A 139,591-nucleotide genomic window follows, 5' to 3' on the forward strand; every position below is an offset into this window, starting at 1 on the left:
GTGAACCTTGAAAACATTATGGCAAGTGAAAGAAACCAGATACAACACTACAGATCGTGGGATTCCGTTCATGTGACTTGTCCAGAAAAGGCAATCCTCCATAGAAACAGAAAGTAGTGTAGTGTTTGCCAGAGGCTGGGAGGAAAAAGAATGGGGAATGACCACTAACAGATATGAGCTTTCTTTTCGAGGTGATAGAATGTTCTGGAACTAGCGGTGACTAGGCCTACACAGCACTGAACTAACCGTGCATTTTAAAGCATTCTTTTATGGTATATGAATTACATCTCAATTTTTTAAGAGCTGCCTTTTGTGCTATATATGTATTTCTTATTGTGGCAAAAGTTGCCATTTTAACCATTTTAAGTGTACAATACAGTGCCACCATCACTACTCTCTGTTGGCAACATTTCCCCCCTCCCACCTCCCCAAGCAGAAATTCTGCACCCATGAAACAATGACTCCCCATCCTCTCTCCCCTCAGCTCTTGGTCACCTCTAAGCGACCTGTCTCTGAATCAGCCTGTTCCAGATATCCCGTATAAGTGGAGGCACACATATTTGTCCTCTTGTGTCTGGCTTCTTTCACTTAGTATAATATGTTCAAGTTTAATTCCTGTACTATCATTTATCAGAATTTCATTCCTTTTTTTGCTGAATGACTTTCCCCTGTGTACACATACCATATTTTGTTTATCCAGACACCTGCTGATGGACTCTTAGGTTGTTCCCAGCGTTGTCTATTGTGAATAATGTTTTTGGGTTGTTCTTGTTTTGTTTTTTTGTGGGTTTTTTTGAGGAACTATTTTCCACAGAGGCTGCTCTCTTTTACAGTCCCACCAGCAATGTATGAGAGTTTCAATTTCTCTATGTCCTCATCCAAATTAATTTTTCTTTTAAAATGAGTTATAGCCATCCTAATAGGTATGAAGTAGTTTTGATTTGCATTTCCCTGATGGCTAAGAATGTTGGGCATATTTTCATGTTGGCCACTTGTATATCTTCTTTGGAGAAGTGTCTAATCAAATTCTTTACTCATTTTTAAATTGAGTTGTTGGAGTTCTTTATATATTTCAGATAGTAAGGCCTTACCAGACATAGAATTTGAAAATATTTTTTCCCATTCTGTGGATTGTATTTTCACTCTCGTTAGTGTACTTTCGTGCATAAAAGTTTTTAATTTTAATGAAAAATAATGTATCTATTTTTCCTTTGTTGCTTGTACTTTTGGTGTCATATTTAAGAAACAATGACCAAATTCAAGGTCATGGAGATGTGCACTTATGTTTATTTCTAGTAGTTTTATAGTTCAGCTCTTACATTTAGGTTTTTTTTATTCATTTTGAGCTAATTTTTGTATATGGTGTGAGGTAAGGGTCCAACTCCTAACTTTTGCCCAAAATGTCCAGGTTTTGCTCGCCATAAGATTGATACCTACTTACCTCAGAGGATTGTCATGATGATTAGGAGATATTACTGAGGATCTGCTTGAGTCAGAGTGAGAAATACTTTTTATTATTCATGTTATTTAATTTGATATTCTTATTTATAGTATTATTACCCCACCACCATTTTATCACCACCCTCCATGCCCCCCCTCTTCGATAGGGAGGTTCACGCTGACCTAGCCTCACAATGGTGTGATATCGCCCCCTGGTGGAAATATTCTGAACTTACCAGATAAGTCTGACCCGCTCCCTAGCGGCTAGACTCAGTGTTTCCCAAAGTGTGGTACGCGAACCGCTTCGGGTGCGGGTAGAGCTTGGTGGGGGTACGTGTTGCACCTGAGTTTGGTGGGGATATGCACTGCACCGTGTTTAGCTGTGCCTAATTCTACATTCTCATGAGTATGAGGGGTACTCAGCTTTACGAAAATTATAGAAGGGGTACACATATGTCAAAAGTTTGGGAAACACTGCGCTAGAGTAAGTCAAAATTCAGCTCCCTTTCTTTCTTCTTAGCTGTAAGTACAGTGAAATACTCTTACATTACAGTACGATAATCAAAATCAGGAAATTTAACATTAATACAATATTATTCTCCAACCCACACAGTCTGCATTCACGTTTTGCCAGTTGTCCCTATGGTATCCTTTATAGCTCATTGTTTCCTAGTCCTGGGCCTCTTCAGGGTCACCTATGACATTTGCTTGCCGGGCCCCTTTACTAGACTTTAATCTTGAATCATTTCTCAGCATTTCTTTACTTTCATGACTTTGACATCTTCGGCGGTCAGGCCAGTTAATTTGCTAACTGTCCCTCGCCATGAATGTGTCTGGCGTTTCCTCCTGGCTCGATTCACGTTACCAGTTTTTGTCAGGAATGGCACAGGCTGTGTCCTTCTCCTACAACCTTGGTCTGCCCCAAGACTGATGGTGCTAACTCGAAGCCCCATCTGTGGGCCTGTGGACGCTGAGCTCTGAAGACCAGAGAGGCGAGGAGACTTGCCTCGAGTCACACAGCAAGTCAGGCTCCTCAGCGGGCGGGTGAAGGACAGCAGTGTCACCCTTCCTGGCACATCTCACAGTGGACAGCTGCCTGGAGCCGCCTCTTTCTGCTTCACCCATTCCCAGTTATTTTATTAGAACATTTTCATTCTACCGATGAATAGATTATCTTCCTTTAAAAAGAAAAAAAGTTTCAGCCAAAGTCAAGTCCCCTAGGAAAACCCCTCTTCCCTGTGCCCTCACCCTCCTGTTACCAGTTTGGTGTGAGAAATAGAAATCTACTAGGGGCCCGATGCACAGAATTCGTACAAGAGTAGGCCTTCCTTCCCCCGGCTGCCGGCACCAGCTTCCGACTGGCACCCGGGAATGACGACCAGTCTGATTAGCATATTGCCCTTTTATTATTATAGATACGCCCAGAAAAAATACACGATCTAGTATTCTCTCCTACAATGGTCACACTGTAAAGGACCCCGGCAGGACTGTCCTCAGCTGCATTGTCAGCACGTGGCTGCACTGGAGGCTCCGCAGCTGCCCCCACAGGGATGGGCAGGAAGGTTGTTTCCAGTGCTTTGCTATCATGAAACACACTGCCCTGTGCCCAGGAGCCAGGGCTTCTCCGAAGGAAATGCCTACCAGTGGAGCCTGGACTGCCCCGAGGGCTCGGGATTCCTGAGGGAACTCCCCTCTGCTGGGGGTGAGGGGATCTGATGTGCTTTTTGTTATACTTGCAAAACTCTTGGGGCCTCCGAGAGCAGCCAGGCTGGCTTTTCACAATGTGCTTCAAGGAATCTTAGGGTTCCAGACAGTATGGGGGACAGGGAGGAGGGGTAGAGCTTGTTAGAGTCCAGACCCTCACCCCCACTCCAGCCAGAGCTCCCAGCCTTCACTTGGATTCCAATGACATTTCCCCTTTAAGGAAGAATCATGCTGTTGTAAAAGCCGCCAATGTCTGATGTGGCCCAACCTCTTACCTGGCACAGGCATCCCTTCCGTATCCCACCTTCTGGGTCTGTTCCCAGTAGAGCAGCCTCTGCCGTGTTCTTGCTGGTGACGTACCAAGCTCCCCGATGACAACCCCCAAGGTGGTCTCTGCCGGTGTAGCTGTTGTGCCGCTGGGGCTGGCATTTTGGGGTGTTCCCAGCAGGGCCCCAGCAGGCCCCTCACAGCACCCACATTTCTGTAACTTCCCTGGCTCACACGGGGGCGGGCTGTGTTAAGTGCACATTGCTGGGTTTTTGGCTGGCTCGGGGGAGCCGGGGAATGTGCATTTAAAAAGCCTTGCAGGAGGTTCTGAGGAAGAGGTCCAGACACTGGCATTGCAGACAGCTGGCCCCTCCCGCAAATCACAACCAGGCTGGGAGGGCTAGAAAGTCGTTTGTTTTGTTCCTTGGACAGAGGGACTCTGAACTCATCTGAGCCAGTTTCCCAGAGTGGGGTGCCTCTGCTGCTGGAGAGGATGTTAAAATGCAGGCTTTCCCTCCCCCTCCCCCCCATCTGCCAGAAAGAAAACTCTGAGAGTATGGCCTGGGAATCTGGTATTTTAAGCAAATTCTCCAGGGACAGCCACAAAGTCCAATTCCTTCCAAACCCCTAAAGCCGGGAGCCAATTCCAGCATGTCATAATTATAAGAGTTTTATCAAAATGTTGAAGAGACTTGGGGGCTCAACAAGGACTGAGTCACATGTAATTACCTGTTGGAATGGTTGGAAAGACACTTCCCCCAAACCTGAATAGGATGATTGTTTACTGCCAGACAGCTGAGCTTCTTAATCTACATGTTATTGCCTCCTGTTGGCCAAACATCTGAACAGCTGTAGGCTATTCCCCAATCTAACAATGCTTCTGTATACACTACCCTTTGAAGTGTAGTATCCCCACCTTGCCTTAGGACAAACTGTGTTAATAAAAGCAGGGGTCATGAGACTAGAGGGACCAAGAACTAAGAACTAAGAACTTGAGTCTTTAGCTCCTTTAGCTGAAGCTTCTCTGACCTCCCAATGCCTTTCAAAACTATCTTTCGTCGTCGGACTCCTATTGAACCTACGCACAGCCTTTCTCCTGATTGCTGAACCCTTCGTAATGCTGGGACAAGAACCCTCACCCTAAAAGATGAGGGAAACTGAGGATCAAGAGGTAACAGTGACCTGTCCCCAATCACATTAGCGGCAGAACTGGTTCTAGAGTCTGAGCCTCCATAGGAGGGCAGGGCACTGGTCACCATCCTACAGGTCTGAAGGCACTTGGTCCCCGGAGCTAGCCCACCTGGCTGGCTGCCAGGACAGGTCTGCTCTCTGGAGAAGCTATCTCACACCCCATGGAAATGACCTCCGATTTGGCAGTCACCGTGTGTGTGTGTGGGGGGGGGGGGGGGGAGATAGCAAAGGGGGGCCGAGTGGCCGTGCAGCAAACATCTGTGTCTCCACCCTCCCTGCAAAGGTCGGACAGACAGACATGACCAATGGGTACAAACGGAACCCCACTTTATTAGCAGTTAGTTCGATATTGTACATTAATGGAGGAAGGTTCCCACGGTTAACCCAAAACGGCTGGTTTGAGAGCCCTGATCAGGTGAGCTGGGTAGCGCCCCCTCTCCACACCTCTCCCGGCCCCAAGGGAAGGAAACCCGGGCCTGCTCCCCCAGCGTGCCCCCCACCCTCTCCAGTCGGCCCTCTCCTCTCCCCGGGAAATGACATGAATTTCATGCACAAATTACAAAAGGAGCCCTCTTGCTGATAATAAAAGCTAGCATAGTCATAGAAAACCCTCCTCCCTCATTCTCCTCACGGGCCACAGAGAGGACGAGAGGGAGGAACTTAGGATAAAACACAGCCAGAGTCTCCCCAAGCCCTTGACGTTCACCCACGCCCATCCCTCCAGGAGCTGAAAATATCTCCAGTCTAGGCTGGTGCAGACCCCGAAGCCAGCATCGCCTGCGGGGAGTGGGGTGCGGAGGGGGCCGCCTGGGCCCTGCATCCTCTTCAACTAGGGCAGCCCCCTTCCTTCCTGACATTTGAAAAACCCCGGCTGCTCGGTCTGTAAATGGGGGGGACTGAGCTGGGTGGAAATTGCCCACCTCCTGCCTCCAGCCCAGTGCTCTTCTCCTTACACCACGATGGGGGAGGGGGAGGGAGGGTGGTTCCCTAGCTAGACCTTTCCCTGGCACATCCCAGGGGCCTGGCTACTCCAGTGCACACTGACCACGGGCCTCCGAGAACTGAAGACCCAGAAACCACAAGAGAGAGAGAGAGACAGAGACTGACAGAGAGAGACATGCAATTTGGTGCCCTGTGGTCCATCACCAGCATCAAAGGGGGGAGGAAAGCCTCTTCTGAGCCGGGGACATTTCATTCCCAAGAGGCCCAACTCGCCTTGGTCTGGCCTCCAAGCACACAGCATCCCATTCCTAGAGGGCCCCCAGGCCTGCCCCGCCACTCCCCCGCCCCCCACTCCCAGGCCTGGCTGCGGGGCTGCCCCTGCCCTCCCCCAGCTCCCGGAGCTCCCGATGGCCCCTCTGCTGGTTTGGCACCTTAGGGTGGAGTCCAGTCAGCACCACGGCAAACCTCCACCAGCCTCCGGTGCTGGTGACAATACAGGGGCTGGGCCCTGACCTGCCGCCAGGAGGACAGTGCAGAGCGCAGCCGCCCCGAGCATCAGGCCTGCTGGCCGCTGAGGCAACGGCGTTTTAAACTCCAAGTGTGCAGGACTTTTCCACGTTCAGCGAGCTTTACACACAGTCACAGATGCAGTGAGTGCCCCTTGATGCAAATTCCAAACCAGGTGTAAGTTATTTGGGGGAAACGAGAACACGGGTTGGAGAGCAGATGAGAGAAATTATTGTTTCAGGTGAGATACTGGACCACCGCACAGAAGAATGTCCTGTCTTAATAGAGGCAGCCTGCAGCATTTTGGGGTGAAGTCTCATGATTTTTACTTTTAAGCTGGTTCAGAAATGTAAAGAGAGAAAACGAACGCCCCAAAACGTTCATTGTAAATCCAGGCGACGGGAAACACGGACAGACCTCAGCCCTGCACTGGGGCTGACGCTGGCTGCTCCTACTTAGGGGTTTGGGAAGGGCCGTGTTTAAAGTTCAGACTCGGCCACCGTCACAAGTCGCCTGCCCCGCCGGTGGCTCTAGAGCCGCGAGCGGCTGAGGCGTTGGCTGGCCTCCCCGCAGCACCCGCCTTGTGGGGCGAGGGCTGGTGGTGGGGTCAGCAGAAGGGAAGATGCCGTCATCTACAGGGTTTAAGCTACTTCCACCCCCTCCCCCACCCCCCGCCCCCTCTTTCTGGCCAAACCCTTACAGTGAGTCAGGGAGCACTAAGCTGCTGCTGCTGTGCTCACTGACCCAGGTTCTCCCCCTGACGGGGGCCTGTGCTCGGCGCTGGGCGCCCGGGAGACTTGTCTGTCCTCATAACCCCGGCGGCCTCGGTGGGTCCTGGAGAAACACTTGTCAGCGGGAAAGGAAGTGACAGCAGTGACCGGGTTGGTATGAGGCAGGGCCTGTGCCCAGCCTCTCAGAAGGGCATGGACAACCCCCAGGGTCTCCTCTGCTCCCACAGGTCTCACCCCTGCCTGTCCTTCCTCGGGCCGGGCCTGGGGCTCAGAGAAGGGGAGCTGCCGGCCCCTCAGGTGTTCAGAGCTCCAAGGGGGAGGCGGGCAGGTGTCCGGGCCCAGAGGGCAGACTGCTGGGAGGTCGTCAGGGCCCGGAGCCCTCGCCCTCGCTGACAGATGGGAGGTGAGGCCCAGGCCCGGGACTTGGCCCAGGAAGTCACTGCTGCCCTCGGGGAGTCTGGTTCCGCACGGGCAGGTCCTCTGTGCGTACAAGCGGGCAGGCCGCCGGCCGGACATGGCGCCTGCCCCTTGTGGGGCTGATCGTGCTCAGGGCTCCCAGGCCCAGAGGCCCGGCCAGGAACACCGTGGGTACGCTTCTGGGTTCACCAGGAAACCACACGCAGCGGCCCCGAGTGCCCAACCCTCTCGTCCAGTGAACTTGGGGAGGGAACTGGCTCAGAGCCAAGACTGGCCCGGGCCCCGCAGGCTGGGAAGGGCCTTTTGAGGTGAGGCGAGCAAGACAGGGATGCAGATGGAGGTCTGAGAAGCTCAAAGGCACCTGCTGGGGAGAGTGGTTTGTCCGGGAGTGAGTGACTGAGGGAGAGGGAGGGCAGGACGTGGCGGGGCGGGGAGAGGAGGCTCAGAGGCAGTGGCACAGCAGGAAGAGCACTGACTGCGTCAGACGCTGCACATCGGTCCCCAGCCCTCTCCCAGCCGGCTGTGACGTCGTCTCCGCACCCGGAGGGCCTTCCAGCCTGGAGGGGCCGGAGGCTCTGAACAAGGCAGGCTCGGAAAGGCCTTCCTGGGGGTCAGTCCAGAGCTGGACTGGCAGTGGGAGGGGCTGGGAGAGCCCCGGTTTAGTCCCTTCACATTGTTAAGAGGGGGCAGGAGCAGACCCCAACCAGAAAACAGCCGAGCCCCGCTGTCCGCAGGCCCAGCGGCTGCAGCTCCGGGCAGCTCCCCACCTAGCACCATGAGGGGGACAGGCCTCCGCCCAGCCCGCCGTTTCCTTTGGCCAAAACCCCAGGTTTCCTGGGGAGAGCGGTCTTCCCCGCGGACCTCGCCACCTCCGTCCGCCTGGGCGCCCAGAGAGCCCCCGGGCCCCGCACACGGCCCGGCCTGCCAGGACGGCCCGCCTCCCTCCCGCACGGAGGAAGACACCTTTGGGCCTGGGGCGTGCCACCACTTTGTATGACTGAATTAAAAACAAACCCAACCAAAAAAAATATAATATATATATACAAATAATATATATATATATATATATATATATATATGTATAACACAGTGCGACCCCAGCACCCAAAGTATAAACTCTGGCACCAAGAAGAAAAACAAAATATTAAAATACTTTAGCTTCTTAGTATTGGGGAGGTTAAGGGGCCTCTCGAACCCTCAGCCACAGGTCACTGGGCAAGGCCGTGGGTGGCAGTGTCCCCAGGGGCCGAGGCTGTGGGCGTGGGGACACGTATGTACACTGGAACATGTATACGGCAGACTCCTGAACCGCCTCAGTCTTTTACCACAGGAAACACCACGCGTGTCAGGCCCCAGGGTGGAAGGGGTGGACTGAGGCCTGGGTCTCTGGGTCTGAACGGCATGGCAGTGCCCAGGGCCCTGGGGAGGCCTTGAGGACTGGGTGGGTACTTTAGGAATCAGCGGTTCTTTCCCCCATTTTTGGGGGTGAGATGTGAGGTCTGACCCAGAACGTATGTGAAGTTCGGAGTTCTCTCGAGGTACCGCCCTCACATCCAGCCTGGTGCCCGACTCTGGTCCCCAGCTGGCCCCTCGGGAGGGCCTGACTCGAAGCAGTCCCGTCTCGCTCCCTGGTTTGGCAGAAGGCCCAGTGGGGCTCTTCTCCCTTCCGGTCTGGGGGACAGGAAATGTGGCAGCTGACACTGAGGGACGGAGGAGAGGGCATGGCGAGTAGGACACAGTGAGGGGCAGAAAAGAGAGTCTCATGGACCCCTCCTACCAGGAGTGGCCTCCCCTGGCGGCTGTGAGCGGGACGGACCTCTGGTGGCTAAGGCGGTCCTGGCGGCCACAGCCCCGGCGCTGGATGCTCGGAGGCGCGGTGGGCCTGCCTGGGTCTCCCGGCCCGGCCTGGGCCTCGGCAGCGTATTGCTCAGACGTGCTTGGCCAGCCCAGGCCCAGCTCCCGTTCTGCAGGTCGGTCTGGCTCGGCGTGCCGCGGGACGTCCCTGCCATCTCTAACGTCAGTCTGGCGTGGCGGCCACGGCTACCTGGTGTTCTGGAGGTCCTCCCGCAGCCAGGTGGGCAGCGTCTGGCCCATCTTGTACAGCAGCTTGGAGAGCTCGATGTTGTGGTCCCGGTAATAGTCCTTCAGGAAGGCGCGGGACTGTCACAGGAAGGAGAACTCAGATCGTGGTGATGTGCGGACTCAGAGGAACCCCTCTTTAAGACCACCCTCTGCTGGCACCATCCCTATGCCCATTGCTTGTTCACATGCTTCTTAAAATGGTAGCCTCCAAAAGAAAACTCCTACCTAGTACGAGCACCCAATGGAGCACATGAGGACAAGTTCTTGTTATACAGCGAAGAGGGAGAAGGAATTAAAACCAGGGGCGAGTGCGACCAGTGTGACTCAGTGACTGAGCATCAACCTATGAACCAGGAGGTCACGGTTTGATTCCCAGGTTGCAGGCTCGGTCCCAAGACTGGGACGTGCAGGAGGCAGCCAATCAACGATCCTCTCTCATCACTGATATTTCTCTCTCTCTCTCCATCTCCCTTCCTCATGGAAATCAATTAAAAAACTAAACACAAAAACCAAGGGCAATCATAAGGAGTCACAGCGTGTGACTTTGCCCCTATATCCTTTGTACCTGTCCTTCCTTCCCTGCCACAGATCCAAATGGGCCCCACCCTTTCAGGCCCAACTCCAGAGACCCCTCTAACCCTAACCTCAACCCTAACCCTAATTCCCATAGCACTTTGGGGACCTCTCCTACTGCACGGAGCACTTCCTGCCTGTATTCTACTTACTGGAGTATGTGACTCACCTCCTTCCCAGACTAGGAGTGCCTTGAAGCCAGAGAATATGCCTGAGGCATCCTTGGAGCCCTGTGGCATTCTTTCCCCAAAGAAGGTAATTAATACTCATTTGACTAAATCATTTCTGATCCACCACAACCCAACCCATATTTCTCCATCATTAAGAACACCATCCAGAAAGCGCCAAGGCCATCGACGTGCTGGGTTCAGGTCAAGGGGACAGAAGGCTCCCTCCCGGACAGGGGCCCGTCCACGTATCCAGCTGCTGCGGGCAGCGTGTCCACTTACGTCCAAGTCCATCTCCGGGTATTTCCGGCCCTTGCTTTTGCCCAGACACTTGGTTTTTCCTCCTTCGAGCAGTTGGCACCAAAATCCTTTCTTTGGATCAAACCTGTGGAGGGAGGAAAGTCAGGGGTGGGAGATGGCCCAGCCCACCTCCTTCCCACTGAGGCAGAGCCTAGACTACAAATCCCCCCCAGTTCGCCCCCCCCCCCACTGTGCCCTCTGGAGCCCACCGATTGCCTGGGGCTGACCCTTGCACCTGCTGGCCCACGTTCTGTTCCGTACTCCATTAAGCCCGCCTGCCCTTCTCCCCAGTGGGCGGCGGCTCACGTGGCTGAGCCTCCCCGTCTCTGGGCTGGCAGCCCCAGATCCTACATGAATCCATAACATGGGCACCCCCACCTCCACAGCACCCGACACCTCTCCTAAGCGTTCCCCAGCCCAGGGTGAGTAGCACTCTTTTACCCATGAATCCAACGGAGGGGGCAGTTTAGCGAGGTTCTTGGTATTTTTTTTTTCGTTTTTTCCTAAGGAACTGTATTTTTATGAAGAATTGCAACATCTGCAGTTGTATTTAAACATGCCATCATTGGAAAGTTTCGTCTTTTGGAGTGAATTGCAGAAATGACAGTGCAAGGCTGCCTTTGGAACTTGAAGTCATGCTGGGCCTTCAAAGGCATTTTGGGGAGATGAGATCTGAAGCTTTCACGGGGAGGGGAGGCACACTGGCATCAGAATTCAGCCCCAGGCGAGGAGACTCGTGGGCATGAGGACAGCAGGAAAACAGAATGCACATCTGGCTGGTGAAGGAAATGTGATTTCTGAATGGGCACGGGGTAGGAGGAGACAATGGTGATGGTGATGCTGATGACAGCAGCCTCATTGTTACATGCCAGGCACCGAGCTAGGAGCTCCACGTGAATGCTTTCATTCAGCACAGCGACCTGGGGGGCGGGGGGAGGGCAGGGATCGTTACCTCTGTCCCCAACTCTCAGGTGAGGATGTGCGGCCTGAAGGAGCGAAGACCTTTCTCAAGGTCGCACAGCTAAGGAAGTCATGGGCCTGGGTCCTAACCCAGGCACCTGTGACATCACAGCCCACACCCTTTGCTGCTTCTGCCTCAAAGTGAGGGACTGTCTTCCCTTCCCCACCTTCAGCTTCCACGACAGTGAGAGGGGCACATTCCTGCTGCGAGACCAGGAGGCGGCCTTCACCCAGCCCTAAGCCCCGGCAGCAGGCGCTGGCACTTACTCACCTGGGGAGGGCACTATCCGCACATCTGCACTGGCTCCTGAGTGCCTGGATTACTGGCCCTCAGCAGCATCTGTGGTTTACTTCTAAATTACACTAAGTCATCATCCAAGACTAAGAAACCCTGTGGGAATCGGGGCTGCTCCTTGTTGGTCTAACTTACTTAGACGAAACATGTGGAAATGTCCAGCTGGACTGAACAGAAAACCCGGGAGTGGGACCGACCAGAGACAGATTCATACATGTGACGTAAGTCGTTATTAGTAGCTTTTCTGCTAAACTGCCATCCAGGACATGCGTCCATGCTCACACTGGTTGCTGCTAATTGACCTGTGTCTCTCCCATAACCACCCAACACTGTGGTGTCTGGCCCAGGTGCCTCTCAGGAAACCCCATGCAAAGGCCAAGCACCACTCACACCAAGGCTTTGTGGTAGTCAATGGTGTTGGTCACCCCGAGGAACTTCTGCACGGTCTCCATCACTTTGGCAGGTTCTGTTCTCAGCAGTTTGCCGTCCAAGACCAGAATCTGGAAGAAAGAAAGATAAAGGCATCGACTGGACCTGTTTGGACTCCTGTGGCCAAGCGGCCCCGTTTTCTGGGTCAGCAGCCATGGCTACAAACCGGGGCCCGCACTCTGGAGAGTCTGTTACCTCCCCGCCTCTGAATGGCGGGCGTCCCTGACCCTCTGACCCTCTGTCCTCCGAGCCTAGCTCCCTGGTCTCTGCCCGCCTCCCTGACCGAGGTCATCCCTCCTCCCATCCCCACAGCTGCCCTCTCGGCCTCTCCTCGAGCTTCTCTGGCCCACGTCACTCTCCTGCCCTAGTCCTCCACGTTTCCCTAACGTGCCGCGCGATCTGGCCCTGCCTTCCTCTCCAACCAGGTTCTCCCTCCGTCACCACACCCCCCAAGCCCCTCCCAGGGAGGGCCCTACTCCAGGGCTTTCCGGGTCCCCTTAAGAACAAGCCTCTGTTGTGACGGAACAAGGACTTGGGGAATTCTCACACATCAACATAACAAGACTGAAACCTCGGAGGGCCCCACACGCTTAACTCGCCAGGGATGGCATTTCCGGCCCCGGGACGGGTGGGAGAGGTGTGGCGGCTCTCTGCCAGCCACAGCGGGGGAGGGACAGGCGGCTACCTGGTTGGCGTGAAAGGCGCTGAGCCAGCGCTCGATGTGGGTGGCGTACCAGCCGGGCACCAGGCAGCGGCTCTGCAGGGCGCGCAGCTTCAAGGACGCGTCGGGCCCGGCTGTGATCACCTCGTGGAAGGTGTACTTCAGGGCCACGGGGTCATCGTGGGCTCGCTGGTGCTGCGCGCAAGGGAGAGGGTCAGCAGGTCATACTTGGAAGGCAAGCAGGAAGAAGCCTGAGTGGGCGAGCAGCCATGAGGCCGCCAGAGCCCTGGGTTCAAGTCTAGCGTTTTCACATCTGACCTCAGGGAAGTCCCTGGCCCCCCCCCGGGCCCTAGTTTCCTCATCTTTGCAAGACATGGATTGGAGGAGATCAGGTTCCTAACCACGGTAATTTGCATACCATCTTTGTAATTTCTGCAATTTCCACAAACCGCCTGCATAGGCCACTGTCAACATGCTCTTCTTTACATTGACTCGTCTTCCTTATTCACACACAGTGATTTCTAAAGAAAACCCACTATCCCCTCCACGAAAGAACAACTAGAACAGCTGTTGCACATAGAAAGTTCATAAACACAATAAAAACAATGCAACGTTCTCCAACTCAGTCAGATACAAACATCTGCTGCAGACCCGGACCCCAAACCTCGCGCTCTTTGCTGAAGACACAGCCTAGCAACGTTAGAAAGGACTTAGGTGCCACTTGTGCCAAATTAAAACGTCTCCCTCCTTTATGTAACTCAGGTGTGACAGACTGTCCCCTCCCCAAACCCCCGAAGTGATAATACTGAAGATGGGGCCCTGGGGCGGTGAGGAGGCTGAGATGAGGACAGGAAGGTGGGGCCCTGGCGCTGGGATTAGCGGCCCCACCGATAAGGAGAGACGCCAGTGAACAGGACTCGGGGAGAAGGCGGTCGTCTAGCAGCCAGGAAGAGCACCCTCATCGGTGGCTGTACTGGTGCCACCGTGACTTTGGACTTCTACCTCCAGAACTATGAGAAATGAATTCCTGTGGTTTAATATTTCATTATGCCTGTCTGAGGAGACTAAGACAGAAGGATTGGAAGAACTGGACAGGGGGAAATGCCAGGTGTGAACCACATGAAATAATGCCATGAGCCCTCAGCATCCGCAGAATTCCCACGGTCCAGAAATCAGGGACCTGTCGACCAGGGGACCTCCCCTGTCCCCATACTCCCACTGAGGGTTGCACCCCGCTCAGAGGAAGGGGAGAGGTCTGGGAGACAGAGAGCAAAGAGGGTCGGTAGCCGGCCCCCTGCCAGTGCTGTGCGCACAGCAAGGCCCCAGAGAGGAGACAGCCACCAGCAACCCAGGTCACAGGCTCAGGTCAGTGGCCTGAGGAGGCCCTTCTGGATGGGCTGGTAGACCAGATACTCCCCAGACCCAGCACATCACATAGCTGGCAGGGAAGGACACCACCAAAAAGGCCTGTGGAACGGTGCTCAGAAAAAATTAAGTCACACTATCAAAATCAAAGTTCTCATTCTCAAGGAAGGAGTAGGAGTCATCCTCTCTCTGGCATGAGTATAATCCAGGTGACTTCCTAACCTGATCAGGCATTGCATCCTCCACTGAGGATGGCAGGTCCTATTATCTTGTCCTCCTCTGACTTCCCGCCCGCCCCCTGCCGGTATCCGGTGAGGGGCCACCTTTAGTAGCAGCCCAGATCACTGGGCACCAAATCAAAGCAGACCCAGCCTCCACCGCTCTTTGGCATCAGAATGAGAGGCAGGACCCCAGACAAAGCTAGGAGGGTGTGCAGGTAGCTGTTGGCTGGGATTCACCAAGGATTTCTGCCAGGTTAGAAGCACCATGGAGGTGGGACTCCATTCTTACCCACCACCACATCCCAGGACACACAAATGACTAGTAAATATTTGGTTTTTGTTGTCCTTGTTTTATTGATTTCAGAGAAATGAAGAGGGAGAGATAGAAACATCAATGATGAGAGAGAATCATTGGCTAACTCCCTCCTGCACACCCCCTTCTGGGGGTCAAGCCCCACAACCTGGGCATGTGCCCTGATGGGGAATTGAACCTCAACTTTCTGGTTCATGGCTCAATTCTCAACCACTGAGCCACACCGGCTGGGGTAGTAAATATTTATTGAATGAATGAGTAGCTGAGTAGCAGACAGAGCCCCACACCCCCAACCAGGTCCCTGCTCTGGCCTGGCTCACCTGGTACCAGGAATAGGCCCGGTCCGCTGGGTTGATGAGGATGGTCAGGACCTTGGCTTTGGGCAACAGGGCGACTGCCCGCCGGGGAGCCACTTCAGAGTCAAAGTAGTTGGCGCTTTTCTCAAAGTAGAAGTCAGAGGTGGTGTTGGAGGGGATGGGGAAGAACTCCATGTACCTGCAGGAAGCCCAAACGGGGGCTCACAGTCAAAACTCTTGAGGAAGGGGCTGAGGGACCAGCACAGAGGGCGACGGTCGCTGGGGGTAGAACTTCTGAAAGCAAGCAGGGCACATCGCTCCCAAACAAGCAAGGACTTGCTTCTGGCAGGGATGATGCTAGAGGAATGGTACTTGGCAGTCCCCCTTTCTGGAAGTCCTTCAGGGGAGGAGGATCTGAGACTTATGGGTTATGTCTCCCTCCTAAACAGATGCTCCCAGAGTAAAACAGACAAGGCCCTAACTACCACGGCCACTAGGAGGCGAGCTGGGACTGAGCGGCCTGAGAGTTTCCCAGATGAACCTCCCGTATCCCGCTGGGAGTGAGCGTCCACACTAGTCCTTTGAGACCACCTCCAGGTTGAAGGCCCCTCAAAAACTGAATGAACATTCCAGAACCCCAGGGGCACCTACTCAAGCAAAATGGAGGGACACTTTCAGGGGTTCATGGGAACCAAAGTGCACGAGGTCAATCCTAAAGTGTGGGATCCCTACTCTAACCTGTGAGACAGGGGTTCTCCAGGGGGGTCCCAGGGATGTCCCTCATCAGAGCCATATGGGAGCAGTAGGTTCCTGCACCCAACCTCCTTCACATCTACGAAATCAAAACCTTGCCTCCCCTTCCTTCCTTCCTTCCTTCCTTCCTTCCTTCCTTCCTTCCTTCCTTCCATTTTCTTCATAAAATGCATCTTTCTGCCCACAATCCATTGTAATGCTTAGATCAAGATAGCTCTGAAAACAGAAGCTTTTCTCCACATTTGTAGTGAATCCATTTGGCAGCAAAAGCTGACATTAATCTTACTTGGTATAAATATTCACATACTTTGCCACAGACATATTGATGTGTTTGCTAATGGGATGCTGCCCCAGACCCTGCTGACAGGGCTGCTAAATAGATGGTGTCACGGCACAGCCCTCCCTGCAATCTGAAAAACACTGACTTCCAAGAATACATCTCACCACAACAGGTTTAATTTCTTTTTTTCACTTTTTAAAAAATATGTTTTTATTGATTTTTACTTTTTTATTTTTCTATAGAGAGGAAGGGAGAGAGACAGAGTGAAAGAAATACTGATCGGCTGTCTCCGCATGCACCCTGGGGCATGTGCCCTGACCGGGAATCAAACCAGTGATGTTTGGGTGCATGGATGGGATGACACTTAATCAACTGAGCCACACTGGCCAGGGCCACAATAGGTTTTAGATAATTGCAGCCATTTTAGAGATAGAGACAGACAGGTAGGTAAGTAGGTAAATAGAGAGATGAAAAACAAGAGAAATACACATAGACTAATACCAAAAAACAAAACGGAAGAACTGCCATAATCTCTGTACCCAGGTAAACTACTGACATAACAATAATACAGGAGAGGAACACATGTATAAAGTAAGAAAAGACAAGCAGGAGAGAAAGATGTAAACTGAAAAACTGGAACATAACACCATCCCCACACGGCGCCTACACCCAGGAAACCTCGGGCGACGGCTTCTGGTGGAAGCTGTGGCGTCAGCCCCTCCCCAGGAGACTCCCTGAAGGCTGGTGAGCCGCTCGGAAGGACCCACAGGACACTTTGGTTCTGAGGTCAGCCAAACACAGTGGACGGGCCAGCTCTCGGGCCAGAACACTTGGATTTTAGCCCCTTGCTCTGGCCCCAGCTCTCGGGACCTTGGATGAGTCCCTGGTCTCCTCTGGGCCTTAGGATGCTTCCGTGCGAGCCAGGCAGGGGCTGGGCTCTGACCCCGAGCAGTAAAGCAGAGGGTCACCGAGTGTCCTGTCCATGACAAGGTTCCAACATATGGCTCCAGGGTCACCCTGCTCTGTCCGTTTACAGGAACTTTAGCTGCGTGTGAGCAAGCACAGCTGCTTCCTGCAGTGGCCACGCAGGCCTCCTCCCGGGCAGGCTCTCCGGTGGCCTTCCTGCCCCTCTGTGGACAGAAGGGCCCACTCACCAGTCGATGCCTTTGTGATAGTTGTGGCCATTAAAAAACTGGATCTCCTCGAAGGTCTCCGAGCTGGGGTAGTTGCTGCTGAGGTCGGGGTGCATGCCCAGGAACAGGTAGAGGGCCGTGGTGCCTGCGGGGCAGAAGGAGGCTGAGACCAGGGCTCGGAGTCTGCAGTCCTGGGGCCTGGTTCTAGCTCTCCACTGTGCTCTGGGGCTCAGTCTCCACATCTATGCAGTGAAGGAATTACGCTAAACCTGGGATGGCAAATACATGGCATGCATGTGAACATCCAACTCCTGCACCACTGCAGACATCACTAATCCACCACAGCATTCTCATCACTAAACTTGAACTCAGAATCTTTCTCACCATGTACCCCAGCAGCCACACACCACTCGTGACAGGCTCCTCCTAATCCCACAACTAGGTCTAGGTTTATGCTGGGCCCCTCCGACCCTGGGCCTCTGTTCTCTGGAACTAGGAGGAGCTCAGAGAAAAGGGAGCTCCAGATCCTCCAGGCTGTTGATGTGAAATTCTTGAAGGGCTAAGAAATCTGGCTCCGAGGCCTCTTCTCCTGAGTGCCCTCACGCGTGCCCCTCCCATTAGACAGCACAGGTCCTGCCCCTCCTCCTTCCGGGAGCTCACTCCTTCCCTGTGTGGGAGCCTACGGTTACACGTTACAATGAGGTCCCAGCAGAGAAGGAAACTTTAGACTCTGGTGATTAAGAATATATCTTCTTCTGCTGAAACCGGTTTGGCTCAGTGGATAGAGCGTCGGCCTGCAGACCGAAAGGTCCCGGGTTCGATTCTGGTCAAGGGCACGTACCTTGGTTGCAGGCACATCCCCAGTGGGGAGTGTGCAAGAGGCAGCTGGTCGATGTATCTCTCTCATTGACGTTTCTAACTCTCTATTCCTCTCTGTGTAAAATCAATAAAATATATTTAAAAAAAAAAAAAAAGAATATATCTTCTGGCCCTGGCCAGTGTTTCTCAGCGGCCAGAGCTTTGGCCCGAGAACCAAAGGTTCCTGGTTCAATGCCAGTCAAGGGCTCATACCTGGGATGCAGGTTCCCTGCCCCGATTGGAGCTCATGTGGGAAGCCACCAATTGATAAGGCTTTTACATTGGTCTCTCTCTCTCTCCCTCTCTCTCTCTCTCTCTCTCCCTCTCTCTCTCTCCCTCCCCTCCCTCTTCCACTTACTCTCTCTAAAATCAATAGAAAAAAAATCCTCCAATGAGGATTAACAAAATAAAAAAAAATAAAAAAAAGAGTGTGTATTCTGGGATCACAGAAACCAGGATTCAAGGCCTAGATTTGTCATTTCCTAACTGTGCTAGAGAAGTCACCTAACTTCTCTGAGTCCCGAGTTTTTTGCTATGAGATGAAGGTTTGTGCCTTAGAGAGTGTGGATGGCAGATACTTACTTGGCAATCGTGTCACTACTTCCTCCTGCATCTCTGGCAGACATGACTAACTGATCACATGACTGACTGATCGCAGTCCTCTCTGCACTGAACCAGTTTTACCTGGCATTGCTCACACTTGCTGAGCAGCTGCTCTGGGCTTCTCTGCCTAGACTGGAGATTCCTAGGACACAGGGGGAGCTCCCTGAGGCTGTGGTGGTTCTGGACAGATTGAAGAATCCCATGCCCACCCCACCCTCCACCCTGCTCCCACTGCCACATTGACAGGCAATTCATATTCACCCAACTTTACTCCTACTTCCTGGGAAAGAGGGGGCAGGTTATTGGGGAATGGGACCAGGGCAAGGCAGTCCCCAGGGTTCCATGGCTGAGACAGCAGGCGATGGCGGAGGCTGGTCAAGAGAGAAGAGACCTGCCTGTTTTCTGGGGGCCAATGATGAGGAGTTTGGGGAAGCGGTCACACGTCTTCTCCTTGGACCAGATGTCTTTGTGGCGTTTGTCTTCACAAGGGTCCTGAAACAACAGTGAGAGAGATGTCAGGGCGGCCAAGAACCCAATGAACGGGCCCCTTGGCACGTGGATCTGTGGCTCTCACACCTGACTGACGGGCTTTACTATATGAGTCTTGTCACATCCCACCTCGGGACACTGGGCGGCTGGCAGGCAGGGGCCACTTCTGGTTAGTCCTAGCAAAATGCTCAGCCCAGTGTCTGTCATACAAAGGGAATTCACCAGTGGTTGTTGAATTTAACTGTCTGAGATGTGTTTTACCAGGGGTCAAGAACTTGCACTATAAGTTTAATAAATCTTCTGAAATGTTAGTAAATATTTTAGGCTTGGAGTCTGTGGCAACGACTCAGCTTCACTGTGTAGCCTGAAAGCTGGCGCAGGCAGTACATACAGGACTGGGCGAGGCTGGGTCCCAGAAACACTATAAATAGGCCAGGGCCACAGTCTGTGGACCTCTGAACTATGAGCATGTCATTAATTCCAGCTTCTGTTTCTAGTTCTTGACAGTCCCCAGGGGCAGGCTTCCCCGAGAACGGTCTCCCTCCACCCTCCCATCAGCCCGTTTCCCATGGCTCAGGGCCTGCTGGCGTGAGGAGGGCAGGGAGGACTTAGAGTCTAAACTGGGCTGGCAGTTGCTCTCTATACTTCCTCTAGTCTACATCACATTCACAGTTGTACTGCTGTTTTTTCAGAGGCTATGTGAGTGTGCATGCCTGTAGGTCTGTGTGGGAGGTGGACACACATGTGCATGAGAACAAGTGAGTGAGCCCATGTACACCTGAGTTTACACTCAAGAGTCTGAGGGTGTGAGCTGAGCCCTGCCCACGTCTGGAGCTTGCGCCTGTGAGCAGGGGGCATTCCCTCCTTGCGACAAGGCTCCAGGCCCCACTTCCCACCCACCTGCCAGAGCGGGTCCTTCTCTTCGGAGAAGATCTGGAAGTACTTCTGGGCCAGCTGCACGGGGGGCAGCGTCTGCAGCCGGAGGTTGGTCCACGAGTGCAGGAAGCGCACCAGGTGCTTGAAGGTGTACAGGCCCAGGCGGTCGTTCCCGTAGTTGGACAGGTGCGTCATGAAGATGCTGATCTGCTCCAGGAGGGGGACCGGGGGGAGAGGCAGGGGTTGGTCAGCCTCTGAGCCACCTTCACCCACTTCCGACCTTTGGCCTTGCTTCAGCTTGAAGGGCCACTCGATGACCAGTCCAAGGGTCATCGGGCCATCCACCATCTCCCTGTGTGGCCTTGGGCTGGCACAGCCAGGTGAATGCAGGTCTGACTGACCAACTGCTACAGCCCTGAGATGGAAGCTGACCCTCTCGGGTGTTCTGTTTCATTTTTTTGGTGGGGTGGGGTGCATGGAAGATAAAACATTTAGTTATCCCATAAAACTGAATAGTACCACCACTTGATATCTATTTAACATCTTGGTATCTATATTAAAGCACAAATTATTATTTCCACCTTACAGATAAGGAAAGAGAGGCCCAGGAAGTTCAGGTAAATAGTTTACATGTGTGTATTATATATAGTTTATACGTTGTTTACTATGTACATTAACATACACTTATGTATTTATACACTCACACCAAGCCTGGAGAGAGCACATGGTTTAGAATGCTAACACTACTAGATTGAAGTGTGAGGTTATAAAAGAAAAAAAGCTCAGATTCCCTGCCCAGGGCCATGCTGTGAGCAGGGACAGAGCCGAGGCTGGAGAGGGGGTTTCCCAATTCCCGGCCCTCACACCTGCTCTACGCCTGCCCCGGGCAGACAGGCACTGCAGCCCCACCTCCCACCAGCGGGCTGAGGAGCACTCACGGGATTGAGGAGCACGGTGAGGAAGAGCTCGCCCCCGTTGATGATCTTGTCCAGCTCGCTGGAGCCTCCAGGGTACTCGCTGTAGAAGATGGTGTGTGTGAAGAGGCCGCAGGTCTGCCGTGGGAGGACCTGGGATGGGGACAGAGAGGCGCGCTGGCACCTCCAGGCATGGACGGAAAAGGGAGGACCCTTCCTAAGAGCGGCCGGGGTGTTTATTACCTGTCTCCTCCCATGAAACTGTGGGCTCCAAGAGAGCAGAGAACTCACTTGCCTTGTCACCACCTCATCCTGCAGTTAACTGAGGGCGGGGGGTGGGTGGATGGATGGATGGATGGATGGAGATAGATGGATGGATGGAGAGATGGATGGATGAACCTGGCCTCCCCACAGCTGCCCCATCTGGGCTGACAACTCATCCTCTCAGCAGTTCAGGCCCCAAACCCTGGAGTCATCCTGGACTCATCTTTCTCCCGCACCCGACTCATCAGCAGGTCCTGCTGTTCTAATTCCTAGGAAAGTCCAGAACCTGATCCCGTCCCAGCATGCACCCTATCCAAGCCACCACCATCTCGTGTCTGGAAGCCTGCACCTCCTCACTGATCTGCGGCCTCCCATTTTGTCCCCAACAGTCTCTGCTCCACACAGCAGCTAAAATGATGGACATGCTTGTAAATGTGTCAGATGCTAACAGCTCACCGAGCCGGGCTCCGAGGGAGTGTCTGCACACCGCCTGCCGGCTGCGGGCCACTCACCATGATGCCGTTGTGGACGAAGCCACGGCGGTAGCGGGCCGGCTTCAGGTGGGGGTACTCCTCCGTGCTGGTCACTCGGATGTTCCACACCTGCTTCCAGGCCTCGTACAGCTGCACGTGCACAGGGTACACGCCCGAGTGGTGGGGCGCCACTGCGTACCCCATGTCTGTGGGAATGCCGTGCTCCTGGGGAGAGGAGGGCCAGGGCAGGGTGAGCAGGGGCCCCATCCCCTCTGGGCCTTATGTCCCTTTGCAGAATGGGACAGAGAAATCAGCCCACAAGTGGGCTAGAGCAGCAGGGCAGTGGGCCAAAGCCCTCGTGATACTGACGGGAAAGGGAGGCCCAGGAGGAAGGGGACGTGCTCAGAGTCTCCAAGAAAGGGCCTGGCTGAACTGGGACTCTAGCTCTCGGCCCAGTGTCGTGCCTCCAGCAACCAGAAGCGAGGAACAAAATGGGGCTTTTCCTGCCATTTCCTGCCAACAGGGGCCTGGAATTGGCTGTGGCCCAGGCAGAGATAGCACCGGCCTCGTTCCCTCCTGGCTGAGGGGCCTCCGTCCTGGCCTGAAGGGAAGAGCCTGGGCTCAGGAAACGGACGGGCCTGGGCTGAAGTCTCACTAGCTGGCGTGGCCGCCTGCGCTTCAGTTTCTTGTCTAAAAGGGAGGCTATCAGTACCCGCCTCTTGGGGTCTCTGTGAGGCTTCCATGGGACAGGGGTTACGAAGATGTCCATAAACAGCTGTCACACGGACCTGTGAGAGCAGCCAGAGGCCCGCCGTGGGACCCCAGCCCAGCCCTAGCCCGCCCGGCTCCGCCCCGGAGGGAATCTTACTCACGACAGCGAACTTCTTGTTCAGGGCCATCTGCTCAGCCAGCACGGACTGGTTGTGGAAGAGGTGGGGCTGCATGTGGCTCCACATGTGGGGGAACCACCAGAACTCCTGCACGTAGGACAGCAGCAGGTCGTCCCCGGCGTCCTCGGCGTCAGTACCTGCAGCGGAGCACAGGCAGCTCAGCCCGGCCACCTGCCCGGAGGCCCTCCGACCTGGGCAGGTGCACAGGATGGGAGGAGGCCATGCCATGCCCCCAGAGCTTGGAATCTGAGCTACAGCAGATCTATTTCTGTGATCTTTTAAAACCCAGGACACTTTAAGCAGGAATAGTGAAATCGTGTTAAAAGGTGGAGTGGAGGGGGTAACAAGAGGGAGACATTCCCCAGGACAGCGCAGCCTGCAGCCAGGGACGCTCAGGGGGAGCCAAGGCATGCTGTTGCTGTCCCCAATGGCCTCTGCCTGGGGCTGTGACTGTTCTGTGAGCTGTTGGCCAGGGGTGGGAATGGGGGGTACAGGGATCAAATGTGCCCCTAATATGGTCCGTCAGACCACGTGCTGCCCGTGGCACCGTGCTCTGAGGGTCTGGATGTGTCAGCCCCTGGAGATTGCTAGCAGGGCTCAGCTGGGCCCACTTACCTGTGTGGAAGAATTTCCCTGAGTAGCCCAGGTTGAAGGTGAAGTTTGGGATGTGTGAGCGTAGTTCATTCTGTGTATCAAACAGGGCCTAAGACGGGCAGAGGAGGGAGAAAGGGGTGAGGGGGACCCAGCAGCTCCCATTCCTCCCACTGAGGACCTGAAAGTGTCCTGCTGTCCCAGGACCAGCTAAAATATTCGTGGGGCCCAGTGGGAATGAAAACGTGGGACTCTTGCCGAAACCGGTTTGGCTCAGTAGATAGAGCGTCGGCCTGCGGACTGAAGGGTCCCAGGTTCAATTCCGGTCAAGGGCATGTACCTTGGTTGCGGGCACATCCCCAGTGGGAGGGGTGCAGGAGGCACCTGATAGATGATTCTCTCTCATCGATGTTTCTAACTCTCTGTCCCTCTCCCTTCCTCTGTGTAAAAAATCAATAAAATATATTAAAAAAGAAAAAAGAAAATGTGGAACTCTTACTCAAAAGTAAATATCTGAGTTTTCTGAGGGTCTTAGGCAACCCTGCTAGCAGTTCTGAACCTGTGGGTCGCCTAAGAAAACACAAGTATTTATATTATGATTCATAACAATAGGAAAATTACAGTTATGAAGTAGCAACTAAAGTAACTTTATGGTTGGGGGGGTCACCACAACATGAGGAACTGTATTAAAGGGTCATGGCATTAGAAAGGTTGAGAACCAGTGGTCTATGGTCTCTACCACTGGAAGCCCCAGGTCTTCACGTGTCAAATGTGGAGCACTTCTCCTCACAGGGGAATGCAAGGCCAATGTCAAAGGACCATGACCTTTCCAAAGATGTACTGGGCACCCAGCAAAGCAATGTCCCCATGCATGGCACGCCCAGTGCTTTGCAAGTCAATGAAGGGTTGTTGACACTTCTGAAACAAACCTACAGTTGTACTCTGGGATCAAGACTCAAAATATCCTTGCATGACACACAAGGCTGCTAAGAAACCTGCAAGAGCCTGCTATCCAAACACGGCAGACTGGATGTCCTGGCCCCCTGGGCCACCACCGGCATCTTACCGTGGCCACACTGCCTGGTGGACGTGCACGCTCCAGCCAGGTGGCCTTGGGTGAGTTACATTTCCCTGAACTTCAGTGCCCTGCTCTGTAAAAAAGGGACTTACAACAAGGCCCACCACACAAGGCTGCTGCGAGGGTTCGATGAGGCAACTCACAGAAGGCCTGAGCCCAAGCCTGGCCCTCGCCAAACCCTGCATAAGCAGCTGCTGTTGGCATTAAAGTGCACTGACAGCCAGTCCTGAAAGAAAGGCTCAGTGTGGCCTGTGCTTGGGATTAAAGAAAAAAACCAACTCTGTCCTTTTTCACTCACAAGGACATTTAAGGCAAACGGGACCCTGGCTGGCGAAGCGTGGTGCAATCTGCACTGAGCTGAGAGAACAGCAGAGGGCGCTTCTGTTCATACCTTTTACAGAAAGACTCCAGACAGCTAGCTAGCATTCCTCCCACTCTAAAACGGGGACAATAAGAACCAGGCAGGGGGCAGCCCCAGGTTCATGGGGAATACATGAGGTCATGGTTCCCACATGAGGTCAACCCCGGACAGGCAGCGAAGACCCAGGTGACACAGGAGAAAGCAAGGTTGGGCCATCGGAAGACGGTCCTAAGAAATCTCACCAGGAAACACGATTCCTAAAGCAGACCAAAGCAACACTGCCCTGCCCCAGGAGGCTGGAGCGGGAGGGCTCAGAGCCTGGCTGTCTGCACACACCCCTCACGCTTCACCCCAGCACCTCTGTGAAAGCCTGGGATGTCAGAAAATAGCCTGCAACCCTCTCATCCGCCCATCTTGCCACTATGCAGCGGAGGCTCAGAGATGGGAAGGGACCTGCCCGCGTCACCCAGGAGGGTCAAATCGGAACTTGGACCCAAATCTTGATTCCCGAGACTGTGCCTACTCCCAACACCATCTGCTCAAGGAGAGAGGAAGAGTAGAAAACTGATTCTTGACCAAGGCAGGAGCCTGACCCCTCACCCCAGCCTTCCTTCCAGGCCCAGGGCCAGTCCCAACAGGGATATCAGAGGATGGAGACAGCACAGTCACTCAGCGGAAAAAGCATTCCTCTTGGAAATCTCTTTTCCAATCCTCCTCCCAACATCAAAAGAAGTCTGGGTTTGGCGCTAATATGCCTCTGACACTTGCTAATCCGGTAGAAGAGCGACAGGCGGCCAGAGGCTGCGTGTCTCAGCAGAATTTAATCCCGGCTTTGTTTTCACTGGAGCTATTGTTATGGTTGCCCTCTACTCACGGCAACCGATACCGATTCCTCATTTACCACTAGTGAGGGCCTTTCCTTTGTAAATAACTCTGAGTAAAATAGTGAGTAGATGAAAACTCTAAGACTGCGTAATGGTCTTAATTTGCAGGCTTCTCTTTAGCACTGAGCCGTTTGTAAAACTTCCTGGTTTGCAATCGCTTGCACAGACAGTTTAGTTTGGTAAACACACTTTGAATTAAACACACGCATTCCACTGTCTACACAGACCTCAGTTGAAATACGCCTTGTGTATGACTCCAGCTCTAGCTCTTGTTTTAGGAGTTTTGTAGGAGTTCTGGTACTGACATAAACATTTCTGAGAGTTAAAAATCATGTTTGGATTATGAGGCGGGTGAATGACCCTGTACAGTTCCCATCTGTGACTCCATGTCTGGGTCTCTTCCTCCAGATATATTCTTGAGCTCCACACTTCAGAGGCAAATTCCTCTAGAGTCAATACTTCGATGTAGTTTTAAATGACACTTGCTTCGAATAAGTAACTAACAAAGCCAAGCAGCCAAGGGAGGATACAGACAGCAAAGTCCCGACTGAGCACAGGAAGGTGTGCAGGTGGCCCGCCCCCCCCACCCGATCTGGCGCCCGGGCCCTACCTTCACGTCCTCCACCTTCATGCGCGTGCCCTCCTTGCCCACGAAGATGTCATCGATGTCCACCAGGATGTAGCGGTCCAAGGGCAGCGAGAGGCGCTTGCCGGTGAGGAAGGCCACGGCGTCCACGAAGACGAGCTTGTGCAGCCAGAAGTTGAGGTTGTTGCCGAAGAGCACGCGCTGGATGCCGTCGTGGAGGCCCAGGTCCTGGACCACGGTGGTGTGCAGCGAGGCGTGCAGGTTGGCGTCCGAGCTCAGGTTCGGGATGGACCCGGAGGAGAGCGTCTTGGCCTGCAGCACCGGCTCGTAGGTGGAGTGGTTGGACTGGAACACGGTCCAGTCCTCGCCGGGCAGCACGCCCTTCTCCACCTCGCTGGGCCGCGTCACGTAGAGCAGCGGGGACCGGGGGTTGATGCTGCAGTCCTTCAGGGCCAGGTTTGAGTGCAGGTGCAGGGGGAAGCCTTTGAGCTGTGCGCTCAGCAGGCTGTTCTCGTTGGCCTGCAGGCGGGGTGAGGCAGGGAGGGGGAAACAGAGCCATCATGTCCCAAACCCCAAGGGACCAGAGAATCTCAAGTGTGTGATACAGTGATGTCACTCACCTTCAGGGGGGTGAGGGGGCTCGTCACACCCCTGGCCCTGTGCTAACGGTGTCACAGAAACTCAGCTTCGCCCGTCACAATAACACACTAGCTAACATGTATGCTGTCCTTACTGAAGCCTGGCACAGGGTTCAAGTGCTTTGTATGCAGGTTGCCAGTAATCCTCAGCGACCCCCACGATGGCGGCATTTTACAGATGAGGAGAACAAGGCCCAGAGAGGCTAGGTAACTTGCCCAAAACCACAGAGAGAGGTCCAGCAGGGAGAGCGTGAGCTCTACCAGCAGACTGCTGGCCCTGCGCAGATTATGTAACCTCTCTGCCTCAGTTCCTCTGCCGTGACACATGGCTGAGGACTCGGTAAGGAGCCCACGGGGTGGGGGAGGAGGATGAGGGTAATGCTGACAGAAGGGCTTAGGACAGGGCCAGTGGCATCAGCAATTGCTCATTCGGTCCTCACATGAGCCTTAGGAGGCGAGGAAACCGGCTTTGAGGGGAGTGCGGCCCTCAGTCACACAGTGGCCGGGAGGAACCTGTTTAGTTCCAGAGCCCATACACCTGACCACCAGGCTCTATTTCCTGGGGGGGTTCCAAACTGCTTTGGCCACACAAAGCTTTCTTCAGGAGAAATCCGAGGTGATGCCAGGATAGAGGAGAACAAAGAGGAGGTATCCACTGGGGGTGCAGACACTCCACCCCACAGCTCTCCCAACCCCCATACACCCCAGCACCCTCAAGGCCACTCCCTCACAGGAATCCCGCTCCCAGGGTCTGCTGCTGCCCAGCTTCCTGGGGACCTGCAGACAGTACCCTCAACTCCCACTCTCCCCTCCCCGAGGCTCACAGCCCTGCTCCTTCACCCTCGCTCTCAACCCTCCCCGCCACCAGCCTCTGGATATGCTGCAATCTGTCCTTGACCCTGTGCCACTCTGTCTTCTTGGCCTGGAAAGCTTCTGCTCATCCTTCAAAACCCAATGCACACACCCTCTTCCCTGCCCTGGCCTTCCTGGGACCATGTCAAAGCCTCTGCGATGGCACGTTTTACCTCGCTGCTGCCTTTGTGCTGAGGGTCTCTCTCCCTCCTGAGGGCAGGGGCTATGTCATTTCCAGCACAGGCTTGACACCCCGTGAGAGTAAACTCATATTAGATGAGTAACTGAATTTTTTAAAAGAATGAAAGAGGAACAGACAGCTGCCCAGTACTTGGCACATGCCAGGTTTCATCTGTTCATTCCATAGCTATTCACCATGACAGACTCTGTGGTTAGTGTCAGGGATGCAGTGAGGAAAAACAGACAGGGTCCTTGCCCTCATGAACCTTAAAGTTGAGCAAGGAAGAGAGAGAGCAATCAAACCGCAGAAATAAACATAAAGCTTCAACAGGCACATGTTGCAAGAGTCGGTGCACAGTTCCGGAAGAGTAGATGACTGGGCCTAGTCAGCCAGGAAGGCTGGGGCTTGAAGAAGGAGAAAGCACGGACAAGGGCAGAGGGAGGCCCAGTTCTAAGAACAGCAAGTGCTAAGGCCCTGAGGTAGGAAAGGGCTCAGCACAGAACAGGGATGGCAAGAGGCCAACGGAGAGGAGAGGAGAGAAGAGGAGAGGGGAGGGGAGGGGAGGGGAGGGGAGACAGAAAGGTCAGCTGGAGCCAGACCGGCAGGACCCTGAACGTTGGAAGTGGCAGTGGGAAGCCATGAAGGCTCCATCAAAGGGTTTTGAACAGAGGGATGACAGGTTCAATTGGCATTTTAAAAAGACCCACCTGGCTGCTGTGCGGAGCATGATGGGGTGGGGCAAAGCAACAGCACAAAGGGCACCAGGGAGGCTGGAGAGGGAGGCGGGTGGTGCCCGGGGAGCTGGCCAGGTGAGGCTGCACCAGGACAGCCACTGAGCCCCAGGGTAGGGTTGCATCTGCCCAGAAGGGTGCCTCTTACTCTCCCCTCACGCAGGAGGGCTTTCTAATTCCCACGGAGGCTCTGCAGGCCCTGGCCTGGTAAACAGCGAGAGGAGCCGCTTCTGATGATCAGTTACCAGAGTACCTGCCAACTGCCCGCTCTGTCCCACGCCTCAGGGCAGAGCGCCCCACCCTGAGAGGCCACCTCTCCCAGCCCGTCTCCCACCACCCTGTACGCCAGCACTGGTCAGAGGAGAGCTACATTTCAGGCCCTGTCCTCACCTGCTGGGGCCTGGGAGGTCACGCTGGACCACAGGCACCGGGGGATCCCATTTCAAAGCCCCGACCCTGAGTGACTGCCAGGCGCTGGCAGCTCAGCCAGCTGCCCAGCTGGAAGGCACTGAAGAAGGGAAAAAGCCAAGTTGCTGACTGTCCACTCTGTCGGCAATGAAAGGACCCAGCTGGGAAGGGAATGGAGACTAAGCCTCGGCATCAGAGACTGACCCTCAGGGCAGGCCTCCTGCCCCTCAGCACTAAAGGCCCACTCAGGAGACACCCCACCTTCCAATGAGGTCACCCAGCAGCGGAAGGAAGCTCTGGTCCAGGCGCTGGGAAGCCCAGCACAGACTTAGCGACTAGCTGATGACCTTGCGAACCGCATGTGTCTTCTCCAGGCCTCGGGTCAGCTTGTTCTGGGTTAGAAGCCAGGAGTGTGGCTGTCAAATCTTGGCTCTGACTTACTGGCTGTGTCATCCTAGAAAGCCACTTAACTTTCAAAAAAATACGTTGCTATTGACTTTAGAGAGAGAGAAGGGGGAGGGAAAGAGAAATATTGATGAGAAAGAAAATGTATAGGCTGCCTGCCGCACTTCCCCTACTGGGAATCTAGCCCGAAACCTGTGTATATGCCCTGACCAGGAATTGAACCAGTGACCTCTCAGTGCATGGGACAACGCTTAACCAACTGAGCCACACCATCCAGGCCATTTAACTTACTTCCTTACCTATTAAGGGAGTGTCTGCTTCACAGGGCAGTTGTGAGAGTTACATATAGTAAGGCAAGCAAAGCAATGAATTTGGTGTCTGGCACATAGTAAGTGTAAAGGAAAAAAAAAGGTCGGATAGCTCTTGTCAGTCCCAGGAACTGGGGCTAACGAAGACCTGCTCCACCCTTAAGGACCTCACGTGAGCGCAGGACTCAGAGACAAGACTCAGTGCTGCCACCAGCTGTTTGCTAGACACAGAAATGACAAAGATGGCAGCTGCCATTTACTGGGCGGCTGCAGGCACCAGGCACTGTACCAGTGTTCCCACCCCGTCTTGCTTTATCTTCAACATGGCCCAGTGAGGCAGGAACTGCAATTGCTCCACCTTACAGATGGCTTGAGCAGTACCCTGTCCAAGGTCGCTCTGCTCTTAAGTGACAATAAGATCTAACCAAGGGTCTGGACGTTTTTGCCCTTGCTCTCATGCTGAACTGGGAATGCAGCACCAGTGGGGATTGAAAAATGAGTCTCCAGATCTCTGGGGTCCACAAACCATCTGGGTTTGGCCAACCCAATGCACAGTGCTGACGGTGGCCTTGCAGAAAGAGCCCCAAAATGTATATCTTGACCACCAGAGGGCGCCAGAGTAGAAAGTCACAGGTCTCTGCACAAAACCAAGTGGGGGTCTCCTGTTATGCAATAGGGTAGGAAGAGCAGGAAGACCTGGAATTGCCACGGACCCTACTAAGCATGTCCCTGCCCCTCCCAGGGCCTCATGTTCACCTGTAGAGCAAGGACTGGGGCTAGATGGGGTCCAAGTTCTCAGCTGTCCAACTGTGCCAAAGGACAACAGTCCACTGCCTGGTTTCCAGAGACTGGGAGCTCTGTGCACTGGATGTGGCCTCTGATGCAAATTCTACTAAATAAATGGTCTGAGGTTCCTGAACTCACTGCATGATGGCCGTGACTAAGGCCTATAGAGCCAGACACCTGGGTCTGTACTCACTGGAGGTGGGAGCGTGGACACACTTCTTCACCCCTCTTTGCCTCTATCTCCTTCCTCTTAAATCAGGATGGCAGCTACCTGGCTTGGAGGGCGGTTTATGAGTGCTCAATGAGTTAATGCATGTAAAGCATATAGGACAGGCAGGGCATGGCTCTGGGTGAGCACTCAATAAATGTCAGGCCTGGGGCTCTGACTCGATCTTAATGAAGTTCATGGAGGGAGAGGGAACAGAGTCCAGGAGAAAAGAAGAAACAGACAACGAAGGGAGTCTGACTTTATGCCACTGTAAAGCCATAAACCAGGTCAGCATTTCCCGGAGGGTGATCTGAGAGGCAAAGGGCTTTGTGATCAGGCCAGTTGGGGAACACATCTCACCAGGCTGCTCCACTGCAGGACTTCTAAGAGCCTTCGATTCCTCTCGGCCCACAAACCCTCAGTGGATGGCAGAGCGTCCTGCTGCATTAGCGCGTGTGGGAACATGCCGTGGGACACCGGTCATGACGCCAGGCTCCTCCCAGCACAGGGAAGTACACCAATTCGTGGGGTGGATCGTCATCCCACAGTGGGCATGGGCCACTCCCGCTCCCCCCCCTGCTCATGCCAAGCAAGAGCCTGCCTCATGCACTTACCCACCCCTCTTCCGAGAAGGCTCCTGACACAGAGACACATCCCCTTCCCTCACCTCCTTCCAGCCACTATATCACGAACAGTCTCAACCGCCATACCCATGGCCCACGTGCCCTTGGCCTGCTTGATTTCTTTTTGAAATGCCACAGGGTGTATGTGTTCACTGTCACCCACCCCTCCCCACGGCACTGCAATGTCAGCTCCGTGACAGCAGGGACCCTGCACATGTGATCACCACTGTGTCCCAGTGCACAGCACGGGGCCTCGGACATGCTAGGGCTCAGTAGGAACTGACTGAACTGAGGAACGAATGCCCCCAAGCACTCGGCTAGAGTCCCAACCAAAGTTTGCTTTCATCTGGCCGTTCAAAGTCCTTTGGCCAGAGCCTCTGGGTGTCCATCCAGCTGTCCCCAACCGCCCCCTCCCCAAGGACAGCTTCTCCAGGACACTGTCAACAAGGACTCTGATCCCAGCAGTCATTCTGGGTAACCCATGAGCCCAGGGCAGCTCGTCTGCCCACTGGGACTCCCCTCCTCCCCCTTTCTCCCAATGCAAAATGGCTCCAATTCAGGAGGTGCATAAACCCCACACTCCACCCAGCTCGGAGGGAAGAGCCTGTGAGCCAGTGCCCAAACTGTCTAAGTCTCAGTTCAAATCCTGGCTCTCCCACTTATAGGCTACATGGACACATATATTATACATAACCTTACCCTCCTGAGCCTTGGTTTGCTCACCTGCAAAATGGGGACGACCTGCCCACCCCTCAGGAGGACTGCCAAGACAGGTTTTGAGGGACCTGGCAGAGCATGTCCTCTCCTGCCTCTCACCCCTCCCTGGGGCCTCCTTCAGGCAAGTACCTGCTATCTGCCAAGTCCCGTGCATGGCAGGCAATCCCCTGCCCTGTATCCTAATAAAAGCTAATCCTTAAAAAGCACCTACGCACCAGGCACAGTGTGCCCCAAGTGCCTTAAATTCACTCATCCATCTAACCTTCACAGAAACCCTGGGAGGCAGGTGCTACCATGACATCCACTTTACAGATAGGGAAAGCCAGGCACTCAGCTACGCAGTGTGGAGATGGGATCCGATCTTAGCCGGAGCTCGGAGCTGCATGGGGACCCCGCACCCTGCGTACCTTGAAGAAGCCGATGATGCCCACGCCGTAGGCCACGCAGTACTTGTCCAGCAGCTCCCGGTTCCAGGCGTCCAGGTTCACGTACTTGAGGATGTTCTCGTAGATGATGAGGGCGAAGCGGCCGCGGCCCTTGTCGGTGAGTGTGGGCATGTCCCCCTTGCCCGGGGCGATCTCTGTGCGGTACTTAAAGCGGCTCGACTCCAGGATGGCCACCACCTCCTGGCCCAGCTGGGAGTAGAGGCTCTCCACAAACACCAGCACCAGCGGGTCCGTGCGGGAGGGGGCGGCCGCCTGCACGGGCTTGAGCGGCAGCAGGCGGCTGGGGGCGACGGGTGGCGGGTCCCCACCGTCAGGCTCGGGGGCGTCTGCCGAGGGCTCCAGGCCCCGCTTCCAGCCATATAGGTAGTAGGCGGAGACAAACACGCTGAACACGCAGAAGACAAACAGCAGGAAGAAGATGGCCTGTGGGGACACGTGCCGACACAGCCTGCGGAGGCGCGCCAGGGCGGGCATCCTGGTCCCTGAGACCTCGGCCACCGGAGGCCCGGCCTGCCCTGGCCACCCCAGGCCCCACGCAGAAGGAGACACCGGAGTTGTCCACGGGCCAACGAATTCACAGACAGTTAGCAAGCGAGGCCCGCAGCGGGCAGCAGGAGGGGAGGATCCGGGCCGCCGGCCCTTCCTCCCAGCCAGGGGCACAGTCCGCAGGCTGGTTGTGCTCCTTCCTTCCTCCTCGCCCCTTTATGTCACCATGGCAAACCCCCACGTGGTCCTGTGCACAGCAGAAGTACCCCAGGGCGTCAGGGCCTCCTGGGGGGGCCGGGCAGCAGGCAGGAAGACACTGGGCAGGCCCGGGGATGCCACATGCTGCTGGCTTGGCAGGGCCCTGGGGCCGAGGCTGTGGAGAGAAGTCAGAAAGGGGAGAGTCAGAGTGTGGGCTTTGTGGGTCCGCTGACGGTGGATGCACCGGACCTGACCTAGGCAGGCCCAAGGTCAAGTGCTGCTACCTAACCTGGCTGAATGGTCTGCCAGAGCATCTCTCGGAGCGTCCATTTTCCCATGTGTGAAACGGGGGCCGGTGGTACCCAGCTCCCAAGACAGGCTGGGGGATTAAGTCCAACAAGGTGTATACATGACTGACAGCAACACCCACTTCTGGGGTCTACAATGGCAGCTGCTATTGGTTATAGTCATCAGAGTCAGAGACCAGACCAAGAAAGCTCCAGAAGTGGGAAGAAGGAAGACAATAGACACTTCCCAGACCTGGGAGCTAGAGGTGTAATTCTAAATCACACTCAAACACCATGTTCTCTCTCTCTCTCTCTCTCTCTCTCTCTCTCTCTCTCTCTCTCTCTCAATTACCTACAATGCTCCCCCTTTCCCCCATTTATCTCTGAATGGGCCCAGCAGCCCCATCTGACAGATGAAAAGACTGAGGCTCAGGCAGAGCAGCCAAGCCAGGGCTGTGAGGCATCGGCGCTGAGCTGTGCTGGAAGGGCCCTTCTAGCACCAGTACCTCGAGGACCTGTGAATCACCCCTGGGCCGCAGGGCTGGGCTGAGGGAGGACTGAGTCCATCAGCCCAGGAGCGAGGCGCCAACAATACCTCAGAAACGGCAGCCGTCACTATTAGCCCCAATGCAACCGGCATCTTTCCCCCTCGGGGCTCATGCCACACAGGTACACACACCAGGACCCCGAGCGTGCTGAGGGAAGGCGGGCAGGGCCCCAGGCAGCCAGAACTTGGGTTCCAGTCTCCCCCTCAGCCAACCCCGGACAAGCATGCTGCTTGTACGGGTTTCTCTGGAGAGTAGATGAGACCACCCATCCATCCTAAGGCCCCAGTTCCATCACCCCAAATAGCACTCCCACACACACAGCCCTCCACGCGCCCTTCAACCTGAGTGGAAGCAGCTGCTGAAGGCTAGCAGGAGAGCTCCCCAGGGCGATGGGGGGTCGGGACAGGGACAGAGGTGCAAGGCCTTGGGCTGGTGCAGCTGGGGAGGGAATGTAAGCCTCAGACACAGACTTAGGGGTGAATATCTTCAAAGTCCCCCTCCCCCCAGCTCCAAGGCAATCCAGGGTGTTCCACATGGTACGGCATGGCATGCCAGAGAACTTCTAGGAACTCATACTAGGAACTTATCCTTAATGGCAAAGCGTATAAAGATTTCCACGCAAAAACACACCCCAGTGCTATTAGCAACAGCAAAAGATGCCGTTTGCAAAAGCAAATGCCCAACTACGCGGGGACTGTCTCGGGCAATCACAGCACAAGCATGTGACGGCATTCCAGGCAGCCATTTACGAGACGTTAAAGCACATAACTGACACAGCGACAGGATTACCATACAGACTGCTGAAGCGGAAAACTGTATAAAACAGGATGCATTGGCATATTTTGGGTAAAAGATTTTATGCAGAGGCCAAGAAACTGGTACTAAATCCAAAGAAATGTGAACTATGATTATCTCGGAGGGGTTTTTATTTTCTTCCTTTTGTTCGTTTCCTAAATTTCCTATAATAATCATGTTATTTTTGTGAAAATAAGAAAATAAGTGTTTTCAGAAGATATGCTCATGGACTGACAGATCTCAGGGGGAAGGGAGGAGAGGGAGTGGGAAGAGATTAACCGAAGCTCTTCTATGCCTATATGCATAGCCCAAGCGCAAACAACAGTGTGCTGAAGGCCTGGGGTGGGGCTGGAGCGGGGTGGAGGAGGGCAAAGGGGAGAAACAGGGGGACAGCTGTAATACTGTCAACAACAACAACAATAAAGGTGTGCTCAGAAGCAAGGGGAGGACGGTCTCAGTCACGAAGTGTGCTCCCAGTTCTGTCAGAATGTGCTGTGTGACCCGAGCACAGCCGCCCCTCCCTCTCTGGGGTTCCTGTCCCTTAGAGAGGGGTTTGGGCGGGAGGATTTCTGGGGACTCTTCCACCGCTGATAGTCTGCAATTCAGTCCCTACTATGTGCCAGCACCACGGGGAGCCCGAGGCCACCACGGAAACAGGCACCTGTAAGGCAGGGGGGAGGGAGGGTGTGTGAGGCCTGGAGGCCGCCGGAGGGCCGAGGAAGGCTTCCGGGAAGGAGTGGCACCTGAGCTGACCAGCAGGACAGTAAGGGCTGAGCAGGGGTAGGGAGAGGGAGGGGCACATACCACACGCAGCTGGAGCTGAGATAGTGTGTGGGCTTTCCAGGGCCTCAGAAGTCCCAGCTGACAGCAGGCAAAAGGGACAAGTTTCCTGGTGGAGTCAGGAGGGCCCAGCGACTGGTCCTGTGTATGCCTGGGGTGCACCTGTGTCCTCCTCCCACTGATAAGGGACCTGCCCAGCGATCCCAGCGAGCCCCACCCCTTGGCCTGGGGCCAGGACAGACGAGTGGGGGAGGGAGAGCTGCTCCGAGGGCGCCCTGCTTGCCTCCCGCCCTTGCAGGCCCGGGCGCTGGGGGCACTGACCCTCGATCTGCTGCATCAGCAGCGTGTGTGGTAATGATGCAATCAGCAGCCTCTCAGACATCTGGGGACACAGACCCTTGTGGGAATCAGATAACATTTTTCCATCAAAAAACATGCACATGACCTGGACAATGCTGTAATGATTTCAAGAAGTCCAGACCCTGTGACCCCAAACCCATCCGTGGACCTAAAGCCCTAGGCTAATAGAGCCAGGCGCCTCCGTTCAAACCCAAGCCCGCCGCCCAGCACTTGTGGAATCCGGGCAAGTGAACTTTTCTGTGCCCCGTTTCCTGATCTGTAAGACTTCCCAGGGTACGACATACTTCCCAGGGTACGTCAATTTTCCCATTGTGAAAATTCAGTGAGTTGATCCACATAAAGTGCTCAGAGCCATGCCTGACGCATAGCACCGAGGGTCAGCCGCTATGATCGTGCCTGTTGTTTATTGCATCACGTGGACGATAACTGAGCCATGAGCACTGCAAAGCTCTGCGTGCTCCCTCTGAATCCTATTTGCAGAGGCTGTGGCCTTTCCCAGGAACTATTGTAGATGGTTGGGCAGGGAGGGGCCAGAAGGTCAGAGGCCAGGAGGTTAGGGAGAAGGCCATGGTAAAACCCAGCCCAGCCCAGGCTAGAGAGAAGGTAAAGGAAGCAAGACTATGGGCCCATCAGCCAGTCCCCGGAGAGGTCCAAGTACCTGAGGTGGGGGTGGGAGGAGCCAGGAGCTTTGTGAATAAGCACTAGTCTCCAGCACTGCCCCCCGCCCCCGCACCCCTTCCCAGGTCTGGCCCCAGTCATTTGTGGCCTCCATTAGCCTTCGTGCCAGAACTCCGGACTCCAGGGATGGGTAGCTGGAAGGTTTCTAAAGCCTCAAAGACAGCTGGGGACTGAGGCCTCAACCACCCCTACTGTCCAGGGCCCGGACTCTGCCTGGCCCTGCTGACATCACCAGCCACACTGCAGCCTCGCCCAGCCAGTCCCCAATCTTGGTCAAGCAGTTAGGCCTTTCTAATGACGTTCCCATTGCCTGGAACGCCTCCCCTACCCCCGGGACACTTATTCATCCTCCAAGACCCCAGTTCCAATGTCGTCACCTCTCTGAAGTCATCCCCACGCGCATGGCCCCTCCTGCCCCCGGGGGGTCCCATTCCTCAGGCTTCCCACCCATCGCCACGCCACACAGCCGAGGCTGAAAACCAGGACCTCAGGCCAGAACAGGATGCAGATGTGTGCCCTTTGACCTGTACAATATTTTTCTTTCATTTGAGATTAGTTATCAACATTTTAAAATCAGGAGATTTCACACAACTTCTAGGTTGCCTTTAAAAGGAGCACGTTCTGGTGACACCAGGTGCACACATCCCTCCTGGCCACCGTCAGCGGAGGCACAGCACCTGCCTCGGGTAGGCTGGCCAGGTGTTCCCCGTCAACACAGTGCCACATGCACCCTCCTCCCCTCATCTGGCTTTCTGCCCCGTCCCTGAGTGCACCCGAGTGTGTGGTCCATACAGAGGAGACTCGGGACGTCTGCACTAACAGCTCTGCACTCTGTAGCTGCAGGTCCCGGGGCTGGACCAGGCCTTCCTGACCTTGGTGCGGGCAGGCCCTGCCTGGCAGCTGGCACACAGAGGGCCTCCCCAAATACCATTTCCTTTCTTTCCCTTCCCCATATGCCTGGGTGCCCTGTTGGGCAGGAATAAGTCCGATTTATCCTGGAAGCTTAATATTTTCCCAGGCATAGGTGCTTACTGAATACTCAGGATATGAATAAATGAGCAGCTGTTATTATCCCCAATTCACAGATAAGGAGGCTGAGACTTCAAGGTCAAGTGATTTGCCACAGTCACATAGGAAACTGCTAAGTCTTGACTCAAAATCTTGTCATTCCTCCATGACACTCAGAGGTTTCTATAATAATTTTAAAAAAAACAACCATTATAATTATCACCATTGTTATTTTTACTGCTTCCATGTATTGAGCATTTACCATGAGCCAGGCCCTGTGCTTAAGCCCTTTTATTGACATTGTTCACATTTACAATTGAGAAAAATGAGGCTCAGAGAGATTAAGTCACTTGCCCAGAATTGCACAGCTAATCAATGGCAGAGCTGAAATTTGAATCCAAGACCCCCCCGCCCCATGAGAGGGGGTCCAGAGTCTACAGGGAAACCTTGGCTGGGATGGGAGGACAGTGAGGGGGCCGCAGGCACAGAGGCCTCTAGCCCTCAGCCAGGCTCCCACTGTGCTCTCCCAGCCCTAGGTCCAGCTTTCCTTGCCAAGGTGCTGGGGATAATGAATGAGATGCTCTGGTTGTCATGGAGATACCATGGCAACGCCGCACTTTCGGGAAATACCACGGTAACTGTGGCCATTGCTTGGGAGTTGAAAGTCACTCCCTGCCCTACTCTCTATTCTGAAATGCTCTGGTTCCCCATAATCCTCTCGGGGGCCCAGAGAGAAAGGGGGGCAGTTATATGGACCTTCCCAGAGACCAAGCTGTCCAGAGATCAGGTCTGGGGAGGGGTCCCGCTCCGCCCTGGATGGACAGGTAGGCTCAGCAAGTGCAACCAAGAGCTCCCTGAGACTGAGCTTCTTGTGCCTTTCATGGTGACGTGCACCTATACATAACTGCATACACTTGGCGCCTACTATGTGCAGTGGCCTCCTGTGAAGTCTGTATGCCTCATGCTCTTTTACCCCAACAACCTGAGGGGCAGCAGTGGCTGTTGGTTTGGCAGTTAAGGGCTCAGCGTGGAGCCAGCCCGCCAGGGCTTGAATCTGGCCTCCATTATTTTACTAACCTTGTGACCTTTGAGCAAATCACTCAACCTCTTTGAGCCTCAGTTTCCCCAAGTGTAAAATAGGGTTTATACTACTTATCTATGCGCTGCCAAGACTAAGAGAGATGACAGCTGAGTGCCTGGCACACAGTGATATAGGTTAAGAAACTATCCATTTAGCAGACGTGGAAGCTGAGGTTCAGGAAGGAACTGGCCCGAGGCCCCAAGTCAGATTAATAGTGGATCCAGAAAGCGAGGAAGGGAGGCCGGTCTGGGAGCCCACTGGGAGTCAGGACAAGCAGGTGACCGCTCCCTGGTACCTCCTCTGTACCTACTGAGCACCACTAGGGGCACGCGTGGCCCTGGGCACTGGAGGTGCAGCCTGTGGGCTGAGGCTATGTCTCTGCTGTGATGCTGCTGCGGGATGAATGAAGGCCCTCCCAGCCCCCCGTGCTCACCCAGCCCAGATCTGATTTCCTGCCTGGGTTACACCTGACAAATGTTCCCGGCATCTCCCACACTCACATGCACACGAAAGCACAGGAAAATTCCTATGATGTTTACATGTTCACCTGGTGCCAACACAGGCATCTGGGCCACAGGCACGAGAATAGGGTGGGGGAGTTGAGAGGAGGTGCAGGAGGACACCTATAAAGAGGCTCAAAGGTATGTGAACGGCTGGCAGCGTGGCTCAGTGGTTGAGCTTTGACCTATGAACCAGGAGGTCGTGGTTCGATTCCAGTCATGGCACATGCCTGTGTTGTGGATTCCATCCCCAGTGTGGGGCAAATAGGAGGCAGCTGATCACCGATTCTCTCTCATCAGTGATGTTTCTATTTCTCTCTCCCTCTCCCTTCCTCTCTGAAATAAATAAAAGTATATATATTTTTAAAAGTATGTGAATGGCCACTGGGCTTGGGAGCGAAGTGATGGTTGCAGTCCAGGTTTTGATAGTCCCACAAGCAATCCCAGGAAACACTTCCCACAGCTGACCCAGCCCCTCCCCCTCCCAGCACAGTCACCTCACCACCCACTGCCCACACCCCCCCCACAGCCACCAAACTCCACCAGCCACCCTGCCCTGACCTACCCCATCCACCATGCACAGCACAGCCGAGAAAATACTCCACATTTGCTTCCCAGCTGTGCAGGAGTATCTCAACTCAACCGAATCCCTGGGAGGCCCAGACCAGAAGCAAATCCCTCCTCTGCTGGAATTTGATGCACACCCCATCCCCCACAGCCCTGCGGTGCTGCCTGGCTCCGGGCCCAGCTGCTGCCCATCAGCCACCCTGGAGTCCAAGGCCACACCAAGGGACTATTGCAGTCTAGCTCAGTCTCAAGGCCAAAGACTGTGCAGTGCACCCTGCAGTGAGCACATGGGGACAATGAGGCCCAGAGAGAGAAGGACCCCTGAGGATGCACCTGCTAGGCCTGACCCCACTCCCACCCCCCGCCACCTTGGTTCATTTTCTCGTCCAAGAAAACCCTGCCCATCCCCCTCTCGGGCCAGCCTTAGCAGGAGGTGGGACTCTGCCAGCTGTGGCTTTCAAGTCCTCAAGGAGCTCCCCTGCTCTGCATGCCACCATGCAGCACCAGATTCACTGCCAGTTGTCAGCTGCTCTTACAACTAGAACACTGGTCCGCAACTTCACAAGAAGCAGTGCTCAAGGCAGAAGTGGCTTCCCGCCCATGGTCGGCACCCATGAGCTATGGGCCCTTGCCTGCTGCCTTCCCCTTTTGAATCTGCTATGAGGCGTCTCCGAGCTGAATGCATTAATAATACAAATTCCATTTATTAGACAGGATATGTCTGTCTGAGTGCTATTATTTAACCCTTACGACAGCACCATCACCTCCTTTCCACTCATCTCACAGACGAGGACACTGAGGTTACCCCAGCACACAGAGCTAATGAGCAGTGATGGGGAATCTCAGCACAGAGCCTCCGAGCCCATCATCCTTCAAACCCCGGTCCTCCGTTCACCCAGCACAACCCACTCTCTGGGCCCTTTGAATGGTGCTTTTTCTGTTTTTGTTTTTATCCATTTTATGTGTGTTTTAACTTAAAAGCAGACTCTAATGAGCCTTCTTGGAAGCAGACCCATAAATCATCCATCAATGTACAAGCAAAGCATAAAACCCTGGTTCACTCGCAGGTTCTCAACCCGGTTGTTGTAGGCTCCCCGTTAGGGACTGCCCAGCAGAAACTTCAGGAACTCAGGCCTGCTTGTGGAGAATTTGTCTTTCTTCCAACAGGGCCTGAGCTGAGAGTTTACCTTTGTACCAGCTCTGAGGAAAGAGCTTACCGAGCAAACAAACAAGTCAACAAACAAGTCAGATTGGGCGGACGGGGGGTGGAGGGGAGGGGGAAAGAGGCTGGGGAAGGGAGGATTGGGGAACAAGAAGGAAAATGAGGACCAGCTGCCCCCCTGTCCCAAGGCTAGGCTCCAGTCCCCCTGAAGCTCCCAGCACAGACCCAGATGGGCAGGCCCACCCCAGGGCATGATCCTCATGAGCCCATTCAGCTACCCAGAATTGGGCTCCCTCCTCCCAACCCCCAAATCCACTGGCAACAGTCAAATCCATCCCTATTTTTCTTAGGCTCAGATCACAGGCACTCAAAAAGACTAGAGTGATATTTCTTTGCAAATACCATAACCTCCCTGGCTGACAGCAGCCGGCAGTGACTGAGCTCCTGGTAACTCACCAGCCCCACACCCGTCTGTGCTGAGAGCTTTCCCTGAATTATCACACCCAATCCTCACATCCTGGGAGGTGGTACCACTGCCATGTGCACTTCACAGATGAGAAAACGTAGGCTCAGAGAGGGTAAGCAACTGACTGAAGGTCACACAGCCAGGTCTTCAGCCCAAAGCATATCCAGAGAGAGGCTTTCTGCGGGTGGCTAGCCCCAGCTGCCTAAATGTAGGCTAACAAAGAGAATCTGCAATGGGAAAGCCGTTACTGGCAGAGGAGCCAGCACAGGTCCCCAGAGAGGCAGGACCTCAGTCAGGGGGTCCCTACCTTCTCCTACATCAGGGGCTCCTGTCATCCCAGGCAGGAACCCCACATGAGAAAGGGGGACTGCCTCCATGCCCTCAGGAAGAGGCCTCCTGCTAAGGAAGAGGAAAGAGAGGCAGGAGCGAAGCTCAGAAGCAGATCTCAGCTAACCACCGACAGGAAGGACAATGGTGACCGACAACCTCACGGTCTGCTGTGTGCAAGGCACTGTAGCAAACGCGGCCGGATGTGCCCTCATTTACTCGTCACGGATTCCCAGGGAAGTAGAAACAAGTTTATCATGCCCTGTTCTCCCCTGGCTGCCACCCCCGCAGAGGAGCAGGGAAAGGCCAGTCCAGGCCAGCCCTGCCCTCCCACATCGCCAGATGCCCCATGAGGAATTCCGAGGAGCAGGCCTATCTGGGGACCTCCATCTCATGGATGCAGAAGCCAAAACCCATGGGGGCCTGAGGTCCACATCAGATCCCAGCGCCTCTGTGCCCCCGGGCTTGGCCTTCCCTTTCTCTTGCTTTTGTTTCTTCAACTGGGCAATGAGGGGAGTGAACAGATCGGAAGCTGATGACCTCTTGGGGACAGAAGCCTTCGAGAATATACTGAGGGCTGCTACTGGACTCTCACCCACATTCTACACAAACTCAGGGTGGCTCTGGTTGGCCCCCACGTTAAGAACACAGAAACCCTCTCGGGGCCCTGCGGGCTTTGAGGAGCCATGGCTCTCAAGGTCTAGACAGGACTGAAGCCACAAACGTGACACATGAGCAGCCTGGAACCTCACCATTCCGGCTCCCCATGGCCCTGCGCTAAATCTCTAACGCTCAGACCTGTCGGCTTCAGGTGGATTTGTGGGCTTGCCAAGCTGTCAGAAGTCGCAAGAGAAACTGATCCTTCGCTTCCTTCCCACACCTCCTTCCCCTCCATGAGGAAGCTGCCGGCCAGTCCTGCAGCCACCCCAGGGGCTGGGACACTGAAGGAACCTGCTGGCTCCGGAGCCAGCCAGCCCCCTCCTCTGCACCCAGGGCCCCTCTTGTGTGCGTATGAACACACACATGCTGCGCACACACACACATCCAGACAGACCAGGGAGGGCGCTAGGGGCCATGGTCAGAGGTACAGGAAGCCCAGGGAGAAAAAGACAAGACCCACCGGAGCCCCAGCCGCAGCCGTTACTGCACCGTGTCCTCTCACTGGCTCCGCACTCCTCACTTAGCACGCTGGCCGCACCTAATCCCAGAGCCAGGACAAATAGCATTACAGTCAGCCAGTCCCCTCCCCGAGAGGGAGGGGGTGGCCCCAGGGCACCCTGAGCCACCAACCAAGTTCCCGGAAGCCTTCAGCACCCCACCCCCACCATGTCTCTTGTCAGAGGCCACCAGCCCCTACCTAATGGACCTCAGCCCAATTCAGTCCCCCAAAAGCCAGGAACCCCTGCCTGTAGGTGCAGTCCACGGAAGAAGAGAAAGCATGTCTCTGACCCTAATGCTTCTGGTCCCACTCAGGAAAGGTGACAGCCAGCAGCGGAGGAGCCCCCGCTGGCAGCAAGTGTAACTGCTTGCAGTTCTGCCTGACCTCCTATGTGATCTTAAGCAAGGCCCTCCCCTGCTCCAGGCCTCAGTTTCCCCACCTGTCCTGAGAAGAGGAAGAAGAAAGACTGATATCCTCAGGTGAGGTCAGCTGGTGGTCGAAGCGGCTGTGGGTTGGCTTTGGCCCTTCCTGCACCCCAGCTGCCCTCCCATCGCCGCCCTGCTGGGGAGGAAGACGGTGACTGCCAGAGTGTCAGGTGCTGGAGTGAGAAGGGCCTCCCGGAGCCCAGAAGGAAGCGACCTGGCCACACAGGCAGCTGGAACGGCGCCAGGCTGGCCTGGGCTCACTTCCCAGCAGCAAACATGGAAGAGCGTCCACCCGCCAGGGTTTCTGCCTTTTTAGCGGCACCAAGGAAAGCACAAGGCAACCTGCTAATGACATAATTTGAGGCCTCAAGAGCAGAAATGGAGAAAAAAGATGGTGTGCTTGCATGCATGGGGCTTGGGGATGCAGACCGTCCAAGGCCCCTCCTGTCACCACAGGAGGTGGGGGTGGGGGGTGGGAGGAGGAAGGGGCTATGAGACTGCCAGCCCCAAACCTGCAGGGAAGAGCAGTCTCAGCCACCTCTTAACAAGTCACCTTGTGGTGGTGGTGATGGGCAGCCTGGCCCAGGGGGCTACATCGCGACCAGGCTGCCTACCAGACAGAACTGAAAGGCTCAGGCCCTGTGGCCAGAGGGGAGGGCAGCCAGGTTCTCGGGGGCTCCAAGGAGGGAGAGAAAGCTTTGAGGCACTTGAGCTGCAGAAGCCCCTAATCTTCTGGAGGCCTGACCGGCATAACACGGGGCCTGCTGAGACCCAGGCCCACATGAAAGTGGCCTCGTCCCTCCAGACTTGCTGGGGCTTGTCGCCGCGACAAGAGCCCCCGCCAACATACCTCGGCGGCGAGGGGCTCAATCTGCTCACAGAGGCGCAGCTGGCAGGGAAGGGAGCGGGAGGGGGACCGCAGGCCTCGCTTTCTCTGGAGCGTAGGCAGCTAGAGAGCAGAGACACAGCAAACCGTGCCGTGACCTATACATCACAGGCTCCTCTTCCCAGGACCCGGTGTGTGTGTGTGTGTGTGTGTGTGTGTGTGTGTGTGTGTCTCAGTGAGACTCGAGAAGGTGCCTCACAGTGTCCCTACACTCCCAAGGCTCAGGCGGCCAGAGTTCTGGTCCTAGACCTCTGGGTGAGCCCAGTGAGGCGGCAGGCGCTCATTCAGGAGGCACCCCGTCAGGAGCTGGTGTGCCCCGGCAATCCTGGGAGGGCCACCTCCCTGCGCCTGAGTCAACACGCCTTCAAGTTGGCTCTAGGGGACTCGCGTGCCTCACCTAGTCCCAGCCTTGCCTGTGACCTCAGTGACCTCAGGCAGGCCCCGGCTCCTTTCTGGCCTTCTTTGCTCACCTGTAAAGTGGAATAACGCCAAGTGACTCCAAGGCCCTCCTAACTCTAAGCTGGGTGGTTCTGTAGGGATCATAACTGACCTCACAGCTCACCCCAAAATAGCACAATGCCCCCCACTCCCCACTGTCCATATATCCGCAAGTCACCGCGCTCCAGGCGGACGCTTTATACGACGTCAGCTATGGAACTGGATGCGGGGCCTTTGCTAACTGCTTGGCTCCGCTTCTGCGGGGCCTCATGTTTCAAATGTGGAAACTGAGGCTCATGGCACATAAGCAAGCTTGAGCTCCCAGCTGCGACGTGCTTAGCCGAGATTCAAACTGGTGTCTGGCTTCCATACCTGCATTCCATGACATCAACCACAGAGCACCCAAAACCACTGGGCCTGGAAGAGGCCATCGGGTCTTTGTACCTCCCACAGCGAGGGCGCAGTGCGGAGACTAATGTGGAAGGCAGGCGGAGGAGGCCGGGCGCAGGCGGGGGCGGGAAGCCCGCGTGGGCGCTGGGCATTTGCAGGCTGACCAGCTTCCAGCCCGCCGCTGTGGCTACAATATCCTCCTCACCACCAGCACACCACAGCCGCTGCTGTGCCATTTTTAAATCATTAACATGGACGCCAAGCTTTTCCACCGACACTGCTTTGGCATCACATGACAACCTTATAGGAACAGAGCAGGGATTTCTTCTCCTTTTCAAATGAGGAAGCTGTTGTTCCCAGCAGAGGAGTGACTTCCCAAAAAGCACGCACCGAGGCTGTGCTTGAGAGTGGATTTGGAGTCTGTATCTCCCGCCTCCCCATCCAGGGCTGGGTCTCCCCTCCATGCCCTTGACTTTTCAGTGTAACCAGCACTGAGGGCCTGGTAACAAAGTGGCCACTGTCGAGCTCACTCTGTGCAGGTATTCTACATTATCTCATTTAACCATCAGTAAATTAAGTACTGCTACAGTTTTCATTTCACAGATGGAGATGCTGAGACTCAAAAATGTGGAGCATCTGGCCCCAGGTCGCCAAGCTAGGAAGGGGCAGAGCTGGGATTCGAACTGAGGGTGGTCTGCCTGAGCTCAGCACCTCGGTGCTGCACCGCTCTGTCTGGGACTAGAGGCACCAGGAGACCAGACGCACTCACATGGTGTGCGTGCCTGGCAGGTTATGGCACGATTATGGTAATAGAAGGACAAACAAAGCTCTTGGAGAGCCCACAAGATGGAGGTTGTCACAAACATCTGGGCAGGAGGCCAGGAGTCTGAGCAAGGGACATGGGAACAGAGGGAGGTGGCAGACAGGAGGGAGACGGCCTTGTGAGACCTTGGTCAAGTGCCTTGCTCTCTCTCAATTTACCCAGCTGTTGAGAAAAGTCCCTGGAATATCTCCAGAGCGTCCTCCATCCCTAAAAACCCTTGGACCCTGGGAAAACAAGCAATGCTTGGTGACAGCTTGGCTGTGAGCCCTGGGGGACTCTGAAATGTCCTTGGCCATCCTGGCACGGCTCAACTGCTGGGAAACAGGCTTGCAAAACACAGGGCCGGCCAGCATGCCTGGGCACCACTGAAGTGTGGGTCCTGAGGGGGCCACATTCCGCCTCTGTCAACCTTTCCACAGCTCCACAGCGGCAGCGCCACCCGGCTGATTCACACAAGTGCCCAGTGGAATGGCACTCCAGGCCTGCCCTGCCCCCCTGCCCTGTCCAGAGCCCTACATGCAACTCAGATCCCTCACTGTCACCCGTCCTTCAATGCCTCTCACTCACGTTCGTAAGGTGCCCTGGGAGATAGAGACAAGGGGTCCTGTAGGAGAACTTGGGGAAAATGTCTACCCCATCCCGAGGGACCTGGGCAAGGCAGAGGCTGCCCATGCCAAGTCAATGCAGATTCTTGGGTGGGGAAGGTCAGGAGAGTGCATCTTCCGGCCCTCCGTTCTCACTCCGGCAGGCGGAAGGGGCCCACCCTGAGTCTCCACACTAACAGTTGCTCCCTCAACCCACATGAGAAACATGCTCCTACTCAATCACCTTCCACCACCCACCAGGCAAAACCCTTCAGTCTGACCCACGACACAGGCTATGGCTCCAACAGCCGGCTCACCGGGTGCTGTGTGTGGCAGGGCCTTGGAACTGCTTTGTGCACTTTCCTCATTTAACTCTCACAGTGATCTGGATGCAGGTACTGTGGTTGGCCCATTTTATAGATGGGAACACTGAGGCTCAGAAAGGTCATGTCACTGGCAGAGAAAGGATTCAAACCCGTGTCTGGACTCTGGTTCTTGACCATGGTGCTGTGCGGCCTCCTCATTTGCCCCTGCCACCCTCAGAGGTCAGCTCAATGCTTCTATGTACAGGAGGGGAAACCAAGAGAAAAGGTAGCAGAGTCAGGACAAGGCCTCCCCTTCCGGGGCTCCCTGCCCTCCACCCCAAGGCGAACTCCACCCAGAGGCATGCCGGGCAGAAAGGCCGGGACCAGCTCCACAGCACCAAGTCCTCAGGACCTGCCTTTCCCTCTGTCCAGAGGAAGGAAAAGCAGGGGAGCTTTGCAAAGAGAGACCAGTCCTTGGGGCACAGGAGAGTCCTCCCAGGTACCCTCCTGGCCCCTGAGGAAATCGCCCTTCAGTAACAAGACAGGCAGGCCCAGGACAATCTCCCTACTCCAGGGTGAGCGCCAACCTAACACCTCTGACCTGAAATCTCCGTGTTTCTCCCCAAACCTGCCTGTCCTGCAGCCTTTCCGGACTCAGTAAATGAGAACACAGTCCTCAGGACAGAAACCATGCCATGGACACCCTCTTCCTTTCACACCCCACATTTGACCCACTGGCTCATCCTGCAAAATGGAGCCAGAGTGCATTCCCCAACCGTCCCCACATGGTGGTCCTCCCTCATGGGAGTGACTGCAGCAGCCTCCTGGCCAGAGTCCCGCTTCCACCTGGTCTCCTCTCTTACACGTACGTTGAAACAGATCTCTTACGAAATCGGTTTGGCTCAGTGGATAGAGCATCGGTCTGTGGACTAAAAGGTCCCAGGTTCGATTCCGGTCAAGGGCATGTACCTTGGTTGTGGGCACATCCCCAGTGGGGGGCGGGTGCAGGAGGCAGCTGGTTGATGTTTCTAACTCTCTCCCTTCCTCTCTGTAAAAAAATCAATAAAACAAATAAACAGATAAATAAATAAATAAAAGAAACAGACCTCGGCCGGCCCCTCAGCCGCTTCCCCTCTACTCCGACACAACAGCTAATGGGCCAGGAGGCCCCACACACTCCTCTGGCCCATTGCCCAGCAGGATGGCTCCTATTCCTCCTGCCCTGGCCACGCCAGCCTCCTCGCTGTTCCTCTAGCACACCCCGCACCCTTCTGCCTCAAAGTCTTTGAGATGCTCTTCTCTCTGCCTGGAATGCTCTTCCCCAGATACCCTAGGCTCCCCGTCTCCCTCCTAGACTTTACTGTCCCCATTCCAGGGGTTTCCAGGACCTGACACAGCAGAGCCACTCCCTGAAGTCACACTTTTTACTGCCCTTCCAGCCTATCTTTCTTGCAGGCACCTCTCACTGCATGATTAGTAGCTAGTGCTGGGCTAGTCTTTGTTGGCTTGTTGATTCTATCTCACCGCTACATTATCAGCCCCAAGCCTTGGTTTGTTTTGTTCAACGCTGCATCCCGGTGCCTAGAAAAGTGCTTGAACAAAGCAAACGTTGAAAGAGGGACTGCTGTTTCCTCGTTTAAACACACCTTTCGGTTTCTGCAGGCCCTGGAAGACAGGGTCACCTGAGGCCAATACGGTACTCCACCTGTACCTTCTGAAACCCAGACGGTTGTCCTATGAACAGTGCGGGTCAAACCTAACAGTTCACTGCGCGGGTCAGAACAGGACAATGACACTGGTCCCTGTCCAATGCCTGTGCCCACACTTCTGGCCACTGAAGGAGAACTTTCGAATCTGACAGCGGGGCCCACGGAGCGGCTCCAGCCACCAGCAGGGGCATGGGCCAGGCTGCTGCCCTGCCTCCCAGCCCCCAGAGCTGCCGGGGTCCAGCATCTACAAAGGCCGCCCCCATGCTCCCAGCAAGAGGAGGCGGAGGAGGGAAGCCCAATGCCACGCCTGCCCCTTTCCTGTTGTCAGCAGGACCATCAGAAGGAAGCTTTGTTCTCAGAATAAAGAGTGTGAAGCCCAGTGCCAGGCGGAAATGGGCACAGGCTCATAGCAACAGTTGAAGGAAAAATTAAAAAAAGGGATGGAGGATGTCAGAGGGGTAAACTGCACACCCAACCGGTTTCTGCTCTAGGGTGGCTGTCACATGGTGGCTTCACCTTCCCAGACCCTGGGACATCAAAATCAGACGATTGTCCCCACTGAGCGATCAGGCACCGGTCCTGCAGGGGGAGTGGGGACAGAGGAGTATGGCCTTGCCTGGGCGTCAGAAGACCTGGCGTCCGGGCCCGACTTTCCACACACTCATATGACATTGGAGGGTCCCTCCCTCTGAGTACCTCAGCTTACCCATCTGGGAGTGGCTTGTCCAGTCTGCACTTGAGCCTCAGTCTGTCTGCCAAAGGACCCACACAGCGGCGTGCCCTCTGTGTCTGAATCTTCCAGAGCAGGGGAGGCTGTACCCCAGACTGAAGGAATCAAAGGAGGGACAGAAATCTGCACACATTTTTTTCAAGCTTCCCAGGTTTTCTTGTACCCCGAGCAACTGTGACCTCTCCGCTAAGACCTCTTCCAGGAGGAGACATCTTAGCTGGCCTCAAGGGATGCTTAGGATTTCAATTAAGAGTGAAACGAAGCTCAGATGGACAGACAGCTGGATAAAGGGCTGACGGGTAAAGCAGGAACTCTAGAAGGAGAATGAAATAGAGAAAGGCCCGAAGGAGCAAGGGCGGGGGGAGCCAGTCCAGTAAACACCTGAAATGACCCTCCTTCCCGTCCTCTGTTCCCTCAGGACGCAGAGGACTGGCATCGTGCCTTCTGAAGGCTGCGACTCCAGCCTCCCTTCCACCCCCAACCCCCCGAGCCCCGGGAGAGCGCAGGGTGGGGACAGGTGCGGATTATGCTGCAGGAGACACTTTCCATGACTGTTTATCCGCAGCTTAAGAAGCTGTCTGGGTCAGAGGCTAAGCAGCCACAGCTTACATGGGAGAGGATTCGAGGGCCACAGGGCAGGCGGATCCAGAGCCTCTATTAAATGGACCTCCACAGCTGGTGGGAGCACTACTGCCACACCTTCATTCACAAAGGCAGCACTTATTATGCTCCTGCTGTGTACATCACCCTGAGCCTGAGCACAGTGTTTTGAGGGACACGGGACCCTCCACCACCCTCAAGAAGCCCACAGAGCAGACGGAAGAGGTACCATTACAACTCGGAGAGAAGCAGCCCGCGCCCTCAGGATAGAGAGTTGCAAACTCAGATGCGTAGAGGGCCAGAAAGATGGTGGAAGTGTGTGAAGTGGCGGATGGGGCTGGGGCAGCATGGAGTGTGTGTGCCTCCTCTCCAGTAGAGGCCACTGGAGAATGAAGGCTCAGAGTTATATGATCTTCCCATTTCGGAAGTAAAGCCAGAAGTTGGGATTTTGATGTAAAATCTCCTATTGTCCACTAGTTCAATTTTTGGCATGGGCCAAGCAAAATCTGCCCGGGGGGGGGGGGGGGGGCGCGGATGTGGCCTGCCCGTTTGTGACCTCCATTTTCTTAAAAGAGACAGAGAACAACGCAAGCAGGATGACTTCCCGTGCTGGCCTGGAGGGTGGGGAGGGCACTGCTGGGAGGAAGTCATGGGGTGGGGGGAGGGTATACCTGCTGGAACCACAGGGACCATGGGTCAAGGGCCTGCCGCCTACTGTCTGCCTTTCCCTGACTCTTTCTATAGAGTCCCTGTCTCCATTCCCAAAGCAGCACAAAGGCATCAGCCCCGTCTGCCCCCAGGTGGGAGGAGGAGGGGCCACCTGCCCTGCAAACCTCCAGACTAAATCAATTGGTGGCAAAATAGCACAGGTTCGATTTCATCCCTGGAGCTTGAAGAACAGGTCGGCTAATGCAACAGCTCCATCGGGGGAAGGGAGAGGAGGAGACAATGGGGACAAAGCGAGGTTGAGAGCGGAGTGCTGCCTGGCCAGGCGGCTGGTTACATAACCCTCCTTCAGGACAAAGCCATGGGTTCAAGGCTCGGCGTGGGGAGCTCAGAATGCAGAGGGAGTCCCCTCTTCCCCTGTCCACCCCACTCTCTGACCTTGCCCTGCAGTTCCTGGAGAGTCCCCCTCAGAATGCAGAGCCGGTGATGGAGACTGAGACCCAGGTGAGGCACTCAACAGGACTGCACAGCAAATTAGCAAGGGTGGGACCGAAACTAATAACAAACTTTCCCAGGCCCGGGGATAAGTCATTTCTGTCCGTTCTCTTATGGAAGTCTATTGCATCATGACTGTTCTTATTCCCGTTTTACCAATAGGGAAACTGAAGCTTGCGGCTCGCAGCGAAGGTGCTGGCTGGGAACCCAACAGTGGCCTCGGCGACCACTCCGCACCACGGTGCTGCACGGCCACCAGGCTGCTTGCTACCAGAACCACACAGCCTCCAGCAGCCTTCGCTCAGGCCTGCGGCCCAGGCACGCCACCCCTGCCCTCCTGTCAGCACTCTGGGGGAGGTCAAGCCCTCTAACAACCGGATGAAACCTGCAGGTTCCACAGAATAAGAATGCACAGAAATGCCACCCAATGTTCACGTGGTTTCAGGGCTCACCGATCTCTGCATTGGTGAGAATGGTGGGTCAAGAGCCTAAGACACATAGGATCAAGAGATAGGAGGCGGTTGAGGGGAAGGGCTCCCCCAAGTTCTCTGGACACCCCTCATCTGTAAGCTTGGAGCCCAAACTCACAGCTGCTTAAGTCCACAGACGTGAGCACAAAGCAGTGCTCAGGGCCGACTCATCCCTTCAGGACTGGGAGAACTGAATGAATTATGACACACAATAGCCCTTGCCTCTGCACCCACTGGGTGTGACTCGGAGCTCCCAGTTGCTGGGCAGGCGGTGCACAGCTGGGCCCCAGCATCTGGAGGGGATGGCACCACCGTGAGGACCATCCAGCCTCCTCCCCTCCATGCACGTCACCATCTAGTGGGCCCACCGCACTGTGGACCAGACCTGGCCTTTTTCCGAACCCAGCAGCTCTGCCCGTCTCCAAGGGGGAACCCCTGCACAGCCCCTGCACAGTCTCAGCCGGGCTTCCACGCCGGGGCCCTCAGAGAAGTAAGCCAAGACCACAGCCTCTTGCAAGACACCGGAAAACTCAGGCTTTTGTCCCAAGTCTTCTACGGCCTTACTGTTTGACCTCAAGCAGGCCCCTTCCTCTTCGGAGAGCCTCAGTCCCACCAGCTGTAAAATGGGGAGATGGCCCTGTCAAGACCTTTTCAGCTTCAGAGCCCGAGTCTAGAAACAGGTCCTGACAAACTTCACGGGGCCCTGGGATCGTGCTTCGGGAAGTTACATAAACATCCTCCAGAAAAACAAAAGTCAAACTTAAAGACTCTACTTTTTTTTTTTTTTGGATATCAAGAAGCCCTTTTTATAGTCCAACTTCCCCCTTCCTACTTCCATTGTTCCAAATATCCTCTGAGGACCGAGAAAATACATTTGGTTTCCGTCTGGGGTTTGGGCTTCTTGGCTCTCTTCCTCTTGGACGCTGCCCCACCCGCCTTGGCAGCCTTCTCCCCAGCACACACCCATCTCTGCCCCCCAAGCATTGCTCCGGGCCACCCTGAGGGCTCCAGCTACCCGGCCAAAGATGGGGGTGGGGAGCAGGGGCAGTTTTGGGGAAACAAGCCCTCTATGGTCTGAGCTCTGGGTTCTGGTCCCAATGTGACGCCATGTGTGGGCCTGTGTGGGCAAGTCCCTGCTCCTCCCTGGGCCTCAGTTTCCCGCTAGGAAGTGAAGAGGAACATTGTGTCAGGAAAGCCCTTGTGCTCCTGCGCAATACCTTGGCAGAAAGGAATAGCAGGGTAGACAGCGAGGGGGCTCTGATCTTGGCCCCACACCCTTCCTGCTAGAACCGAGAGATCCACTTTTTTCTCTTATTTTACCTCCTGCCCTCAGTGTGGGGCCTGGGACCCAGCACTGAGCCTCTCTGTGCTCAGACGGCCCATCCATAAGACAGGAAGAGGGCAGTGTCAGCAGAGGCCCAACCTGGAGGCTTGAGCCCTAACCACTCGACCCAATCCGCCAAGCCTGGCTCACTCATTTGATAGGAGGTATACACCCACCTCTTTAGAAAAGCAATCCCCACGGCCCTTTTCCCAATGGGATCATGCTTCGAAACACCCCTACAGAATCCTACAGAATCCCTCCATCTAACCCGATGGCTAGGCAGCCTCAGTAGTTTTATCTACAAATGGGGACAATACCAGCGCTTGCTTTATAGGATTATTCTGCGGATTACTCCAGATACGATTACATGGAAGTGCCTAACAAGCACTGATAAGCTCCCAGTAAATGTCAGTGGCAATTAGACGATCACCATCATTAAAATTATTGAGATGCCTAAAACCACTAGACTGGTGACGGCTAAGGCCCCTGGGCCCTCTCGTCTGGCCACTGTAACCACACACGCATGCTCACACCGCACACCCCCGCCCCCAGCACACAGCTGGGTCTGAAGCACGACCCACACTCTGCCCGACCAGCTCTGGCCCCGGCCCCAGAACACACCAGCTTGTCCCTGGCATCCATCCTTGCTCCTCACAAAACGCCCCCCACTTTCAAATCCCCTTCCTCACGTGGCCCTAGCACTGTCTCCGGTAATTCTGGGGATCACGGCATCACAAGATTGTTTGCTGGGGTCGGAAAGTTTCTACAAGATGGTGGCTCCTGAAGACAGAGTAGCAAGAAACCAGGCTTTCCTCTGGCTCCCCCACATTTGCTAGGTGTCTGAATATGTTTACAGCCCTAGGAGAGAAGCATCAAAAAAATTTTTAACAACTAACCAGTGTTTCTCCAACTTTAGTCGCATCAGAATTGCCTGGAGGTCTTAAAATAGGCTGCTGATCCTGGTCCTCCCTCTTCTCTCTCGTCGCCCCCTCTGCCCCCCCCCACATCTGTTTCTGATTCAGTAGGTCTGGGTGGGGCTGGATAATTTGCCTTTCTAACAAGTTTCCAGGTAATGCTGATGCAACTGGTCCAGAGACCAACTTTGAGAACCACTAACTTAACCTGCAGGTGAATCAGGGAGAGCTTCTGTGAAGAGGTGATGTGGACACTCCCACAAAAGCAGGAGCTGCCCGGGAGTAAGGAGGGGAGGAGGAGAAGCTGGGCAGAGGGTGCAGCACGAGTGAGGCCCGGCAATGACTGCATTCGTTTCTCCCCCGGCCTCTGCCTGGGCAGGCAGGGTGAACCAGAGGTGGCTGCAGCTGCGCAATGACTACAGCAAACCTTCACCGACCGCCACCCTGGACCTGCCCCGACAGGCCGATCCTTGGCCGGCCCAGGGGTGATGGGAATCCACGCCCCGCTTTGTGGAGCCAGACCTCAGGTCTGAACCAGGCCAGTCACCACCACGTCTCCACCACGTCCCAACCACGTGAGGGCCAGGATTCTGCCCCCACCTCCAGACAACCTGCCATCCTGGCTAGCTCTGCTGGTTCGTTTCCTCATTTCCTCATTTCTGGTGCCTCCTCTGGCTGGAGCAGCCCCTCAGAAACCAGCAGCCCCTGACAGTAACCCCCCAAGTCTGAACCCCTCCAGGCCGAGCTGTGCCCCTGGCTAAGACTTAGCTATCACATCTGCTAAAAGAGGATGACGCTGTGCCTCTCTCCTCCTGCTGTTGGAGGGAGAGAAAAGTGAGCTCCTCAGTCAATAACATCACCGTCAGTATAACCACCACCATAACTAAGCACCTTCCCGCGTTCTCTCTCTAGGCGCTGGGAAAGGGGGACAGTTATGGTCCCCTTTGTACTCGTGAAGAAACTAAACAGCTTGCCCCACATCCCTTAAGTAGGAAGTGGCCCAGCAGGGATTTGAACCCAGACTGGCCTCTGCTGCTGTCTGTGTCCTAGACCTAAGTCACCACCACCCTCTCCCCCTTCCTAGGGCACCGGGAGAGTGGGCAGGAGGCCTTTGGAGGCTCCGCCCTCAGTGCACACAGTCCGGGCCTCGGGTCCCTGGCTTGAGGGCAGCCCAGGCCTGCCAGCCAGGTCATCTTCTCTGGCACACTGTTTGAGACACCGTTCAACATGGCCTCCAGTCTGGGCTTACAGAACTTGAGCACCTTATCCTGAATGAAAGGAGAGAAGAGGAAAAACAGGTGTGACAAAGAGCAGAAATCCTGCCAGGCTTCCTGAGTAAGGCCAGCAGCTCCCATACCCCAGGCAGATTGCCCCATCTCTCCGGCCTCAGTTTCATCACCCAAACAAGCTTTGGGACAGAAAGTTCAGGAACTCAAACTCCTGGGAGCCTTCCCTTTATTTGGAAAGAACAGATCGCTTCCTAGATATAAACAAACAATATTAACAACCACTGTTATCTTTAACAGATCCTAGTACTGGGCCCTTATTGTGATCTGCTTGTCCTCCCTAGCAAAGCAGGATTTGAACCCAGGACTTTCTATTCCACTCTGCAATGCTGCCCACCTCTGCTGGGGCAGATATGGGCCACACCCAGCCCTTGCTGCCAGGGCACGGAGCCTAGGGAAGATGAGACATGTTCTTGAGGAACCAAATTCAAAGCCAGGTGTGTGAAGGGCCCGTGAGAGGGCCAGATAACAGGTTCTGCACACATAAAGCAGGAAGTGGGCAATGCCAGCTCTGCGGAGTCAGGAATGACTGCATGTAGAGGTGACACTGGAGCTGGGCACTGGTGGGAAGGATTTGGGGTGTTGAGGGGAAGTGACTAGGGTGCCACATCCCCGCTATTAGCAGGGATGTGGAGGTGGCAAGGGAAAGGGAGCACAGAGGGAGGGAGAGGAGGCAGCCAATGGGAGACAGGGCGCTTACCTAGCCAGCCACCTCCCATACCTTGCCTTCCAGTAAATATGATACACATTTTAAAATTCAATAATTCCAATCTATAGCTAAAAATAAAACAGGTAATAAAACAAAGGGTCAGGAAGCAACTTACTAACACAAACTAGTCTCCATCTAGAAGAGTACTTCATCCTCAATTTGACTCCTTTGATGACAGACAGACTAGCCTTGAGGCCACATGGTCCAAGACAATCATGTCCGCCCCTTCCACCAAGCTCCAAACCTCCCAAGATCAGCAGATCCTGCTTTAGCCTCTACTTCAGAGAAGGGGATTACCCTGCCCCCAACCCCTCCCACTCCTCACTTTCAAACCTTTCCTCCAACCCCTGCTGATTCAGCCTGATTCATGATTCAGCCTCATTTCCTCATATTTGAGGAAAGAGAAATTGAACCCATTTCACAGATTGGGAAATGGAAGAAAAAGGTCAGTCCTCTGTGAAACCAGCCTTGCCAGTGCAGGCTCCGGTGGCTGATCCACACATCCTGAGAGGCCTCTGGACAGCAGACTGGGCAGAGTATATTCCACCGGGCAAGGACTCTCCCAGGCGGAGCCCTGCAGGCCTGGCATTTATGAGGAACCTCCCGAGATGTGCAAGAAGGGGCAGTTCTGAAAAGCTGTGAGAAAAGCAGGGTGGAAGTGGGCCAAGCGCCACCCCAATGCTAATATTCTAGGGTAAACTGGGAACTGAGAGGTCACCCAGGCCTGATCCTCCTGGTACATGCTGCCTCCGCCTCTCCAGCTCTCCCACTTCTCTGCAGACCTTCGGGGATGGGGATCTGTCTCCTCGCCAAGGAGCTCATTCCCAGTAGCTTCCCTGTCACCCTTGATGCTGTTTGTGCCCCCAGGAGCCACACAGGACAAGACTATGGCCGGGACAGGTTTGGCTCAGGATAGAGCGTCGGTCTGCAGACTGAAAGGTCCCGGGTTCGATTCGAGGCAAGGGCATGTACCTTGGTTGCGGGCACATCCCCAGTAGGGGGTGTGCAAGAGGCAGCTGATTGATGACTCTCTCTCATCAATGTTTCTAACTCTATCCCTCTCCTTTCCTCTCTGTGAAGAATCAATAAAAAATATGTTATAAAAAAAAAAAAGAGACTATGCCCTCTGCCCACAAGGAGCCCTGCGGGGACTTTAAAGCAGTGTCACTGCCACTTAATGGTCCTTCCCCAAACCTTAGACCTCCTGTGATGACCCCCAGTCCCCAAGACAGCTACACGGTCCTGCAGCCTCCCTCCTTCCCTCTCAGTCCCGTAGCTCGAGTCACACTCTGGCCATCTCTCTGCCGTACCATCCTCTCTGAGCTGGTTTCCTCCCAGCCAGTCCTGCCACCATCTTTGGCCAAATGACCGGAGAGGAGCTGCACAACAGAACAGAAACAGTTCAGGCCTGTGTTCAAATATAGCTCCGTGAGTGACCCGATCCCTCTGAGCCTCCATTTCCCCATCTGAGAACGGGGCAGGGGTGGGGGTGGCTGCCAGCAGCAGCTACTTGGAAGGGGTATTGTGAGATTTCAATGGGGCGTCTGTAAGAAGCCTGGCACAAGGCACAGCAACAGGCATCGACTCAACGAGCTGCTTACAACCCTCTGTCCTCCCCACCGGCTTCAGGATAAAATCCAAACTCGGGGCAGATACTGCAAGCTACCGGCCCGATCTTATCTCCCACTGCCCCGTCCCCAGCCTGCGCTCACCAACTTCCTCCCCCAGGAAGCTCTGCGGACATTAGCAGCTTTCCCCTCCGCTGACCTTACAAAGCCCATCCATCACCTTCCATCACTTGATCCTGTCTTCCCTCCCCCAGCAGAGCAGCAGGTCTCCAGTCAGGAGCCAGCAGCACCTTTGCCCATCTCGTGTCTCCATCACCCCTGCCCACAGACTTTCCCCGTAGCTATTTAACAAGCCACTCTAACGTCCCATTGCAAGTAAAGAATGTCCCAACCTTCCAAAGAGTTCAGGTATTTCAAGCCATACCCCAGAGCAAATTCCAACCTCTGTCCAGTCCTAGGGACTGTCAGGCCTGGCTTTGGTCCCAAAGTATGGAAGGTGAGTCAATAGCCCAGGGGGGAGACCAGAGGCCATTTCTAAGCTTTCTCTGGTGACTTTCTCAGATGCAGAGTTTCTCAGTTGGCCCCTAGGCCTACGATTTCTTACTTCTGATCACACCTTCAACTTGTGATTGCAAAACTGTTCCTTGTGTATGTCGATGGGAAGCTAGCTTTCCATCTTTTCTTGCTTGCTGGCTCCCTCCCTTCACCTATTGATTATCCAAGAGGCCTCTCCCCCTGCTCTGATCATGACGACAGGAAGGTCTGACCACCTGCCAAGAGCCATCCCCATTGCTCAGGACTCCTTCCAGCCTTCCGGCCCCTCCACCCATTTCCCCAGGTTTCTGAATCCCCTCAAAGTCTGGCCTGTAGTGGACTGTCCAGTGGCACCCCCACAAGCTGAAAGTGAACGTCCACCCTGGAGGGCCCCTGTTCTCAGGACCCAGCAAACGCCTCCGGGCCCTGCAAGTTCAAGACACAGTGCTGGACCTGCCCTCGGAGCAGTTAGAACAGCAATGCACAATCCTTCATCTTCCAAGATCTTCTTTCATTACCTACCCCACTCGATTGTTTTAGGATGTCGTTTATGAGCTAACAATTTGCTTTCCATTTTTAAAGAAATTACTCAAAGCCCCCAATGAAAGTCCAATCAGCAATCATATGAGATGGTACCCCCTGCACAGGGCACTAAAGCCAGTGGAAGTCTGAGCCACCCCACTAATTCCCTTACAGGGTATTTAATGAGGACCCCGCCGTGTGTCCCAGGCTCAAAAACCCATACACACACGCAGTTTCCAAGAGGATTCTGCAGTCCTGACCCTGGGGCTGGGGTACCTAGAGCAGCCATAAGCTCAGCACTGAGGACTGCTGATGAGTCAGTCACACAGGAGGACGCTGAGATGTCAGTGCCTTGGCCTTACAGCTCTCATCACCCCAAGGGCTTCCATCCCGGGCCCCACCTCTGCCCCCTGCTGATCTGAAAGTGACCTGGTCTAATGGAGATGAAAGCCACTGCGCTCCCCTGGGTGCTGGGAGAGGTCTGTTGACAAAGCCACCAGCTGTCCCAGGCCAAAGCCAGGGCGACGGGCTCCTCCCTGCACCACCCAGACTGGGAGCGTGTTCCCGCCGGGGATCCTGGCAGCAACAGAAACTGGACCGTCAAAGAGCTCCAGGCCCAGGCTCCAACCGCGTTCCCCTCCTGCTCCAGCTGTCCACAGCGAGGACCAGGGCAAAAGACCTCGCCCGCACCAGCACCGCCAGAAGGAGCATCACTTGGGGGTAAGGGGCGTGGGGAGAGGGAGCAGGTGTCCTCCTAATTTCAACTGAAAATGAAACTGTGAGTTCAGTCATAGCAGGACCTTACAGGGCCCTGTTAGTTGGGACTCAGGCTGGGGGAGGGGAGTCAAGTCCAAGTTCCACTACTTCCCACCTACTTGATCTTTGCCATTCTGTGCCTCAGTTTCCCCCTCTGTAAAATGCGATTAATAGTAATGTCAAAGAATTAAATGAGATCCCATAGGTAAATCAACTAGCCCCGTGTCTGGCCCGTACTAAGCATGCAATAAGTACTTGTTGAATATAGACAAGCCACTGTTCTTATTCCATCCTTATTCTGGCAGATACTACATTGTGCCCATTTCACAGGTGAGGAAACTGAGGCTAGGAGAAGGTAAGGAACCAGCCCAAGGTCACATAGCTGGAAAGTGACATTCACCCAGGTCAGTATGAACCCCAGACAAGGGGCCAATACTACCCCAGGCCATTCCAAATGGTATTTCTTTTTCAGGGGGTGGAGGGGGTGGCAAAGGGGAGGAAGACCAGCACAGGGGCGTGACTGGAGTATATCTCCTCACCCTGGCATGGCTCCCGGCTGACCCAGGTGCTCAAATCTGGGAGAAAGCCGGGAGGCCGGTCCCCAGACTCCCCGCCTGTCCCAGCACCCACGCGCCCCTCGCGCCCACGGGCGCCCCCTCCTCACCTGGTCCCCGGGTGTCACAGGGCAGCGTTCAGACGGGCGCTCCTGGCTCCTGAGGACCTGCGGGGAGAGGGGAGCTGGAGCTCGGGCCGCTCTCAGCCCGGGGAAAACCGGTCCGGCCGCCTCAGCCTTCCCGAAGCGGGGACCCGGCCCCTAACCCCCTCCCTCGCCAGACAAAAGTTTCCCCTGTTTGGGAGCCGGGGAGGGGGAGGGGGCATTCCTCGTGAGTGACATTATGCGTGACCTACAGCTGCCGCGCTGCCCTCCGCGCACCCCGGCCCGGCCCGGGCCCCGCGCAGCCCCCCGCCCTTTGTCCTCCCTCCCCGGGCGCGGGGCCCGCCGCCCGCCCGCCGCACCGAACTCGCAGCGGGGCCGCCGGGGCGCCGCGCGGCCTGCACGCCCGGCTCGGGCCCCGCCGGCTGGGCGACCGGGGACCGGCCGGTTCCGGTCTCCGGGCCTCCTACCTGCCGCGGCGGGGCGCTACCCGGGCAAGGGGGCGCTCCGGGCGGGCCGCCGGGCGCCGGGGTCCCCCAGCATGGCGAGCGCCGCGGGGATCGGCCCGGCCGGCTTAACCCCTTCGCGGCCGGCCCGCCGCTCCCGCCCCCGCCCCGCGCCGCCGCCGCCGCCCCGCCTCCGAGCTCTCCTCCCCGCTCCTCCCCGGCCCCTCCCGCCGCTCCCAGCCCCCATCCCGGCCCCCCGATCGGCGCCGGGGCCGTCACAGCCGCCACTCCTCCCGCGACCGCGAGGCTGGGGTCCCCCTGGAGACGGGAAGTTGGGGCGATCTCCCTCGCCCCCGCGGACCCGCGGAGCACAGACCGGAGAGCTCGCCGCCCGGGCCCCCAGCCCCGATCCTCGTCCCCCTCCGGCCCGGCGCCCACCTTCCCGGGCCGCGGCGGGGGAGCGGCTCGATCCGTGACGAAGCGGGGCGCCGGGAAGACCGGCTCCGGGGCGGCGGCGGGGTGCGGGGGCGCCCGGGGCGGGGGCGGGGGCGGGCGGGACCCCGCGGTGCTCTCGGGGCTGGATCTCTCCGTTTCCACCCGGATTCTCCCTCGGCGCTCCCGGCCGATTCGGTGCTGCTCGGCGACCACGTGACGCTGCTGCCTTTGACCCCGGCCTCGGAGCGGGTAGGGGGCGGGGGCCGGGGGGTGTCAGATGCGGCACCCACGAGGACGGGGGGCGGCTGCCCGGCGTCCCGAGGGCGGCGACCCCGAGGAGACAAATCCAGGGGGAAACCAACAAGTTATTCGGGGTCAAAGGGAGAACAGCGCTCGGGGGTCGGAGATGCTTCAGCGAGAACCTGGGAGACAAAGACCCGCGTCGTCCGCCGCGCCTCCGAGGGGCCTCGGCTCCGCGGCCACCGAGCTTAGGACAACCGCCCTGGGCCTCGTCTCAGGGCGCCCCGACATCCACGTCTCTGCTGGAGGGACCCTCCTGGGCAGGCCTTCCATCCCCCACCGCGCACCCCGCTCCCCACCTTTGCCCTGACTCCAGCGTGATTATCTGGTTCATGTACTGGTTTCGCTGTTACCAAAATGTCATCTCCCCCAACAAGTTGTTCCCAGATGAATCCCCGGGGCCTGGCACACAGCGGGCAGATGGAGAGGTGGATGACCTTGTGCCAATCTCCTCTCCCACTGAGTCTCAGTTTCCCACTCCCGGTGTTATTTCAGCCATCGCCACAACCCTGCGCGGGCAAGGTTACAGAGCCCGCCCTCAGCAGACAGATGGGACGACTGGGCCCTGGGATGAGATGGGATGAGATGACTTGTGGGAGTCTCCCATGTAGCCTGCACTCAGATCGGCCTGCTCCAGACCTCAGCTTTCTCCCTCAGGGACTCGGCCTGTAAAGGGGGCGTGGGGAGAGCCTTAAGGGGCTTGCTTTGCTAATATGTAGACCATCAGGCCCCTCCTTCCCCCCCCCTCCCCAACATGCTGATTCCAGGCAGGTCTGGAATGAGGTGGGGCATATTTGGAAAACAGCGCATTGGTGATTTCCTAAGGACCTTCAGAAGCTCAAGATTTTCTAACTGTAGAAGCAAAGCTCAAAAACATCAGCAACCAGAACAGAGCAAAGGGAGGTAGAGAAGCCAAGTTTGACCGTGAGAGCAAAATAGACTCATCCTGGTGCCCCCAAAGGGTAATGTCCTGTAGTGAGGGGGAAGGGTATTCAGCCAGCCCACTTATGTCTCAGGGGAGGGGCTGGGGGATGGGACCAAGCTTCTGACTCCCAGAAAGGTCCACGTGACAGCTTTGGACTTAGTGTAATCAGACAGGACACAGCCTAATGGCAGCAGCCACAAGCCTAAATTGCAGGCCATCTTCAAAGATAGGTTTGTGACTTCTGGTACATACTCCCACCACCCCAGCAGGATGACTAGGGAAATCAGCATCCACCAGCAAATTCTCCTCATAAATCCATGTTCCTGCCCAGCCAGCCAGCATAGCTTGTTGAGCATTGACCTATGAACCAGGAGGTCACGGTTCAATTCCCCGTCAGGGCACATGCCTAGGTTTCCAGCTCAATCCCGTGTGGGGCATGCAAAAGGTAGCCAGTGATTCTCTCTCACCATTGTTTCTTTGTCTCTCTCTTCCTTCCTCTCTGAAATCAATTTTATATATATATATTTAATCCATGTTCCTGTAGTCCATAACTGGTCCTTGAAGATGGTCTGGCTCTTAGATAAGCTAAGCAAGGCCCTAGAATCTTACTCATTCATAGCTCTGCTTTGGAAGACCATTTCCATCTGCATGAGGCCCTGTGAGCACCTTCTCTGTGCCCAGCACTGTGCTCCTGGCCAGGAGACGCAGCGTGTAGAGAGACATGGGTTTGGAGATGCTGTGTATGTCCCTCCCGGCATCCAGAGACGATCGGAGCTGAAGGCACGCTGGGGACCCCCAGGGCAAGTGCTAAGGCCCGCAGTAAGGGAAGCAGAATGAGGGAGTTTTGGGGGGTGGGAGGGAGACAGCCTCTGACCAGGAGCAAGAAGAATGGGTGGGATTGGGATAGGGAGATGGACATTCTTGACACATGGGACAACCTGTGCTAAGGCCACATGGAGAACACTCTGGAAAAGTTGAGTGTCGAATGGACGTGTGTGTGTGTGTGTGTGTGTGTGTGTGTGTGGCAGGGTGAGAACAGCAGAGGAAGCAGGAAGGAAAGCATGAGAAAGAAAACTGGACAGGAGGGTTAGGAACAGATTGTGAGCGGCCTTGTGTGAGGTGCTCTGCTCACTGGATTATCTGAGGGCCTCCCTGGTGCAGTGAGGAGAGTGGTAGCTGGCAAAGGGAGTGGTAAGAGCCACCATGTGGGAAGGTAGAGAGGAAGGAGATCACCTGAGATGCTGTATCTTACCAATGGAGCTGCAGGTCCACTGTTTTGGGGAGCACCTATGAGTGGGGTGACTCCCTTGTCACTAATGGCTCTTCCTATTCTTTTCAAGTCTTCAGAGTTGCTGTTGCCCAAGGCCGTCCAGCTCACTGTCACCCAGAAAGCCTGTGAGAAGGCGAGGCCAAGGCCCCGCCCCAGGAAATGGCCTCCATGGGTCTGGTTGAAGCCAAGGACTTGCATTTCTAACCACACCTGGGAGGTTCAGCAGAAGACTGTCCTGCCCCTCCTTTCCCTCAGCACCTGTCCATACCTCCCAGAGCTTTGGGGGCCTTCATGCTGACAGCCCCCCCTACCCAAACTCTCTTCTCAGCCCTAAGCCCCCCCATCCCCCCACTGCCCACTTGACACTCCCCTTTGACTGTCCCAAGGGCACCTTTCTCCAACTCCATAAGGCTAAGGCTGGACTCATTATCTTCTCCCCTCCTCCTGGGTGCCCTTTCACACATGTAGTCCAGAGATCTGACTCCAGTCCCTGATCCCCACATCTTTTCCACCAGCCAGTCCCACAGTTCAGCCTCCAGTTTTTTCTCTAACCCAACTTCAACTCTTCGTCACTGCCACCCTTGTCTGAGCTCCATCTTGTCTTTGCCTTGCATTAATGTCTTGTCTTAATGACCTCTTAAATACTCTCCTACCTCCCGCTTTGCCCATTCTTTTTTTTAAAATGAGTTTTTTTGTTTTTGTTTTTAAAGAGGAAGGTAGATAGAGGGAGAGAGATGGGGGAGAGGGGGGAGCATTGATGTCAGAGAGAAACATCCATTGGTTGCTTCCCATATGAACCCTGACAGGGGATAGAGCTCACAACGGGTGTGTGTGTGTGTGTGTGTGTGTGTGTGTGTGGGTGTGGGTGTGGGTGTGTGCGCACCCCCTGACCAGGAAGCTACCTTTCAGTGCACAGGATGGTGCTCAACTGATTGAGCCACACTGGCCAGGGCCCACATTTCCCGTTCTAATTTACTTGTGCCTGTTTCTTAAAACCACCAACAGCTCCCCATTACTCTGCCTTGTTGTCCAGTCTCATCTCTTTTCCTAAATGGTCTACACCCCCTTCACCTTTACCTAATTCTTTGTGAAGAGTGTGGACTCAAGCCAGACTGTTTGGGTTTGAATGCTGGCTTTACCACTTACAAGCTGTGTGACCTTGGGCCAGTTTTTCAACCTTCCTGTGCTCAGTTTCCTGGCCTCTAATGCAGGAATAATAGTATGCACTTCATAGGGCTGTTGTGAGAATGAAATGAGCTAAATATGTAATACCCTCAGTGTGGCCCTGGCCACGTAGTTTAGCTGGTTAGAGCATCATCCTGATATGCCAAGGTTGCAAGTTCAATCCCCGGTCAGGGCACATATAAGAATCAACCACTAAATGCATAAATAAGTAGAACAACAAATCTGTTTCTCCCTTCCTCTCTCTCTAAAATCAACAATAAATTTTTAAAAATGTGTTTAAGTTGTAGAACCTTCAACATGCTATCACGTGATAACACTGCCTGCGTTTGAATGCTGCCTGGGTTTTCCTCATGTTTCCTTACACCCCTAATCCAGGCCATGCTTCCTGGCCCACGCGTCACATCTGCCTCTTCATCACCCTTTAGCTACGTGTCGGCTGCCTGTCTCTCCAAAGCGCAAACTCCGTGTAGAGAGGACCATGTTTATCACAGTGCCAGGTGCAGGGCAGGAACCCGCTCACATCGCCTGACTATACTGGCGCGATGAATGTCAGCAGATTAGGCATAGAACAGAGGACACTGCTTTTCTACAAAATACCCGTCAGTGGCATTTTATTCATTTATTCATTCATTCATTATGGCCCTGTCCTCAGAGACAGCCATGTAAATGAATCAGAAGCTACATTGCAGTGTAACTGTTGTTATAATGATCTGCAACAATTTCGTTTCCCAGGAGGTCTTTGGAACCATGGAAGGAAAAGTAACTGAAAGCAAGCAGGGCTGTCTATTTGGCCGGCACCCCCGGTTTCCAGCAGGGAGGTCTGTAGAGCAAGAAGGGTGGTCTGCTCCCCAGGGCATGCGGGCCATCTACTCTCTCCAAGACCTCCTATTCAGCCTTCAGGGCCCCACGTAAGCAGCATTGTCTCCGGAAGTCTTCCTGCTCCTGCCAGGGCTCTGAACTGCCCGATCCTGGCTCTAATGATTTTTTGGGACTATAGTGAGATTTGTCAAGGAGAATCCAAATTGCACGTTGTTCCCTTCTTTAAAAAAAGTAAAAGGTGACTGAATGAACGTGTAACTACATGTTATTTCGTGTTGGACTTCAGTGGAGGTAGAAAAATAGACCTCCGTCAGACCATGTGATCTGATTGTGGTTTGGAGAACATGGTCACCGTAATTACAACATTGACCACATGGTGTGAGCGCTCTCTCTCTCTCTCTCTCTCCCTCCTACCCTCCCCCTTCCCTCCTTCCTCCCTCCCTTTCTCTCTAAAATCAATTAAAACAAAATTACTTACTCTGGAGCATGCCATACGCTTTCCCTTTGTTACTTGGCAGCATGAAGCTCAGAGAGGTGAGGCAAATTCCCCCAAGTCACCCAGACAAGAGCGGTAGAGCGGGTCTCAAACCCAGACCCATCCATCCAACTACAAGACGAAGTTCTCGTCACTATTTGACTACCCCTCAGGGTCCAGGTGTCATGAGGTCCCACCTGGCTCTGTGCTTGCTCCCCTGCTTCCACGGGGCTCCCTTCTCGCCCTCCCCCCTGCACACCCGCTGTCAGCAACGCCACTGCGTTCCTGAGCCCTGCAGCTGGTTTCCAGAGCAGCCCCATCTCTGGGGCCAGGCTTCCTGTTTCAGCAGAATCTGAGGATGTGTGTCACACCTTCCCGGCCACCCTTACTCCCAGGAGCTGCCGCTTGGCCAGACTCTGCCGCACAGTCCCTCCCGGGGGCAGCACTTTTCCTGTTGTTTTTTATAAAGCATTTTCCAATTCCATACACCAATCCCTGGGGACTCTGCAGCAGTCCTGAGAGGTGGGTTACAATAGAGGATTTCACCCCATTTTACAGATGAGAAAATGGAGGTTCAGCCAATCTATGGGAAATCCCCTCACTTTGCAGGAGAGCCGAGCCGTGCCTATACACATTTCGGGCCACCTGCCCGCATTCTTCCAAGTGTCTGGAGGGTGCAACTGGACCAAGAGAACAGGGATGGGGCATCTTTAGAATCCTCACACTGAGGAGATAATGGCTTTTGCAAACAAATGTAAATCACTTAATTCCCCTTTTTATGGTGTTCATTGTGATGCACCAATTACAACCTGGCAAAGAAAAACACTTCGAAGCCCCGTGTGGTCTCTAAATGATGTGACAGCAATCAGCTCAAAGTCCTCTGGGGCAGGGCGGGGCAGGGCAAGGCCAAGTTCAGCCCCAGCGTCAGTATAGCAGGTGCCTAGGGCCAGAGGGGGACGAACTTTCCCAGACCTCACAGCTGCTACTCAGAGGGCTCTGCCCTAACCCTGCCCTCACCCCAGGCCATGTCTCCTCCCCTCCTCCACCATCTGACCTCCTCATTCTTCATTCTTTCACTCGATCACCTGGAGTGAGATACTTTCAACAGCACTCAAATCAAAAGATTATATTAGCCCTAGCTGGTTTGGCTTAGTGGATAGAGCATCAGTCTGTGCACTGAAGGGTCTCAGGTTCGAATCCGGACAACAGCACATGACCGGGTTTCGGGCTCGACCCCCAGTGTGGGGTGTACAGAAGGCAGCCAATCAATGATTCTCTCTCATCATTGGTGTTTCTATCTCTCCCTATCCCTTCCTCTCTGAAATCAATATATATATATGATTATATTATTAATCTAGCCCTGGCTATTGTCATTCAGTGGTTAGAATGTTGGCCTGCGAACTGAAGGGTCATGGATTGGATTTTCAGTTAAGGTAAGGAACCTGGGTTGCAGGTTCAATTCCCAGACACATGCCTCTCTCACATAATGTTTGATCTCCCTCTCTCTCTCTCTCTCTCTCTCTCTCTCTCTCTCTCTCTCTCTCTCTCCCCCCCCCCTTTTCTTCCTCTCTACCCCTCCCTCCCTTTCACTCTAAAAAGCAATCGAAAAAATATCCTCAGATGACGACTAATAAAAAAAGATTATATTAATTATTAATTTTTAAAAAGGGGTGGGATTTCTCGACAAGATTCCCACGATTTTTTTAGTTCGTTCTCACACTCCCATGGGGTAGGAGGTAGGCATTACAATCCCTACTTTCTAGTTCAAGAAACGGAGGCTCAGGGTCCTGGTACCTCCACAGCAGAGGTCCAGAAAAAGCCCACCAGTGAAGCAGAAAGGGATTGGGGGGGGGGGTCACCTGGTCTGGGGGTTGCTGCCCACTCAGTCCTCTGTGGCCACTAGTCCATACACACACATCCAGCCCGCTTCGTTCATTTGCATTTTTCTACTGAGCCCCCTTTCGTCTTAGTTTAGGATTCCAGAAAGAATTCAGTGAGCAAACCAAGGCCCAAGAAGGAGCAGGGGGAGAAGCAGTGCCCCCATCACAATGACAGAGCTGAGCGAGGACAACTGGAAAGGCCCCTGCCAGTCACCCTGCCCCACTGCCCCTGCGTCTGCACATCAGAAGCTGAGGAGTTGGCACTGGCGAGGCAAGGACCACCGGGGCCAAGTCTAGATGCCATTCCCGGACCCTTGGAGATGTGCCAGCATGAGGGGCTGGGAGGGGGGAAGTGCTGGCTCCAAGGGGGAATTGGCTCTGGGATTGGCCTGGTGGCCAGACTCTTGTCTGGGGCTATCTGCTCCAACAGGCACGGACATTCTTATCATTCCAAAGGTCCTCCATTCATACCCACCTGTCTGGACTGGGACTGTCCTGAGATGGAGCTGGAGTTGAGGGAGAGAAGAGTGAGGGAGACAGAAGGGATATACCATCCCCCACCCCTCCCCCTGCAACAGCACAATTTACACTCATATACCACCCCATGCTCACCCCACACACAGCACAATTACTCATATACCACCCCACACTCACCCCCCACATCACAATTACCCTCATATACCACCCCATGCTCACCCCACACACAGCACAATCACACTCATATACCACCCCCACGCCCACCCCCCACACAGCACAATTACACTCATTCACTCATATGCTGTGCACACACTCACCACCCCCACCTCCCTCCTCTGAGTGATTAAGAGCTTTGGAGCCAGACTGTCCTGTGTTGGAATCCAGAGTCAGCCCTCACTCATGGTCACTTAACTTGGCTTCAACTGTTTACTTGGAGAGTGGGGATAATAGTACTTACCTCAAAGGGTGGTTGAGAAGATTAAATGAGAAGCCACTTAGCACCATGCCTGGCATAACTATAGTCATTACTGTCATTTTATCCAGCACTCCTCTATTGTACACACACACACACACACACACACAGAGGCTAATGCCCATCGATCCTCAGCCAGATGACCCCCTCAGAGACCTATCACCCTCTGATCCCTCCACTCCAGGCAGCCTGGGGCCCTCACGGTCTGGGTATGTGCCAGGTGTGCCCAGCATCCCCTCTTCCCAGAATGCCCTCACTGCCATCTCTTCACAACTGCCCCCTTCCCTTCAAGCCCCAGCTTCAGGGCCTTCTCCTCCAGGAAGCCTCCCAGATTGCCCTCTGATTTCCTCCACAATTGCTGAGCCTCTGAGTGAGTCATTGCCACTTGGTAATGAGACTCTCATGCTGGCAGCGAGAAAGCCTCTTCCTTCTTCCTCCCCAGAGTCTCTTAAAAATTAAAAAAAACAAAAAACAAAAAAACACTTCCCAGGAAGCTTTGGGGCACCTTAAACCGACCTCCTGATTCCTGTGTCACCCCGAGTCCTAGTAACTGTAGTCACCCATCATCATACATCTTCCTGGAGTTGGAAACAGGGCAGGGTGTAGAGGGCCTGGGGGACAGGCCAGCTGCCCAGTGGACAGACAGGATCAATGACAAACTGGGAGAAGCTGGCGGGACCCTCAATCCATTGTTGGGGTCCCAGGAACAGTTCTGCTGAGGGATGATGGGGAATGGAGAGAGTCCTCTGGAGCTGAGGGTCCCTGGTGAGGGAGGTGTCCCCGAAACGCTCCTGTATCAAAGGTGCTGAGGTTTGCCCTGCAGAACTCCCCACCTTTCATAGGGAGAGGGAAGCAGATTTCCGCTCCCCATGAAAGGTGGCCCTGGAAGGTGCTCGGGAGCCAACCACGAGGTTGGAAGAAGCTTCAGGAAGCAGATCCCACACACCGATGTGGGGAAATTCATAGCAGTCCAGAAGCCCAGCAGCTTCCGGGGCAGCCACTTCTCCACAGGGTGACAGTGGGTGAAGGGAAGGGCAGGCAGACGCAGTCAGCGGTGGAGGATCCCTGTGTTGGGTGGGAATAGGACCAGAACTCTTCTCAGATTTTCCCAGCTCTGAGAGTAACTGTCTAAAATTCAATGTCGTAAAGATCTGGAAATCTGGGTTTAAAATTCTGACCCTTTAAAGTTCTGAAATGTGGCTCTGGATGGATAGCTTAGTTTGTTGGAACGTCATCCTGATATGCCAAGGTTGCAGGTTCGATCCCTGGTCAGGACACATACAAGGCTCAATAAATTAATGAATAAATAAGTGTAACAAACCAATGTTTCCCTCTCTCTCTCTCTCTCCCTCTCTCTCTCTCTCTCTCTCTTCCTCTCTATCTGAAATCAATTTTTTAAAAAATGAAGTTCTGAAATGCCACACATGAAATTTATTTTTAGTAGATATGTTTTAAAAAGTTAAAAGGAACAGGTGAAATTAACTTTAATAATATATTTAACCCAATTTACCCCAAATATTTTCATTTCAACATGTAATTAATATAAAGAAACAGTGAGAAGCTTTCAGTTCTTCCTTTTGTACTAAGTTCTCCAGACCCTCTGTGTACCTGACCCGCAGCACAGTCTGGCTCAGGCTGGCCACATTTCAGGCGATCAGTGGCCACACATGGCTGTGGCTGCAGTGTTGGACTGCACAGTTTAGAAACCTAAAATCTATGACTCACTTTCTTAAAACTCTAGGAAGCTGTGCCTCTGAGATTCTAGAAGTCTGTGGCACATTAAGCGTCTGTAATGCTATAACTGTGATTCCACCAGATTAAAATGTTTCCCAGAGTCTGCTTGTGGGTAAGTCTTCTCCCCACGTGTTTTTCATGTGGAAAGAAATCCAGGCCCCTGCAGAGCCCCTGGGAGGTGAGGGAGCAAGGAGCCCACCCCCCAGCTGTCCCCACCATCTGGCCCAGCCCGGGAAAGCCGTGCGGGCATGCCCTATGCCTGGGTGCTGGCCTGTCCCTGTACAGCAGCCTCGCCAGTCATCCCTCCAGCTCGTCATCTCTCCATCCAAGCGCTGAGCCTGGAAGTGAGAGTCCTGCCTTTGAGTCCTCCAGGGAAGGGGCATGCCCTCCCTTCCTCCCTCCGTCCCTCACTTCCTCCCTCCCCGGTGTCTGTCCACTCTGGAGAGCCTCTGAGGGAGAGCTTCGGAGGACGGCTGCAGTAGATGGAGCTGGAAGTGCGGTTAAGCCCACGTGGAGTCCCCTGCGGGTGGAAATGGTCTCCATTTGCCGGAAGCTACAGCCTGGAGGGCAGAAGTCAGAGACCCACCGTCTGGGGCTGGGAGAGCCAGAAGGGCCCTGAGGTCATGTGATCTGTGCCCCACTGGTGCAGATGGGGGAACAGGCCGGAGAACAGAGGGGGTTCCCTGAGTCAAGCACAAGGAGAGTGTGTCAGCTAGGGGCTCTCCTCTCCCTTTTCCTAAACTCCCTCTCCTGGCTCCACTTTCAGCCAAAGTCAAGATGCAGATCCAGCTCCACCGCATGGCAGGGAGGCGGTGGGAAGGCCGCTGGCATAACATGCATTTGGGTGATTTCTTCGATTTCGGATACTTGTTCCAGGTCCCAACCCTGCCCCAGGCTTCCTTTGCTCCAGGCCCACAGGCAGGAGTCTGGGTGAGGCAGGAGCTGCAGCCAGATGTGGAGGGTCTCAGTCAACACAAGGACCAGCCTCCGCTCTGTTATCCAGCTCTGGATTCCATTTCAAAGTCCTTTGTAGCTACAGTCCCCTTTTATCCTCACAAGAGCCTGAGGGGAAGGGTGGGCAGGAGGGCTTGCCATCAGCACACAAACTCCCAGCACTAACGCCTGCAGAGGGCCAGTGCTGGGGCTTGGTTCCTGTTCCATGTTTTGCAGATAGGGAAACTGAGGCCCAAAGTGGGGCTACGACCTTTCTCAGGCCACAGAGCTAGAGGGAGGCCCCTGAGGTATCACTGGCTCAGCACCCATCCAGGGAGCCCCCCACCTTGCTCCGCTCCCAGGTACCCAGATGCTCTGCAGCTGAAGAGCCACATGACAGGAGTCACCTGCACTCACAGTTTCCAAGCTGGACTGTTTCCCGGCTGGGTTTCCCCTCCAGGGAAAGCCCCAAAGCCATCTGAATGGTCAGGAGGATCAGGGAGGAAATGGTAAAGTTCCTGCTACGGAGGGCAACTGAACAGCCGGCCTTTGGCTTCTGGGATCTGGCTCTGCTGAAGTGGAGGGGGCAGCAGGTGGGGCCGGCAGCATAAAGGGAGACCTGGAATCCAGATTGGAGAAGCACAAACTTAGGAGTGAGGTGGGCCTGGGTTCGAGTCCCAGGGTTGCTACTCAGCAGCTGTGTTATCTTGTGGCCATGACTTCACCTGGGCTCCCTCTTCTGTTAACTGGACTGTCACCCACCTCCAGGGTAGTGGGAGTCAGTGCTCACAAGCTAAGCCCATGGCTAGCACTGAATGAATGTTAGTTCTCGCCCGCATGCCCCTCCAGGAACTGATCAGGCCCTGCCCCCTCCAGCTGCTCCCCTTGGCTGCCATAAATATGGCCCATAAATATTTACTGCATAAACAAATGAATGAATGATTGCTGCCAGCCCAAAATACAGCCAAATATAGGGGAAGGCTTTGAACTAGTCTATCAGATCTGACACTGTCACAACTCAGTAGGTGGCCTCGGGTTTTAAGGAATAGAAAGATAACTAACCTTTGCAAAGCACTCACTGTGTGCCAGGCTTTGTGAAGAAGCTTAAAGCACCAAGTTCTCCCAGCAGCACTCCGAGAAGGTGTGACTGTTGCTAAGTGGCCCCGTAGTCACATTGCTGGGTGTCAGCCACGTCTAGATGTGGACCAGCCACCCTGTCCTCAGGGCTCCTGGTCTTTCTTAGGGGTGGCCAGGACCTCTGGGGGAAGGGCTCCCCTCCCCAGTTGCCTGCTGCTGCTCTCAGGGTTTCCCGTGAGTTTTGGAGGCTCCTGCAAATCAGACGAAGTGGGCGCTCTGCCTGGGCTCAAGTCTGTTGCCTGGGCTCTTTATCAGAGACTAATTCTCACCATTTTCTGGGTGTTTCCTGCCCAGAAGGAGGAAGGAAGCAGGGGCTCCAGATCCTTTGTCCTCCCTCAACTCATCCTCCCCCTCCCCTGCCCCGACTTCTGGACCTTCCTCTTCCTTGTCCAACCACTGACCCTGAATGTGGAGTTCATTCCCAGGCAGACTTCACAGTGCGATAGCAACAATAGCTCAGGGACATGGTCCTGTGCTCTGCCAAGAACCAAAGTGTGCTTCCCTTTCCTGGTGGGCAGATTTGGAGAAGCCTGGCCCCCAGATGGAGGAGGTGGGGGTCGGGAATGTGCCAACAACTGACATCAGTTCACAAAGAGGCTCCGCAGTGATGGTGCGGATCATTCCAGCCAGGCTGCTTAGATGGTTTGATTGCCATCACCCAGTTTAACAGAAAAGGAAACTGAGGCTCAGGAGGAATAATTGACTCATTCTTGATTTTGCAGACATTTTCAGGCAGAAGCAAATGTTTATCCCAGTCTCCAAAGATTTATTATAATTATTATTGTAATAACTATTAATATTACTGAAATGATTTACCAAGCCCTGACTCTGCCAAGAGCTTTCCTCTCATTGCCTTATTTAATCCTCTTGGTAACTCAACAGAGAAACCCATTTTACAGACAAGGAAACTGAAGTACAGAGAAGCAAATCATCTACCCAAGTCCAGTATTTGCACCCACAGGGTATCAAAGCCAAATTTGAACTCAGCCTGTCTGGCTCCAAAGTCTCAGGCCTTACAGGCAAGACAGGGCCTGGGGGGGAGGAGTCATTTTGTTTCCCAAAGCAGGGCCTGGGATGAGCCTGGCCTTACCCCCTGCTCACAGACCTGCTTCAGCTGGTGCACACAGCTCCTGGGAGCCCCTCAGGCAGCAGGCCCTGGGAAATGGGGCAGGCTGTGCAGGACTTTGGGCACGTGGGGGGCACGTCTGAGTAGCAGCAGCTCATGTAGCAGCAGCCCCTGGTCTAGGTCATTGTGGCCCTGGGACACTTCACACATGAGCTCACACATATGTGCACAAATTCCTTTCCTTTTCCTTCCTCCTTCCTTCACCAAATACCAGCTAAGTGGCCCTCGTGTTTCCACACACAGACATTCACTTCTTTTGCTGGCCTCCCCAGCCAGGGGCAGCTATATCATTTATGAGGCTTAAAGCAAAATGAAAATGCAGAACCTCTTGTTCAAAAATTGAGAATTTCGAGAGAGTAACAGCAGAGCACTCAACCACTCATGGGACAAAGAGCAAGTACAGACGTGGCATGCCCATATGCCCATGTGCCACCCTGTTCCACTCATCTCGTTCCTGTCCCTCTACCCATCCCTCCTACCACCTTATTCTCCACTTATATCCTCACACATCAAGTTCTTTCCCATCTCAAGGCTTTTGCAAAGGCTGTCCTCTTGGCTGCAGACCCTTTTCCCAATCTCCTCTCATAATTGGGTCTTTCTCATCATTCAGGTGTCACTCAAAGCCACTTCCGCAGAGAGGCCCTTTTGTCCCCAGTCTAAAGTGGCCACCTGCAGAGCTCTCCATCATGTCTGCTGTTTGTTCCTTCCTAGTGTGCATCACAATCTGTGACCTCACGTGTACTTGTCAGTTTACTACCGTGTTTCCCCGAAAATAAGACATCCTCTGAAAATAAGACCTAGCGCATGGCAAGATAAGACATCCCCTGGAAAATAAGACCTAGCGCAACTTTGGGAGAAAAAATTAATATAAGACACTATCTTATTTTCGGGGAAACAGGGTATGTATTGTCCATCTTCCCAGGGGCAGGGCTGTCCTGCTCAGGACTGGATCCCCAGGGCCCAACCCAGTGCTCAGCACATAGCAGGTATTCAATGACTATTTGTAAAACAGAGAGTGCATAAAAGCATGCATGGGCGCAGACACCCTGACATACCCCTCCCCCACTCCTCTACCCCTCCCACCCTCCCTCTGCAACCAGACAAGCACAGGGGTGCTCCCTGAACATCCCTGCCCAGACACCCCAACACTAAGAGCTGATGAGACCAGCGGGAGACCCAGGAGGGAGTTCCCTCCTGGATCTGAGGCCTCAAAGCTAGGACAGTGGAAGTGACAGAGTCGGGAGAAAATGAGGAGAAAGAAGGAAAAGAGAGAGGGCGAAGGAGGCCGAAAGGAAAGGAAAGGAGACAGAGCTGGAGGAAGGAGGGAAGAGGCAGACAAGGAGAACGAGTTGGGCTTGGTGCTAATCCTGTGCCTTCTCTTTATTAGCGAAACTAATAATTACTATTAATACCCAGCCCCTCCCCGGCCCTTTCATCCAGGCTGGTGGGGAAGTTTTGAAGATGAAAGTCTGGGGGGCCTCTCAGGTGCAGGTGACAGAGCTGCACAAACAATAATTAGACTTGGCAGCCCCCTCCTCTCACCCCCAACCGCCATGTCCAGGATGCTGTGCCACCTGACTCCACGCCTTTCCAGGTGGGCATGCAGCAGGAGCTGCTCTTGGGCCTGGCCCTCCTGTGAGAGACGCTGGGTAGCTGCCCTTGGAGGGGCGGGGCTGTCAGCAGAGACAGTCCTGGGGGAGGTGCCAGCAAGAGGAACCTCATACCAGGTGGCACTGAAACTAAGGAGCCCTGCCTTCGGCTGAAATTACAGCCCCGTCCCCACGGCTACCCCCACCTCACCCTGGGGGCCTGTGTCTCTGGCCCTGCCAGATGGCAGTGAGGGACATACCACTGGGAAGGAGGATCTAACAGACAAAGAGAAGGAGTCAGCATGTCCATCTCCTCCACGCAGCCCCAAGACCACCCGGGGCCCTGGTCTGCGGCATCCTCAGAGGCTGTTCTGTTCCACCTCTCTCACAGAGGCCTCTCCTCTCCTGCAACAGTGACAGCCACCAGCCAGGCTCCCCCGAACACCTACAGTGATGGGTCCTCGCCACCTCCTGTTCTTTGTTGAGCTGCCTGGACAGTGAGCTGTGTGATCTCATCCAATCCCTTGACATTAAGTACAATCTATAAGCTCCTGAAGTTACATCAGTAGCCCCCATCTTTCCCATGTGCTCCAAATGCCTGCCCCATTTTTCTACTTCGATGTCAATAAGAGGGCCCAAGCTTAATTCCCACCCTCCTCCCAGGTCATGACCCCCCACTTGGGTTCTAGGCCCCATGGTCTATCTATTGCCCAGTCTTAGGACCTGTGATGATCCTGACTCCTGCATCCAATTCACCTGTAAATCCTGTAGATTCTGCTTCTAAAGTGCCTCTCAAATCTCAGTGTTGTCCTCCATCCGCACAGCTGCCATCACGCTCTGAGCCACCGTCATGTCTCGCCTGTGTGACCATCGTCACCTGACTCTCCAAACCACGCCAGTGTGGACTTTGAAATACACAAATCAGAACATGCCATACCCTGCTTAAAGCTTTTCCCTGCCTTCCCATGGCCTGTAGAACATAACTCATGCTCCTCACCAGGGCACACAGAACCCTGGCCTCCCGGATGTCCTCACCTCTTTTCCCCTCTTGTGCCCACACCTCCATGCAGTCCCTCAGGCTCTTCTCAGCCAGCCGCTCCCTCTGCCCCAATGCTGGCTGTTTCTCCAGCCCTTCTCATGGCTGCACCTTCTCACCCTTCTGGGCCCTTCCATAAAGTCCCGTCTTCCCCTCCTCAAAGGGAGCGAGCACACCCCGTAACCTTCTCGGGTCTGCCTGTTTCCTTCATAGCACTTACCGCACCCTGCAATGATAACGTTGTTGGCTGGTTTACTTGTATAACAGCTGGCTGGCCCCCTGCTAGACTGCTCCAATGCCTGTGCTACCCATTGCTTCATCACTCTCCAAAGCCTACCACAGTGCCTGGCACATAGTTGGTGCTCAACCAATGTGTGCTAAGTGAATAAGTGACCCAGGATCTGTTCTTGCCATTGGGGTGACCCAGAGCAGGTCACTCACGACCTGGTCCTGCGGTGTGGCAGAGTGCAGGGAGGCCTGCATCAGCATTCAGGAGACCTCTTAAAAATCTGTGTCCATTTATACTACTGTGAACCAGCTGAGGGACCTGAGGCACATCCCTAACCTTCTCCGGCCTCAGCTTCCTACTCTGGAAACTGTGTGTGTGTGTGGGGGGGGGGGGAAATCTGAGCTCCTTGCGGTGTAATGAGGCACAAAAAGGAGTAATACACCAAGGCCATCCGACAACACAACAGGGTCTCAGGTGCATGTTCTGACTGAAGTGCAGATTTACACACTCTCCAAACCAAAGCCAGTATCCCGTCATTTCCCAGCAGTGTGGAGATCAGGCGCCATCTAGTGGGCACATCGGGGAGTGCAGTCATTCTTTTCCTCTCTTGTCTGTTCCACTTAGGGTGGGACCTGCCCTGATGGTCTTCACTGGGGAGAGCTGGGCCTAGGAGCAGAAAGGCTGCCTAGGAAGGGGGGCGGGGGGGAAGAGACGGGGGAAGGGGCAAGAGGGGAGTGGGTGTGCTTAGCCTCTTGCCCACCATCATAAAATGCTGATCCTGTACCCCCCCCCCCCCCATGGGCCCATCCCCCAACCTTCGAGCTCACCTTCCTCTATTCCCTCCCCTCTGTCACAGAAAACTTCACAAATTATTCTGAATGACCCAAGTTTTCCTTTGACTCAAGAGTTCCCCTCAGGCAGTTTTCTCAGCCTGAGAATTCTCCCCCACCTCTTCTCCCTGTCCTGGCTAAGCCCTACTCCCTCACTGGGCTTCTACTTAAATGACCCCTGGCCAGGCTAGAGCTGCCCTCGGCTCCATAGGCCCCAGCCCTTATCCCACCATTGCTAAGTCTGTGCCACAAGCTCCACATTTCTCGCTCGTGTTCCTGTTAGACAAAGACCTTGGCAGGGGCCCTGAAATGCTCCCCTCCACATACTAAGTGTTGAGAGAGTCTGGGGCCCATTCACTTAGACTGCAGGCCGGTCACAGCCTGTAGAGGACAGACCTTGGGGTAACCAGGAAGAATGCTGGGTGCTCCTTCATCTGCCCCCCACCCCTCCAAGCCCCAGGCCTACTCAGTGCAATTGGTTTCTGACTCCTGGCTGTGTGTCTAGAGCACATGTGTCAAACACAAGGCCCGCGGGCCAAATCCGTCCCGCCAGGCCTTGCAATGTGGCCCGCACTGCGCTGTCATCACTGCACTCCGCTGCGTTTCCATCACAATGACAGTTTATGACTGTTCAGTAAACCATTCGGCCCGCGATTTAGGCTGGATTTTAGATTTTGGCCCCTTCTCTGATTGAGTTCGACACCCCTAGTCTAGAGTGAACTAACTCGCCCCTCTGGACCACAGCTTCTCCTCCCTACTCTCTCCTTGCTCCCTTTTGCAGAACTTCCCTCCAAAGGGAGGAGAGGATGGATCCCACATGTAAATTAAAATGTAGATTGTTGTGCCTGGCTGGCATGGCTCAGTGCTTGAGAATCGACCTGTGAACCAGGAGGTCATGGCTCGATTCCCAGTAAGGGCACATGCCTGGGTTGTGAGCTTGATTTCCCACGTGGGGCAATCAGGAAGCAGCTGATCAATGATTTTCTTTCATCATTAGTGTTTCTATCTCTCTCTTTCCCTTTCCGATCATCTCTGAAATCAATTTCAAAGAAAAGAAAAATCACATGCTCTTCTCTAATGATCTTGTCCCCAAGCCCATCTTAGCCAGTCACTCCTATGGTCAATAAGAATATGTCACATGAGTGGATACACCATGAGAGGTGCCTCTCCAGCGTGGCTCAGTGGTTGAGCATCGACCTCTGAACCAGGAGGACACGGTTCAATTCCCGGTCAGGGCGCATGCCTGGGTTGCAGGCTCGATCCCAGTGGGGAGGGTGCAGGAGGCAGCCCATCAGTGATTCTCTCTCATCGCTGATGTTTCTATCTCTCTCCCTCTCCCTTCTCTGAAATCAATAAAAATATAATTTAAAAAACAACTATGAGAGGTGATTGTAAATACATTTCCTGTACTCACAGTGTTGGCCGTGCGTGGGATGGGGTAGGATGGGGAAAACAGACAGGACAACAGGGAAGTAAGGCCCTGAAGGAAGTGGCTCCACTGTTCCTCCAGCCTGACCTTCCAGCCCTCTCTCCTCACACACAGTACACCCATGCTACAGGCCATGTTTTCATTTCCCTGAACTCTCCAAGTGTCTTCCCCCTTCAGGACCTTTGCATTTATTATTTTTCTGCCTAGGCCATTATTTCCCCCTTCATTTAGCTGATTCCTATTCTGTTTTCAAGTCTTAGTTTAAATGCATTTCAGAGCTTAACACTGAGTAAGTAACCAGTAAAGATATATATACTGATTTTGCCTTCACATCTTCTTTGTTGCTCACATAATAAGGATGTTCCCACACATTCCTATCAGATTTCTATGCCAGTTAGGCACATTCCTGTAAGTAACTCTGGAAGTTATGGCAAAGATTATAATGGCACACTGGGCTTGGATATAATAGCCATCTCTTTGTCCATCAAGTTTCTCCTAACCAGCTGTATCCCATACATCGAACTAAATAGGCCCTCTGTTGGTGTGGAACAGGAGGGAATGGACCTCAGCTACCAAGGTACTTACGTATTCCTCAAATTCATCAGTCAGGTGAGGTTTCACGAATGAAGTTTTTCCTGTCCCACCATCATCAACCAATATAAGTTTGAACTGAACTTGAAACGCTCCGTGGACAGCCATTTGATGTCCCCCCGGCTCCCTGACTCTGGATAACTTATTCTTATTTTGCCCAGTACATAGTCCACCAAACTCTGATTACCTTTTTTTTTTAAATGTATTTTTTATTGATTTCAGAGAGAAAAGAAGAGGGAGGGAGATAGAAACATCAATGATGAGAATCATCGAAGGCTGCCTCCTGCACACGCCCCCTCCTGGGGATGAGCCTGCAACCCAGGCATGTGCCATTGACCAGAATTCAACCTGGTTCCCTTCATTCCGCAGACCAGCTAGGGCTGTTATTTAATTTATTGGAGTAACACTGTTTTTAAATATATATATATTTTGTTGATTTTTCCACAGAGAGGAAGGGAGAGGGATAGAGAGCTAGAAACGTCAATGAGAGAGAAACATCGACCAGCTGCCTCCTGCACACCTCCTACTACTAGGGATGTGCCCACAACCAATATACATGCCCCTGACCGGAATCGAACCTGGGACCTTTCAGTCCGCAGACCGACGCTCTATCCACTGAGCTAAACCGGTTTCGGCAGTAACACTGTTTTATAAAACAAAATAGATTTCAAGTATACAACTCTATAACATTATCTGCATACTGACTGCATCCTGCACTCACCATCCAAAGTCAAGTCTCTTTCTGCCACCATTTATTCCCTCTTTGCCCTCTCCCATCTCCCCCCACGCCCTTTTCCTCTGGCAATCACCAAACGTCTGTCTACAAGGGTTTTTTTTTGTTTGTTTATTTGCTTGTTTTTTGCTTAATCCCTTCATTGCCCGTTTTATTTTTGTTGTTCCCCTCCGCGCCACTGGGTGCGCTGCGCCTCCAGGCTGATCAGGCCTGGGGTCAGAGCGGCGGAAGTCTTCTAGCCGGGGCGGCCGCCATCTTAAGACACAGGCCTGCCTCTCTCCGCAGATGTGGCTGTCTGGTGCAGTCTGAGGCCGCGCGCTGCCCGCTCATCCAACCTCTTACCTCCTCTGGAACTCCCTTAAGTAAACCATCATTTCGAGGGCGAGTCTCTTAATCTCCTTGTGAACGCTAAAGGCGGTGTCTTCCGGGAGGCCTCGCCCGGTGACCTCAGACGTACACTTCCGGGGCGCTCACGTGACCTGTAGCCTCTCCCCCTCCCATCTCTCTTTCCGGTGGCGGAGTCTGGACGAGACACGCAGGTAAGAGGCCTGGGCAGGGACAATCCAGTGGCATCCTGTGGCAAGGGGGTCCCGCGGGGCGTGGGGCGCGGGGCTGGGGACTTTACGCGGAAGCCGGGCCAGGTTTTGGGAGAGAAGAGTGCGGCCGGCCGACCCCAAACCCAGGTTCTCGCCTCGTCTTGGGAAGCGGAGGTCTCGCTTTAGATAAGGAGCCGATGCAGTGGGGGTGCGTGCGGGTCCTGCGTTCAAGGCCTTGTCCCCGCATTGTGACCACTTCTACGTTTAAGCGCCCGCGCGGCGTGGTTGGGAGAGAGCGCGGATTCTAGTCTGATGTGGGCTCCCGCCCTTACCCCGCCAGCTTCTTTCTGGGCGGCCGCAGGCCAGACGTCTCAACTCTAACTTGTTAACTGTCTGAAAAATAGGAGTGATTGCGCTGATCCCACGGGGTTGTAGTGAGGTTTCAAGGAGGGAATGCAGGAAAAATGACCCTGGGATAGGTGTTTCTAAGTCGGGGTGATTGCTAAGTCTGGCACGTTGCAAGTTCTGGGCGCCCAGGGCAAGGCCTCTGAAAGCCAGAAATTGGGGTTAGGCACGCCAGTGAGCACCTGCCGTGCGCCTGTGAACCCTAAAAACATGTTGGGGAAGGGTGGCGACTCAAGTTTTGTCAGGGCCCGAAGGGAGCGGTTGCACTGGGTGTTTTCCACTAAGAAGATACACCTGGGAATCCTGGTTGCCAGAGTGCTCACAGCCGCGGAGGCCCACGCGCGTGCCCCGCGCTTCTCCGAGATTCCTTGCAGGACTTTTGGTCCCGTTCAGAACGTCCACGGAGACCTGGTCTGCACCGAAAGGCTAATGGGCTATTCATTCATTCCTGCATAGGCTACCTCGATAAGGATTAGTGTTGACACTACATCCACAGTGCAGTTGATGGACCAGTAAAAATACGATGGCACTTTTTCATGCATTAATTTGCAAACCAAAAGAATTAATAAATGCTAGGAGCTTTTGGAACCCAGGGACATAATAGCCAGGGGACGGGGGTTCTGTTAACTTGAGGACTCTGATTTTTCTTTCAGAAATGGCACCTCGCAAGGGGAAGGAAAAGAAGGAAGAACAGGTCATCAGCCTCGGACCTCAGGTGGCTGAAGGAGAAAATGTATTTGGTGTCTGCCACATCTTTGCATCCTTCAATGACACCTTTGTCCATGTCACTGATCTTTCTGGCAAGTGAGTACCTGGGAGGAGAGGTGCAGGACCCAACTAATAAATTAGCAAGGGGCTGGGGGAAGACTTGACCCTCGAACTGGGTGGCAGTTTGAAGGGGGTTTCTTTAAAGATTTTTTAAAAGAATGTTCAGATAAGGAAACTTGGTTAGTAATTTCCCAGGCACTGGAGTTAGAAGAGAGGTGATGTTTGGTTTATGGCTTTACAGTGTGGTGATCATTGAATCCTCAGTCTCTGGGGACTTTGTAGAGACAGTGGTGGACTGAGCCCTGGGTACAGGATCTGGCTGCCATTAGCACATTTTTTGGTGATTTGTGAAATCACTCAAATTCCAAGTTTGGTTTCTGTGTATGTAAAATGAGGTTAACAGTGCCCACCTTATAGAGTAATTGGGAGAATGAAGTGCAAAAGTAAGTAAACATCGAGTATTAATAGAGTTTAGCTATTGTGGGACTGTAGACTGCCCATGAGAAAGCCCATCATAGCCTTCCCAAAGCCTAGCATGCATGACCTCCATCCTCTGCTATCCCCAGCTGTGGTGCTCTTGACTCATTAGGACATGACACACTCAGAGTCCTTGTTGGATAAGAAATGACCCTGAGCTTTTTGTCCCCAGGGAAACCATCTGCCGTGTGACTGGTGGGATGAAGGTAAAGGCTGACCGAGACGAGTCCTCTCCATATGCTGCCATGTTGGCTGCCCAGGATGTAGCCCAGAGGTGCAAGGAGCTGGGCATCACCGCTCTTCACATCAAACTCCGGGCCACAGGAGGAAATAGGTAAGGCTGGGGCTGAGAGGTAAGATCACCGGGCTTGGGGTTTGAGGCTTGGTTTTCTTTTGTGACCATGTGTGTGCATAATTAATAATTGGATCCTGTGTACTGTGCACTCCCCCCTCCCAACTTTATTTATGAAGCGCTCACTGCATACCAGATTCTGTGTTCTAGTTATAGAGGAGGGTGATGGGAAAAAGTAAAGATGGTCTCTACCCTCTTGTGTGGCACATCCGCTGTTGCAGTCAGACTTTAAAAAACATGGAAGGGGTGTTTTTTTGTTTGTGGCAAGTGCTGGGAAGCAAAACGGTGTTGGGGATGGGCTGTGGTAAAGTGTAATTTAGGCTAAGACCTGAATGTGCCAGGAGTCAGTCCAGTGAAGAAAAGATGGGATAGTATTCCAGCTGCTAGAAAAGGTCCTAAGATGGGAGTGAACTTGGCACATCTGAGGGATGTGGTGTGAGATGTGATCAGAGAGGTTCTTCTGGGACTAGGAGTGGGGGGATAAATAATGATAATGTCCAATAGGATTGGGTTTGGTTTTTTTTTTTTTTTGTTTGTTTGTTTGTTTTTTAATCACAGAGGAGGGGAGAGGGAGATAGAAACATCAGTGATGAGAGAATCATTGATCGGCTGCCTCCTGTAGGCCTGCCCACTGGGAGTGGAGCCTGCAACCTGGGCATGTGCCTTTGATCGGAATCGACCCCAGACCTTTAGTCTGCAGGCCCATACTCTATCCACTGAGCCAAACCAGCTTAAGGCAGGTTTGGGTTTTTTTTTAAAGATGATTTCTGTGTAGGCAACAGCCAGACAGGAAGTTATTAAACTGGTCCAGTGGAGAGATGATAGTGTCTCGGGTGGGTAGAGTAGCTGGAAATGAACAGATCACTGAAGAAGACAGACTTCGAGTATGTGGCTAAAGGGGGCAGTACTTTAAACAGGCTGCAGGCAGAACAGGGTATAAACTGACCCAGTGGTCAAATCTGGCCTGCCACTTTTTTATATGGTCTATGGACAGAATATTTTTTATGTTTTTGATACTTTTTTTCAGTATGTCACAAACCTGTAAGTGGCCCACTAAGTCTAAAATATTTACTGTCTGGCCCTTCAAGGAAAATTTGCAGGTGTCTGAACTAGAGGGTTATGAGATCTTAGAATCCTGAGTGACTAGATCTTCGTTTCCTAGGACCAAGACTCCTGGACCAGGGGCCCAGTCAGCTCTAAGAGCCCTTGCCCGCTCGGGAATGAAGATCGGACGGATTGGTAAGTGCCCACCTGTAGCTAATGCTTGGATTTACTTTGAAGCATTGACTCCAGAAAGCATATGCTGTGCCCATTGGGTACAGATAGGGCTTGGTATAATGACTGTTGGCAGTTAGGTATGTTAATGCAGAGTGAGAAGTGCTTGTGACAAATCTCTGAACTTCTGACTGACAGTGGCTGGTGGAACTAAGAGGAGAGGGATTATCCTTGTCTTTACATGTTCTCAAGGGGGTGGCTTGGCATTTCGTGTGGGCTGCATCCTGTGTGGTCCTTGCCTACACAGGCAGAAATTTTTATTGTACTTCGCTTTATTATGCTTAACGGATGTGTTTTGTACAAATTAAAGGTTTTTGGCAACCTGCATTAATCAAGTATTTCAGTGCCAACAGTCTCATCTGATGGTTAGCATTTTTTAGCAATAATACAATTTTTAATTGAGGTATATACGTGTTTTTTTTTTAGACAGTGCTGCTGTGCACTTACTGTATAGAGTAAACATGGGGACTGGGAAAGCAAAAAATTTGTGTGACTCACTTTATTGGAGTGGTCTGGAACTGAACCTGCAGTATCTCCAGGGTATGCCTGTAACTATCAGTAGGACATATCAGTAATTGCGACAAAAATGAAGGCAGAGGGCAGCAATTCCCGTGGTTGAGGATCCCAGTAAGTCCCTACATTTGTGTAGCCATACGTGTTAGCCCTTCTGTATTGTTTCTGTGCACTTGGTGGCAGGCAATGTGTACTGATTCCTCAGTCCAGCCTTCTCTTTAAAATTTCCCCCCGAATATTTTCAACCTTTTACCTATTGAAAAGGAGATAGTCTTTAGTAACACTGGGGTAGGTGTTAAAAACCTGGATTTTGTCGCCTGCTTCTGACAGCCTCTGCAAGTTGTGTACCCTTTCTGAGCCTCAGCTTCCCTTTCTGGAAAGTGAGTTAAAACCACTTCAGAAATTTTGAGGATGGGGCCGCCCCATGGTCATCTGTTATGTACTGAGGACTCGGGGCAGCAGCAGGATCCACTACTGATCCATTACAGCACTGGCCCAGAGAGGCCTGGACTTCTTCCCATCCAGCTCTGGGCAACTATGTTTTCTCTTCCTCCCCACAGAGGATGTCACTCCCATCCCCTCCGACAGCACCCGCAGAAAGGGGGGTCGCCGTGGTCGCCGTCTGTGAACAGGACTCCTCAAATTATTTTCTGTTAATAAATTGCCTTCGTGTCCGTTATTTCGACTCCAGTCTTCTCCTTCATGTTGGGTCCACGCCTCAGGGAAGTTTAATTCCTTCCTCTATCCCTCTATCTGCATTTAGCCAGGGTGTGGGGCTGACTTGAGATCACAGGTGCAGTGCTAAACCAGCAGGTCAATACTGCCTCAGACAGGAACACAGGAGGGTTTGAGTCAGCCCCTTAATGGGACAGTGGATGACCTGCGTTCTGCAGACTGGCTTCCTGGGAGGAGGCGCCTAAGGGGAGATGTCTGTGCTGCAGTTGATCTTTTGTACTCTGCTTAGGGCATCATTACCTCAGTCACCTAAAGCAGATGAAGTCCTTGGAGACTGTTTAAAAGGTGGCGATCTTGGTTCCAAAAACAGCCCAATTCTTAAAGAACCAAAGCGGAGTGGAGACTGTTGAGCCAAGTGTAGCCTGAGCAGCAGGAGGAGCCTTCCAGACTGAGCCATATATAAACGTGTGTGGGTGTAGACTCTCTCCCCTCCCCAACCTATGTGCAAAATTGGTAGCTTGCTCTATTGCATCTTGCGTTTTCTCACTTGGCAGATCTTGGAGATTGTTCCACATCAGTACATAAAGATCCAATAACTCCACAAATACACACCAAAGCTCTATTTTCATCGGCAATGAAAAAGATAAAAGTTGTGCTTTCCAGAAGAAGCTTGCATCCAGTTCCAAGGACCCAGTAGTGCCAGGTGGTACTGAGTGTTCTGCAAGGGATTGTCATAGGGCCCTATGATGGTGATTGTTAAACTAACGGGTTATTGGAAGAGGTCGGGCATGACAATGTTTCCAAGGTTCCTCAGGACTTCACTCCTTTTTCTTTTTTTTTCTGAATAACATTCCATTGGACACAGGTCACATTCTTTACAGCTCGACCCACTTGGAAGAGCCATGGTCTAGCCATTTCTCCTGTCAACTTACCTTCATGAACAGTCAGCCTTTTTGTTGGATTTTCTAAATCTCAAAGGTGATTACTACCCATGCTAAAGTGATTTTAGTAAGTGAAGTACAAATCTAAAAATTCCAAATAATACAGATACTCTCCTGGTAAGTGGAACTTTTTCATCTTTGTGGGCTGCACTTTGTGACTCCTTTTCCAGAGAATAGAAGCTGGAAGAGGGAAAATGCGAACTCTGCTCTGGAGAGACCTTAAACTATTCAAGTTGACAGTATACAGTGGACAGTTTATCAATGACAGGGCAGCTTCCTGTGTACTGTGGTAAAGTTGACAGTATTATGCCCTAACCGGTTTGGCTCAGTGGATAGAGCATTGGCCTTCAGACTGAAAGGTCCCAGGTTTGATTCTGGTCAAAGGCATGTACCTTGGTTGCGGGCATGTTCCCAGTGGGAGGTATGCAGGAGGCAGCTGATCAATGTTTCTCATTGATGATTCTAACTCCCTCTCTGTAAAAAATCAATAAAATATATTCAAATAAATAAATGGAACCACATATATATTTTAAAAGTTGACAGTATTGCCGAAACCGGTTTGGCTCAATGGATAGAGCATTGGCTTGGGGACTGAAAGGTCCCGGGTTCGATTCCGGTCAAGGGCATGTACTTTGGTTGCAGGCATATCCCCAGTAGGGGGTGTGCAAGAGCCAGCTGATCGATGACTTTCTCTCATCGATGTTTCTAACTCTGTATCTCTCTCTCTTCTTCTCTGTACAAAATCAATAAAATGTATTAAAAAAAAAAAGTTGACAGTATTTGTGATAAGACATGATACCATAATGAAATAAGAACATTTCACCTCTGCAATATATATGAAAACGCATAACCTAATTTGAGGACATTCTACAAAACTACTTCAGTTGTCAAAAGTCATGAAAAAGAAGTACAGCTGAAACTGGTTTGGCTCAGTGGTAGAGCGTCGGTCTGTGGACTGAAAGGTCCCGGGTTTGATTCCGGTCAAGGGCATGTACCTTGGTTGCGGGCACATCCTTGGTGGGGGTTGTGCAAGAGGCAGCTGGTCAATGTTTCTATCTCATCGACGTTTCTAGCTCTATCTCCCTTCCTCTCTGTAAAAAATCAATAAAATATATTAAAAAAAAAAAAAAAAAAGTACATAGAAGAGCACCGAGGAGCTTAAGGAGATCTAATAACAGTAGATCCTGGACCAGAAAGGGCATTCATGTAAAGAAAAAAAGTCTAGCCCTGGCCTGAGTGGCTCAGTTGTTGGGTACATCCCATGCAGAGAGGTCAGGGCACATACCCACGTTGGGAGTTTGAGCCCCAGTAAGTGGTGTGCAGGAAGCGGCTGATTGATGTTTCTCATTTGATGTACCTCAATGGATAGAGCGTTGGCTTGGGGACTGAAAGGTACCTTGGTTGCGGGCATATCCCCAGTAGGGGGTGTGCAAGAGGCAGCTGGTCGATGACTCACTCATCGATGTTTCTAGCTCTCTCCCTCCCTCTCTGTACAAAATCAATAAAATGTATTAAAAAAAAAAAAAGTCCTACATAATAAAGAGGGAAAATGCAAATTAACTATCATGGCCACAAAGATGGCTGCATCCACAGCAGAGGCCAAGTTCCCGTAACAAGCCTTAAAGAGCAATCATCAGGGACCCTGGCTGTGCCGTGGGGCTTGACGGGGGACCTCGGGCTGCCCCCTCTCCCCCACAGCCCAGCAATGGGCTAGGGCACCTGAGGCTGCACCACCCTGCCTGGCGGGGCTTGGCACAGGACCTCAAGGTGTGCCCCCTGCCCAGCAGGGCTTGACGGGATTTCAGGCCATGTCCCCACCTGATGGGACCTGACGAGGGACCTCAAGTCTCACCCCCTGCCCTGGTGCTGGGCCAAAGGACCCAAGGGTGGGACTGGCCAGGTCTGGATCTAGCCCAAAGGTGGTGGTGGGGAGACAGTGGCCGGGTCTGGGTCTCGTGATTTTGAGGTGCACGTGGGTGGGCGGGGCCTTGACTCTGGGTCCCATGGTGTGCCCCAGACTGACAGGAGGAAGATTTTCATATACATTTTATTAATTTTCTTTCATATCTGACACTTCTATTATAGAGAAAGGGCAAAGAGCAATATTATTTCATCTAATTAATCCCCTTTTATTTTATTTATTTTTAAAATGTATTTTATTGATTTTTTACAGAGAAGAAGGAAGAGGGAAAGAGAATCAGAAACATTGATGAGAGAGAAACACTGATCAGCTGCCTCCTGCACACCTCCTACTGGGGATGTGCCTGCAACCAAGGTACATGGCCTTGACCAGAACCGAACCTGGGATCCTTTGGTCCGCAGGCCAACGCTCTATCCACTGAGCCAAACTGGCCAGGGCATTAATCCCTTTTTTAATGTGCATGAATTCCATGCACCAAGCTACTAGTAATAAATAAAAATAGAAACATTTTTTAAAAGCATAAATAAGGACGAGTCCAGTTAGTAGTTTCTTGATTTTGACAGGAGTACATGGTAACAAGATGTTAACATTAGAGGAAAGTGGATGAGTGATATATAGAAACTCCACTTTTTGGTAAAATTAAAGTAGTCCTAAAATAAACAGGAAAAGAAATGCGAGTGCTTTCCTACTGTCAGCTGGTTTCTAAGGCAGGATGTGGTGCCTTAGTTCCTCAACCTCGGACTCTTAACTTTGAGGCAAGTTAACTTGACCTCTTAGCCCATTTAGTGAAAAATCGCGTGATAATGGCTGCCTCATACGGTATTACCAGAATTAAATAAGATTAAAGTATTTAGCGCAGGGCCTGGCACTGGAGAAGCTGCTATTCTTACGCTTGTTCAGTTCTCATGCCAAGCAGCATGAATGACAGCTGGCTGGATCCTGGTGGGAAAATGCTGGTGGCTGCTGAAGCATTTTTTTTTTTTTTCCCTGTAGTGGGACTTTGCAACTTGGCCTGCTGTTCCTTGGTAACCAGGGATGCAATTAGCCAGGTCTTTGAAAGCAGATCCTCTCAGGGTTTTGTTTTCAAGGTGAGCTCATTTCTGCAGCCAAGTTGGAATGTAGTAGCCTATTGGCCACTGATGCGGGCAAGGCAGAACTGAGCTGTTGGACACCTGAGATTGCAGACCATGGAATCCCAACTTTGGTAGGTGAACCTGATGCCACTGTCTGTAACTGCAACCCAACCAGGTCCTGAGAGAAAGTCCCCAACTTCTGGCTCTTCTCTCTTACCTGAGCTATGGCACGGAAGCCTGAGGATTTGCCTTTCTAACAAGTTCCTAGGTAGTGCTGATGTCTGGTCTGGAGGCCACACTTTGAGAACCACTGGACTTGTCTGTTTAGGTCACTGCTGCATCTTGGCACTGGTAACAGTGAATAAGTTATAGCGCTCTGTAAATATTTGTTGACTCAAATCTCAGGCATTTATTTTCATTGCTTTGAGGTAAGTACTGTTATCCACATTTTAGATATGGGGAAATAGTGTCAGCAAAGTTAAGTGACTTGTCCTGGGATACATAGCTAGAAAAAGGCAGAGCTGAGATTCATACCTGCGTTTGTCTGTACCACAGATTATGCCCGTAATCACTGCTGTCATACCCCTGACAGGTAGGATGGAGTTCAGTGCAGTGAGGCTAGCAAGGGAGCTAAGGTGGATGATCGACCCTATTCTTGTGTCTCTGCAGAGGGTTGGGTAGTAGGGGGCAGCAGAGTGCTGCTCCTGAAGCTCGCTCAGCTGCTGCAGGAGCTTGCTGCAGTTAGACCACCAGGTGGTGACAGGGTTCTGATAAAGCTCCTTCTGAGATGGCGGAGGCATCTGTTCTGCTATCATTACCTCTGAGGGCCTCAGTTTCCCCATCTATACAGAGAGGAAATTGTATCTCTCTTATTTCCAAAGAGCCCTTGCAGCTCAAATACCATCTAAAGGAGACAGATGGCCACTAAAATCTAAATGCCCCCAAATCAAATATAATGTGTAATTTCAAATTTTCTAGTAGCCATATTAATAAAAGTGAAATTAAAATTAATATATTTTATTTAACCTAATATATTTAAAATATTTTAAACAATCAGTATGTTATTAAGATATTTTACATTTTTTTGTACTGTCTTTGAAGTCCAATGTGTATTTTATACTTTCAACACATCTCAATTTAAACTAGCCACGTTTTAAGGCTTCAACTGCCACATCTGGCTAGTGGCTGCCATATTAAATAGCATAGCCCTAGAATATTAACAATTAATGGCAACCATTTATTGAGCTATTTATTGTGCTGAGGGTTTTATATTCATTTTTAATCCTCACAATACCCTGTGAAGTAGGCAAGATTATAGCCTAATTTTGCAGATGAGGACACTGAGGCTCAGGGAGACTGTCTTGGCCCACATCATAAGCAAGTAAGCAAGAGTCTTGGCTTTGAACTTGGTTCCATCTGCCTTGAGCTCTTAATCTTGACATAATCCTGCCCTGATGATAGTTATAAGGATGTGCAAACAACGGGCCCATTGATGGGGATTTCAAATCCAGGGAATGCAAAAGGCTAGGAGCAGGAAGTGAGGCCTTGGAAATTCCATTCTCCAACCCCCAGTTACGTGCTTGGCTTACTACCAGTGACTCTGTCAAGGAGAAATCATGATCTTAGGAAAAATCATGTTTATATGATGAACAACTGAGATTGGAAAAAAAAAAATTTCTGGCATCAGGAGAAAATGAAAATTGAGAAATGCAGAACAATAAGAATAACCTACAGATGAGTACAGAAGAAGATAGAATGCCAAGGGACAGGGCTAGGCCCAAAGTGTGAAGGCTACAGGGAGCAAGTTGTAGCTCTACCTCAGGAAAAATATTGATAATGGAAATGTCAATAACTAAAATGCATTAAGAACTTACCAACCAATTGTAAATTTTATTTAATCCTCAGTCATACTAGGAAATAGGTACTGCTGTTATTACCATTTTACAGATGAGGACACTGAGGCACAGGGTGCTAGTAGGTGGTAGAGTTGAGAGTCAACCAGAGCAACTTGGGCTGGAGTCCTGCTCTGGATCGCCATGCGATCCTAGAATGGGCTGCTCAAATAGGTAGTGAGTTCTCTGTCTTTGGAGGTGTGCAAGTAAGCACCAGGAAATGCTCAAGAGGGCTCATTCTTGAGTAGGATAGAAGCCTGGTGAACTGATATCAAATTTGTCTGGGGAGTAATAAAGATAGAAATTGCCCACATGAAACAAAGATTGGGAAGGAATTCCATCTGCTTTTCTAATTCATCCTCTTGGCAATGGAGGCCACAGGAGCCATCATGACCTTTACTAGGACTGGTTCAAGTGAGTAAAGGCTCTGTGGGAGGCAGGGTGATGTGGTAGCATGGGCTCTGCAGGCAGCTGAGACCTGGGTTCAAATCCTGGGTTTACCACTTACACAGCACTTAGAATCTGTATATCTCATTAGACTCACAGGGCTGTTGTGACATTAAAATGAGAAAACAGAATAATTTATACTCAGACAAGGAGATGACACAGAGTTCCACGAAGAGGGGATGAAAGTCAGGAGCCAAGGCCTTGGGGTAATTTGGGAAGTTTCACTTCTTCCTCAAATGGGGCTGTTGGCGGCAGCATTTGGGAAGTGAGCTGCCAGTCTGCGGAAGGTCTGCGTGCTGGGGGGTGGAAGAGAGATGGCAGGGAGCTGGTTTTGCTGCCTTGGAGGAGAGGCACTCCAGGGGCCATTCCTGCCGGGGGAGGAGGCTGGCTGACAGAGCGGCCTTGCTGTGGAGGGGCAGCTCTGTGGAAGCACCTGGCAGGACCCCCTACCCCCTCATGCTGGCTTCACATCTTACCCTCCCAGTCACCTCCCAGCCCAATTTGCAGACCTGTTCTTGTCAAGGTCTCTCATGACTCCATGTGGCCAAGTGTGTGAACATTTCGTGGTCCTCATCTGCCTTGTCATCTTAGCGGGATTTAACACAGCTGACACTCCCTCCTTCACTTCTTTATTGGGATTTGCGATTGCACTCTCTCCCTGACCCCTCCTCCCACTGGTCAGGGCTGCTCTTCCATTTGATCTCTAAATATTGAGAGTCCCCAGAATTCAGCCCTAGTCCCATAGTTTTAATACCGCCTGCTGGTTGGTAATTCACAAATGTACGTTCGTTTTGTAGGTTTCAGTTCAATACCTTCAGCCATCCACTTAGATGTCTACACGTGGGTGTCGCACAGAATACAGCTTGGAACTAAGCTCTAGCGTCTGCCTGTCCCAGAATGCATTCTCCCAGCCTTCCCCATGTCCATCAATGCCACCATCCATTGTACGCTGGTGCCCAAAACCCGGGCACCTCACTCCCACAGCAAGTCCTGACATTTCTACCTTCAAAATAGCTGTTGAATCTGCCCACTTCTCCCATCTCCACCACTACCTGAAGTCACCACCATCTCTTCTACTTCAACTTCTAGCTGGTTTCCTGGCTCCCACTCCTGCCCCCTTTAAATCTATATGCCACACATGGTTTTAAAACATAAACCAGACCCAGCCCCGCCCTGCCTGACACCCTCTCTTGGCTTCCCATTGTTCTTGGAACAACACCCCAGCAGCTACAGGCGTGCACCACTTGGGCCCGGTCTGGCCCTTCAACAACATCTGAAACCACTCTGCTTTGCTCACTTCGCTAAGATGCACTGCACTTGTTTCTGTTCCTCAAACGTGCCAAGGCCTTCCTGTTTCTATGAATGACATCATCTCCGTCACCCAAGTAGGAAGGCTCAGCAGCATCTCCCCAGACCCTCAACCCATATCTAGTCTGGCCCGGGTTGTATGGACTGTCCTGGCAGTTTTACTCTGCATCCCCTTTCTTCCATGCTCCCAGCCACAACCTCCATCAGCTACCTGTCCAGCTTGACTTCACCACAGTCTCCTGACTTGTCCTCTGGCCTCCAGGCTCAACTGTGACCTGACCCCAGCCACAGATTGACCCCTGACCCTAAGCCCAACCCTAGTCAGAATGGTTGTCTGGTCTCCAACTGAGATCTGATTTCTGCATCACCAGAGACTGGCTCAGTCCACGTCAGGTATCTTCCAAAGGCCCTGTACCCAGTCCCTGGCCTAGGACGGGTGCTTGATGCAGTGCAGTGCTAACGAGTAATAGGGGAGGCCTCAGCCAGTCCTGCCCAGGTGCACTCTCAGAGATCACATGTCAAAGACCAAGCTGTGTACTTATCTGCCAGATGGCGCCTTGCCCGGGAGAAGAGTCGGGGAGTCCCAGATCCTGAATTGGTTACAGAACATCTGACTTGGGGCAAATCAAATTCTCTCCTGGCTTAATCGCCCCGCTTCAATAACATGGGAAGGAGCAGAGCAGCTCGTCTCTTTCTCCCAGAAACAGCTATTTTTGTTTCAGTGTTTCTCTATCCGGGCTCTTCTTGGACCTTTACAGAAGTCTCATGTGGCTGTTGGGCTTATCTGTCCCCAGTATGGAGATTCTTGACAGAGCAGCCTGAGCCCCCCTTTGAAATATATATTTTTTTAAAATTTGTTTTTAAATTTCAGAGAGGAAGGGAAAGGGAGAGAAAGAGAATTGATTGGCTGCCTCCTGCATGCCCCACAATAGGGATCAAGTCCACAACCCTAACATGTGCCTTGATTGGGAATTTGAACTGTGACCTCTTGGTTCATGGGTTGATGCTCAACTCCTGAGCCACACTGGCTTGGCAGTGGGCCCCCCTTTTAAAACACAAGTCAGACAATAGTACTTCTCTGCTCAGAGCCTTCCCCTTGGTTCCTGTTTCACTCAGAGTAAAAGCCAAGGCCCTGTTGATGGCGATAGTATCTGGCGCCATATCTCACTGACCTCGGTCCACTTGCTCTCCAGCTCAGTGATGCTGTTCCAGCCACAGTAGCCTTCTTGCTGTTCCTCAGCCACACCAGACACATGCCCACCGTGGGAACTTTCTCTGGTGTTCCATCTGACATGGGCTCTTCCTGCTGACATGGGCTCTGGGTCAGCTGCCTCACCTTCTGGCCTGTGCTCAAATCCCACCTTGTCAGTGAGGCTCATCCCGACACCCTACAAAGTACTGCAACCTGCCTCCCTTCTGCTGCCCTTTTTCCTATTTCATCGCTTTCTAGCAAACAACCTGGCTTACTTGTTTGTCTCCTGCTGGAATGTAAACTCCATAAGGGCAGGGATACTTGTCCGCTTTGTTCATCCATCTAGCCCAAGCACCTAGGACAGTACCTGGCACAAAGCAGATGTGCAGCCCCTGGATCATGGCTGAAATGTACTAGGGTCCAAGGGGCTCCCACGCAGAAATGAAGGCTGAGTCACGTGGGGTGGCAGACAGTGTAGACATGCACTGCCTCCCTCCCACCTGGGGCGTCTCTCGGGGATCAAGGAGGAGAAGAGGATTGGCGGGAGGTCTCAGGAGACTTTACCTCCTCGTTCACCCAGATAAACTGGCGGGAACTCAAACCTCTGGGGCCTGGAGTGAGTGCCCAGACCAAGGCAGGATAGGTGTCCCAACTTAGACTAGTTTGAGGGGGACAGTACAAGAGGACACACCCAGGAAGGTGCAGACGGGGAGGATAAGGCCCCTTTGGCTCTGCTGAGGAGCTCCAAATCTCTGCATATTGGTGACAGGGTCCCAGATTCATAGTAAGTTTGCAGAAAAAATTATATTACTGAATCACCTAATATTTATTGCATTCTCAGTCTCTATGTCAGGCATATGTATTCGGTTACTCCTCACAGTAGGCCCATTTTATAAGGAAACTGAGGCACAGAAGAGTGAATTTGCTCAAAATTACATATCTGATAAGTTGTGGAGCTGAAAATTTTTCCTATTAAAACTTTTAATATTAGACATTTTGAATATTACTATCAATATATACATTATGAGCCTGTGCTATAAAAGAGCCACTGTTCCCAAAAATGTCAGTGTAGCAACAATGGGAATATTGCCGTGCCTTAGCAGATGGCACAGTTCCTGTATGGGGGGGATGGGATTTGTACACAACTGCCCTTTCTTTTTTTTCTTTTTTTTAAAAAATATATTTTATTGATTTTTAACAGAGAGAAAGGGAGAGAGATAGAGAGCTAGAAACATCGATGAGAGAGAAACATCAACCAGCTGCCTCTTGCACACCCCCTACCGGAGATGCGCCCGCAACCAAGGTACATGCCCTTGACCGGAATCGAACCCAGGACCTTTCAGTCCACAAACTGACGCTCTACCACTGAGCCAAACCGGCTTCGGCAACTGCCCTTACTTTTTCCCCAACCGTTTATTATGAAAAATTGTAAACATACAGAAAGCTTGATGTTTAGTCTACGGCCATACCACCCTGAACGCGCCCGATCTCGTCTGATCCCAGAAACTAAGCAGGGTCGGGCCTGGTTAGTACTTGGATGGGAGAAAGCTTGATGTTTATATACCTTCCACCTAGATTCAACTTAATTTTAACCGTTTGAAAACAAGTTTCAAACATCATGTTACATCACCTCCGACTACTTCAGTTAGTCTTCAGTTCCTAAAAAAAGTATTCTCCTACCAGGCTAAAAATTTCATTATCACACCTAAGAGAAGTGGTAGTAATTCCCAAATGTCATCTCATATTCAGTCCATATTAAAAATTCCCCAGCATCTCAAAAATACCTTTTGTAGTGTTTTTTTTCCAAACCAGAATCTTGTAAAGATTTACAGATTGCCTTTGATTATGTGTTTTTAATCTTTTAAAATATAGAACCTTCTCCATATATCTCCCTTTTTTTATGACATTGATTCTTTGGTGGGTATAGTGGCTGTAGACTGACCCTGGACTTGTCTGTTTCCTCATAGTGTTATTGAACTTGTTCTTCTGTCCCTGTGTTTACTGTAAACTAGAATTTAGGTCGAAAGGCAGATTCAGATGAATGATTTTGTAGCCAAGATATTTCTCAACTGAGGCTGAGTATTTTACCCCGTTAGGAAGCACAATGTCAGGTTGTGCCCCAGCTGGTGATGCTGAGTTTGATCACTTGGATTGACAGCAGGACTGCACCATTGCTAAGTGCCTGTCCCTTGTGGCCATCAGCAAGGACCTTTGGGATGATACTTTGGCATGTGAATATCCCGTCATCCCCCCAAAACATTTGTCCCATGGTTTTGGCACCGATGGGTGGTCTTAGCCTGAATCAATTATTACAGTGGGGGTTATAAATAGGTGATTTTCTAATTATATCTTTTCTTTTACATAATTTAATTTGCATTCTTCTGGGATTGAATTATAGTTCATTCTAAAGAGGCAGGGTAAATTATTCTAATTGATGCTGGAAATGTCCCGTATTTGACTGGCAAGTGCCCCCTTCAAGTTGGGCCTGGGGTCCCTCTTACAAATTCCAGTAGTCTCTGAACACTGTTTTGCTTTCCAACTCATCTGTATTCTTTCTTCCTCAGCTCTGCGATTTGCCACTTTGGAACTGGGATGTGATTCCAGGAAGTCTGCCTCAGAGCTCTTTGGTTTAACTTTTGTTCATGTCTACTGCAGGGGCCACTAGCTGCTCTGTGTGACCTTGGGCCAATTCCTTTCCCCTCAGAGCCAGACCTTCTCTGTATGAACAACAAGGAGAGCTGAATTCTGCCTTAACCCTGAAGCCCTGCTGAGGGTATGGCAGATCCCAAGCCTTTCTTCTTGTCATCTGTCTCCTTCCCCAGTGAGGGAGGGTGGGTGAGATGGGGCTCCTCCTCCCCTCGGCAGCGAGGCCTGTCTGACACCTGAGACCTCTTATCCTGTTAAAACTTGCCCACCCTGGGAAGCTTGGTTTTGGGGCCCATGCTTCTGGCTGGAATTATCTCTAGCTTTCTGCAGGCAAGGACAGGATGACCTTCGAGGTCACCTTCAGCCTTGGCCTAAAGACCGCCATTTTGTTATTGTAGTCAGCTTAGAACCAATTGACTTCAATGCAAATTTTTCTTTATTTTAAATTGAGTTTTACGCTGTATCAATTTCATTCACATATTTAAAGATTCAAATATTTATCTAAGGCTGGCTGTAAAAAATAGAAGTTACTTATCTTCCTTTTCAAAACTTTTTTAGCCATCTTTTTGGGTACTTGCCTCCATATTCTGAATAACTTTTGGTATTGTGACTTTCTGATTTTTCAGTTTTAAACATTATCTGGTTGGCTTTTCACTATGGAAGATGAATATTTAGTCCTCTAGGTCACTCTTCCTGTCCTCCCATCTCCTTGTCTGCCTCTATTATATGTTTGGTTAGATCAGTCTTCAGTGTTTACCATATTATGACAATGTAAATGTTCTTCTTGGCTGAGCTACATAGTATACCGAGGTAACAGTTCATTTCCTTTTTTATTTTCCTAAGAGTTAAGAGTTGTTTTGGTTTTTCACTTGCTTAATTTTCTATTAAATTATCATAATTCAACCTTATACTTTCCAAAAATTATCCAACTTACCTCTCAGTACATTCGGGCGTATCAGCTATCTATCAGTTTATCGTGTTGAGGAAATGTCTTTTAGAGCCTTCAGGCCTGATCCAATGTGGATGGATCTGTTGCTTTACTCTGGGATTTTTATATTCTGTCATCTGGGGTCCCTATTCCCTCTTGTGAGTTGAATTTGTTTCCTGTGTCCCTTCTTCATTTTGGTTGAGCATATCTTTCTGAAGCTGAGAAAGCAAATTTTTGATACTGAATGTCAGGAAATATCTTAATAACACCCTCACCTATTTGATATGTTGGCTTAGGAAAGATTCTATGGTGGAAATCATTTTCCCATAGAATTTTGAAGGCATTACTTCATTATTTTCTGTTTTCCATTGTTGCTGTTAAAAAGTCCAAAGTCATCTGATTCCTGGTACTTAAAAAGAAAAAAGAAGAAGAAGAAAAAAAAAGATTTCTAGTATTTGACTTCTTTTTTCCTTTCTATTGTAGAAGTTTGTGGAATCTTCTTTTTGTCTTTATTTTTTTCTGAAACTTAGTTTCTGATGTGCCTTAGTGAGAAATTATTTTCATAACTTGTCCTTAGCACCACCATGCCCATTCAGTTTGGAAATTTATATATAAGTCCTGGAAATTGTTCTGAATTACTTCACTGATGATTTCCTCCATCACCCCTTGATTTTCTCTGTTCTCTATTTCTGAAACTCTGATATTTGGCTGTTGGGCCTCCTGGACTGGTCTTCCTTTTTATCTTTATGGTCTACATTCTGGGAGATTGGGGAAAAAAACACACACTTTATCTTCCATCTACTGATTGTTTAATATCTGCTCTTATATTTTTAATTTTAAATAGCTGTAGTTTTGCTCTTCTAATACTACTTATATCTTCATAGCATCCTAATTGTATTTCATGAGTGCAATGTGGTCCTTTGTCTCCATTTGCTTCCCCTATGGGGCTTTTTTTTGGGTTTGGTTATTTGTTCATTCTCTTTTAATGTTAGGTTTCTTCTTTTTAAAAAAGATCCTCTCCAACCTGCACCCTCTCCAATCTGGGACCCCTCAGGGGATGTTCGACTGCCAGGTCTAAACAGGCAGTCGGACATTCCTCTCACAATCCTGGACTTCTGGTTCCCAACTGTTCACCTGCCTGTCTGATTGTCCCTAACCGTTTCTGCCTGCTAGTATGATCACCTCCTAACCACTCCCCTGCCAGCCTCATTGACGCCTAACTGCTCTCCTGCCTGCCTGATCATCCCCAACTGCCCTTCCCTGTATATTCCCTCTTATTAGATAGTTTTGTTTTTTTTCTATTAACATATTGGACAGCCCTAACTGGTTTGGCTCAGTGGATGGAGCAATGGCCTGCAGACTCCAGGGTCCCAGGTTCGATTCCAGGCAAGGCCACGTACCTTGGTTGGGGGCACATACCCTAATGGGGACTGTGCAGAAGGCAGCTGATCAATGTTTTTTTCTCATAGATGTTTCTAGCTCTCTATCCCTTCCCCTTCCTCTCTGTAAAACATCAACAAAACATATATATATATATATATATAAAAAAAACATTTAAGATTCCTTCATATCTGCCTGGCTGGTGTGACTCAGTGGCTGAGAACACAGGAGGGGATCTCTGATGGGTCCGAGTGCCTCTACCAGCCTGAGACCCCAGGCTGGGGGGCACGGCCTGATTGCCATGGGTGCGGGCGCCGCTGCCAACCTGAGACTTCAGGTTGGGGGTGTGGACCCAAACTGCTGCTTGGTGCTGGAGCATTCCCAAGTGGCTGCAGGCGGGGTGGAAAGTGTCTTGGGGATGTTCCTGCCCTGTCCCCCACTGCTTAGTGCCTGCACTCATAGGCTCCGATGGCCAGGTGTTCTGGGACCCCTGACACTCAGGGCCTATGGCCTACAGGCTAGGAACAGCCTGAGTCAGGAGGATGATCCTGTTGTTTGGGAAATTCAAGCCTCCCTCTGCTCTCTGTGGCTGTAGCCATCTTGGCTGGGTTTATTTGCATACTTTGTTCTGATTGGCTGGTGGGCACAGCTTATGAGTGGAGCAGAGTGGTGGTTAATTTGCATATTGCTGTTTTATTAGGTAGGATGGTGTAAGAGAGTGGTCCAATTTCCCCAAATTCACTTGTTGAAGAGAGACCATTTCTCCATTGCATACTCTTGTCTCATTTGTTGTAGATTAATTGATCATATAAGCAAAGGCCTATTTCTGGGCTCTCTATTCTGTTTGATTTATATGTCTGTTTTTGCCACCAGTACCATCCCATTTTTAAAATTTTCCTCCTCACCCTAAGAGTGAGGATATTTTTTCCATTGATTTTTAAATATATATTTTATTGATTTTTTACAGAGAGGAAGAGAGAGAGAGCGAGAGAGCTAGAAACGTCGATGAGAGAGAAACATCAACCAGCTGCCTCTTGCACACCCCCTACCAGGGATGTGCCTGCAAACCAATGTACATGCCCTTGACCAGAATCGAACCTGGGACCTTTCAGTCCGCAGACCGACGCTCTACCACTGAGCCAAACAGGCTTTGGTTCCATTGATTTTTAGAGAGTGGAAGGGAGGAGTAGAAGGAGTGAGGAAAGGAGGGAAGGAGGGAGAGAAGGGGGAAGACAGTGAGAAAAGAAAGATTGAGGAAACAGTAATATGAGAGAGACATATTGAATGGTACCTGGACCCGGGCCAGGGATCAAATCTGCAACCACAGATATGTATACTTGACTGGGAATCAAACCCATGACCCTCTGGGGCACAGGCCAGTGTTGGCCAGGGCCCATTATGTTTTGATAATTATAGATTCATAGTATAGTTTGAAATCAGGGCAGAAAATATCTTAATAAATATTTGAATAATAACACTTTAATTTATTTAGCATTTCTTATTGTACCAAGTTCTGGGCTAAATGCTTATTTAATCTGACAACCCTGGAAATTTAGTATTATTGTTGTTACTTTACAAAGGAGAAACACAATACACAAAAATTGAGGAACTAGCTCAAGCCATACAGCTAGGATATTTCTGATTTGGGATTAGAGCTCAGGTCTGCTTGCATCAAAGGCCATGCCTGTTCTCCCTCCCCCTTCCCCAAATCCAATACATATATACTGTCTCCCTTCACTCTTGAAATATAAGATTCATTGAATCTTAGACCCACAAAGTTTTTAAATTTAAAATTTTTTATTAATGCTAAGTTAAAAACACACAAAAGATATAAGATTAATAAAACAAACATTGTAGCCCTAACTGGTTTAGCTCAATGGATAGAGTGTTGGCCTATGGACTCAAGGGCCCAGGTTTGATTCCAGTCAAGGTCATGTACCTTGGTTGCAGGCACATACCCAGTGGGGAGTGTACAGGAGGTGGCTGAGCAATGTTTCTCTCTTAACGATGTTTCTAACTCTCTATCCCTCTCCCTTCCTCTCTGTAAAAAATCAATAAAATATATTTAAAAACAAACAAACAAACAAACATTGTATACAAGCTACAGATAAGAAATAAAACCTTGCCAACACAGTTAAATCTCCCTTGGGTAGTACTCTTTCCCAGTTCCTACTCCTTTCCCCCTCTCCTGAATTTGAACCACACAATGTGAGCCTTAGGAGGAGAAGGGAAGAGTGGTTAAAAACAAGGGCTTCACCAGTTCCTAGAGGCATAATCCTGTGCAAGCACATAGCCTTTCAAAACCTCCATGTCTCTATTTGCAATGGAGATGATAAAACAACAGTCCTCAAAGGGTCACTATAAAATTTAAATGGGAACAAAGCATGTAAACCAATTAGCACAGGGCCTGGCACAAACGTGGGCTTAGTACAGGGAGGCAAGTATTAGTACCAGAGACTTAAACCATAGACTCAGGTTCATAGACTTGAGTTAGAAGAGAGCAGAGGGAACACTAAATCCAACTTTCCTTCCCTGTTTTGAGATAACATAACTGAGGCCAGAGAGATGGAGAGGGACTTGTCTAAGCGTACAGAGGGTGAGCAGCTTCTTTCTGCATCCACATAGCAATGGGTGAGGAGGAGAGACAAACAAAGGTATTTTCTGCTTCAAAATGATTTCCTGTCTAGAGAGTGAGAGATTTCTGGAAACATTCAAAGAGCCTTCTGAATCTGAAGGTCTGCCCAGAAACAAGTGATGAGAGCACTGGACAGCCAATAGAAGCACGCCGGCCTTTCTACCTGCCTTGGAAGCTCCCCCTCTCTATCCTGCTCCATCAAAGGCAGCTTTGCCCAAGTCAGGGTATTTCCAGCTTTGTGGCTTTCACTTCCACTCTACCAGGTGGCCTCCTGTGGACCAATCAGATTTCTCCTCAGCCCCAACTTTAAGAGGTGAGCCGGGGGTTCAGGGTCTCAGACACACAGGCAGCGAGGAGCAGCAGCAGCAGCAGCAGCAGCAGCAGCAGCAGCAGCAGCAGCAAGCGGCTTGGGTTAGACCAGAGGTACAACCATGGAAGACCAGCGTGACCTCATCTCCAACCATGAGCAGCTGCCCATGCTGGGCCAGCGTCCTGGAGCCCAGGAGAGGTATGTGTGAGCCGTAGGAGAGTTGCACCGGGAAGGAGCCCCAGCCCGGAGTCCTGGGAGGCATAGTTAGGCTCTAACTCAAACAATACCTGGGTGGTTTTGGGCAAGTCTCTGGTCTGCCTTGGACTTCGGTTCTCCCTCCTGTGAAATGAGGGAGCTCCTGTGCCGAGCTTTTAACTTTACGTCATGTATGTCTCTCCTGAAAACCAGAAGAGCTCTGGACTTTCTCCCTAGTTTCACACATTGTCAGAGGCTTGATGGAACGCCCTGGAGCTGGGCCATGAACTCTAGGTTAGAAATCTTGGACCAGATTTTGAAAGTGTTATAGATCGTAGATGGAGGGACAAAGTTTCTAAAAGATTGGTAGAACAGTTCATCATAGAGGAGTTCCCTCCTACTAACCAGGGATGGGCATATGTGTTCGTATCAAGAGTAGATGGAGACATCGGCCATCACAGGAGGGATTGAGATGTTAGGAGGAGGCCAAAAAAGAGCAAGGGGAGCTCTGGCTGAATTTCTAGAAGGTGCTGAGGGTTGATGTGGATCGTGTTCTGCCTGTGCCTCTCTCCCTTGCATCAAGGGCACCCCCACGCTCCAAGATGGTCTCACCCATGTGTTTGTCTGAACAAAGGGTGGTGGCTAGAGTGCAATTACCGAATGTCCCCTGCTCTCCCCAATGTCCAAAAATTAATTTGTGAATTACTGGGACTTACAGCTAGATCTGATGTCAGCTGTTGCCAGGCAGAGAGGGGTTTGAGAGAGACACTCAGAGAAGTCACGAGGATCGGCATTCTGGGGCACAGGTAACCACATACAGACCATGATTGCAGTGGTCTATGAAAAATCCTGGGGAGGCTAGGAGGGCCAGCCAGCTCTCCCGTGATGGCTGGATTCTGTCCCAGGTTCTGTACTGTCACATGTGACTTGGATAAATCACTGCTTCTTTCTGGGTCTCAGTAATAATGACGACAATGGTTATGATAATAGTTCCCAATCACTGTGTATTTGTTACCAGTTCTCAGCCACTGCTAGTAATTATGGACACATAATAAATGCTAAACTCAATCTTAATTCTCACAGAAACCCTGAGTCATATACTTTTGTTCTCATTTTTCATGAGAAAATTAAAGCTCACCTTGGTAAGTGACTTACCTAAGTTATCTTAGCTAGTGAATATTAGAGTCAGAATTTGAACCCAGGACCAGTCTGGTTTCAAAATTTGAGCTGACTACCATCTGTAAGTACAATTTGCAGAGCAGGGCGGTGGGACATGTCTGGCTCAGATCACCCAGTGAGCTGCAGACCTAGTGTGGGCTCCAGGGTGCCCCTCTTCCCCCTTCTCAAATCCTGTTTTTCCTTGTAGTTCAGTTACTGCTTCTAAAAAACGCCGTGGGCTCAGGTACAGACTTGAGCCAGTTTCAGACCCTTTTGTGAACACTTCTGCCTGGCAACATCTGAATCATCGTTCCTGCCAGTTCTGATTGGCTCGCAACTTGAACCAATTACTTTGTTATTGAAGGAGGCAGTGGAAAGGAGGAAGTGAAGAGGGGTGATGAGTTGGCCCTGGTCCAGAACCCAGGGGACAGGCATTCAAGATGTATAAAGAGGAAGGAAACCAGATTTAAAGTTAGCTATTAACTCCCTTGAGAATAGCCAGTCAGTGTTACCAGTGGAGTGCTATGTGCTAGCAATGGAGGCGAGAGCTTCAGCCTCAGGATCTTATTTAATATACCACCCTTTGAGTAGAAGTCCGTACCTCAACTTACTTAAGATTATGTGGTCTCATCTTCAATATATATAACTCTCTAGGTTCTTAGGCCTCATAGGAAACAGATTCAGGGAAGGGAAGGGCTTTTCCTGAGTTCACATGGTCAGAGGCAGAGCTGGGACTGGGCTGGGGTGGGGCGAGGGGAGTGGGCAGGTAGATAATGAGCTGGAGACCGTGATCCCAGGCAAGCCTCAGGCCTGGGTGGGCTTTCCACCATCTTTAGAGGCTCGGAAAGGCCAAGAATAGGATTTGTTTCCCTCCTGTCTGGTCTCCTCCTTTCCCACACAGGATTTTTATTTTCTCATTCTAAGATAACAATCCCTTGTGCTTGGCCTTCGCCCAGAAAAGCTGAAGTGAGAGGTACCCACGTGACAGGCCCAGAGAACAGCAGAGACTTGCTCAGACACAGAGTCTGGGCCAGTAGGGGTGGTGCCTGGCCCAGCTCCAGCCCGACACTGTCCAATGCCCCCAACCTACTCTTAAAATGGCAAGGCCTCACTTCTCTTTTTCAGGTGGGCCTGCAAGCTCTGCTGTCCGCTCTCACTTCCTTCCCTTTTCTGATTTTAATGCAGCGGCTGGGCGGGTAGAATGGTAACTCATTGCCCCCTCGAGGGCAGGCCTGATCCTCAGGAGACCCCCTGCAGAGGGACCCTAGGGGATTGAGCTGAGAGAGGACAAGGCACTTGTCCTTGGCTCTTCCCCACTGAGCCGGGACCCAGGGGCAGCTCCAGGGTTTCAACTTGGAGGGCCAGCAATGGTTGGGAGTAGGGGCTGCGGAATGTCTTTAAGCTGCATGTCCATAGGCACTTGTTCGTGTGTATGTGTGTGTGTGTGTGTATGTTAGGGGTAGCTGGAGGTGGGTGGGCTGATGGAAACGGGGGGACATATTCCCCCATCCCCAGCCAGTCCTCAGGGAAGCCACCTCCATGGACTCTCCTGTGACGTATCCTCCCTCCCCCCAACAGCAAGTGCAGCCGCGGAGCCCTGTACACTGGCTTCTCTGTCCTGGTGGCTCTGCTCCTGGCCGGTCAGGCCGCCACTGCCTACTTCCTGTACCAGCAGCAGGGCCGGCTGGACAAGCTGACGGTCACCTCGCAGAACCTGCAGCTGGAGAACATGCGCATGAAGCTTCCCAAGTGTGCGTGCCCCACCTCCGTCCGGACCCCCACCCCCAACCCCACCCCCACCGTTCCTCACCTCAGAGCCCCATTCCTGCACTTGGCTGAGCCCCTCCTCATCTGGGTCTGAGATCTTGGGCCCCGACCTGAGTACCCTCTTCCCTGGGCACCGGGGCCACACTCATGCTGTACCTCCTGACCCCACAGCTGCCAAGCCTGTGAGCAAGATGCGGGTGGCCACCCCCATGCTGATGCGGGCGATGCCCATGGAAGACTTATTCCAGGGGGTAAGGACCACTGCAGGGCAGTGCAAGGGGACAATGCTATCTAGCCTGGATGGAAGGCAAGGGGCCAAGGGATGGGAGAAGAGCTGACCCAGGAAAAGCCCAGCTGGGGGAGGACAGGGCCACCTCCGAAGAGGAGGAAGCCCAGGGCTGGAGGCTATTCCTGACACGAGGGCCTGCTCTCTAGTTTACAAGGTGCTGCTCATGCTCCATCGCATCTCACAGTCCCTTCCTATTCTCAGAGCCCTTATGTATGGATAATATTGCTATTCACAAAATGACCTGCTGTCCACAAAGCCCTGGGTGGGAAAGCGTACGCAGGTTTGACCAACAAGGACACTGAGGCAGACAGGTGAAGTGACTTGCACAAGCTCTCGCATCTGGAGGTGGCAGAGACGGCCTGCGGAGCACCTGGGACTCTAGGCTTTTACCCAGGCCCCAGCCGCTGCCTCCGTGCCAGGGCCTGTCCTCTGCGGGCCAGTTGTGATACCCCCCACTCCTCCTCCCACAGCCCATGCAGAACGCCACCAAGGAAGGCAACACCACAATGGACCATGTGATGCACCTGCTCCAGGTGAGTGGGTCCCGGTTGGGTAGCCCTGCCTGCCCACACAAGCCCCTGGCAGGGCCACCCTGCAAGACCCGCACCTTGCATGGCTCATAGCAGACATTCAATATGGGCTCACCCAGTTAGTGAAGGAATGCAGGAGTGGCCCTTAACTTTGTATGTATTCCAGTCCCGCCACTACCCCACCTTTTTTGAGTGTTTGAGATGGAGAGACTGAGGCACCCACTTTTTCCCCCTCAAGTTTTTACTGCATGTCTACTCTGTGCCAAGCACTGTGCAAGGCTCTGGGCCCACAAGCGGGAGCAATCAGACCCAGGTCCCCGTCTCATGGGGATCCCAGGTTAGCATGGGAAGCAGGCAAGTGACCAGGTGACGAGGGACATGCAGGCGGCTTTGTGAGAAAAGGTACAGAGGACCCAACCTAGCTGAGGGTAGGGCTCACAAAGTCTTCCTGGAAGAGGTAGACCTGAAAGGCGAGTAGGCATCTGCAGAAGTAGAATGGTTTCTGGTGTAACTGGTCCTGGAGCCTGGGTCTCCCACCTTCCAGCCTTGGGGTCTTGTACCCGTGCAGCTAGACTGCCTTTACTGTCTCTCCCCCCACCCCCCTGCCCAGCTCCATCATGGCTGCGGTCCAGAGTCCAAGCTCGCTGCAGCTTGGGTCCACCGCTCAGAATAGAAGGCCAGGGGAACATGGGTTGCACATTTAACCTTACTTCCTGCCTGCTACCTTGCAGAGGGCCGATCCCCTGAAGGTATACCCACAGATGAAAGGGAGTTTCCCAGAGAACCTGAAGCACCTCAAGAACACCATGGAGGGCCTGGACTGGAAGGTCAGCAGGCTTCCCTGCACGGGTGCCCTCTCCTAGGGCAAGGCTGGGAAGAGGTGAGGTGGAGGGGGGCTGGGGAGGCCATTCTCAGGAAACTGAAGGAGGCTTATCAGCACTTAGAAAGCCACCAACACGGAAAAGCACTTGGAGTTGGGTAACCAACTTGACCAAATCCCTTGGTTCTCTAAGGGGGGAACCAGGATGCAGCTGCCTGGCCCTCCGTGTCTCTGCCCTGAGGGGCAAAGCCAGGCAGGGTAGGAGGGCTACTGATCCTGACTCCCTGCCTCTGTCCCCTTTAGGTCTTTGAGAGCTGGATGCATCAGTGGCTCTTGTTTGAAATGAGCAAGAACTCGCTGGAGGAGAAGCCCACTGCAGGTCCACCAAAAGGTACAGGGAGTTGGGAGCCTTGGGTGCTAGGGTCCCCGAGACCTCTCAGGGCTCTCCCAGAGCTAAAGTTAGAGCCTAGAGCACTCCCTGATGCGACAGGACTCTCCCAGCCTCTCAACTATCACTCCTGTCTCTCCTGCCTGCTCCTCTGGGCTTGGCTGCCCCCCTGGCCCCCATCCTGATCTGAGGGCCCAGAGTACAGAGGCCTTGCTTGTGGAGGATGGCTCTGGGCAAGTGGGCCTGGAGCAGAAACCACCTGAAACATCCCAGGAGCCACTGCAATGACCTTCCCACCCCTCAGAGGTCACAAAGACAGCGGATGCCCGACAAGAGAAACTTTTTTCCACCTACGGACAATGTACACCAGGATTTTCAGCTCTAAAGCCTTGAAGAATGTCATGTTTAATCCTGGTCATAATCTGTCATGCAGCATTGGGCATTTCTTCCCTCTGGGCTTCAGTTTAGGAAGTAGAAAATCAGGGTCCACCCCTGTGGGCCTCAGATTTTTTCATCACATTTATAGAAGGCACTAGATGCTATCTTGACCAACTCCCAGCTTATGTTTGAATCCTTTCTACAACATCCACAAACAAACCCCCAGTAACAGAAGCTCAGCTTACCAAGGCGTCCATTGCTTTTCCTTAGAAATCAGGATCATGGGTGAAATTACAAGCTTTAATAGGCATGGAGTGTTGGAAGAAATCATCAAATTTTAAAATTCACTTCCTCTTTGATTTTGGACCTTGTTGGTCCAGTCCTCAGTTTTCCCATGTGTGCAATGGGTAGAGAGAGTACAGCCACTTGGGCAGAAGGCATTAGGCCCACAGCAGTGGTATGTGGATCTGTTCTACTGAGACCCTGGCTCAGAGTCTGCTCACTCACTGTCTTCACCGTGCCTGTCGCTTCAGTACCGACCAAATGCCTGGAAGAGGCCAGCCGTGTCCCCGCCATCCACCCGGGCATGTTCAAGCCCCAGTGCGACGAGAACGGCAACTATATGCCGCTCCAGTGCTTTGGGAGCATCGGCTACTGCTGGTGCGTCTTCCCCAATGGCACCGAGATCCCCCACACCAGAAGCCGTGGGCGCCATAGCTGCAGTGGTAAGCAGTGGCCACTGTGCCAACGAGCAGGAAGGACTAGGAAGGCGGAGGCCCAAGAGGCCCCTCCTGGCACACATGGCCAGGACACTCAAGGTGTAAGCCCCCGGGGGGCAGCCACTCAGCCATGCATGCACCCACCCACTGCTTTGTCCACCTGCATTCCTGTGCACTCCTCATCTGTTTGTCCATCTATCATTTCTCTCCTTACATACACTCATCTTACTCATTCGTCCGAGCCTTTCATTGTGCACTATCCTCTGTGCATCCAGAAGTCCTATAGACCCACCCATTTCATCTCATCACCCCCTTCCTGGCCTTTCTCTCAACTCCCCAACTACACCTCACTGCTGCCATCCAGCACGCATCCTCCCAGGCAGCACCTGCCCTCCAGGACCGGCCTGTGCCCAGGATGGGAAGAAATAACCCCAGGCCCCTCACCAGTAGGTGCAGTAGCTGAACTTCACATAACAAATGTCCTTGCTGCTCCTTTGCAGAACCACTGGACATGGAGGATCTGTCATCTGGGCTGGGCGTGACCAAGCAGGATCTGGTCCAAGGTAAGGGCCCCTCCAGAGGGGACCCAGTCCCCAGTTGGGCCAACTCCCTCATGGGTGGATGTCCAGCACAGCATGACCCTGGCCCATTCTCCAGAACCCTCCCTGCGACGTCTACATCAGAGATGAGGAACAGTGCTGTGGTTGTCTATATCATAGTCAGTGCTTGTACCTGAGCAGGGTCATGGGAGGGTGCAGAGTCCTTCATTGCTCTGAGGCCCCAGGATGCTGGGAAGGGGCAGGGACAACGGTGACTCCAAGCCTAACCTGCTGCTTCTCTCTCTAGCCACCATGTGAGGACAGCAATCGAAGATACCAGCACCCAGTCAGCCTTGTATGGCCACAGCTTCCTCGCTCTCTCCTGTCCCCCAAACCTAGCCACATACTCCTCCCCTTACGTGCCCTGCTCCCGCCGTCTCCCACCCTGCACCTCATTATGTGAGACCCTGCCACCTGGTTCTCCATCATCCTTGGACAGAAATCACACCAGACAGCACAGATTAACAATACAGGAGGGCCCTACTGCCCAAGCCCACATCCACCAGCAGACACACAAGGCCCAAGGAGCTGGACCATGAGCTAGGCTGACCCTCATTTCTGACACCACAGCAGCCCCCAACATGGAGCTCCAAGACCTAGACCCATGGACAAGGAGAGAAGGTGCAGGAGAGGGGACGGCACTTCTCCCCTCTGGCTTTAGCCTTGGCTTTCCAGCCTAGGTAACTGAGGCACAAGCCACCCTTTCCCTCTCCCCAGAACCAGCCTCTCCACCACAGCCTCCCCCCTCCCCCCTGCCAAAGCTCAGTTCCTCCGCGCAGCAAGCTTGCCATCAGCCCTTAGCAACATGGCTCCGAATAAAAGGTAGTAAGTAGAACACTTTCGGTTCCTGGCTGTTCTGTTGGGATCTGGTTCACTGGCTGAAGATCTTGACTCCAATGGTCTGGGTGGGAGGAAGCAATCTGGGGAGCCCACACACAGATGCCTGGGGGGCCAGGCAGGGCACCGACACACTTGGTTTCCATGTTTAACCAAAGGCACACTCTCCTTCAAAAGGAAGTAGGCTCTTGCCCAAAGTTCTTTCAGCCCAGCTCCTCTTGGTCCAGCTTCCATCTCCTCACACCCCTTATCATTGCTACACCAAGAAATCAAATGCAACCACACAAGGACCCCCGCAGCCGCAGAAGCTCCTGTTACCAAATTTCTTGACTTTCAAGAGGAGGCCTAAATCAAAATGTTCTGGGTAAAGTCTCCATTTCAACGAAGCCCACCAGGATTCCTAGACCAACACACTTGCAGGGAGTGAGAAGCTTTGAGGGCCTGTCCAAGGGCCACCCAGATAAGGATATAGCTGGATGCTAACCTCAGTCTCCAAGACCTCCCCAGCTCAGTGCTGACTGTTTCTGCCCGGCCCCTCGCTGTCTGGCAGGAGGCTAAACACCAGGGAGGAAAATCTGACCAGCTGCTCACTGCCCTGGGCCCTGGGAAGTGGGCCTTTGCACTGCTGGCCATCAAGTCCTGGAGACGTCACCTGACATGTCTTTCGAGTTCATCTACTCCTTCTCTTCCTTATTGCAGAACCTTTGTTACCTGGATACAACTCGGTCCTAGCTGGTTTTCTGTTCCTACTGTGCCCACCCCAGCCATTCTCCACCAGGTACCTCAAAAGGGCCTGCCCACAATTCCAGTCCTAACTGAACTTCAAAAGGTGGAGTAGAAAGCCCCCTTCCATCTCTTGCCTTCTGGGTATTTGTCTGACCTACCCCAGCACCTGGCAACCAACCATGGCCATGCTTGCGCTCTCTCTTAGCTATGCCACCTCCTCCAGGAAGCCTTCCCCCACCAGTTTAGTACCAGGTACTTCACTGAGGCCAACTGTCTCACTCAGCACAGCATCCCAGAACCTCGACATGTACAAACAAACCCTCCAAGTGTCAGCCAGACTCCCAAGAATAAGTCAATTGCAAAATGTTTGCCCCAGGTGCACTGGAACTTGCACCTTTCCTTCAAGTCTTTTATTTTCTGAGTTCTTACAAAAACACAAAACAGGAAAAAAGTGACAAAAGGAGGACAAACCCTCAGTGTTAGCCAGGGACCAGGGCCATGGAAGGAGCAGCAGGCTGGGCCTCGCTGGGTCTGCAGGGGGAAGGGTGGAAGGTCCTGAGGTCTCTGGGCATGTTGGGTCCGAGGAGGGAGGGGCATGTCACTTAAAAATATATATATATATATCTATACACATATATATACTGTACACATCTATACGAAGTGTCCTGTGTCAGGATGGAAGTCAGGCACGGGTCAGCGAGTGGAGGGCTCGGAACTGGGCACACTCCCTCCTCCTCCTCGGACCAACCTCTGCAGGGCTTGTGGGCTGAGCCAGCACTGACACTGCGGTTGGCCATCTTCTGGGGAGGAAGGGGAAATTAAAAATTCATTCCAACCCATGGAGAATCAAATCAACTCAAACCCTGGCATCTAGATGCAGGGGGGCAGGCATTAACTACAGTGGACACTAGCACTGGCCACGCCGCGGGACGTCGCCGAGTGCTTGAGTGTCTAACTTCCCTTATGCCTGCCATCCGCCGGGCAGGTGCGCACAGCAGATGTGGGCCTGCTGGGCCTGCTGAGCGGGGGCACGTTACCCCTTCCCCACCGCCGGAAGCACAGGCCCATCGAATGGCCCCTCTCGGGGAAACCACCTTCTTTCCCGTGAGGAAATGCCCTCAAGTTACTGATTAGAAGGGAAAGGATCTGGCCTGCAGGGAGGGAGAGGAGCTCAAGCCTTACCCTCATCCACAAAGAGGCGCCACCCCACGGCCCATCTCCTAGGCCATGTGTAGTGTCTGCACCCAGGGAGCACCGGGTGCCGGCCACTGACCGTGAGTGACCACCTTTCTTCACCCCCTTCCTGTGGGGCCCACTTCCCAGGCCCTGCCTGGCTCCTGGGGACAACGCAATGCTGGAGCCCCCCTTCCAGCCCCCCTCCTCTCTCCAGGGATCAGATGCTTAGCAAGGGTCCCTGGGCCAGGAAGTGTACCTGATGTCTTGTGCTCTTCAGACAGTCTGCTGCTCTGTCTTCTTCTGTGAGAAAAAGGTGAGAGACTCATGTACCTGACGGTCTCCTCACCCATGCTGCTCCCACCAGGAGAGCATGAGGGCTGCCGCCTGAGGATCCGAGGCTCCCCCCCTACCCCCTGGAACAGATGCTGGGTGCACAGGGATTCCCGAGAACAGGGACGGTGCCCCACACACTCTCAAGGAAGGAGCCCAGCACTGTGCGGCACAGATGTTCAGCTTCCCTGAACACAGCCACGGCCTGGGGGGCCAGTGAGGCATCTGTACAGGTGCCGAGTCCCCACACCCCCAGCCTTCAGGTGAGCAGCCTTGACCACCCATGAAACAGACGTGTGAGTGTTTCTGTGGAGGGGTCCCTGCCAGCTGGGGCACATCTCGGGGAACACTTCCTCTCCCACCTGGGACCTCTAACAGCCTCCCTGTGCCTGGGGCTTCCTTCCTTCACCCGCCACAAGGACATCCTCTACTCAGACATGGCAGAGGTCACTTCCACGACTTTTACACAGACCTGTCCCTCCTCTAGAGTCACAACTCACCCCCGCATACTCCCCGCCCATGGAAATGGGGCAGGGCCCTGGTCTAGCTCCCACCCCGTCGCCTGCCATGCATAGGATGGGGCTCATGACACCCCCCTGGGGACGAGGTTAGGTCCCTCCTCTGGCCTGGAACCCCCAGGAACGCACTTTACCTTTTTCTTCTTTTTCTTCTGTGTTGGTGAGTCAGGGTCTTTGGTTGAGGCCTTTTTGTCTTTCTTCTTCTTTTCCTTTTTTTCCTTGTCTTTCTTTTCTAAGGGAAGAAAGTAAACTTCCTAAATAACAGATGTTAGATTTAAATCTTGGGACCAATGTTGGGAGACACGCAGGGCAGGTCTCCAGGGATCCTAGGAGTCCCTCCTCCCGATGTTGGGTCCCCAGCTCTAACCACACCCTGGGGAGCCATGAAAACAGGCCTTCAGGCCTGTGACCACCTGCCCTGGCCTCATAATTTCTGCCCCACCTATGGAATACCTGGAATATTACTATTTTTCTTTATCTCACTTTTACACATTTATTTAAGACTAGCAGCCCGATGCATGAAATTTGTGCAAAGAGTAGGCCTTCCTTCCCCCAGCTGCTGGCATTGGCTTCCCTCTGGCACCTGGGACTCTGGCTTCCCTCACAGCCCTGGCTTCGTCCAGAAGGACGTCTGGTCTAATTAGTGTATCAGTTCTTATTATTATAGACTAGAGGTCCAGTGCACGAAATTAATGCTCGGGGGTGGGGTCTGTGTCCCTCAGCTCGGCCAGCACCCTCTCCAATCTGGGACTTCCCTCTCACAATCCAGGACTGCTGGCTTCTAACTACTCACCTGCCTGCCTGCTTGCTCCTAACTGCTCTCCCCTGCTGGTCTAAAAATCCCGTACCGCCTCTGCCTCAGGCCCGCCACTGCCACTGTGGCTTTGTCTGGAAGAACGTCTGGTCTATCTAGTCTAATTAGCATATCACCCTTTTATTAATGTAGATACTCTCTATGGAAAGTGGGAATGCAGTATCACCTATTACACAGGGTTAAATGAGGCCCCGCCACATGCAGTCCTGCACAGAGCTCACAGGGGCAGCTGTACCTCTGTGAGGAGCTGTGGTCTAGAAGTGTGGACTGAGAAGCCTGAAGCTGAAGGTGCACTGAGCACTGTGGGGAGCAGGCCCCTCTAGGAGCACTGGGTCTCTCTGCCAGCGGGCCCAGGTGCTCTGGGGACATCTTGTCAATAGCTGCCCCCATGACCCTGGACAAACCATCTTCATCCTCCCCCTTCTGTGCTGGCTGAGGGCCTGTCCCGCCCGTGTGGTGACAGTCAGCCCTCAGCACAGGGCTGGGGAAGCGCGCTCCAGGCTGTGGATGGCCACTTACTCTTGTCAGATTTTTTCTTCTCCTTGTTCTTCGGGTTGGCTTGGCCTCCACCCTCAACCATCACCATCTCTGGCTTCCCTTCTGGCTTGTCCTTCTCTTTGCTGCCACCACTTGCTGTGTCTCTCTTAGATTTCCCCTGGGTAGTACTGGGGGCCTTTTCCGAGGCGACAGCACCCTCCCCGCCTCCCCCGGCCGCCAGCTTCTTCTTCTTCTTGCTCTTGGGGGCCCTGGCCGCGGCCTGCTCTCCCGACAGCTTCCGCTTGTGGCTCTTCTTGCTGCCCTCCTTGGCGGAGCCCGCAGCCTTCTTCCTCTCCTGCTCCAGCAGCTCCGCCAGGACCTTCACCACCGAGGCCTGGACCTGGGCCTCGCTCAGGGGCCAGGGCTCACTCAGGAGCCGCCGGGCGATGTCGCTGTGCAGGGCCAGCGTCGAGGCTTCGGGGCTCCCGGCCCCCTTCCCGGGCTTCTGAGGTGTGGCGCTGGCCCCGCTTCGGCCTGTGGGGAGAGGACGTGTGACAGGGACCTGCGCGACCGGGAAACGGACCTCTCACGGTACAAGAGCCAGAGGGTCTGAGGTCATTCTGCCCACACTGGTAGGTAGCTCACATCTTCCTCCCACCTTCAACCTTAGAGCTCTTTTCTGTCTCCTCACTCTGAAATCTCAAGTGCAGGCTGGGAACGGACCAGAAAGCCAGAATGTTAGTGAAAGGCCTGCGATCTAGCGACACAATGAAGGTCAGACACGGAGTCCAGAGCCCGGAGGCAGGAGACTGGGCTCTGGGTCTGTCTCCCACTGACTGGCTGTGTGGCCCTGCTCCTCCCCGTCTGTTTCGTGTTTGTAAAATGAGGGGTCGGGTGAACAGTGAGGTCCCGTATTCTGAACTGTAGATTCACATAAATTTGACGGCTGTGCACCCGTTCATCTCACGCCCCTCTGTTCACCCCCTCCTGTCCAGGACCCGGGGCTCGGGGGTGATGGGTGTGGTGTGACCACGTGGCAGTTGATCAGCAGGTTAACAGCCTGCCAGTGACTTCTAGAGCAGCCTTTGTTTAGAATTTTCCACGCCTCTGCTCTCTGATAACTGTGCTGACATGTGTGAAAATGAAAACCTCCACAGCCCCTCTAAAATGTCGGCTTGTTGGCCCGTTCCCAGAGAGATCGCTGAGGAAGGAAGTGAGCAACAGCTGCTCTGCTCCCCGGTCTGTGGGACATCAGCCCTGCCTCTGCCTCTCTCCTCCCTCCCCACCCCCAACTTCCAGGTGACGGCAGGTCTGGACCCGGTTCTGAGCCTCATAGGCACAGCCTCCTACACGCTGGGCTCAGGGGTGTTCAGCGGTGGGGCTGCTCCCTGGGGCGTGCAGTGGGCCCCAGGGCGGGGCCTGAAGCGGCTCTGGGTCTAGAGCAGTGCACCAGTGAGTGTCTCAGGACAGACAGAGGCCCAATGCAGTCCTCTGGGCTTAGCAAAGGCACCAGTTGGTGGAGGGGAAACTGAGGAGGGCTCAGTTTGCCATGGCAGCCTCTTCCCCTGCAGCCCACTTCCCGGTTCTCTGTTTACCAACACCCAGAACACTGAGGCTGGGGACCCTTTAAGCTGTCCCAGGTGCACCCATCTGAGATCCCTGTCCCTCAGCTCTGGCAGAGTTGGGGGTGGCACGTGACTACTTTCTACGTGTGCCATACCTTGACACCGACTGGGTGCATCGACCCTACCCCACCTGGTTAGGACAGAGGCCCTTCTGAGGCTTTGAGAGTCAGCCCACTGCCCGGGGTCTTCGCCATGTGCTAGAGACTTCCTCAAATGTGGCCCCTGCCTTTCATTTGGGCTCCCAGACTCCCAAACCCACACCATGAGCCATTTGTTAGGAAGAAAAGTCAACTGGGTCGGCCACAGAGGGCCCAGCTCCATCCTCCACAAGCCACGGCGCACCTCCTCTACGACAGGCGGCCTGCCAGGTGCGCCAGCAGCCACAGGGTTGATGACCAGAGGAGTCAGGCCCCTGGGCATGGCCCCTACCCTTCGATGAGCACCAGGCCTGGAGAGACAGGACCACGCTGGTGAGACCGCTTCTGAGGGAGGGAAAGAAGGAGGCCACTGCCGGCCCCTCCCTGTTCTGCTGTGTCCCTCCTGCTGCCCTGGACTCACCTGTTTTAGGGGACGTGGTGCCTGGTGCTTGTGGGGGCTCCACCTTCCGCTTGCCATCCAGGGCATCTTTGGTGGCCGAAGCAGAAGAAACCGAGGGGTTGGGGTCTGGCTTGAGAGTGGCCTTTGCAGCCTGGGAATTGGCTGGAGTCGGCCCAGGGGGCACATGACCTGAGAGGAGAGACTGAAGAAGCCCAGTGTGAAAGGGGCTGGGACCCCATCCCAGTCCCGGGAGCATGGCTTGCTGGGAAGGAAGCAGCCCAGGGACCCCATCCCAGCACTGGGAGCATGGCCTGCTGAGAAGGCAGCAGCCCAGGGGACCCCAAGATTGGGTCAGACCTACTGGGCTGGTAGTGGGCATGTAGCCCTTTGTGTGTACTTCCTGTGCTATTTTAATTAACACATATCTCAAGCAGGCACATTTAAAAAGGAAACTTATTACTGATGTAAATGGAAAATCACTAGCGTCTGCCATGTGCAGATGATAACCTTAAAATAATCCCATCGGTTAAAGAACGTTTTTATCTGGGAATCACCCAACATCAAGGTGGGCCCTTTCTGTCAGCTCCTCAGCCTTCATGCTGACATGGGCTTTGGGGGAAACATCCTAGTTCCACGGCAGGGCCCTGCCCAGGGTCCCTGGGAAGAGGAGGGCCCAGCCTGGGGCTCCTGGCCTAGGACCCCGATGTTGCCAGCCCCCCTGCTGTTACCTGGGAAGGCTCTACTACCTCATCCTCGCTGGACTCTGCTGGGGTTTCCTCCACCAAGGTCTCACTCCCCGCGGGCACTGGGCCTGTAAAGAAGTACAGTTATCCTGTTGGGAGCCTCAGGTACTGGGCAGGGCAGTCTTTCAGGGGGGCGCCTGGGATGGCCGGGTCCGCCTCACCCTCCCATCCGTGTTCAAGGCATTCCAGGCGAGGCACCTGAATGCTAAGCATTCCCAGTCTAGTTGCTGACTTTGGGATTGTGGTAAGGGTCAGGTATAGTAAAAAAGTCGGAAATGGTCAAACAGCAGCATCAGGGGATCTTTGACAGAGTTTGGACCAACTTCCTCAAGGGGCTCCACAGAAGGGGAAACTGAGGCCCAGCATGGGATGACTAGGCCAAGGTGGCAGAACCAGTGGATACAGAGCCACGGCCTGAGCCTCGCTCTCCACAAAGCCACCGCTCCCCTCCTCCAGACCCCCCAGCCTCTCCCGCCCAGTCCTCACCCAGCCTGTGGGCCAGCGGGGCCGCCTGGGGCCTCTTCGCGTCCTCCTCGCTCCCTGAAGAGCTGCTGCTGCTGCTGTCGCTATCACCTGAGGTCCCAGAGGCCTTGGCTTTGGGGCGTCCCAAGGGAGGGACGGTGGCCTGCTGGACTGCAGGAGCCTTGGGCTTTCTGACCTGGTTGGTCACGCCTGCTTTCACGGGGGAGCTCTTGGGACTTGCCACAGGGAGTGAGCGTAGGGCACCGTCGATCTAATTTGAAGAAAGGAGAGAGTAGGAGAAAAGTTAGGGGAAATGAAACCTGATCCTACCGCGCACCTCAGCTAAGGGCCAGGCACCGTGCTGGTTGTGCACAGGCCTCATTCAATCCTCCCACAGCTCTCAGTCGGGCAGCTCTGGCCCGGGAGGCAGGCGAGTGTGTGCTCCGGTTACAGAGTAGGTGGGTGATGATGCCAGGACTTGAGTCCCTGCCTGGGCCTCCCTTCTACCCTCTGTGGTCTTTGATTACTATCCGCTCCAGGGTAGGGCCCGGACCCCTGGGGGTTCCCCAGCTCACCCTACTTGAAGACAGGGTTCTGGCAGCAGGAGGCTGGGCCTCACTGGCTTTCTGGGCAAGGACCTTCAGGGCCGCCTGGGTCAGCGGGAGGTTAGCCAGGCTCCTCTTTGTCACCTGTGGACAGCCAAAGGCAGCCCTGAGACTCTGGGCTCCCAGGTGTCATCTCTGCCACGCCCTGAGCAGACCCCATCTTGCTAGATTGGGAGGGGGCCTGTATCTACAAGGAGCCATGGGACTGGAGTAGGGACTGAGGGGTGGTCCAAGGGGCCATGCCACTGCCCGGGCAGGAAATAGTGCCAGGCTTTGGGTTCTGAGCTAATCACATCATTCTCAGAGGGTCTAAGAACACTCTCATCCTCTACCAGTCAATCTGAGCTCCACTGGGGACAAGTCTCTAGTCTGGTGGCTGGAACAGCCTCCCCAACAATCTCCCTTGTGCCACTCCTGCTTCCCACACCCACCATCAACTAGGGAGAGAGAACGAAGAGAACGGGGTGACTCCTCCGGCAGCCATGCAGCCCTCACTTCACAGGACTTCCTCAGCTCCGACCTCCAGGCACCTCCCCAGAGGGTCCCTGCAGCTGGGTTCCCTGCCTGGAGCGGACCCAGCTCGCTGGCCTGGCTGCTCCTCCTGCTTCCACATCACCTCCTCAGGAGGCCATCCCTGCCTGACCTTTCTAAAGCAGCTCATCCCATCATTCTCGGCACTATTGTTTCCTGCGAAGCACCCACCAGTTCGTGAGAACTCTATTTTTGGTTTCCTTTGTTAGTGGCTGCCATCCCACTCACTTGGGAACTCCCCAGGGCAGGCACTTCTTGTTCTGCTGCATCCCCCTAACCCCCCCTCCTCTGCCTGGCAGGCAGATACTCAGCACCACCTGCTGGTCAAATGGCCAAATGGATGCAGTGACCACAGCCCTGACACCCAGCTGTGATGAGCCCTCTTGAGCTGGGGTGCCCAACTCCTGCTTCGGCCTCCCCCACCTCTCTCCTGTCCTCTCAGAAAGGAAGGTGAGGAAACGGAAAAACCAACAGGTGTGGCCCACAGAGCCATGCCTGGGAGCCCGGAGACCTGCGCTCTGGCCCTGCCCCATCGCCAGAACAGTGAGCATTAGCTCCACTGCCCACACTTAGATCCAGGCAAGGACCAAACAAAAATGCACGGAAAACGGTGGAGGCTGGGAAGTTCCTAAGTCACTAGCACGCCCGCTAAAAGAGGGCAACTTTTGTTCCCGGCATCTCAACCCTGGGAGCTAAGACAGAACAAAGCGGGCAGGCCCCTCGGGGCATCAGTGCTCTGCCCGGCGCCACATTCCCAGATACTCCTCCTGACCACCCACCGGCGTCTGGAGCTCGGATGGGTGTATCAGAGGCCAGGAGAACACTGGCTGTGAGGAGCAGCTACTCTTGGTGGTGGTGGTGGGTGCTAGCAGCACATGTGGGTATATGGGGGAGGGCAGGGAGCCCCACCCTGCTGGTCTGCACACGCCTCCCCTGTCTGCCACATACCTGAGCGGCAGGTGCCTCCTGCTTCTTGCCTTTTGTCACCCGACTGGACACCTCACTGCTGCTGGCTCCGGGGGCTGTCCTTGGGTGGGCCGTGGGCATGGTCACTGTGTTGGATTTAATGGCTGAAATGGAAGGGGGTGGAGTGCACGTTAGGTCACAGAAGCCCATGACCTTCCCAGCTGTGGCAACACCCAATTTATTAGCCCTTCCCGGGGACCGGGTGTGGTACCCAAGGGTTCTGCAGCAGAAGCCTGTGTCATACCTTCCCCAGACCTCTAGGCAGGAACTGTCACACTGCCCATGCTCCAAGGCTCAGGAGGTCACATGGCTGCTGGGACAGTGACCCTGGCTCTCCTCAGCCCCTCCCCACACTTCAGTTCTCGTGATGTCCCCCCAGCCGGCCCGGCTGCCAAAGGAGACTCTCCATGTATTTAGCACAGCCTATGAAAGCCACCGTGGTCAGCTGCAAAGGCTCAGGTACATGACGCTCACTGAGGTACTGCATATAAACGCCTCCACGGACCAAACAGAAGCCCCCACTTCCTCCAACGTGGCGCTGGCCAAATAAACTACGGCATGCCCACCCGAAAGACTGCTCTGTAGCCAGAGGGAATCATGCTGTAAATGTGTATGCCACAATGTTATCTCTTAAAGATTACCGAGCATATGTACAGCATATAACTAAAAACACAGTTACAGCTTAGGTTTTTGTCAAATTAACAGCTGTAAAATGTTAACAGTAATTATTCCAGGCAGTAGGATTATAGGTAATGTTTTTTCCTTTGGTGCTAGTCTGTATTTCTTAATTAGCCTCTCCAAATTAGGCATTAATATCCTCATTAAAAAACGTCATAAAAACATTTATTAACCATTTTTCCTGCTATCAAGAAAAGGTTGCAAACATCAAAGAAATCCCAGATGTGGTCCTGTCTCCCACTGACAGATGGAATCTTCCCTGCAATGTCTGTTTAGGGATCACCTAACCCCGTTTACACGCCACCAGGAACGGGAGGCTCACTACCACCTCACAGCCCTCTCGAGGTTCAGGCAGACAGCTGTGACCAAGCTCTTCCGCAGACTCTGGAGAAGCCTGGTCCCTGCTGCCCACGGCCTCTGGCCAGAGTTCTAGCCTCTGAGCTGGCACATCTTCCTCCTGAGCCAGTCCCTCTTGGAGGTGGACCCAGGCAGTGCGCACAGACCTTGCTGGCCCGGAGGCCCTCCTGACCAACAACGTGCTCTGTGCCCTGCCAGCCTCCGCTCCCCTCTGGCGCCTGCGGGCAGCTGAGCCCGGCCCGGCCGTTGCAGTGGGGGATTTGGCCCTTGGTGGGGGGCCATGCTCACCGGGAGTCAAGCACTGCGTAGCGGGGATCACATCCTCATCCTCGCTCTCGGACGAGGAGCTCCTGGCCTTCTTCGGGGCACTTGCAGCCTGGGTGGGCACAGGGGTAGCAGCCTGACCAGCTGGACTACGATTAGGGTCGACAAAAATCAGAGGGGTTTTAATCACCTTAAAAAACAAAAACAAAAACATCCCCCCAGTGATTAAAGGCTGGGCCAGGGGGAGGGAAAGGTGGGGTGGGGAAGGGTTTGATAAGGCAAGGGGGTCCTGAGAGATCAGGGCAGCCAGACAGAGGCTGTTCCCCTGGGGAACTCACAGCTTCCCCCGCCCGCGCACCTGCTAAGACCCAGCACAGCACCTCACAGCTCACAGGAGCCCCTCCAACCCTCACAACGAACCCCTGAGGTCAGTAAGGTTAGCTCCGCAAGTCCTGAGAGGGGAAGAGAGCTGCCTAAGATCACACATGGACTTCAGAGGTGGATCCCTGCTGAGCGGACACCTGGGGAGTGGCTCAGTCTGCTGGTCCCACCCAATGTGCATGCAGCCACAGGGATGGGACCAGCAGCTTCAACAAATACCCTGCACAGGGGAAAACCAACAGTAACACTGAGAGCACCACAGCAGGGTGTGCCCTTACCTGCACACACATGAAAAATACCAGTCATGAGACCATGTGGATGAAGTGGGGACGCCGACGGGCAGGTCACTTTTTTAGGTGTGACTTTATATGGTGGTTGTGCCTTAAAGTGATAACTAAGTGGAGGATTTGGATGAAACGGGCTGCGAGGGCATGTGCGGGTTCTTTATCTTGGTCTATCTGTGGGTGCGCTTTACATTTTCCAGGTAAGACATTCAAAGAAAAAGCAGCAGCAGCTGTGCTCTAGTACTCGGTGGGTTAGCCTGGGACCGCAGCGCTGGAGACTGTAACCCCCGCAGGCGCTGCCCCGGAGCCCTGAGCCAGGGAGTGGGGAGCCTGTTTCCCATTCCCCAGAGACCAGGGCTGGCCCGAGTTCTGCTTTCTCTCTGGCCAGTGGGGAGACCAGGAGGGACCTTCCGAGGTCACAGCCGGGGGCCCAGGTCTCCTCCAGGGACTACCCTGCCCACCTCCCCAGCCTGCTCCAGGCCTCAGCCCCAGGGTGCTGGGGAGAGGAAAAGTGACAAGAAAGCAGAAAGGCACCGCCCGAGGTGGGAGCTCTGCTGGGCTCGGGCCCTTCCTACCCTTGCCAGCAGCCTCCCCCGCGGCTGCTCTGATCTGCCACTTCCCGAGCCTGCCTGCCCACGTGATGGAAGGGCGAGGATGGAAAGTGGGAGAAGGCTTACAGTTGAGGGAGGGAATCTATATATATGCGAGAAGACAGAGGAACAGATTGTTGGGGACGCAGAGAGGCAACGAACCCACCGAGGCAAATAGCGTCTGGGATGTTAAAAGCAGCTCAGCAGCAAAAGCCACCGCCTCCTCCTTGTTCCACTTGCCCACACCACCGGTCACCCCCTGCTCGGCCCCCCTGGGTTCAGGGGGTGACCCTACCTCTGCCATGACCTCACGCGTGGCCAAGCCCTGAGCTTTGTGCCTGTTTCCCACCTGTTGAAAGGGCTGGTAGGCAAGTCAGCCTACATCCACTCACCAGAGGGGCTCTGATGAGCTTTGGAAACTGCAAAGCACAGTGCACATGGGGCGATGGGGGCCTTTCTCGGGTGGTTGGAAAAGGCTCATGGGAAGATGAAGCACCCTAAACATTTGGCTGTGCCTCCACATAGATGCTGGGAGGTAAGGACCCAGCGGGAACACAGGGACTCCCCGTCTTACTGCAGGGTCTACGGGCTGCAGAACCAAACCTGTGGGCAGTGCTCACCACCTCATGTAGGAGCTGGGCCCTTCACAGCCATGCCCTCGTCCTAGGTTGGGTAGAGCGGGGCTGGGGGAGCCGAGTAGTAGTACATGAAGGTACCCATGATGCCAGGGATGGAGGGCAGCTCTTCTCCAGAACCTCTCAGAACGGTCTGGGTGGTTAACTGACCCTGGGCAGCCCTATCCCAGGGACCGAGAAACCTCACTTGCTAGGAATGTGGCCTGGAGCCTCCACGGTGCACAAAGCCCCGGGGACTCCCTCCCTGGGGTCAAGAGCCGGCACAGGTAGTTCTTCAGGGACCTGAGCTCCTTCACAGACCAATCAGTTAAGCCTGCGCTTTAACACCCTAATTTGGTTTATTTCAGGTCTTTTTCCCCCCTCTCTGCTCAATCTGAAACGGGCAGGGTCTGTGTCTTTTCATTTGGGTAGCTAGACCAAGCCCTGACACACACCATGCCTGGTTTACTGCCAGCACAATGGGCTAAGCCACAGACCACCCCCTGAAGTCTCTCTCTAAGCTGGGGGGGGGGGGGGGGGGGAACCCCTATAGGTGGGGACACTAAAGCAGCGAGGGGGAATGGAGCCACAATCTTCTCTCCACCTCCCAGCCTGGGGCTCTGCCCACAACTCTGGCATCAATCCCTTTCCTCTATTGATGGGCTAATAATAAAAACAGAGCAAAACGTGTCCATAGAGAAGTACTTGGTAAAAGCATAATAACGATAATAATCATAATTAGTGAGCTGGGGATTAGGAGCAAAAATCCCCTTTTGGAGGAGGCAGCCGTGTCCCCAGGCTGTGCCTCCCCACCCGCCCCAATCCTCCCGCGGGAATGCACAGACTGCTGACTATTCTTCCTTCTTTTTTAATAGGGACTCCGGGATCTTCAGGACCAACGTACCAATTAAATGTTTCAGTTTAAGCACGATGTTCATTTTAATTGTGTTAGTCTGCCCCCGCAGAAGGGCGAAGCGGCCCCTTCCCTCCCTCCCAGCTGTTTAGATCCACAGAGCAGAGGGCAGCCCCAGCCCCCTCCTCCTTCCCTGGAGGGCAGTGTCGAGGCAGGGCCAGGAGTGGGCCAGAGTGGGATTGGCCTGGTTCCAACACCAGGCCTATCCACTTGTTATCGGCCATGCCACGCTGGGGTGTTCAATTGCCTTCTCTGAGCCTCATTCTTTTCTGCTTAAAATGGGAATAATGGAAGGACCTATCCTCCTCACAGGCTGGTTGTGGGGATTAAACAAAATATGGAAGTCTGTGGCTTAGGACAGAGCATGGTGCACAGGAGGGGACCATGTTAACTGTGGTTCAGTTATATTCTGTAATTGGGTATTGAGTGGGTCCATCACGGGTGCAGGCAGCACCTGACCTTACTGATGGGCTGATAAGCATGTGGTCTGACATGTAAGGGCAGAGAGCCTACTGGTCTGGGCGATGCAGAACTCTAGCACTGAGGGGCCTGGCATGGGCTCCCAGGAGCTTGGGGCCGGAGGAGGACAAGGGGTGGTGTTATCTGCCAGAGGCCTGGGCTTCACACAGAAGCTTGGCCACCAGCCCAGTAGGCTTGGGCCTGAGTTGGGGAAACAAGTGTCCGCCTTCGGGGGACAATCTGGGGAGGATGACTGAAGCAGCAGAGCACACGAAGATGGGCCTCAGGTGTCTGAGCGGCTCTCGGGCCAGTCACTGGGATTCCAATGAGCCCTGCAGACACTTCCAGTCCCAACAGGAAGCAAGGATACTTGGGGAGCCGAGGACTGGTGTTTGCCCTTCCTCAGATTTTCTTTCTTTCTTTTTTAAAAAATTGATTTCAGAGAAGGGAAAGGGAGAGAGGTAAAAACATCAAGGATGAGAATCACTGATTGGCTGCCTTCTGGGAAACGAGCTCACAACCAGGGTGTATGCCATAACCGGGAATCAAACCATAACCTCCTGGTTCATAGGTTGACACTCAACTACTGAGCCACACTGCACGGGTCTTTTCTCGGCTTCTTATGGGCCATGAGGATTTCAGGAAGTCAACTTGTAGGGCCTTGGTTCCTGACATCAGATGGGCAGTACCACCTGCCCTGCTGCAGGAACAGGCGTTTGCTCTCAGGCAGGGGGCTGTGGACCTGCGCCAGCGCGCAGACGCAGGAGGGAGGACGCCACCCTGCCTGTTCACAGCTGAGCCCCCCAGGCCTCCGAACAGCCAGCGCGCCCAGCATCACTGGGCTGGTGGTGGGAGAGCCGGCTCTGCCCCTCGACTCTCTGGCTGAGGCCTGGATGTTCAGACACTCTGCGCCTACCTCATGGGGTTATCGTGAAGACAAATGTGTCAGAATAGAGGCCAGAGCTCTGGAAAATGTGAAGTGCTGTTTAAACGGGAAAGATCTGCCCTCAACCCCACAGGCCTCCAGCCCAGCTCGGAGCCTGCCGTGGCCTGAGAGCAGGTGCGGCCTACCTGGCCGGACGGCAGCTCCTCGTCACTGCTCTCCGAGGACGCCTCGGCATTCTTCTTCGGGGTTGCTGGGGCCAGTGTGTTAATTTTGGCAGCTTTGGAGCTACTCTCCTTCTGATGGGACAAGCACATGGTGGGGGGAAGCAGGCATTAGCTGAGGGGGAGCAGGACTGAGGGACAGGGAAGCCATGGCCAGCTGCAGCGACCAGGGAAGGCAGCATGCCTCTCCCTATCTGTACATGGCGGGGAGGGGGAAAGATGGCAGAGATGAACGGACGGACACAAGGGCTGCTAGCCCAGTATGGCCCACAGGCACTGGAAACACCGGCCTTCACTCTGCTTACCCTCCTGCCAGAGCTGACCCTGAACCTGAAAGGGATGGATGAATAAGACACTGCTAAAACCTGAGGACGGAGTGCTGTTGGCTGGGTGCGTGCATGAGAGGTGACAGCAGCCTGGATGAGGCTATCGGGGTGAGCCAGTGACCCCAGCACAGTTCACACTTGGCTGGAACACCCTAGCTAAAAGCCTGGCACAGGGACTTCCTGCTTTCCTTAAGAAAAGGAAGATCCCGCCACAGGGAGGACACATTCCACAAGGTCACAACTGGCTGGAGCTGACAGGGATGATCTCTCGGATGGGGCAAGGGCTCTCTACTTTGTCCTGGTTGCCACCACTCTCTCCTGATAAAAGCCTCAATACCAATCATTTCCATTACACGCCTGAGGCCTGTAAGTCCTAGTCTGTTGCCATGAACTTTGGCAGGACACAGCACCCCTGCTGCCTTCCGAAGGCAGACAGATGGAAAGTGACCCAGGTAAGTCAGTTCTTCATTCCCTCTCCCACACCCATCTGCACACTAAGCTGGACGAGCCCTCTCCCCAGGAAGTTACACGCGTTGGTGAGGCCCCGGGAGGGCATGTGACTTCCTCCAGCTCCCCGGGGCCTGGTGGCACCTGCACTACCACCCAAGCCCCATGTCTCTGACAGCTTTGGATGCTTGGCCTCATGTGACTTGGCAAAGAAAGGGAGTTTCTGGCCTAGCCTTCCATGGGGCTGGTGTGCCCATCAAGCTGTGGAGGCCTTGGTAGGTATGGGAGTGCTTAGGACTCCTTGCATCAGGGAGGCCTGGTCTGGCAGGGTTCAGCAGGGTTCACCGAAGAGCCCGAATTCAGGCCCAGGAATGGGTGATGGGGCTTGGCATTGTGGCTGCTTCCTCATTAGGTCTCACCTGAGCTGGGGTCACAGCTGCTGGTGCCTCCCCGTCGCTGTCCGACTCCTCCTCGCTGCTGCTCTCAGAGTCCTCTTTTTTCCTAGCCTGAGCGACCAGGGGGCCTGTCTTCCCAGGGGGTGGTGGGGCAGCCCCTTTCCTGGGGGACCCCTTGGGAGGGGCTGAGGCAGTTCTGACCTGGGTGGTCTTCCCTGAGGGCTTTGCCTGGAGTGACAGAAACATAGTCAGGGCAGGGGACGCAGAGGGACACAGGAGATAGATGGGCATACGAAGTTGTGCTGTGGGGGACTCCTGACAGAGAGGAAGCGCAGGGCTGCTCTCTGCCCTCCCGGGGCCTCACCAGAGGAGGTGCCTCCCTCTCGATGTCCGTCTCTTCCTCACTGCTGCTCTCTGAGTCGTCCTCAACTGGCCCTGGGGCCTGGGCTGCTACCTTCCCCACAGCTGGCACAGACACCTGGCCCCTCACCGAGATGGCACTGCTCTGGGGGGTTTTCACTGGCAGCTTCGCCTGGATTGCAAGGAGGTAACGGTATTGAGGAGAGAAGTAAACAGCACAGTTCTTTTTAGGTTAAACCCCACCCACAGTGTGATGGTAGTGACACTGCTCCCGCCCATGCAGGGCCCTTGTCCAGGCGGGGGCCACTGCTTGGTCCTCCTCTCCGCTCCACCCCCAGCACCTCCTGGGGCGCTGGTCCCACTTGCCTTGGCCGGGGATCCGTGTTTGGCTTGAGCAGCTGCAGTGACCACTTTCCCGGGAGCTGATGCTGCCCCTTTGGCTGAAGCCGCTCTGGCGGGAGTGGGGTGGGCTTTGCTCGGAGGGGTTTTCACTGAGGCCTTCACCTGGAAGGAAAAGGGCAACCATGAAGGAGAAGGTGAGATGCAGTAGAGCAGTCATCCAAGAACGCCGATTCTGGAGTCAGAGACTGAGTTTGGATTCTGGCGCCTCCATGTAATAGCTGTGTGAACCTGGGTAAACCACTTGACCCTGCTGGGCCTCTGTGAAACAGGTGTAATGATAAGGCCCACCCATGGGGCTGCCATGAGGATTAAGTGAGAGAGTTGCAGTGTAACAGTTCCTGGTACGCAGTAAGCATTGAAACCCATTGTTGAGAGCACTTTCCTTAGTGTGAGCCAATCACAAGACTCCCTAGAGCCGAGGTGCTTTCGAGGCTCCCTTTCAGCGAGGTGGCCGTATGATTAAGTTCTAGCTGATGGAATAAAAGTTGAACACACGCTCAACTCTCTTACATATAGGAAACATGTGTCTTCTTCCTTCTGGCTGAGGTAGTAGCTGGAACTTAAGCAGCCAATTTGGTCTATGAGAGGGGGACCAGCTATTGAGGGCATAACAAGGCAGAAAACCATAGTTTGAGTTTTTCTTCAGCTTAACCTAATATTAATTGATTCTAGGGACTCCCCCAAATGCCTATCAGTGTCGCCAGCAAAGATGAGAGCAATAAAGAGTGAAATCCTTGACAGTGTAGTGCAAGCATGTCAAACTCATGGCCCTCGGGCTGCATGTGACCCACAACAAATATTTTTGTAGCCCAGCCAATACAACGGCATGTAAGATACATTTTAATAAAAATTTCATAACTTAATTTTACAATATTCTGTTATACATAATTATTAATAATAAACTACAATGTTTGATAATGACTATTATAATTATGTTGCATTTGTTTCCCTTTCTGCCTTATGCGTAGGCGCACCATTTCTCTCTACTAATACTAGCAGTGAGTTATTTTTTGTTTTTTTTTTTTAAATACATTTTATTGATTTTGTACAGATAGGAAAGGAGAGAGAGAGAGAGAGCCAGAAACATCAATGAGAGAGAGTCATAGATCAGCTGCCTCCTGCACACCCCCCACTGGGGATATGCCCGCAACCAAGGTACATGCCCTTGACCGGAATCGAACCCGGGACCCTTCAGTCCCCAAGCCGACGCTCCATCCATTGAGCCAAACCAGTTTCGGCGAGCAGTGAGTTTTTTAGCAGCCAAATGCCAAGCCATTTATCTTGTACTGACTTGTTTGGGTTGTGCAACAGGAAATATTTTGCTTTCAGAGAACAAGAAAAATAGGTTTATTTGCATTATGTTTATTAATCTGTGCAGTTATTCAGTGTCTGGTAAATATTAATTTTTATTAAAATGTGCTATTACTTTATGTTAAGGATCACTCATTTATTTCAGCCCTTTGTATTCATCATGTCTCTATCAAAATAAACCTACATTTCTATGAAAATTGAAGCTTTTGCTTTTTTGTGGCCCACAAAAACTTAAACCTTGTTTATTAGGCCCATGCTAGCCCTTGAGATTGACGTGCTTGATGTAGTGTATGAATGCAAGCTTTGCTAATATGAAATAGAACAAGCAATCTGGCAGCACCTTAAGGCCCTGCCTCTGTCAGAGTGGTCACTGGATCAGTGCCTGAAGAAATCCTCCATACCCCTGGTTCCTCATCCACATGAGAACAAATGAAATTAAGAGTCAATCCCTAAAGCATGGCCTACATATGACTTAAGGTCAATGGGCTCAGTACAGCACTCAAGTCATCCATATTGGAATAATGACTCTTATGTAGACAAAACAAAGGCACAAAGACTAATCTGACCTTACATAAATTTAAAAGGACTGAAATCATACAAAACATGTTCTCCAGCTACAACAGGATTTAATTGGAAATCAGTAACGGAAAGAAATCTGCATAATCCCAGATATTTGGAAATTAACCTACTTCTAAACCCATAAAGAATAAAAATAAAAACTATATCACTTCAAAATCCATGGGATGAAACTAATGTAGTCCTTAAAGGGAAATTTAGAAAAAAAATAGTACCAATCTAACAAACTCAGAAATATGACCCAACTCATTTTATGAGGCCAGTATCACCCTGATGCTAAAGCCAGGCAAGCACATCAAAAGAAAACTACAGACCAATGTTCCTCATGAATAGAGATACAGAAATCTTTAACAAATGATTAGCAAAGGAAGTCAACAATGGGATTCAAGAATGAAAGTTTGATTTAATACCTGAAAATCAACTAATGCAATATATGAATAAAACAAAACAAAAATTTGACAAAAATCCAACTCATAAGAATTCTGAATAAATTAGGACTAGAAGAATACCTTCTCAACTTGATAAAGGGTATCTATGAAAAGCCACAGCTAACATTGTACCTAACAGTGAAAGACAATGTTTTACTCCTAAGAGTAGGAATAAGGTAAGGACAGCTGCTCTTACCACTACTATTCAACATGGCACTGGAGGCGCTAGTCAGTGCAATAAGGCAAGAAAAAGAAATAAAAAGACATCTAGATCAGAAATGAAAAAAAGTAAAACTGCCCTTTTTTGTAGACCACATGATCTGTTTATAGAATCTACAAAAGTCATTAAAACTGATAAGCAAGTGTAAAAATGTCAACATACAACAAAAGGTCAGGGGCAGAAAACACCCTACTGCTCTTTCAGCCATTCTCACACAAGGGCATTTAAATTCTGAATCATCTTCCCGAGTCTCTGGCAAATTTAGTTTCCTAGAACCAATCCTCTGTCTTTGCTACTCTGTTTTGGACCTTGATTCCCAAATGGATGGTTTAATTTGAGCTGGGTTGGCGTCTCTGAGCAGATTAGAGACTATCTGACTCATTTCTGACCCCATGCGAGCTGAGCAGTGCGAAACCTAGTTAGCATGCATAGCATTTTAAGGGTGAAGCAATGTAAGTATTACCTCACTTAATCCTCATAATTCCACACAGAGGTATGGAAAAGGTGAACAAGACTCCTCTTATCAGACTCGTCTATTTTAGCAAGAGCTCTTCAGACTTCCTAAAGCAATGATAGGCACCATCTCTGACAAGGGCATGAGGCTGTACAACTATCCCCTAGAGACGGAATAGCATCTCTATTTTTCACCCTGAGAGAAAGTAAGATCCCAAATCCATAATCATTACTGTGGCTGGAAAAGTTTTAGCCAAGATGTGGCAGAAGAAAGTGAGAAAGACAAAAGGCTTTTGAGGTAGTCACTCTGGGGCAGAGGCCCAGCGCTGACCCTCACTGGTTGCTGAGCTGGAGCACATTACCGTACAATGTCTTTAAACTCCAATTTCCTTCTGCAGAAATCAACACACATGAACACCTATCTCATGGTACAGGTGGGAGGCTCAGATGGGAAGACAAATATTTAAGGGATCAGCATATTAAAACTTGCTTTGGAATGTGTCCGCAGCTTGGAAAAAGTGGATGAGAGCTTGTTAGGCCAAGACTCGGGGAGGGCGTATGTAGTTTAAAAGTCCCATAAGGTAATGGTGAGAGGGGAACCAAAAAAATCCATAGATATGTGTGCTCTGCTAGAGGGAAAAAGAAATGACTAATCTCTAAGTAGTTATTAAAAGAAAAGCAACAATTAAAAATAATAAACGGTGGGTGGGTGAGTGCAGGGAGTGAGCTATCTTCACCTCTCCCATTCTTCCAGGCTGGGAGATGACTCGACTCTGTTGCACAACAGGCTGGCAGCCCTCAGGGAGATGAGAGCTGGCTGTGTGCAGGCCCCTTGCTGGGTGTGGCAGGTGAGATCTTGTTAAATTCTCAACCCTGTAAAGGTTGATTTTCAATTTACAGGAGAGTGAACAGAGGCCCTGATGGATTATATCACTTTTAAGGGACTTGAACCCAGGTCCCTAAACAAAAGGTCAGGGCCAGAAGATACCCTACTGCTCATTCAGCTCAACCCCCCATGCTTGCTTGGGGCTGAGCTGAGGCTGCTCCTGAGACTTTTGCACACCTGAGGACAACAGCAGAGCCCAGACAAGCCCACCCTCAGCCCTGTCTCAGACACTGACGTGGGTGGGATGGGCTGGCTTCTCCTAGGCCTCACCTGTGTTGGAGCTGCAGGAGCCTCGTCACTGTCTGAGTCTTCCTCACTGCTCTCTGAGTCTTCGTGTGTCTTAGGTTTGACCTGGGCCAACATGGGCCCTGCCTTCCCAGGGAGTCCTAGGGCGGTCCCTTGCCCTGAGGCAGCTTTCACTGGGAGGTTTTTCCCCACAGACTTAGCCTAGAAGGACATGGAAGAGAACTATGTCACAGGAAACCAAAGGACCACAAGGGGCTGGTCCTCAGTCAGTCAAGCACACTGGCCTCACCTGTGGCCCTGCTGTGGCAGGAGCTGCCTCCTCCTCACTCTCCGATTCCTCGCTGCTTGAAGAATCCTCCCCCGGCCTCTGGGTGCCCCTGGCCACAGCTGGGGGTGTGCAGGCTGGCGAAGTCGCTGTGCCCACTCGCACTGGGGGGACCTTGGCAGATGCAGGGGTAATGGGAGTGCCCTTCCTCGGGGAGGCCTTGGCCTGAGTTTTCATAGCTGGTTTTGCCTGCGGGGACACAGAAGTCAGAGGCTGGAGAAGGACCCTGGATTCCGAGCCTCCATCTACCCTGGGCTGAAGCTCCCCCTGTGGAGCTGACTAGTGGGGGCTGCTCAGGGTCAGGCTATTTTTATGGCCTCACCTGGGCTGGAGTCGTGGCTGCAGGTGCCTCCTCTTCGCTGTCTGACTCCTCGCTGCTGCTTTCCGAGTCCTCCTGCTTCCGGGCCTGAGCCAAAGTGGCTGCAGACCCTGTCTTCCCTGGGGGTGCTGGGACAGCGCCTTTCCCAGAGGGTCCTGTGGCTGAGGGGGCTCTGCCCGGGGAGTTTTTCCCCGAGGGCTTTGCCTGGGAGTGACAAAGGACAGATTAGGGCAGGGCCCACAGAGGGAATGTGTGGGAGGTAAAAGGTGAGGAGGGCAAATGGGGCCCAGTACTCTAGGTGCAGGGGAAGGACAAGCCCACGGGCGGCTCTGCAGGCAGGGCACAGGCCATGTAGTGTCCTCTAGCCTCACCTGAGTCAGGTTTGAGGTTACAGGTACCACTGCTGGCACTTCCTCCTCACTGTCCGATTCCTCACTGCTGCTCTCCGAGTCCTCCTCTGGCCTCCCTGCCTTGGCCTGGGCGGTTGCAGGCCCTGCCTTCCCGGGGGGTGCTGGGACAGCCCCTTTCCGGGGGGACGCCTTGGCAGGGGCTGAGGCAGCTTTGACCTGCAGGGTTTTCCCCGAGGTCTTTACCTGGAGCGAGAGAAGCAGAATCAGGGGAGGCAGCCCAGAGGTAGATGTGAGGAGACCCAGGAAACCAGACAGCAATGATGCCGCACACACCACACTGTGAGAAGGGGTGGGGCGGGCTCAGAGCATGGGAATGGGAGAATAAATCTTTGTTTTGTTAGTCCTCACCCAAAGATGTTTTCCATTGGTTTTTAGAAAGAGTGGAAGGGAGGGGGGAAAGAGAGAGAGAGAGAGAGAGAAAGAGAGAGAGAGAGAGGGAGAAAGAGAAGCATTGATGTAAGAGACACATTGATTGGTTGCCTCCCGCAAAAGCCCTGACCATGGCCAGGGATTAAGTCTACAACCAAGATACGTGCCTTTCACTGGAATCAAACCGAGGACCCTTCAGTCCGCAGGCTGACGCTCTATCCACTGAGCCAAACCGGCCAGAGTGGGAGAACAAGTCTTCAGAAGGCCTTTTGGCACAGGCACGGGCACAGGCTCTAGTTTCTGGGCCTCACCTGAAGTGCAGTCTTGGCAGCTGGCGCCTCCTCCTCACTGTCCGATTCCTCACTGCTGCTCTCCGAGTCCTCCTCTGGCCTCCCTGCCTTGGCCTGGGCGGTTGCAGGCCCTGCCTTCCCAGGGGGTGCTGGGACAGCCCCTTTCCTGGGGGACGCCTTGGCGGGGGCCGAGGCAGCTTTGACCTGCGGGGCTTTCCCCTTGGCCTTCACCTGGAGCGAGAGAAGCAGAATCAGGGGAGGCAGCCCAGAGGTGGATATGAGACCTGGGAGACCACACAGGGCAAGGACGCCGCACACATCACTCTGAGAAGTGGTGGGGCAGGCTCGGAGCATAGCTGGGGCTCTTTGGCAGCGGGAGACCCAGTCTTCAGAAAGCCTTTTTTGGGGGGTGAGGGTGAGGGGTGGGGAGAAAGACTGTGGGCTCTTCTTCTCGGGCCTCACCTGAGGTGGGGTCTTGGCAGCTGGCGCCTCCTCCTCACTATCCGATTCCTCGCTGCTGCTGCTCTCCGAGTCCTCCTCTGGCTTCCCTGCCTTGGCCTGGGCAGCTGAAGGTCCTGCCTTCCCAGGGGGTGCTGGGACCGCTGCTTTCCTAGGAGACCCCTTGGCAGGGGCTGAGGCAGCTTTGACCTGGGGGGTTTTCACCTAGTGAAAAGAGAAAGGGTAATTTGTTCCCTTCTTCCTGAAAACTCTCTGGCGACACCTTCAGGATAAAGCAGAGGCTCTCAGGACCCCCTGCTTCTCTCCTCACTCCCTGCCTCGACTGATGCTCTGACTTGGCCTATCAGCTCCATTCCTGAATCCTTCACACCCCCTGCCCATTTCACCTGGCCTCCTCCTCCCGGTCCCAGACAGACACCAGTTCCTTATGACAGCGTTCCGCTTGGTGAGGCCCTGCTCCAGTGCCAACTCTCCCAGGAAGCCTCTTTTGTCACATAGGCAAATGGTGCCTCTCCCCCACAACCGTAGACCCTTCTCAGGCTGAGTACAATGAGCAGCACCTGGTCCTCCCCCGCCATGGCCCGCTAGACCCTCCCACCTCCTGACTCCCCCACCTTTCTAGCTCCCAGTCACCCTGAAACACTTGCTGAACTGATCTGGACCCACTTGTCTATGAAGCCAGGCTCCTGGGAGGGAAGAGTTCAAGGTGTGCAAAGGCAGCTCCTGAGGATGGGGTGCAATTACCTCCACTTCCGACTCACTGCTCGAGCTGGAGGTCTCCTCGCTGGAGCTGTCGCCCTGGCCTGCTGATGCCAATCCTGCGGGGGATGCACAGGGAAGGCACTGAGGACCACCCCTCCCACCCCCACCCGCACTCCACCACACCAGCTCATCAGAGCCAGGAGCGCCCGAGCCTCATTCAGCTCCAATGTCTACTGAGCCCCATAGCTGAGGTACATTCTACTCTCGTGCTGTAACTGAGGCCCTAACACTTGTGCCAGCTTAGAAAAACCTCCCTCCTGCGTACACGGAGGCAGGCAGCACAAATGCCCAAACCCAGGCCTCTAAGTTTAGTCTCTAGGACTCCGAGATGGGCCTTATATGCCCCCTGAGGTCAATAAGCCAGAAAATACTCCACCACCCAGGCTACTCAACTCCCTCAGCAAAGCCTGATGCATCCCTGTGGTTGATTCTCCCTCGTCAAGGGAGGGGAAAATGGTCTGAGGTGGGGCCTTGTCGTCATGGAGACGCTTCTGAATTCTAGAATGTCCCAGAGCTGGAAGCAGCACCCAGGCCTGCCTCCCGCCCACTCAGGGGGCTTCTCACCAGGCTTGGCCGTGGTTCCAAGGGCAGGTTGAGGAGTGGAGTTCACAGTCTTGTTGCCTTTCTTGGTCTCTGCCTACAGAGAACAGGTGACAGACACACTTGGGTATGGCCTGGTGAACTAAGGACATGAACCACATCTGAACCCAGCTCTACCATTCCTAGCTTTGTGAGTTTGGACAAACCACTCCCTACCTCTGTTTCTTCACCTTTAAAGTAAAACTAAAAATGGTACCCCCCTCACGGAGGTGTGGAGAGAACCCGGTGACCTTTCTGGGGATACAGCTATTACTTGCTAAATGGTTGGTTGCAGTTTGTTGAGGTTATCATCATCCTATCTAATAAAGAGGAAATATGCAAATTGACTGTCACTCCATGACAAAGAAGGCAGTGGCGGGGCTGGGATGCTCTGGGCCTGTGGGCAACGCAAAAGCCTCTGGGCAATAGGTGTGGAATGGCCAGGTCCCACAGATGGAAGAGAACCACGGAGAGTGGGTATAAGCCATCAGGGCTCCCGGATTGGAGAGGGCTCTCCTGAGGGCTCTCAGATTGGAGAGGGTGTAGGTCGGGCTGAGAGACCCCCGCCCCCCCACTCCGTTCACAAATTTCATGCACCGAACCTCTAGTTATTTTACAATTATTTTTACAGAAAAGGAATGGTGCTGAAACTGGTTTGGCTCAATGGATAGAGAGTAGGCTTGCAGACTGAAAGGTCCCGGGTTCGATTCCAGTCAAGGGCATGTACCTTAGTTGCAGGCACATCTCCATTGGGGGGTGTGCAGGAGGCAGCTGATCGATGTTTCTCTCTCATCGATGTTTCTAACTCTCTATCCCTCTCTCTTCCTCTCTGTAAAAAAATCAATAAAATATATTAAAAAAAGAAAAGGAATGGTAAAGGGACTCAGCAAGATCTCACGGCTGGTAAGTTGGGCTGAGATTCGAATCCAGGATGGTCAATCACCCACAAACCTACCCTTCTCTCACAGAGTCTGTCCCTTACAAGTCACTTCAATTCTATGGGTAACAGCTTGGGACACAGTCCCACTCACCGTGGCTTTTTCTTTCATGCTTGATGGCAAAACCGCCCCCACGACTGAGGAGTTGGTGGACGCTAGTGTTGGAGCTGCAAAACACAAACACCACTGGATGAGCCAGGTGAGCCTTTTCTCAATTAGCAACAGCAAATAGGTTTCTGCTCATGCAGGAATCGGTGTAGCTGCCTGGTGCTGTGTACGGACCTGAGGCTGAGTCCAGATTTTGGGAAAGAGCTCTGTGGTACATTAGCCATGTCTACCAGGAGCCAGAGAGAGGCAAAATGTCTGCATCCTTGATGGAGTCCCAACTCCCTAGTGATGAGACAGAGGCGCCAGAGGAAAAGAACTGGCTCACAGTCCTGCTACCTGCTACCAAGAAGGCACTGGGGCCCTGCCCAGTTGGCTCAGTGGATAGAGTGCCGGCCTGCGGACTAAAGGTCCCAGGATTGATTTCAGTCAAGGGCATGTACCTTGGTTGCTGGCACATCCCCAGTAGGGGTGTACAGGAGGCAGCTGATTGATGTTTCTCTCTCATCAATGTTTCTAACTCTTTATCCCTATTCTTTCCTCTCTATAAAAATCAGTAAAATAAAGTAAAAAAAAAAAGAGAAGGCACTGGGGACACAATGTTTGGTGCAGAGGAAGGTCTCAAATAAACACTGAGACAGGTAGGTCTTTCTGAAATTCCCCCTAAAAGGTCCTGGTCTTCCCACAGCTCACTGAAGAAGCTGGAGGCGGTCCCCCTGAAACAATGCAATACCAAACAGCTTGTACCTAAAAGGTGCCGGGCCCTGGGTTAAGCCCCCACAAACACCAATCATGGGAGCCCCCCAGCAGTGCCCAGAATGCAGGGCCCTTACCAGCTTTGGTGGTTTTAGCTGCTGCCTCCTCCTCCTCCTCCTCTTCTGAGCTCTCCGAGGTGCTAATGGGGTCTGACACCCGGGCCTTCTTTGCCTGCAGTGCTGCATCTTCCTCGGCCTTCCGCTTCTGGCCAACCTCTGAGGTTCTGCAGGACAAGGGTGACTGGCTACACCAACTGGTGACAGGGACAACTCAAGGAGATTTGGAAAGAAAGACCTTCCCACATCCTGTCCCACCTCCAAAGGAAATATGCATAGAGTTTCGATGAAGACATAGTGTAGATGAAATTCTGCATTTTCACTCATTTCATAAAGCAGGGGTGGGGAACAATTTTCTGCCAAGGGCCACTGGGATATTTACAACTTCATTCTCAGGCCATATACAATTATCAACTTAAAAATTAGCCCGCTTAAAAAAAAAAAAAAAAAAAAGACATAAAAATTAGCCTATATTTGGTCAAACATTTAATTAACTTAGCCCTAATGCCTTGGCAGGGCCAGGCCAAATGATTTCAGTCCAGATGTTCCCCACCGTTGTCATAAAGTGTTTTTTATAACTGTCTAGTGGTCTTCAAGATAATCCAGAATGGTCAATAACATACTAACAGTAGTTAACCGGTGTTGAGTGACAGGTGCTAGCATCTGCAGGCCACCCAGGCTCCTTCCTCCTTCAGAACTTCCGACCCCTGCAGTGCCCTCTTCCTAGAAGACTCTGCCCAGGTCCTCCTTGTCTTCAGGCTTCAGCTCCAACACAGCCTCCTCAGAGAGGCCCTCCCCCAAGATATTCTCAGCCTGTCATCCTGTTTCATTTTCTTAAGAGCACTTTCTCGCTCCTGTTATTTTACTTACTTCCTGCCTGACACCCCACTGCACAGTAAGGTCCGGGGAGGGGGAGGGACCTTTTCCAGCTCACTAAGGTACCTTTCACTAAGGTACCATTCGAAAAATGAATGACTAAGTGACTTGCCCAGAGTCAAAGAGCAAGTCTGGGGCTGGGGCATTGGCAGGATAAGCATTCAGATGGCTGAGTCCCTGGAACTTTCAAGGATCACCTCTTCGACTCCACCCTCCCACCCGAGGGAGTCACTGTCTATGCCCACACTCTCCAGCTATGAGACATTGCTGTCCACAGTTTGGGGTGTGCTGCTCAGGTCCCTGGTTCCCTGCTCAGGTCTCCTTGTTGAGACTATCCTGTTAAAAGCAGGTTTCATTTTTTATATGTCAATTGTTCTGCTTCTCTCTTCCTAAAAAGGGTGTTTTACAAGGGAAGGGGCTGTTCTCTGGTTTGTTCCCAGTTATATCAAGAACAGTCCTGGCTCACAGTAGGTGATATATAAATGGGGGAGGGGGGAGATGGAGGTGGGGGAGAAGATGGCCAGGTTTAGCTCTTTACTTACTACTGTTACTATCATTTTACAGAAGACGACACAGGCTCAGGGACACAGTTTGTCCATGGTCAAACAGCTAGTTGCTGGGTTTGAATTTGACAGAAGCCCTAGGCTCGGCTTCCTCTGGTGGGTATGAGGTTCCATCTCACTCAGTTCCCCTCACCCACAGGGGCCAGGGGCAGGAAAGGGCTTGTGGTGCAGCTCACTGGAGTGGGTCTCTGGGGAAGGAAGTGCTGTGACTGATACCCAAGACACCCGAGCAAGTTGGAGAGGGTGAAGGAGAGGAAGTGTGGGGTGTGGGGTGTGCCATGTGCTTGCTTTAGCAGCAAAGAGTAAAAAATTAATGCCTGGCTGGGTTTTGAAAGACTTTGGGAGCTGGGACCCCACTCCTCTGATAACGGGAGCTCACCACTCCTACTGGAGCCTATCTAATTGTTGGACAGCTCTGATGACCAAGCACTTGTGTTCAGCTCTGATGACCAAGCACTCTTCCTAAAGCAGGCACATAGGGATCCCACCTCAATCACCCAGGGCCCCAGAGAACATGCCATTACCTTTGTCCTTACAGATGTGCAAACAACGGTCCCCTCACCTGCCCCTTTGCCATCTCTTTTCCATCCTGGCGATTCAGTGTTCTCTATGGGACATAGCTCCGGGCCTTCCCTCACCTGGTCTGCTGTGGTCAGGCCAGGGCATGGAGAGAATACAACTGTCCCCTCCTTCATTCTCAGACCTGTTCTTCTGTTTATGCACCCTTAGATTATTTTTCAGTCCTTGAAAAGTACTTACGTTTTTATATGCTTCACAGGCAACCTGTCCTTGAAGTTTCCCCATCCAAATCAGGCTCCCTTGCAACTCCATAAGCCAGACACCTGGGATTGGACTAGATTGCCTTCCCAACCCATCCACAGATCCCGGGTTCATCCCTGAATATTCCTGGAACCTACTTCCTACCTTCTGCTACTCCTGTCTCAAGCTCCATCAGCTCTTGCCTGGATGATGACGTCCAAGCTACAGAGCGATCTCATCACTGCTTCACCCTTCCATGGCTCTACTGCTCTCGGGATAAAGACACACCTTCTCACTATGGATGATCAGGCCTTGCATGGGGTGAGCCCTGCCGACCGCCCGGCCTTATCTGCACTGTGCTCAGGGCCACAGGCCTCAGCATCAGCAGTTCCTTCTGCTAGGTCCACCCCACCTGCTTCTCCATACCTACTGCCTGGGTCACTCCCCCACTCCCTGCGGCTTTCAAATCAAAGGTCACTGCAGGGAAACTTCCCCTGGAACCCCTCATGAGGTTTATGTGGTTTTGGCACCGGGTACCTCTTTTTCGTAATCCTTATAAGCATTGTCATTTCACATTCATTCGTTTCATTCTTTGATGTATGCCTACCTCCCTGACTCGGAAGTCAACTCCAGGAAAGAAGGAGGCATGTCTGTCTCATCTCATAACACATCCATGCTTAGAACAGGGCTTGGCATTTAATAAGTGCTCAATAAATGTTTGCTGATTGAATGAATAACATTACTGAGAAGCTTCTGTCCTTATTATTATTTAATATTGATTGTAGCTCTCAATATCCCCTTCTACAGTGTTTTCCCAAAAATAAGACATCCTTCGAAAATAAGACCTACTTACAGGTTTCCTTCTGAGTAAAATATAAGACATCCCCCCGAAAATAAGGACCCTCCCCTAGGCTAAACATGAGAGATTTGGTCCACTAATTCTGAAAGAAATGGAGTCACAAGAAATTCACCAAGAAATTCAGGAATTGGGTTGTTATGATGATGTTCCAGAAGATGATGACATAATTGTCATTGAATAAATGAGTAAATTATTGATACTGTAGGATTCACAGTTTGTCTGGTTTGTGTTGACAACTACCGTACTACCGTACCGTATACAGGTAATAAATTCCCTTAATTTTCATTTAACAATAAATGTGTACCATATTCTTCTTCATGGAAAAATAAGACATCCCCTGAAAATAAGACCTAGCGCATCTTTGGGAGCAAAAATTAATATAAGACACTGTCTTATTTTCGGGCAAACAGGGTACTACCAGACACGCATCGTGTGACCTGCCTTCCTGGGGGCGATAATGGTGTCTACAGTGAGCTTTGGGGACAGACCTTAGACCAGATTAGGACCCTAGCTTATTCCAAGCTGATAGCTTGGGGTGTCCCTACTCCACACATTCAACACCGTCAGACTTACTGTTGCCAGTGCGTATAGATGTCCAGCAGGGTTACAGGCTGAGCTGGGAAACTTTTCTGCAGAGAAGAAAAGAGAGAGCACCAATTAACCCCGCAGCACAGCCAGGGTCCTCCTGGGCTCCAGTTCTCCACAACCTCACGACTCGCACAGACAGGTGGTTGAGCAGAGGGTCTTTCTGCTCTGGGAAATACGTCCGCTTGCCCTGCCATTACCACCCAAAACTGTACAGAGACAAGTAGGGCAAGTATTTCCAGTTAAAACCTTTTGAGACAACATGTTGGTGAGAGGTGCCTTTGAGAGGCTGGGCTGGAATGCTCCAGGCTAGCATTTACCCAGTCCCCAGCCTCCCTGGCACGTTCCATGCTTAGAGGCCACAAGACAGGCTTTTCCCACCCCTGACCTTTCAAAAGGCTTTTAAAGGCCAGGCTGGTCAAGCTCCCCAGGGCAGCAGGAACCACAGCCCAGACACCGAGGCATCCAAGTGGCATGACTGCAGCCCACTTATCCACCGGGAGAGGACTGGAACCAAATGGTGCCAGTCCCTTGACAGAAGCAGAGGGAACCGGATGAAATCCAGGCCTTTGGAGCCAAAG

General features: G+C 52.9%; 4 protein-coding genes and 1 long non-coding RNA gene across 17 annotated transcripts in view; 3 read left to right on the forward strand and 2 right to left on the reverse strand.

The window, feature by feature from the left end:
• Positions 1-8,222: 8,222 nt before the first annotated feature.
• NDST1 (N-deacetylase and N-sulfotransferase 1) lies at positions 8,223-60,296 on the reverse strand. Of its 6 annotated transcripts, none has more exons than XM_045576814.1 (16): positions 60,273-60,296; positions 59,398-59,454; positions 32,159-33,056; positions 25,919-26,413; positions 23,010-23,097; positions 22,377-22,531; positions 21,544-21,729; positions 20,792-20,920; positions 19,878-20,060; positions 18,884-18,980; positions 17,049-17,172; positions 14,886-15,060; positions 12,691-12,861; positions 11,967-12,076; positions 10,304-10,406; positions 8,223-9,359 (listed from the first exon to the last, which is right to left on the reverse strand). In XM_045576814.1, exons 3-16 carry the CDS (start codon positions 32,669-32,671, stop codon positions 9,240-9,242), a joined length of 2,649 nt encoding a protein of 882 aa, XP_045432770.1. In that variant the 5' UTR covers positions 32,672-33,056; positions 59,398-59,454; positions 60,273-60,296; the 3' UTR covers positions 8,223-9,239. The 6 variants fall into 6 exon arrangements, with proteins under 6 accessions (XP_045432770.1, XP_036279287.1, XP_045432771.1 ...); XM_036423394.2 differs by lacking the exon at positions 60,273-60,296 and adding an exon at positions 59,859-60,004; XM_045576815.1 differs by lacking the exons at positions 59,398-59,454; positions 60,273-60,296 and adding an exon at positions 59,859-60,004.
• LOC118710747 lies at positions 56,613-78,763 on the forward strand. The gene is made up of 3 exons (XR_004985511.2): positions 56,613-56,625; positions 65,383-65,387; positions 78,605-78,763. It is a non-coding gene; the product is annotated as an uncharacterized LOC118710747 (long non-coding RNA).
• A 1,058-nt stretch (positions 78,764-79,821) lies between these two features.
• RPS14 (ribosomal protein S14) lies at positions 79,822-84,441 on the forward strand. Of its 2 annotated transcripts, none has more exons than XM_036424362.2 (5): positions 79,822-79,978; positions 81,034-81,184; positions 81,798-81,959; positions 83,140-83,216; positions 84,326-84,441. In XM_036424362.2, exons 2-5 carry the CDS (start codon positions 81,036-81,038, stop codon positions 84,391-84,393), a joined length of 456 nt encoding a protein of 151 aa, XP_036280255.1. In that variant the 5' UTR covers positions 79,822-79,978; positions 81,034-81,035; the 3' UTR covers positions 84,394-84,441. The 2 variants fall into 2 exon arrangements, with proteins under 2 accessions (XP_036280255.1, XP_036280256.1); XM_036424363.2 differs by lacking the exon at positions 79,822-79,978 and adding an exon at positions 80,165-80,183.
• A 16,567-nt stretch (positions 84,442-101,008) lies between these two features.
• Positions 101,009-108,791, forward strand: CD74 (CD74 molecule). The gene is made up of 9 exons (XM_036423480.2): positions 101,009-101,311; positions 104,045-104,217; positions 104,405-104,484; positions 104,993-105,055; positions 105,784-105,879; positions 106,176-106,263; positions 107,172-107,363; positions 107,858-107,920; positions 108,204-108,791. The coding sequence occupies exons 1-9, from the start codon at positions 101,235-101,237 to the stop codon at positions 108,212-108,214; spliced, it is 843 nt and encodes a 280-aa protein (XP_036279373.1). The 5' UTR covers positions 101,009-101,234; the 3' UTR covers positions 108,215-108,791.
• Positions 108,792-109,885: 1,094 nt separating this feature from the next.
• TCOF1 (treacle ribosome biogenesis factor 1) overlaps positions 109,886-139,591 on the reverse strand; it is a 32,157-nt gene continuing 2,451 nt past the window's right edge. Inside the window, exons 2-27 of one of the 7 annotated variants that reach the window (XM_045576852.1) lie at positions 138,999-139,054; positions 135,390-135,535; positions 134,545-134,618; positions 133,499-133,571; positions 132,917-132,990; positions 132,176-132,376; positions 131,735-131,944; positions 131,016-131,237; positions 130,648-130,848; positions 130,290-130,514; positions 130,025-130,201; positions 125,845-125,982; positions 125,483-125,650; positions 125,143-125,346; positions 123,915-124,025; positions 119,627-119,792; positions 118,286-118,407; positions 116,777-116,890; positions 116,226-116,472; positions 115,725-115,807; positions 115,018-115,198; positions 112,877-113,368; positions 111,678-111,775; positions 110,952-110,995; positions 110,614-110,616; positions 109,886-110,319 (exon numbers count right to left, since the gene is read on the reverse strand). In XM_045576852.1, the coding sequence (XP_045432808.1) occupies positions 110,969-110,995; positions 111,678-111,775; positions 112,877-113,368; positions 115,018-115,198; positions 115,725-115,807; positions 116,226-116,472; positions 116,777-116,890; positions 118,286-118,407; positions 119,627-119,792; positions 123,915-124,025; positions 125,143-125,346; positions 125,483-125,650; positions 125,845-125,982; positions 130,025-130,201; positions 130,290-130,514; positions 130,648-130,848; positions 131,016-131,237; positions 131,735-131,944; positions 132,176-132,376; positions 132,917-132,990; positions 133,499-133,571; positions 134,545-134,618; positions 135,390-135,535; positions 138,999-139,054 (3,810 nt within the window). In that variant the 3' untranslated portion in view covers positions 109,886-110,319; positions 110,614-110,616; positions 110,952-110,968. The remainder of the gene's footprint in view (positions 110,320-110,613; positions 110,617-110,951; positions 110,996-111,677; positions 111,776-112,876; positions 113,369-115,017; positions 115,199-115,724; positions 115,808-116,225; positions 116,473-116,776; positions 116,891-118,285; positions 118,408-119,626; positions 119,793-123,914; positions 124,026-125,142; positions 125,347-125,482; positions 125,651-125,844; positions 125,983-130,024; positions 130,202-130,289; positions 130,515-130,647; positions 130,849-131,015; positions 131,238-131,734; positions 131,945-132,175; positions 132,377-132,916; positions 132,991-133,498; positions 133,572-134,544; positions 134,619-135,389; positions 135,536-138,998; positions 139,055-139,591) is intronic. The other 6 variants (XM_045576856.1, XM_045576855.1, XM_045576854.1 and 3 more) reach the window with 6 other exon arrangements.

This window comes from Pipistrellus kuhlii, unplaced genomic scaffold (assembly GCF_014108245.1).
Source record: "Pipistrellus kuhlii isolate mPipKuh1 unplaced genomic scaffold, mPipKuh1.p scaffold_m20_p_8, whole genome shotgun sequence".
NCBI classification, from domain to species: Eukaryota; Metazoa; Chordata; class Mammalia; order Chiroptera; family Vespertilionidae; genus Pipistrellus; species Pipistrellus kuhlii.

What these genes read in the sequence shown, in the direction of transcription:
- NDST1 (XM_045576814.1), bottom strand. Translation starts at nt 32,671, where the DNA reads ATGCCCGCCCTGGCGCGCCTCCGCAGGCTGTGTCGGCACGTGTCCCCA. An exon ending in TCGTCCACAACGGCATCATG is followed by an intron (nt 20,921 to 21,543) that starts GTGAGTGGCCCG and finishes TCCCCATCCCAG; the next exon opens with GTCCTCCCACGGCAGACCTG. An exon ending in GCGCCTTTCACGCCAACCAG is followed by an intron (nt 12,077 to 12,690) that starts GTAGCCGCCTGT and finishes TCTTTCTTCCAG; the next exon opens with ATTCTGGTCTTGGACGGCAA.
- RPS14 (XM_036424362.2), top strand. Translation starts at nt 81,036, where the DNA reads ATGGCACCTCGCAAGGGGAAGGAAAAGAAGGAAGAACAGGTCATCAGC. An exon ending in GTCACTGATCTTTCTGGCAA is followed by an intron (nt 81,185 to 81,797) that starts GTGAGTACCTGG and finishes TTTTGTCCCCAG; the next exon opens with GGAAACCATCTGCCGTGTGA. An exon ending in AATGAAGATCGGACGGATTG is followed by an intron (nt 83,217 to 84,325) that starts GTAAGTGCCCAC and finishes TCCTCCCCACAG; the next exon opens with AGGATGTCACTCCCATCCCC.
- CD74 (XM_036423480.2), top strand. Translation starts at nt 101,235, where the DNA reads ATGGAAGACCAGCGTGACCTCATCTCCAACCATGAGCAGCTGCCCATG. An exon ending in GCGCATGAAGCTTCCCAAGT is followed by an intron (nt 104,218 to 104,404) that starts GTGCGTGCCCCA and finishes CTGACCCCACAG; the next exon opens with CTGCCAAGCCTGTGAGCAAG. An exon ending in TGGGCGCCATAGCTGCAGTG is followed by an intron (nt 107,364 to 107,857) that starts GTAAGCAGTGGC and finishes GCTCCTTTGCAG; the next exon opens with AACCACTGGACATGGAGGAT.